General features: G+C 44.9%; 2 protein-coding genes across 5 annotated transcripts; one reads left to right on the top strand and one right to left on the bottom strand.

The window, feature by feature from the left end:
* Positions 1 to 44,290: 44,290 nt before the first annotated feature.
* On the bottom strand, positions 44,291 to 74,954 carry DUS3L (dihydrouridine synthase 3 like). Of its 4 annotated transcripts, none has more exons than XM_044293468.1 (14): positions 74,867 to 74,954; positions 70,490 to 70,582; positions 69,156 to 69,402; positions 67,839 to 68,396; positions 66,847 to 66,888; positions 62,662 to 62,814; positions 55,058 to 55,174; positions 52,975 to 53,040; positions 51,671 to 51,781; positions 48,961 to 49,057; positions 48,483 to 48,558; positions 46,092 to 46,280; positions 45,387 to 45,515; positions 44,291 to 44,463 (listed from the first exon to the last, which is right to left on the bottom strand). In XM_044293468.1, the coding sequence occupies exons 2-14, from the start codon at positions 70,579 to 70,581 to the stop codon at positions 44,391 to 44,393; spliced, it is 1,950 nt and encodes a 649-aa protein (XP_044149403.1). In that variant the 5' UTR covers position 70,582; positions 74,867 to 74,954; the 3' UTR covers positions 44,291 to 44,390. The 4 variants fall into 4 exon arrangements, with proteins under 4 accessions (XP_044149403.1, XP_044149401.1, XP_044149402.1 ...); XM_044293466.1 differs by lacking the exon at positions 74,867 to 74,954 and adding an exon at positions 74,643 to 74,725; XM_044293467.1 differs by lacking the exon at positions 74,867 to 74,954 and adding an exon at positions 74,635 to 74,699.
* On the top strand, positions 74,946 to 142,914 carry LOC122938140 (pituitary tumor-transforming gene 1 protein-interacting protein-like). Its single transcript, XM_044293469.1, has 7 exons — positions 74,946 to 75,181; positions 92,807 to 92,859; positions 94,522 to 94,630; positions 101,937 to 102,051; positions 103,417 to 103,485; positions 121,306 to 121,352; positions 140,599 to 142,914. The coding sequence occupies exons 1-7, from the start codon at positions 75,064 to 75,066 to the stop codon at positions 140,646 to 140,648; spliced, it is 561 nt and encodes a 186-aa protein (XP_044149404.1). The 5' UTR covers positions 74,946 to 75,063; the 3' UTR covers positions 140,649 to 142,914.
* Positions 142,915 to 144,179: the final 1,265 nt, after the last annotated feature.

Genomic DNA, 144,179 nt, shown 5'->3' with positions numbered 1-144,179 from the left:
CTTACAGCTTATGAAAACCCCAAATTTACAATCTCAGAAAATTCGAATATTACATGAAATCAATAAAAAAAAGGATGTTAAATAGAAAAATGTAGGACCTCTGAAAAGTATAATCATGCATTTGTACTCAGTCCTTGGTTTGGGCCCCTTTTGCATGGGATGCTTCAATAGCAGCCTTCAGCTCTTCTGCATTGTTCGGTCTCATGTCTCTCATCTTCCTCTTAGCAATGTCCTATAGATTCTCTATGGGGTTCAGGTCAGGCGAGTTTGCTGGCCAATCAAGCACAGTAATCCCATGTTCATTGAACCAGGTTTTGGTACTTTTGGCAGTGTGGGCAGGTGCCAAATCCTGCTGGAAAATGGTCACCATCTCCATAAAGCTTATCTGCGGAAGTAAGCATGAAGTGCTCCAAAATCTGGTAGACGGCTGCGTTGACTCTGGACTTAATGAAGCACAATGGACCAACACCAGCAGATGACATGGCTCCCCAAATCAACACAGACTTTGGAAACTTCACACTGGACTTCAAGCATCTTGCATTGGGTGCCTCTCCATTCTTCCTCCCGACTCTTGGTCCTTGGTTTCCAAATGAAATACAAAAGTTGCTCTAATCAGAAAAGAGGACTTTGGACCATTGAGCAACAGAACAGTTCATTTTTTCTTTATCCCAGGTAAGACGCTTCTGACGTTGTTTGTTGCTCAGGAGAGGCTTGACAAGAGGAATACGACATTTGAAGCCCATGTCCAGGATCGGTCTGTGTGTGGTGGCTCTTGATGCACTAACTCCAGTGTCACGAACCATGCCCACAGCCAAGCTAAGCCCGGCGCAACCACCTCCAGTTGCTACTGGTAATACAGGCGCCTGCCGGAAAGAGCCTGTCCGCGTAACACGGCCGTGACAATATATGGGTGCCGAGAATCAATCAAAGCATTAACTCCCCACACCCTATATTTGCTGCCACCAGGTTCGTAAAGAGAACCACACTAAACCTGAGGATCAGGGATTTTGATACTGTAATTGCCAATCTACCGTCAATTAAGCATCAACTTGCTCCCTGCCGATCGATATCTTATCGATCGCCTATGACCTATTGCACTGTAACACTTGGTTGCTATACCTATTTGTCACTTTCCTGGACACAATAATCTTCTCTCAGATGACCCACATCTGATTGGACAGTCCCCATACATATACAATCGTCATACAATTAAATCTTAACAATAACACTGGCATATACCAATTCTCTGCTGAAGAAAGTTGGATTCTCAAGCTGTAAATATTTCAGAGCGAAAGGAAACAGACAATTAGAAAGAAATAGTTATTTTTAATGGAATAAAGTCAGTCAAAACAAGATGCTTTTTCAAAGATTTACAGAAAAAATGGTAGACAAGACATAGGGCATGAAATGTAAACAAAAGGGGTTTAACATTGAAAAAATACCTTTCATAAATGAGTATTATCTAGGCTCTTAGGTAATGTCTAGAGTCCTGCACACATTTGGTGGCCTGTCAGAGCTATTACCACACAGCTCTCTCTTCTGCTGCTGCTCTCAACTGAACTCCAAAATGGCTGCCTGCATCCAGCTCACACAGACTCTGACAGGTTGCCTAGGTAACCAACCTCTTACTGAAATGGCTGCCAGTCTGGTGCCATTTCAGTTATTTCTAACAGAAAATTAGCAGATTTAGAAACAGATTAAAACTCCCAAGGGGCAAGTGTACATCCCTGTCCCTGAAATGCAGCTGAATTTAGATGGCTGTGTGTGTATGCGAAACATCATGGCGCTGTGCTATTGTTTACTATATTAATACACCCCTATCATCACATCCAGCCTCAGCCCACTCCTTGTGAAAGCCCCCAACACTTTTGAATGGCCCTTTCCTGACAATCCTCTCCAGGCTGCGGTCATCCCTGCTGCCTGTGCACCTTTTTCTTCCACACTTGTCCCTTCCACATAACTTTCTATTAATGTGCTTTGATACCGCACTTTGGGAACATCCAACTTCTTTTGCAATTACCTTCTGAGGCTTTCCCTCCTTATGGAGGGTGTCAATGATGGTTTTCTGCACAACTGTCAGGTCAGAAGTCTTTCCCATGATTGTGATTCCTACTGAACCAGACTGAGAGACAATGTAAAGGCTCAGGAACCCTTTGCTCAGGGGGTATGGATTAATTAGCTGACTAGAGTCTGACACTTTGAGCCTAGAATATTGAACCTTTTCACAATATTCTAATTTTCTGAGATTGTGAATTTGGAGTTTTCTTAATAAGCCATAATCATCCAAATTATAACAAATAAAGGCTTGAAAAATCTCATATATCAGTTTCACCTTTTAAGTTGCATTACTGAAATAAATGAACTTTTGAACAATATTCAAATTTTTCGAGTTTCACCTGTATTACCACATAAAGGGACACATAACAGATTTCCAACATTTGGTTTGGTCCTTAAGGTGAAAAATGGCCTGGTCCTGAAGGGGTTATCCATGTTAATACTTTTTTTTACAATAAAATCAGTCACTTTTTAATCCTGTGCATACGGTATACGGGGTCATTTATCAATCTGAAATACGCTTAAATTAGGCATATTTCAGTTGCATATTGCACAAGTGACTGATCAGAGAATCAGAGCCCCACTGATTTGATACAGTACCTCATCCATATCAAGAAACCAGAGAACCCATCCAGCAGTAGGTTCAACAAGAGAGAGGCGGTTAGGTCCCTGCACTGCCGACACAGTCCATGATAACAGCCGTTTCAGGATTGTTGCCCCTCATCAGTACACAGCAGGGTACCGCTTGGTTAAATGAAATGCCATAGGTGTGGGTCAGGAGGTCTTCTAATTAAAGAGACCTATCATTGTATAGAAACTTATTTTTTCAGGAAATGCTTCATGGGAAAATGTATGCAAATTATCCCATACGAGTCAAACAAGAAGGACCTGCCTGTTTAATTTTCATAATTATTCTCATTGAGCATTGCCTGAAAAATACAGTAAGTCTCCTTTTAGCGCAGAAAGAAAAAAGTCTCCATTCCCTTCCGGACTGTATGTAAGGCATGTCATCCAGACAGCATTTGGAGAACTGTTCATCACTTCATGTTTCTGGCTATGTCAGTAATATTATGACGTTTTATATGGTGGAAATCTGAAAATGAACATGTAGCGTTTCCGTGTAGCTGTAACTTAGGCCTATAGAATCGTTCTGGTGGGTCCTAAATATCCCAATCTGACCATGATGATTTGTCATATAGCTTGTGATTTTTCTCTTTTTATTACTGAAATAATAAAATAGAAACAACTAACATGTCAAAGCACAGTTTAAATTTAATTAAAGCAAATTCAGCATGTTTTAGACCTAAGTAACTTAAGACCAGTGGGTGTAATGAAGGCACAGATCAAGTCTCAGCGAACCTTCCAGCTGTTATAATTTTATTGTTCCTTTCTTCTGTACTAAAAAAGATGCTATTTGCTTTCTTATCATCAGCCGCTTGTTGATGTCGCGGCACTGAAGTTGTGGGAGCACATCAGTAGTTGACAAACTACATTTCCCAGTGAGCGCTGCGCTGCTCTGTCGGGTATCACGCTCTGCTTTCAGTGGCGGATTATAATTGGGGCGTTTGGGTCGGTAGCCCCGGGCCCGGCATCGCTGGGGGGCCCAACGACCCAAACGCCCACAAACTACGGCGGGGCACGGGAGCGCATAGTTCCCTGCCCCGCCGCCGATCACCACCATAGGCTTCAGGCCTAGCAGGCCTGAAGCCTATGCGGTAGTAAAAACCCGGTGCAGGCGGGCGTGATGACGTCATCACGCAGTGCCTGTGCCCGGACGCAGCACACTGACGTGTGTGCGCACGCCTGCACCATCTACGAGTGAGCGCCGGCTGGGACACAGGTAAGTATTACCTTTTATTTTTTTGTGTGCCAACTGCCGACTTTGGGGGACATTACTGAAGGAACAGGGGGGGGGGCAAACTACTACGTGGGGGCAAATTACTAGTATGGGGGAAATTAATACTGTGGGGGTAGTGTGGGAGACAATTAATACTGTAGGGGCAAATTACTACCATGGGGGGAATTAATACTGTGAGGGCAGTGTGGAGAAATTAATACTGTGGGGGCAGTGTGGGGGGCTATTTACTTAGTGGATGGCAGTGTGGGGGCAAATTATCTAATGGGGGCAGTGTGGGGGTTATTACTTGATGGGGCAGTGTGGGGGGCAAATTACTTAATGATGGGGCAGTGTGGGGGGCAAATTACTTAATGATGGGGCAGTGTCGGGGCAAATCACTTAATGGCTGGCAGTGTGAGAGCAAATAACTTAATGGATTGCAGTGTGGGGGGCAAATTACTTAATGGATGGCAGTGTCAGGTAAAATGATCTAATGGGGGGCAGTGTGTGGTGTTATTACTTGATGGGGGCAGTGTGGGCAGCAAATTACTTTGTGGGTGAAATTACTACATTGGAGGCAGTGTGGGGGAAATGACTATATGGGGCAGTGTGGGGGAAATGACTATATGGGGCAGTGTGGGGAAAATTACTATTTGGGGCAGTGTGGAAGAAATTACTGTATGGAGCAGTGTGGGGGAAATTACTATATGGGGGCGGTGTGGGGGAAATTACTATATGGGGGCGGTGTGGGGGAAATTACTATATGGGGGCGGTGTGGGGGAAATTACTATATGGGGGCGGTGTGGGGGAAATTACTTTATGGGGGCAGTGTGGGGGAAATTACTTTATGGGGGCGGTGTGGGGGAAATTACTATATGGGGGTAGTGTGGGGGCCTTTCTATTAGGGGACATTATTTTTGGGAACACTATACAGGTATTATTACCTGGAACACAATATAGGGTGTTATTATTACTGGGGGCACTCTAGGGGACATTATAATTGCTGTAGACACTATAGGGACCTTTGGGGTAATTTATCAAACTGGTGTAAAGTATAACTGGGTTAGTTACCCATAGCAGCCAATCAGATTCCAGCTTTCATTTTTCACAGCTCCTTTGGAAAATTAAAGGTGGAATCTGATTGGTTGCTGTGGGCACCTAAGCCAGTTGTAATTTACACCAGTTTGATAAATGACCCCAATTATGAGAACTCTAACGTGTCTGTGTAACAAACTCTGTAGAGACGAGATGCGGCTGAAAGAATTTGTCATGGCGGTCTTGGTCAAACGGAGGAGAAGAGGAAAGAGAGGATCTACATGACAGGAGATGTCACTGGATGTAACAGGTATGTGGTGCTGTATTATCCTATATGTAGTGCTGGCTCACCACTGTGACCTGCGTCTCATCTTCTCCTCCAAGTCTTTTTTTTATCATAATCGTATGTGTTTTAAATTTGGCAACTAAAATTTGTATTTGTCACCTGCAGTCCTATGTAACAGCCTAGATAACAGTGATTACTTTCTGTGTACAGATAATGTAGTAGATGTTCCATGCAGTCCTATGTAACACCCCACATAACACAATAGTTCACTGTGTTATGTGGGTTGTTACATAGCACTGCAGGTAACATCTATGACATCTGTACACAGAGAGTTATGAGATGGTGGGGGTCTGACTCCTGGCACCCCCACCAATCAGCTGTTTGAGGAGACCGCGATGTCCCAGTGAGCGTCGCAGCCTCTTTGCTCATTACCAAGCACAGCGCTGTCCATTTGATAGCCCTGCGCTCGGTATTACAGCTCAGCCGCAATCACTCAGATGAGACAGAGCTGCACCAAGGCCACGTGAACGATGTCATATTGCCTAGGAAGAGACGTTGGCGCTTACGAAGCACCGCAGCCTCTTCATATAGAAAAAAAAACTAAAACTAAAATGGAGGGGGGGGGGGGGGGGCCTGAATTGGGTAGACAGCCCCGGGCCTATCATGCACTTAATCCGCCCCTGTCTGCTTTCCTCTCTATTCTCTGAAGTAACTTTATTGTTGAAGAGGGCAATCGCTCTTCTTTAGTCTGCGCAGGCACGTATCGAGCTACTCTATGCTGGTCAGGTGCACGCACTCTGCACACAACACAACCCAAGGTGCAGGACCAGCTGTTACAGGCAGGGAGATGACATGTCTTTCACGGCCCACTGGGTCAATTGTTTTTGGCAGCAGTGGCGAGGCAGCACCCCAGCAACAAGGCCAGGTCCTATTGGCACCGTCACATTTGTATAGGTCTAGTTCCAGCACCAGGCGCTTATCTGCCCTTTCCACCTCCTCCTATATAGACATCCTCCTGTCCCCAACAGCAGCAGGGCAAACCATTGCTCCCACTCCGCCTCCCTCTCATCATATGTGTAAAGTGAAGCACTGCCATGTATGAACGATTTTGTCATGCACCAGACCACTTAAAGTCCTTTAAAGAAGCCACAAAATTTGTAAGTTGGAACAACTGTGGCATGAACGATGTCCTCCCCCTGATAGTTACCTTAGAATATATGCTCCCACTCATGCATCAGGGGACTATGGAACAGCTAATTCATCTTGCTGTCTGCCCTGTATCTGTTGGGGACCCACAAGGAGAAGGAGGATGAGAATGAGGAGTTGCCACTAAAGGAGGAGTCGGAGGTGCAGTAGCAGAAGGATGATGATGATGACAATGACACCAGCAATTGCACCCAATTACCTGTGGGGGACAGAGCCAGAAATAACTGGCTCCTAGGGCATAATGGCCAGAATGGCTGGCTGTATGATTGCTTGCTTATACAGTGACAGGTGTACCATTGACATCAAGCAGTGTGATGATTACTAAATAGCCATGCTATTAGACCCTCGCCATCAAAGAAAAATGGGGGAATGTCTTCCAACATGGAGGCCAAATTACTTTATTACCAGGAAACACTGTGTATGCAGCTTTCCACAGCTTTTGATAAGCAGACACCTGTCGCCAGCGTGTCTGAAAGGGAGGCCCCTCTACGCAACGCGCAGAGCCACCCACCTCCCAACATCTCTACTGCCACAAGCAGCAGAAGCCACAGAAACAGAAGCCAGTTCAGTCTCATTGACTCGTGCCACTCCAGGCTGAGGCAAATCAGAAAACAGAGACCTACCACCTCAATGCCCAGGTTCAGTCCTACCTAGACTCTGGCCTGTTTTCGGCCCATACCCTCTTCCCTGACCCCATGGACTTCTGAGCAGGCAGACTAGAACAGTGGCCTAAACTGGCCCATTATTCTCTATCTGATCTTTCTTTCCCAGTGTTATCTAACCCCCTTAGTACTTGGCCAGTTCTGGCAACTGTTCCAGTGGTGACACCCAAATAGACCAAGCTGTCCTCCTCCAGTGTCCAAAACATCTCTTTTCTCAAAATGAAAGAGCATGGAACCTGGAGGATTTTCACATTCCTCCAACTGAGACTGATTAGTAGATCTGCCGCTGTCTGCCCTCCAACATGTTCCATACTACAAACCAGATTCCAAAAAAGTTGGGACACTATACAAATCGTGAATAAAAACTGAATGCAATGATGTGGAGGTGCCAACTTCTAATATTTTATTCAGAATAGAACATAAATCACGGAACAAAAGTTTAAACTGAGAAAATGTACCATTTTAAGGGAAAAATATGTTGAATCAGAATTTCATGGTGTCAACAAATCCCCAAAAAGTTGGGACAAGGCCATTTTCACCACTGTGTGGCATCTCCCCTTCATCTTACAACACTCAACAGACGTCTGGGGACCGAGGAGACCAGTTTCTCAAGTTTAGAAATAGGAATGCTCTCCCATTCTTGTCTAATACAGGCCTCTAACTGTTCAATCGTCTTGGGCCTTCTTTGTTGCACCTTCCTCTTTATGATGCGCCAAATGTTCTCTATAGGTGAAAGATCTGGACTGCAGACTGGCCATTTCAGTACCCGGATCCTTCTCCTACGCAGCCATGATGTTGTGATTGATGCAGAATTTGGTCTGGCATTATCTTGTTGAAAAATGCAGGGTCTTCCCTGAAAGAGGTGACGTCTGGATGGGAGCATGAATATATTTTTCTGCATTGATGGTGTCTTTCCAGACATGCAAGCTGCCCATGCCACACGCACTCATGCCATCAGAGATGCAGGCTTCTGAACTGAGCGTTGATAACAACTTGGGTTGTCCTTGTCCTCTTTGGTCCGGATGACATGGCGTCCCAGATTTCCAAAAAGAACTTCGAATCGTGACTCGTCTGACCACAGAACAGTCTTCCATTTTGCCACACTCCATTTTAAATGATCCCTGGCCCAGTGAAAACGCCTGAGCTTGTGGATCTTGCTTAGAAATGGCTTCTTCTTTGCACTGTAGAGTTTCAGCTGGCAACGGCGGATGGCACGGTGGATTGTGTTCACTGACAATGGTTTCTGGAAGTATTCCTGAGCCCATTCTGTGATTTCCTTTACAGTAGCATTCCTGTTTGTGGTGCAGTGTCGTTTAAGGGCCCGGAGATCACGGGCATCCAGTATGGTTTTACGGCCTTGACCCTTACGCACAGAGATTGTTCCAGATTCTCTGAATCTTCGGATGATGTTATGCACAGTTGATGATGATAGATGCAAAGTCTTTGCAATTTTTCGCTGGGTAACACCTTTCTGATATTGCTCCACTATCTTTCTGCGCAACATTGTGGGAATTGGTGATCCTCTACCCATCTTGGCTTCTGAGAGACACTGCCACTCTGAGAAGCTCTTTTTATACCCAATCATGTTGCCAATTGACCGAATTAGTGTTAATTGGTCTTCCAGCTCTTCGTTATGCTCAAATTTACTTTTTCCAGCCTCTTATTGCTACTTGTCCCAACTTTTTGGGGATTTGTTGACACAGTGAAAATTTGAATCAACGTATTTTTCCTTTAAAATGATACATTTACTCGGATTAAACATTTGATCTGTCATCTACGTTCTATTACAAATAAAATATTGACATTTTCCATCTCCACATCATTGCATTCAGTTTTTATTCACAATTTGTTTAGTGTCCCAACTTTTTGGGAATCCGGTTTGTATATGTCTGCTGCTGCCGCCACCGCCACAACTACTATTCCTCCCTGGTAATCCCCTACTGCCACCACTAATAACACTATACATCCGCCACTTCTACTACCAGTGTTGTCTCTATTTATATTTTACCACTGTACTACAGCACCACAGGTTACCCTCCTAGTACCACTGTACCACCAGTACTTCCACTCCGTCACTCTACTAACACTAGTTAACCTATCTTCCCCCTCTACACCACCCTGTTAAATCTCCTAGCACCACTGAACCATTACTACTTCAACTCTACTATGCCACCCACCACTGGTTAACCCTTCTAGTACCAATGTATCACCACCACCTCCATTACACCATTGGGTAACTGGTAATTAACCCTTTAATTCATCACAATTTGTTAACTTTTACCTTTCCACCCTTTCAACCTACTGTACAGTATATGTCAGAGCCCAAAACAGAGTATGTGAACAGCTCAGTACTAGAAGAGCTGCACAGCCTCCATGCTCTGCCATACAGACTGTGTGTAGAAATATATTACCGCCATAGAAGGTATAATGGAGCAGTACAGAATCTGTGCATAATGTTGGCACAGAAGACGCCTTATATACCTCTATAGAAGTCCAAATATAGCTTTATACATAAGCTTATATTTTGTGAACATCCTGCAGCTTGTATTACATCTGCTCTGATATCAGTAGTTATTATTTGGCTGCAGTACATTTATCAGGTGTTCAGACAGGGCAATATGAGAACAATCTCTAGTGATATTATTGGGGTAATATAAGTGTACATTCTCACATGGCAGATTTCTACAATATCTCCAATTCATGACTTACGAGTGCAGTAATATTGTGATGTTTTATTGTAGAAATCTGAAATTGAACATTTAGCATACCATGTATCTGTATCTGTAATTTAAGCCAATAGAAGCAATTGTTCTGGTGGGCCCTAATCACCCCAGTCTGAAACTGATGATTTATCATATAGTTTGTGATTTTCCTCTCTTTATTACTTGGAAGCACTGAAATCATATATAATAGAAACAACTAAAATGTTAAAATTCTGTTTAAGTTTATTGAAAGCAGATTCAGCATATTTAAGAACTAAATTACCTAAGTAACTTAGGTCCAGTGGGTGTAATGACGGCACAGTTTAAGTCTCTGAGAAGCTTCCAGCTGTTGTCATCTTATTGTTCTGTTCTTCTGTTCTGAAAAGATGCTATTTGCTTTCTTATGATTAGCCGCTTGTTGACATCGCAGCACTGAAGTTATGGGAGTACAACGTTGGAAAATACAGCAGTTTCAAAACTACATTTTCCGGCAGGCGCTGCGCTGGTCTGTCGGGTATCACGCTTCACTTTACTGTGAATTCTCTGAAATATCTTTTTTGTTGAAGAGGGCAAACGCTCTTCTTTAGTCTGCGCATGCACGTATCCAGCTATTCTATGCTGGTTCTGTGCACGCACTCTGCACCCAACACGACCACCAGCCCGAAATGGGACATTGTTGATGATGTGTTGTCAACAAGGCATGGCTTAGAAGTCTGGAGAACATGTGACCAGTGGATGTGACGTCATCGCTACTGGATCACATGACTAAGCAAATTATGAAGTTACTAGCTGGGATTCTCCAGCTTTCACCTCTATAAAAAAAAATTCCCAGGCAAAAATTATGCCTTTAATTGTCAAGTCCAGTCCAGTTGCACAATAGTGCAAAGATCCAAAGTAAATCTATGTCTGCTCTAAGAGCTATACGGTATAATCCAAAAACTGATATCTCCAAGAGATATCAAATCCAAAAATAAAAGGCTTTCGGCGCCAAAGTGGCTTGTGAGAGGGTATGTCATAAAGCAGATGCTCATACAGCACACAATGCTCCCTTCTCATCCTGATGTTAGATCTTCTGGTTCTAGTAGGTCAGTGGTTGTATCTCATCTTCCCATGGCTTTCAGCTCAGCGAGCACCTCTTTATAAAACTGGTGGTTGTTGTTAATCTTCAACATCTTGGAGCTCATTAATTGGGTGTAGGATATGCATCGCTCCCAAAAGGCCGTCCTTGAGCCGCCAATGAGGAATAGCTTTGGTGGGTAGCCCAGTTCAAGGCCGATGTAGGAGTAGGTGATGTAGTAGCAGGTTAGGAGTGATGCTTGCAGCTCTTCCATGCTGTCTATCTTTGGAGAGATGAGGTCCCGGCACAGCATGTACAGGAACACCACGCTGCCTGGGCTCAAGAAATGTTTGCTTTGGTAATCAGAGACGAGAAGATGAGTATCAATGTTTCTTAGCAATCTTATAGGCCATGTAGTGGAAGGATTGAGCTTAGAACATCTCTGATGCAAAAAGAGCCCAAGACACCTCAGGAGCTCATTGGGTGGGATGTATGGCTGATGATATCTCTGAAATGCTTGTGAAGGTTCAGTCTGACGTCGCTTGGCTGGTATGTCAGGGGAGCAATGGCGTCTCTTCCTGGAGTTCTTCGGTCTATTGTCTGCCATTGTGAAATAGTGGCACAGACTTCCTTCAAAGACAAAAATCCAATATATACATGGTGTCACAATCGACAACTAACAAACCCCTTATAACTAATTCCTATAATAACGACAGACAACCAATTGTGGATAAATAAGGCAGCGGTCTTTATTAAATCTGGGGGTTAACCAATAAATATTACCACAATAAATTAATCATACTGAGTTTAAATTAAATAAATACCTAACAATCCCTTAAGTTAATATCCGTCCACCCAAAAGACTGGGCGACTAACCCCACCAGCCAAGACCAGCATCAGCCGGACTTGGCCCCCCCCCCAACAAAAACGCGGCCCTTTCAATTATTGACTGCAAGCCTGTATTAAACATATCCAGACCAATGTCCGATAAATGTACAAGATCATTCCTATAAAGGCCAGCAACAGAACCATCCAGCTCCATATGCCGAAAGGTCCAACCATTCACAGCGGGAAGGAACTTTTCCAAACCCCTGTTAACCCTTTTTCGAATTTTGTCAAGAAAGCGAAGTTGTGAGTTTTTCCATAACAAACGGGGAATGATTTCAGAAAAAAACTAAATAACTCCCGGCAATAACTGACTAATATAAGCTAAATCACTTTTTATATCTGCTAATAAATCCAAAGTTTTCGCCTTCCCCAAATAATTACCCCCTACATGAAAAATAATCACCTGGGGAGGGGGGCGAGACTGTAACTCACCTTTAATAATGGGAACTACCTGCTTCCACCTTAACCCTCTAAAACCCAACCAATAAATATAAACAAATGGCAGATCGAAAAACAATTGCTGAGCATAGTTACGCATACAGGCCCTCTTCTCAGCCCAGAAAATAAAGGAATGCCTGCAAATCCACACATTGATCTGCTCAGAACCTGAAAAAGAAAATAGTTATAACAATACTAAATTAGGTCTGATATAAAGTTTATATCTATCAGAACTCCACCTTCCATTTCTTTAATCAAAGCATTATCCAATCCCATTCTAGCCGCTTCAGTAGCGGCACCAATCCGAAAAGAATGAGATGAATAAGGCTCGAACTCTAATCCCAGGCTGTACAAGCATCTTTTAAAAACCGCATTAAACTGATATTTGGACAAAACTGAACTATCAGCATGAATTAAGAAGGAACCAAGCCCAGGGGGCCTAACCTCAAGAAAATCCCTTACCGTCATGACTGGACAAATATCAGAACCAGACAACTGACCCAAACTAATGACAGAACCCCTTCCAAACTGATCCGTCTTAGACTTCCGTACTGTGATAAAAATGCCAGCAGGCAATAACTGAATATCCGACAACAGTAAAGGAGAAGCAGACCGAACATTCGGAGCCACCAATTCACTAACTCTAAACACTCCAAAGAAGGCTAAAACGAATGCACACCTAAATAATTTAAACTCGTATCACGAAGCAGCAAACAAACGCAAGGATGACAACAATCTACCTAAAAGATCTATGGAAATCGGACGACGACCATCCGGAAAAACCCTGCCTTTCTTGAAACCCTTCAAAAACTGTCTAACCGCAAAATAACTATTTACAGGAGGGAAACCAGACAATTTAAAAAAGAAAGATACCCCAGCTAATGTCTTCTGAACTGCAGACCCACCCAAACCCGATCTAACCAAACTACAAATAAAATTCAAGACATGACCAGCCTTACCTTCAAAAACATTAACTCCATTACCTTTACAAAACACTTCCCATTTATTCCATGCTAGCGCATAACCATTCCATGTATTAGGAGCCACCGAATTTCGAATCTGTTCGCTTATTAGTGCCAAATCAGACTCCAGAGGTAAGGTGGACACGGGATGCCTTCTTTTGCTGCATTGGGAACCAAGGCAAAGAATTTCTCCCACTGTGCACGGGGAGAGAGAGTCCGCTATTACATTTGACTTACTATTAATATATGTAAAACCTATATATGGCCCTAACAAAATTACGGGCTTACCCCTAATTAGAATATATATAGCCGATTGAAGGAGTAAGGTAAGCAAAGTATACTTTAATTCAAAGAATATATACTGCAATAGTACAAAAAAATACTCAGTTTTATTAAGAAAATCACAAAAGACACATGATCAGCACTGGTCACAAATAAGACAATACATACAGGTTACAATACATGTTAAAAACCAAGTGAACCGATGGTGGGCTGCCAATACATATATCTAAGGTAAAGTGCAAGTGCATAATTATACCCAAATGGTCATGAGTAGTGGGCATATAGTATCAAAAAGCTATAGCTATTAGATACCACAAATATCCACATGTATATATGTGTCAAGATTTGCCACAGGCCGGTGTGAAGATATACACCAAGGTTATCAAAATTAGGGCAATAACAATAATCAAAATTGTATTTGACACATGATGGAAACCATTATATATACTGACCAATTGATTTAATTGTATCGTGCAGCAATACCACCGGTCCACTCCCCAACGCACGTTTCGCGTACAGCTTTTTCAAGGGGTATTGGTTGACAGAGAGGAGGGTCACCCATAAATAGGTCAGGTGGATATATTTGATTGGTTGTTGGACTCGTATTTGATTGCATTTGAGGCTCACCTGGGTACTATCACATGGCGGACATTACTGGCGCCTGGCCTCTCAGTCGCAAGCCACCACATCCGGTGACGCCGCGCCGGTCCAGAGGAAGGCAGTCACGCACATCCTGTGCGACACGCGTCACTCTGGAGCGGCCGGCGGCACACGAACGCAGCGCATGCGCAGATCACCAAACACGCCACCTCCGCCATATTAAATAAGGGCACATAAACATAACATAAAGATGTGTCAAGAAAATCAGATTGCTTTACATAGAATGATGGTATCTTATCATATATAAACCATACTATGATAGACACAATTGTTATCCTGGAGCATGAACATATATATACTAATAATCCACGTCCAATATTTGTCAATTTATCAATGTATATATACACGTGCACAGAACCTCATCTCAATTCAACTTCAATGTATATACATATATATATATGTATGTTCGTCAGGTGACAGTACCTGAAGTGCACTTGCACTAGACAGATATTGTACACCTGACAGCCATAATAGTCATACACATCGAATAACAATTAGTTTGATATGTTATACTAAGGTGGTGACGCATGCGCAGGAGAGGGCAAGGACCAAGCCTGTGCCGAATGCTGTGAAAATTAAATGATAAAAAATTATTATACTTAATAACAAAAATTACAAAAATTACAAGCTAATTATCATAATGATTAATTTTACAATATACATGAGGCCATAGGTTTGACCAAAAAAGTGTTATCACTCGACCTCAGTGGGGGGCCTTAAACTACATATTAGGAGGATATTGGACGTTGTTATTCCTACCGACCTCTTTTCCTCCTGACATACACAATTAGCCATGGCAGGAGTAGGTAGTGTTAAGGTCTCCCAACTCAGAGGCCTCAAAGTGCAAAGTGAAGTACTGAAAAAAAGAGTTGTTGGTTGCATAAAGAACCAGCAAGACCAAAGTGAATGAATAACAATATAAGTTACATCAATTTTACATATTAATTGTATCTAAAATATCACAATTACATATAATTGGCTATATATGCCGTGAGCCAAAGATATATATGTGAAATCCAAATTGTTCAAACATAAAGAAAGAACAAATGAGGATATACCCTGCCAAACCGTGAATGTTTCACATTCGCCCCTATCCAGGCGCCAATCACCTATACACCAATATAACCGATATTCAACCTGATCACATCCCCAGTCACACTAGAAATATCATGCGACCTCTCATCATGCCCCGAGCCTCTATATACATAAAGGAATCCCCCATCCTATCCACCGCCCATTCATGAGTGCCCTTCAATCATCGCCATACACATAAACATAAAGAAACCTGGACAGAGCATGGAGATTCAAGGAGGAGGCATTCACAGGAAGGATGCAAAAGGCACCTTGTCATTCAACCCATATGGCACTTGAGTTTGAAGTTTAATTATCCATTTACTTTCCACTTGTTCAAGTCGTCTGAAGAGATCACCTCCTCGAGATCCTAGATTTACCCTATCGATGCCACGAACCCTCAGGTCCTGCCATCGGTTATTGTGTTTCAACCGAAAATGTCGTGCAACTGGTTTGAGTTTCAATATTCGTTCCCTATCATCAACTGACACTTTTGACGCCATCCGAATATCACTCTGATGTTCCTGAAGGCGTATACGCAATTCGCGTGTCGTCATGCCGATGTAGATTAACCCACATGGGCATGTTGCGTAATAGATGACGCCACAAGTACTGCAGTTGATAAAGTGCACAATTTTGTATATATTTTTACCAGATGAGTCACTAAATGACACACTTTTTACCATAGCCTTACAAATGCTACAATGTCCGCACGGTGTCGAGCCCCACTTTGGTCCCTTGGACTGAAACAGGAATTCCTGGTTGTTAGGTGGGACATAATGGCTAGATACCAGAATGTCACTAAGATTCCTGCTACGTCTAGAGACCAGAGTGGGGGCCGAGGTGAGAACCGAATTCAAGACATGATCAGTTTGCAATACAGGCCAATATTTTACAAACGTTTTTCTGATGTTATTCCATTGTGGATTATAATCCGTGATCATACAGACTGGTCGAGCTTCATCCACCGCTGCGTTTTGGACTTTTTTAGGCTTTGTTGTGAGGAGGGTCTGTCGTGATGTATTGGCAGCTCGCTGGTACCCCCGTTCAATAACCACAGGGTGATATCCTCTTTGTGCAAAGCGTTGTCGAAGCTGAGTCGATTCTTTTTCAAAGTCCTCTGTTGTGGTGCATAATCTTTTAGCTCTTAAAAACTGACCAATCGGTATAGATCGTTTTTGATGTTGTGGATGAAAGGACGATGCGTGCAACAAAGCGTTTACAGCAGTATCCTTGCGATGAATTGCCGTCGATAGAGTGCCATCCGTGGTCGTCTTGATGTTGATATCCAAAAATGTCATTTGACTTTGGGAGATGGTTTGGGTCAATCTAATATTCCAATCATTCGCGTTCAGTTGCACCAAAAATAAATCAAGTGCCATCCTGGATCCCTGCCAAACAAACAAAATATCATCTATAAAGCGGATCCAGGATATGACCTGTCCATCCGCCCCATCCATGATCTGTTGTACATATTCACGTTCCCAAAGACCCAAAAATAGGTTGGCGTATGAGGGCGCACAAGTCGCCCCCATCGCCACACCTCGTAGTTGGAGATAGTGTCGGTCTTTAAAAAGGAAGTGATTATGTGTGAGTACAAAATCCAACAGGATTAGTATGAATTCCACCAATTCCGGCGATAAATTCCTTGTCCGCAAGAAGAAACTTTTTTTCAGTACTTCACTTTGCACCTTGTGGCCTCTGAGTTGGGAGACCTTAACACTACCTACTCCTGCCGTGGCTAATTGTGTATGTCAGGAGGAAAAGAGGTCGGTAGGAATAACAACGTCCAATATCCTACATAAGACGGAAGACATTGAACACACATTGATTTTGTACTCACACATAATCACTTCCTCATGTATATTGTAAAATTAATCATTATGATAATTAGCTTGTAATTTTTGTTATTAAGTATAATAATTTTTTATCATTTAATTTTCACAGCATTCGGCACAGGCTTGGTCCTTGCCCTCTCCTGCGCATGCGTCACCACCTTAGTATAACATATCAAACTAATTGTTATTCGATGTGTATGACTATTATGGCTGTCAGGTGTACAATATCTGTCTAGTGCAAGTGCACTTCAGGTACTGTCACCTGACGAACATACATATATATATATGTATATACATTGAAGTTGAATTGAGATGAGGTTCTGTGCACGTGTATATATACATTGATAAATTGACAAATATTGGACGTGGATTATTAGTATATATATGTTCATGCTCCAGGATAACAATTGTGTCTATCATAGTATGGTTTATATATGATAAGATACCATCATTCTATGTAAAGCAATCTGATTTTCTTGACACATCCCTATGTTATGTTTATGTGCCCTTATTTAATATGGCGGAGGTGGCGTGTTTGGTGATCTGCGCATGCGCTGCGTTCGTGTGCCGCCGGCCGCTCCAGAGTGACGCGTGTCGCACAGGATGTGCGTGACTGCCTTCCTCTGGACCGGCGCGGCGTCACCGGATGTGGTGGCTTGCGACTGAGAGGCCAGGCGCCAGTAATGTCCGCCATGTGATAGTACCCAGGTGAGCCTCAAATGCAATCAAATACGAGTCCAACAACCAATCAAATGTATCCACCTGACCTATTTATGGGTGACCCTCCTCTCTGTCAACCAATACCCCTTGAAAAAGCTGTACGCGAAACGTGCGTTGGGGAGTGGACCGGTGGTATTGCTGCACGATACAATTAAATCAATTGGTCAGTATATATAATGGTTTCCATCATGTGTCAAATACAATTTTGATTATTGTTATTGCCCTAATTTTGATAACCTTGGTGTATATCTTCACACCGGCCTGTGGCAAATCTTGACACATATATACATGTGGATATTTGTGGTATCTAATAGCTATAGCTTTTTGATACTATATGCCCACTACTCATGACCATTTGGGTATAATTATGCACTTGCACTTTACCTTAGATATATGTATTGGCAGCCCACCATCGGTTCACTTGGTTTTTAACATGTATTGTAACCTGTATGTATTGTCTTATTTGTGACCAGTGCTGATCATGTGTCTTTTGTGATTTTCTTAATAAAACTGAGTATTTTTTTGTACTATTGCAGTATATATTCTTTGAATTAAAGTATACTTTGCTTACCTTACTCCTTCAATCGGCTATTAATATATGTAGCCTTAAGCCAAATATTCCTAGACAAGCAACAACGAACCCAAAAACGCAACAGCTTCACAACAAATTCATTATTAGATGACAAGCAATTCACGGCAAATAAAACTCCCTTATTATCAGTATATACCAACACCCTTTTATCTGCTAACTCCTGCCCCCAAATTACTAAAGACACCACTAGTGGGAAAAGTTCCAATAACACTAAATTCTTCAAAACTGTATCAACTTTCCACGATTCATGCCATTTCTCTGCTGACCACTGACCCCAAAAATAAGCCCCATAACCACAAGACCCAGCTGCATCCGTGACTAGGCCTAAAGCCTCAGACTCAACAAATTCCCGCTGCCACAAACTACGCCCGTTAAAATGCACCAGAAACTTCTCCCAAACCCTCAAATCATCTTTCAAAGACTTTGATAACCTAATATGGGCAGATGGAGACTTAAGACCCCTGGTTGCCATGTACAATCTCCTAGAGAATACCCTCCCAATTGGAATTACCTTAGACGCAAAAACAAACAAACCCAATACACTCTGTAACTCACGCAATGTCGTCTTCTTCACCGCTAACATTTTCCTAATTGACTCCAACAATTTATTCACCTTAGCCATAGGAAGCCTGAATTCCATAGCTACTGAGTCAATTGTTATACCCAAAAATTCAATTTCACAACAAGGGAGAACCGATTTTTCCTGAGCTAACGGAATGCCAAAAAACCGACAAACCTCATAAAAACGTTTCAATAAATCTAAACAGACCTCAGAATCAGGGGGGCCAACAAACAAAAAATCATCTAGATAATGCAAACAACCACCAATGTAACCCAATGAACAAAAGATGAAAACAACTCAAAATAAGAACACGATAACGAAAAACCCATAGGCAGACACAATAATAATTCCCCTCAAATTGAAAATCCAATGAATTGAAACCACTCGGGCAAACTGGCAATAAGCGAAAGGCCGACTTTATATCAGCCTTAGACAATAAACAACCCCTACCAAAAGAACCTAGCAAACTAACAGCCTCATCAAAAGAACTATAAGACACTGAACACGCCCCCTTATCCAATTTATCATTGAGCGACTGTTTTTCCGGAAAGGATAGGTGATGAATTAACCTAAATTCATTGGCCGCTTTCTTAGGGACCAAACCCAAGGGGGATAAACGGAAGTCCTGAAAAGGGGGGTAAACAAAAGGCCCAGCCACTCTCCCCGCATCTATCTCTTTCTCAATTTTCTCCCGAACTATATCCATATTCAAACTAACTGAACTCAAATTTTCCAACCAAACACACCCTGGACCTTTAAACTGTGGAACGAAAAAACCTTCACTAAAACCCTTATTAATTAGCTCCGCCTTCACCTGGTTTGGATATATGTTTAACCAAGGAACCATGTTTTGCAACTTCACAGATGTCAGAGCTTTTCTGAAATTCTCGGCTAACAACGGTTTGCTGGGCCCCTGAAACCCTTTTAAAACAGCGAAATATCGGGTGCGGGCCCAAACAAACCGAGCACTCATGCCTATATTTACAGGAATTTAACCATTTACAAGCTGACTCGTTGAAGGCAAAACATAGGCCCTTCCGCAAAACATTCTGACTGGTGTTCTGCTACCTTGGAAGCCCCCCAGATCTCTGAGGAAGCATCAAAGACAGCCATAAACCTACGTCTTTATTACCCCACTGCAAACCTGGGTGGACAGCTAATTTTTGACAAAATGTTTCATCATATTGAAATCACGAGAAACCTCCGAAATTACGGTAGGCCTCTAAAATGATATCAATATGCTGAAACAACCCACTGCATAATTGCGGATACTTAGATCCTAAAATTGATGAATAAATACAAAAGGCTTGAAGCCAATTGTTAAAGGACTTTGGGGCATCCTTTTCCTGTCCTCCTCCGATTTTTCATCCGCCTTCTTTTCCGACTTAATAATCTCTCTGGAAGAAGAGGGCAATGATAATATATCAATATACTCCCTCCTGCAAATTTTCTCTTTCACCGCATTAGGCAGATGAAAACCCAGTGGAGACACTTCACATGACATTGCCTCTTTTAAACACGACTCCGTCACACCAGCTGCATTGGCCAGCACTGGTCCCCCCCGCACCAGAAGCATTCACAGCAACAGATGCAGGATGGTCAGTCCAGGCCACAGCAGGTGACGGACGGGCAGTGCCAGAACTAGCAGCAACGCCTTGAGCCAGATCAGAAAAAAACCTGGCTAAACCCTGTAAAAAGGAAAAACCTTGTTTATCATTAACAGGAAAACAATCAGGCAGAGTGAACGGCCTATCATTAATCTCACCAAGACTTGAATCCATGGTGTCTTCAGCAGGCTGCCTAGCTATCTCCTCAGAACCAGGCTGCGAGACCGCCGACCTGGGAGGAGACCGCTGGACGGGGAGTAGGTGATCCTGGGCCTCTTCTTCCGGCTTGAAGACCGCACGGGAACACCAGCCTTCATGGACCCTCCAGGGAGAGAAGATCTAGATGCAGGGCAGGGAGAAACCACATTGCCATGACGGGCACTGCTTCTACTGCTGCGGGGTTCCACATCACTGCTCCTCTGGCTGGACTTCTTGGAAGGAGGCAGCACTACCTCACTGGAGCCACCAGGTGGCGCTGGCTCCGGCACAGGACAAAAGGAGGGCACACTGCTCAGCAGCCTCTGGCTCTTACTGGATACCAGCTCCTCCCCCATGCCCATGTGACCTCCGCTGCCCTCCTCCTCCTCCACCAGCGCAGCAGGCCTGCTCACTGAAGACACTGGCGCTACCTCAGCCAGGCACCTGCGCAGCCAATCCTCGCTGCCACAGGTGAGAGCTCTTTTGTGAATCTGGCTGAGGAGCGCGTCGAGCGGGCCGAACTCCATGCTGCAGCGCCGGTCACTTTGCTTGAAGAAGGGGAGGAAGAAACTGCTAACGCCGGTGGCTTCTGTTATCTCCGCAGGCCGACAACTTGACACGCAGACCGCAGCTTCTCACCGCCGGATGCCGCACTTGACCCGCCACTCCGGCCGCCTCTTGAAGCTCCGCTCTGCTGCTGCCACTTGAAATCTTCAGGAAACTTCAGCTCTTCAGCCGCTGCCGCCGCCGCCGTCGCCGCCGCCGCTGATGTCTTCACACGGGATGCTTCCTTCTTGCTTGAAGATTCCAACAGCCAAGACCCAGGTGAGTGACCGACCTTAAATAGTGGTCCAGTTCCCGCCAAAGAACCTCCTGGCCAATCCTTGATTCAGGCAAAAAATAGCCTAAGCCCAGCAACCGGACAGCAACCCTCCTGAGACAATCACCTGCCGTCCAGTTGCCAGCTTAACCTGAGGAGAAAAACAAGGAGAGAAAAGAGAGGGGGGGGGGGCGAAAACATGGCCATACCATAAAAAACGTGTCTCAATGACACCATGAGGGGCAAGCGCCAATTTCGGCCTTGCCCCTGACATTATAGACTCACAAGGCGATACATTAGAGAGCAAAATGATGGACACCACAAGGGACCCAATGCACCCCAAGTCTAGAGCTCTGCTGGGCACAGGTAATATCCGCCATATTGAGGATCGGGCTAGGAGTCATGGTTTCCAGTATATATGAAAGGAATATTCCCATCTGGTCATTCATGGCATATCCACAGGACAGGTCACCAATGGGACCCACATCAGTTTCAAGAATTTTTAAGAACGAGGCCCCATCTTGCAGCCACAATGAATGGAGACATTGCCGTGCATGCATTGCTCCCTATATTGACTTCTAAGGAAGTTTTGAAGTGCGGTTGGATAATTTTGGAATTCCCATAGTGCCTACACTCCCCACAAAAGTTGTCCAAAGCAGGGAAAAGCTGGCAACCAGGTCACTGTTAGCCACCACTAGGGGGAGCCAATACATACATATTTATACTGCTCCCATCGTGGTGAATAGAAGCTGTATTAATATGTGTACTATGTATCGGGCAATCATGACATTCACTTACAGGGTAATGACCTATAGGTGGCAGTAGAGAGGCAGCTGTCTATCTTCTAGAGAATAATTTTGTATAGCAAACTAATTAGGGGGGGGAAGGGTATCATTAATGTTCGGTGGTTTTTGTGTGACTTTTGCCAATCTTAATCCAGGTTTAACATTTAGACAAGTGGGCGGAGCTTAGCCTCCCATAGCCTGACAGATATCCTAGAAATAATATCAGCTTCTATATTCGGGTATATACAATGTAGTATACTTTACCTAATCCGCTCCAGAGATGCCTTTAGTCTTAGTGAGGAGAGGAATTTCAGTACATTCTCTTCCTGTAATACGGCAGGAATCACACGGCAGGTAAGTGGTCACTTCACTGTAATGTATGACGTGTGAGAAGCTGCATATAATTCCCATGTTCTAGCTGTCAGTGTTCTAGAACCTGATACATAACAATGCAGAACAGTCTGGTTACTATGACGACTTCACTACTCATGGTTACTGCAAGTTTATTTCTTAAAGTGATACTATTATCTTTATGTTAAATCCTGTTTAACCCTTTCTGAATGTGGCCTATATTGGTCATCAGGATTCTACTTTTATTTTGTTTTATTTTCATATTTCAAGAGCCATATCTTTTTATTTTTCTGTAGACGAATCTGTGTGAGGGATTGTTATTTGCAGGACACCGGACACTGTTTTGGGGAATATATAACTTACGAAGAATTGAGAATTTGGTGGGGAATGGAAGAAAAATATCAATTCTGACTTTTTTTTTAACTTTTTAATTTTTTTATATTTACAATGTTAATACTTTTTTAGGATAAAATAACTTTATTTTTTTTATAAATACTTTTCAATAATATCACAATATTATCAGAGCCATAACATTTTCCTGTTTTGGCGCAGCTGTGTGAGGCCTTGTCTTTTGCAACATGTAGATTTCTTTATAACAGCACCTGGCATTGAAAAGGTCAATCTGTCTCGTTTTGGTGGTAAACAAGTCGGACTTTTTCCTAAAAAACATGCTCTTCTTTAAACCTTATGAAAGCTGTGGAAAAATACCAGCTTCTCATTATTAGTTAGAAAGTCCCAAAAGTCTCTCAGCCAGGATTCAAGATTTAAATAACAGACACCAACTCAGGGGCGGACATACCATAGATAGATGCTGCATCGGGGCAGGGGAGAGGTGTTTCCCTTACCCATTCCTCTGATAGGCTGGAGAGGCCAGTGTAGGCAGCAAGATGACATCATCGCGCCGCCGCTTCACTGAGAGTGTCATGGAGGTAAGTATGTGAGATAATATTTTTTTTAACACTATGCTGTTGCCCAGAATGGGGAAGGGGGGAGAGGAGCACTATGGGGGAATCTCCTAGGGGGCATAATACTGACACACATGGGGGAGAGGTGCACTGTGGGGCATCTACTAGGGGGCATTATACTGGCACACGTGGGGGGAGAAGAGCACTATGGGGGCATCTACTGGGGGGCATTATACTGACACACATGGGGGAGAGGTGCACTATGGGGCATCTACTAGGGGGCATTATACTGGCACACGTGGGGGGAGAGGAGCACTATGGAGGCATCTACTAGGGCGCATTTATTTACTGGCACAGATGGGAGGGAGCACTATAGGGGCATCTACTAGGGGGCATTATTTACTGGCATACCTGGGGGAGAGGAGCACTATGGGGGCATCTACTGGGAGCCCTATATATTAGAATTATATTGGCACTATGGGGGGGGGAGAGGAGCCATATAAGGGCATCTACTGAGGGCCCTATATATTGGCATTATATACCGTTACACATGGGGGGCACTATGGAGAAGTGGGGGAGAGGAGCACTATGGGGGCATCTGCTGGGGGGCATTATATAGGGGCATTTTATACCAGCACAAACTATATGTGCAATATGGGGTGGGGATGAGTACAATAGTGGCATTTTATACTGGCATACATTATATGGGCACTATGGGGAAGGGTGGAGAGGAACATTATCGGAGCATCTACTTCGGGCACTCTATATGGGCATTTTATACTAGCACATTATGTCAGGCACCATGGAACGGGGGGAGGAGCACTATGGGGGCATCTACTGGGGGCACTATATAGGAGTATTTTATACTGGAGCAAAATGATGGGGCACTATGGGGACATTAGCTCAACTGGGGGGCACTAAGAGGCGTTTTTTGGGGCACACAGTAGGGGTCATTGGCACACATTTTGAGGGCACTATAGGGAAATTGGCTCTACTAGGGGCACTAAGAGGAGGTGTTGTTTTTTTTACTGCCACACAACAGGGCATTTATGGTATCATTATTTTTGGGGGACATTATGTTTATTAGTGTCACTGCTGAGCGCAGTTATTTTTTAGGGCACTGGGTGCGAATAATTATTGAAGGGGCACTATCTTGTACTAGTATTTTCAGGGGGTTATCTGTTTCTGCAGTATAGTATTGGGGAGCACAGTAGGCACAGGATGGGGTCTTCAGAAGGTTAGAGGATGTTGGAAAAGTAGAAAACTAAGATGTCTGTCTGTCAAACTCTGCAGAGAGAAGAGACGGCTGAAAGGAATCATCATGGTGGTCTGGTCTGAAAGGAGAAGATGAGGAAAGAGAAGATCTAAGTGTAGTGTCCCACTAGGTAGGAGTGGGCACTACACAAGGGTCAATTGGGTAGCGTGTACTTCTACTCACAAGGGACAGTGATATTGTATTGATCTATGCATTTAATGTAATTGACTGTGTGTTTTACATGCAATGGTTTTCCCTGTTATATGCTTTGCAGGCCTAGTGGGGTGTAATTTAGCATTCCAGACACTAGAGGAAGATAGGGAGCCCCTAGTATAAATGTCCAGGCCCAGACAGGGAGTGGTTAGGTCATAGTCAGGAGTCTGTGGAGACAGAAGTGAGAAGGCACCAGCCCAGGATATGCTGAGGGCCTCCTCCTGACATGCAGCTGGATAGTCCTGGTTTCTAGCTGCACCAGGAGGCTAGATGGAGTACAGCCTGCTTGGAGACCGTAGTGTATTCCAGGGGACTAGAGGAGTTACCTCGTCAGCCTGAAGCTCCTGAGGCTAAGGATAGCTCAGTTGAGATACCCCAGTAGTAGGACAGCACCTCCTGGGAGCAGCCTGCAGCCACCTTGTCACATCAAGCAGAGAGACAGCTAGGAAACAAAGGTACTGTAACCTTAAGCAAGTGCCAATACTGGAGGAAGGAATTCATACCAAGGATTTAAGCCATCAATTAGGCATCCGGGCCTTGGGATCCAGCCAGCTAGAATAGCTGTGGGGATAGAGCAGCACTGCACTGCAAAGCATTAACTATATACCCTCCAAGTATCTTGCAAGATTGAAACCTGCTGTGATATAAACCTGCTGTGCATTTGGAACTGTAAAGGACTGCATTAACATCTTCTGTAACTGCATGTATAAAGTTGGACTGTTTTCACCAAGTAAAGCAACGTTTGGTTCAACAACTGCGTACTCATTTAATCCTCCTGCAAACCGGTGTGCCACCGTTACAGGCACTCGCGTCACGATCCTTAACGGGACCTTGCCTCAGGCACTCTAAACACCTGCACAACCAGGGCACCTCACCCAACATCAGGCCTGGTCTCTACACCCAGAGTGTGCCCCAGAGGAACTAGTGTCTGCCTCTCATTCACTGCTACATGCCTGCCCAGGGTCCTCCAAAAAGTGAGTAACCCTCGATTGCCCATACCGTGACCTCACTGTCGCTATACCCTGCAGGTCTGGCGTGCTGCATAAATTGGCATCACGAACAGGATACGATCATTCCTGCGCCATTGCGGATACAAAAACTGTGTGCTGTTAATTGCCTTAAAGTGACAAGCCCTATTTGCTTTATTGAAAATTGCTGGGCCAAAGTGAACTGTAATAATGGCGGTGTGAAGATTATATTGTCTGGACTGTTTGCTGCTTATTTAAGCCACCGCTTGCTGTCAGTGAATAGACAGCGATTTTGCTGATGATGGCCGCTTAGCTTGACTGGATTTGTTTGCTGCGTCATCTTCATACTGAATTGGCGGTAAAAATTGGCTGCCTCGCAGGGAGAAGACTGTCCGTGAACTGGAAGATGCCGAAAGATTCCGTGCTGCCCTGGACAACATCAGAAGAGGAAAGAAAGCGGACGCCTCACCTGAACCTGCAGCGGCTGCGCAGGATGCGCCAACTCCTGTACAAGTGCCGGCGGTGACAGCGGAGGACAGCGATCCCGACTCCGAAAAGCCTGGACGACCAGATTGTGCGGCTGGAGAAGAAACTACAGGAGCTGCGCCAGATTGCCTCTGCCAGGATCCAGACTCCACCTGACCTGAAAGAAAGTGGACTTAAGGACTCGGACGTCTCCGGGTCTGAGGTGAGAGTACCTGTCCCTTCCAGCTGGCCCTCTTTAGTGTCAGCACCTGCGGTGAGGTCTTCCTACGCTGTGCACCGGCGCACAGAGCCAGTCATCCAGGAACCCACCGGACCGCTTGCAGCAGCGGTACCCAGGCCAGTGCAGCAATCTCCAATTGTCATGCCTGCACCGGTGCGGTCAGCAACCCTGATTACCCCTAGGCCTATGGGGCCAATACCTATTAGGGGTCCGGTCATGCTGCAGTTGCCCCCCAATACTGTGTTGTGGGCACATCCGCCTGTTGATTCTCAGTACAGGTCCAGTTTACAAATGGAGCCAGGGAGCACCACTGTAGATGCCTAGTGGATATGACATGCCCCTGTGAATCGGCCTGCTAGGCCATGATTTGATTTATTTTGCCAAGGGACCCTAATAAAGTGGATTAACCCTTTCAGGACAGGAGTCCTTCGTTGTTTTGGCCCTCTGTTGCTGCTGCCAGTTACCCACGGCTCAGTGGTAGTGGTCAGCCACTGAAATACCAATTGCAGCAAGGCCATATTGTTTACAGGACCCCCTGCCTGCTTTCTCAGAGTGAAGAAGAATCCCAGTTGTGCCTATTTGTGTATGTTGCACCTTTAACCCTTTCACCCCCTTTTCAGGTTGATTAAGGGTATTACAGCACTTATTTTATATATGTCATTTAAATAATGTGGACTATTTTTATGTGCTGTCACTTTTACTATGCAACTTAAATTTTAAAGGAAATGCGCCCAGGGATAGACTCTAATGCACATGAGCCTCTGAGATTTTGCTACTTTTAAGGAAATGCGCCCAGAGATGGACTCCACTGTATGCGAGCCTCTGTGATCTTATACCTTTGTCACGGCTGGATTTGAAACACTTGCTGCAGATAAGAAAGGAACCTGGGTACTCATGTTTGTTCTTTGAGCCTCCAAGAACTTTTAATTGTTTTGCATTTTTCTACTGTTCTATTATGGACACTTTGCACTTAAAGTATTATTATGGACTATCCTGGTATTTACTGATATGCTGCACCAGGTCAGCGCCCCTGTTCCCTTATGTTATCCTGAGAGAAGAGAACGATGCCCCTTTTCACCGAACTTGCTCCTTAGCCAGTGGAACTGCCTGATATATACATATAATGTATGTCGCAAATGTAGATGTATTTTCCTGCTTTGCATTATTTTTCTATTACAGGTGCAGTATCCAGCTGGGCAGGGCCCCTTTCAGGTTGCGCCGAGGACGGGCAACGTCATAGCGTGGGGGTATGTAGTGTCCCACTAGGTAGGAGTGGGCACTACACAAGGGTCAATTGGGTAGCGTGTACTTCTACTCACAAGGGACAGTGATATTGTATTGATCTATGCATTTAATGTAATTGACTGTGTGTTTTACATGCAATGGTTTTCCCTGTTATATGCTTTGCAGGCCTAGTGGGGTGTAATTTAGCATTCCAGACACTAGAGGGAGATAGGGAGCCCCTAGTATAAATGTCCAGGCCCAGACAGGGAGTGGTTAGGTCATAGTCAGGAGTCTGTGGAGACAGAAGTGAGAAGGCACCAGCCCAGGATATGCTGAGAGCCTCCTCCTGACATGCAGCTGGATAGTCCGGGTTTCTAGCTGCACCAGGAGGCTAGAAGGAGTACAGCCTGCTTGGAGACCGAGTGTATTCCAGGGGACTAGAGGAGTTACCTCGTCAGCCTGAAGCTCCTGAGGCTAAGGATAGCTCAGTTGAGATACCCCAGTAGTAGGACAGCACCTCCTGGGAGCAGCCTGCAGCCACCTTGTCACATCAAGCAGAGAGACAGCTAGGAAACAAAGGTACTGTAACCTTAAGCAAGTGCCAATACTGGAGGAAGGAATTCATACCAAGGATTTAAGCCATCAATTAGGCATCCGGGCCTTGGGATCCAGCCAGCTAGAATAGCTGTAGGGATAAAGCAGCATAGCACTGCAAAGCATTAACTATATATATACCCTCCAAGTATCTTGCAAGATTGAAACCTGCTGTGATATAAACCTGCTGTGCATTTGGAACTGTAAAGGACTGCATTAACATCTTCTGTAACTGCATGTATAAAGTTTGACTGTTTTCACCAAGTAAAGCAACGTTTGGTTCAACAACTGCGTACTCATTTAATCCTCCTGCAAACCGGTGTGCCACCGTTACAGGCACTCGCGTCACGATCCTTAACGGGACCTTGCCTCAGGCACTCTAAACACCTGCAACAACCAGGGCACCTCACCCAACATCAGGCCAGGTCTCTACACCCAGAGTGTGCCCCAGAGGAACTAGTGTCTGCCTCTCATTCACTGCTACATGCCTGCCCAGGGTCCTCCAAAAAGTGAGTAACCCTCGATTGCCCATACCGTGACCTCACTGTCGCTATACCCTGCAGGTCTGGCGTGCTGCATAAGAAGACGTCACTGGATGTACAAGGTATGTGGGGCTGTATAAGGCTACTTTCACATCTGCGTTAGTGATTATGGCAGGCTGTCCCAGCTGAGAACAGCCTTCTGGAATTCACTGGATTCAACATTGCTGGATACAGACGGAATGCCCGCCGGCCCCATTAACTATAATGGGGTACGGTAGAGATCTGGCCACAATCTGGCTAAAATGCAGAGAATCAGCGGGACATAAACCGCTGCATGCTGTGGTTTGTGTCCGGACGGATCGTAGTGCCGCGGGTGTGAAAGTAACCTTACCTTGTATGTTTTGTATTGCTGTATGTAATATTAGGAGGGAATAGGTTAGGTTGAGAATTTGGCATGAGGGGAGGAGGGGCCCAGGCACATTCTTTGCACAGGGGGCCCTCTGCTGTCTGTGTCCGCCCCTGCACCAACTACACTACTCACAAAAAGTTAGGGATATAAATTTTGGGAAAATGGAAAACGTTCACACTACAGTGATATTATATCATGAAAGAAGGGCATTTAAGTAGAAGCATGCAATGGTATCCACCAGCATTGCCTTAACCCCTTAGGGACACAGCCTTATTTCACCTTAAGGACCAGGCCATTTTTTGCAAATCTGACCAGTGTCACTTTAAGTGCTGATAACTTTAAAACGCTTTGACTTATCCAGGCCATTCTGAGATTGGTTTTTAGTCACATATTGTACTTCATGACACTGGCAAAATGAAGTCAAAAAAATTATTTTTTTTGTATAAAAAAATAACTAATTTACCCAAAATTTTGAAAAATTAGCAAATTTCAAAGTTTCAGTTTCTCTACTTCTCTAATACATAGTAATACCCCCAAAAATTGTGATGACTTTACATTCCCCATATGTCTACTTCATGTTTGAATTATTTTGGGAATGATATTTTATTTTTGGGGGATGTTACAAGGCTTAGAAGTTTAGAAGCAAATCTTGAAATTTTTCTGAAATTTACAAAAAAAATTTAGGGACCACTACAGGTCTGAAGTCACTTTGCGAGGCTTACATAATAGAAACCACCCAAAATGACCCCATTCTATAAACTACACCCCTCAAGGTATTCAAAACTGATTTTACAAACTTTGTTAACCCTTTAGGTGTTGCACAAGAGTTATTGGCATATGGGGATGAAATTTGATAATTTAATTTTTTTGCCTAATTTTCCATTTTAACCCATTCTTTCCACTAGCAAAGCAAGGGTTAACAGCCAAACAAGACTTTATCTTTATTGCCCTGACTCTGCCGTTTACAGAAACACCTCATATGTGGCCGTAAACTACTGTACGTCCACACAGCGGGGCGTAGAGTGAAAGGTGCGCCGTTTGGTTTTTGGAAGGCAGATTTTGCTGGACTGGTTTATTTACACCATGTCCCATTTGAAGCCCCCCTGATGCACCCCTAGAGTAGAAACTCAAGTGAACCCATCTAAGAAACTACACCCCTCAAGGTATTCAAAACTGATTTTACAAACTTTGTTAACCCTTTAGGTGTTGCACAAGATTTAATGGAAAATAGAGATACAATTTCAAAATTTCACTTTTTTGGCAGATTTTCCATTTTAATATTTTTTTTCCAGTTACAAAGCAAGGGTTAACAGCCAAACAAAACTCATTGTCCCATTTGAAGCCCCCCTGATGCACCCCTAGAGTAGAAACTCCAAAAAAGTGACCCCATTTTAGAAACTACGGGATAGGGTGGCAGTTTTTTTTGGTACTAGTTTAGGGTAAATATGATTTTTGGTTGCTCTATCTTACATTTTCTGTGCGGCAAGGTAACAAGAAATAGCTTTTTTGGCACCGTTTTTTTTTGTTATTTAGAACATTCATCTGACAGGTTAGATTATGTGGTAATTTTATAGAGCAGGTTGTCACGGACGCGGCGATACCTAATATGTATACAATTTTTTTTATTTATGTACGTTTTACACAATGATTTTATTTTTAAAACAAAAAAAATGTTTTAGTGTCTCCATAGTCAAGAGTAGTGATGAGCGAACTTCTGTTTTAAGTTCGGCGTCTAAAGTTCGGCTTCCGGTTAGCGGAGAATCCCGATCTGGATCCGGATATGGATTCCGACTTCCGTTGTGGTCCGTGGTAGCGGAATCAATAATGGCCGATTATTGATTCCGCTACCACGGACCACAACGGAAGTCGGAATCCATATCCGGATCCAGATCGGGATTCTCCGCTAACCGGAAGCCGAACTTTAGACGCCGAACTTAAAACAGAAGTTCGCTCATCACTAGTCAAGAGTAGTGATGAGCGAACTTGTGTTTTAAGTTCGGCGTCTAAAGTTCGGGTTCGGGTTATCGAAGTATCCCGTTATGGATTTCGCTACTATGGACCATAACGGAACGTCTTGTCGCACGTTCCCGTACATAGACTTCAGCGGGAACGCGCGACAAGACGCCCCAAAGAAGCTCATGTACTTCTTGGGGCGTCGGGCATTTTACAGCGCGATCGTACGCGCTGTAAAACGCTCAGGTGTGAACCCAGCCTTAGAATCCATAACGGGATACTTCGATAACCTGAACTCGAACTTTAGACGCCGAACTTAAAACACAAGTTCGCTCATCACTATCTAAGAGCCATCGTTTTTTTCAGTTTTTGGGCGATTATCATAAGTAGGGTCTCATTTTTTTGCGGGATTAGATGACGGTTTGATTGGCACTATTTTGGGGTGCATATGACTTTTTGATCACTTGCTATTACACTTTTTGTGACCTAAGATGACAAAAAATTGCTTTTTTTACACCGTTTTTATTTTTATTTTTTACGGTGGTCATCTGAGGAGTTAGGTCATGTGATATTTTTATAGATGCGGTCGATTTGGACGCGGCGATACCTAATATGTATACTTTTTTTTTATTTATGTAAGTTTTACACAATGATTTCATTTTTGAAAAAAAATAATCATGTTTTAGTGTTTACATAGTCTATATGGACCGCGGTATGGAGAGGGTTACACGGCTGACATGGCATCACAGATGTCAGCCGTTTATACCAGAGTGTCAGCAATGTGCTGACACCCTGGTATACCCACTGGCCACTAACGATTATTCCAGGGGAGGCGGGCGGGGGATCGCGATCCCGCCTGTTGCACCACCCGCAACCCGCCCCCCCCTGCACCCCGCCGACATAAAATCACTCAGGGGTGCAGGGGGGGTGAAACATATATATTTTAGGCATATTAATGTTTCTGACCGCGGAGATCAGAAACTGCAGAAAGCGCAGCAAACCTCAGGTCTGAATTGACCTGCGGTTTGTTGCGATCGCCGACATGGGGGGGGTCACGGGACCCCCCCGCGCATTTAGCCGAGGTGCCTGCTCAATGATTTGAGCAGGCACCTTGTTACGATCACCGCCGGCCAGGCGGCAGTGATCGGAAGAACACATGACGTACCGGTACGTCATGTGTCCTTAAGTACCAGGACATCATGACGTACCGGTACGTCATGTGTCCTGAAGAGGTTAAATGCCGATGCCGGAGGAATAACACCTTATAGGTCGTGATAAACGCTGACTCCAGCATATATTTGTCACGGCCTTTGGTTTGCGCTGTGACACTGTTGCCACACTTGCGGTTGCCCGCGGCAACGTGTTGCTGTGAGAGCATGCGGTGGCAGTGTCTCGGCCTTCTGGGTGATTGCCGGGACATGGTTGCCACACATGCTGTTGCCGATGGTAATGTGTGGTTTGGTATGCTTGTGTGTGCACTTCCCCTTTAAGTTGTAGCCTCCCTCTGTCTGGTGCTGTAAGGGTTAACTCCCTCACTGAGTGTGGTCATTTGGCTTTTATCTTCTGTGGTTTCCTGGCTGGAGTCAGTTGTACTTCAGCTCTGCTCCAGTCCAGGGTGTTCCATCTGTCCAGTGAGGGCCACCCTTGTTGTCACCAATGTTATCCCGATGTCTCCTTCCCTTCCTGTCATTTGTATGGAGTGGGTTATGTTCAGGGTGTTTGTATGTCTAGCTTGGTGTTACATGTCTGGTGGTGTTTGGTGTCCAGTATGTTTACTAGACATTCCCCTGTCTCATGTTATTTCAGCTATGGTGTCCTGGGTTCCTGTGTGGTTTGTGGTGTGTGCTGTGTCCTTTAATGTTAGTGTGGACAGCAGCACTAGTGCACGGGTTCCAGTCAGTGTGTTATTGGTTTCGCTAACCTGCCATCTCCTTATGCTGTATGTGTTCCCCTCTCCTTGCAGCCTGGCCTCAGATAGAGACTCCTGTTCCTCCATTACTGGGATAAACAGGTCGTCTCTTCCCTGCTCCTTGGTGAGGGATTACCAGGGCGACTTAGGGTCTCTAGGAATCCTGAGTATGAGTGGTCCTACCATCGGGGTCCGCTCATATGGTGATGAGTCGGGGAGAGGATTAGGGACGCTGTAGGAGGTGACCTGCTCCCTTATTACTCCTTTTGGCCAGGCTGATTCCCTTTTACCCTTTAACACCGCCTGGTGGGGTGTTTCCCCCACTCCCCACCGTGACAATATTATTTTATGAGGTATCACTCTCTGTCTTAAAAGCAGAGAAATTTAAATGTTTAGAATTAAAAAGTTTTGTAAATTAGGGATTTTTTCCAAATCGTTCCAAAGTTATAGGTGAAACTCGAAAAATTAGAATATCGTGCAAAAGTTCATTTATTTCAGTAATGCAACTCTTTTTGCAGTGTAATATAGAAGGGGTTAAAATAGTAATCGCAAATATATATATTCCACCACCATATAAGCCAGATGTTTTGTATGAATTACATAGATTTATGGTGAATAGACAAGAATGTATAATGGTAGCGATAGGAGACTATAACGCTGTAATGGACCCACTCAGGGATAGGTTCTCTACCTTTTTTCATACCTGACCTAGGTACGCACGACTTCTATATCTTGATAGTTGGTTACTTGCATGCCAAGTCTGATGTCTCACTTTATCTTTTGCACTTATAATGCTAGGGGTCTTAATAAGCCAGAAAAATGCAGTCAGATCCTATACCGCTTTCATCGGAAGCGTGTTATGCTAGCAATGATCCAGGAAACACATTTTAAAGCTAACTCAGTTCCTTAATGTGAACGTGGCTTCTACACCATGTGGTACCATAGCCCCAACTCTTCCAAAAAAGCAGGAGGGGTATCTATTGCTTTCCACAAAAACTTTCACCCTACGGTCATATCCTCAGATATTGATCATAAAGGCAGCTATGTTTTCCTTAAACTATCAGTTGACCAGTCTATTTATACCATTGCTAATGTTTATTTCCCCAATCAGGGACAGGTGTCCTTTGGTTCCGCAATTCTCAGAAGATTGTCCCGTTTTGCAGATGGCTCTTCTATCATACTGGGCGGTGACCTCAACATGGTGATGGACCTCTCCATTGACTCATCGACTGGTAAGTCCTCGATTTCCTTAGTGTCCCAACCATAACTTAAGAAAGACCTCTCGGCACTTCACCTAGTAGACCTATGGCGGATGCTTCATCCAGGAGTCAGGGACTTTAGCTTCTATTCACAGGCCCATAACAGTTATAGCAGGCTAGACCACCTTTTCATTTCACAAAACTTACTAGACTCAGATCCACATTGCTCGATAGATGGGTTCCTTTGGTCTGACCATTCTCCCGTTTATGGGTTTTTTAAGCTTCCGGTCTATAACCCACCGTCCATTTACGTGGAGACTTAATGACAATTTGCTGAACGATTTGGCCTGTATGTCAGACATCCGAGCTGCCATCTCAGACTTCACCCCCCCCCCCCCGGTTAAATGGGAAGCGCTGAAATGCGTACTCAGAGGCGTTTTTATCTCCCATGGGGCCAGACTTAAGAAAGAACGCGCTTTTAAACTCCTTATTGTTTACAGAATTAGATAGTAAAGAAGCCTTAAACAAAGCCTCCCCTACTGATCAGCTTAAAGCCGATGTATCCTCCATCCGCCAGAAGATACTCCAGATCCTAGATCAAAAAACACTTTGTCTCCGAGATCGAGTCAAATATGGCTTTTTTGAATATGGTGACAAAAGCGGGAAATGGCTAGCTAGAGCTTTACACCCTCGTCTTTCCCAATCACATGTGTCGTCCTTAAATACCTCTTCTGGGGGAATCGTGCACGCCCTTTTCTGAAATAACCTCTGCATTCCGAGCTTATTACTAGAAACGTTATAACCTCAATTCTGGGAGGGACCCTGATTCAGAGTCCGGGACCAGATGGTCTAACTTCTCGTTTTTACAAATTGCTGCGTGAAGAATTGTCCCCTATCATCTTTCAGGCCTTTAATTCCATCTCACAGGATACCCCTTTTCCATCTCAAACCCTGCAAGCCCACATTACTGTCATCCCTAAACCGGATAAAGACTCCTCCCAATGCGGCAATTATCGACCGATTTCCTTACTTAATGTGGACTTGAAAATTTACGCCAAACCTCTAGCTTTAAGACTTTCCCCACACATTCCCAAGTGTATACACAGGGAACAAGCTGGGTTTGTACCTGGTAGGGAGGCACGGGACAACACCCTAAAATCAATTGGCATAATAGCTAGATATAGACTCTCTGGTGCTCCTCTGTGCCTCCTTTCACTGGACCCAGAAGGCCTTTGATAGGAATAATTGGCGTTTCCTACTACAAACCTTAAAATGTTTAGGACTGGGGTCTAAAATTATTAGCCGGATCATGGCGCTTTATTCCTCGCCTTCAGCCCAAGTACGGGTCAACGGTACGCTATCGGCTTCTTTTCATATAAGGAATGGGACACGCCAATGTTGCCCTCTATCCTCTTTCCTGTACATACTAATGATGGAATCTCTAGCCAATGCCCTTCGGAATAATCCAACAATTAAAGGCATAAAAGTGGGGAATGTTGAACACAAACTTTCTCTTTTTGCGGACGATCTTTTGATTTATCTTTCCGACCCAAGGTTAGGGCTCCCTTCAGTACTTCGGGAATTTGAAAGATTTGGTTTCTTAGTAATTTTAAAGTGAATATCCAGAAATCGGAAATCCTAAACATCTCCCTACCCCAACGAGAGGTTTCCCATACCAAAGATACATTTTCATTCAGGCTGGCTTCAAATTGCATAAAACACTTGGGAATATATCTCCCTGCAAACCCTGCCCACCTTTTTAAACTAAACTATAAACCGCTGCTTAGATCTATTGAAACAAATCTTCAGAAATGGTCCCCCCTACAAATTTCCTGGTTTGGCAAAATCAACTCCCTTAAAATGGACACTTTTCCCAAACTCCTATACCTGTTTCAAACTGTCCCCTGTGATATTCCCTACACATTTTTCGCTCAACTTTGGAAATTGGTCCAACACTTTATCTGGAGTGGTTCCAGGTGTCACAACCATGGTTATGGCCGTGACTCCTGAACCGCATGCAGTTGCCTGCGGTCTGGGGTTGTTGTCAATCACAGGTGAGGGCTGAAGTATGTTGCCTCACCTGTGGTTGCCGCTGGCAACATTAGGTATGTGGCAGTAGAGCAGCTGGTTGCTAGGCTGCTCGCTGTCATTGCATGCGTTTGCACCAGGCAACCTGTCTTTGTATGTGTGCACTAGTGGTGTTTTGGTGTGCACGGGATTTATGTATGAGTACACTTCCCCTTTAAGTGGCTGTCTTCCCTTACCTGGTGTAGGAAGGGTTAATTCCCTTCTTTGTGTTAACACTGGGTGTGTCTGTGTGTGGGTGTGGCTACATGGGCTATTTAGCCTCAGTTAAGATCAGAAGTCTGAGGGGTACTCCAGCCTTGTTTGTTAGCTGGAGTCATCCTCCTGGTCTTTTACCATCTGCCAGTGAGGGCCACCCTTGTGGTCATAAATGTTTATATGTGATGTTAAGTTGATGTTGTTTTCCTTTCATGTTTAATGCAGCTATGGATCTGGGTTCCTGTGTGTGTATGTGTGTAGGCTGTGTCCATTTATGTATGGTGTGGACATCAGCTTGTGAGCACGGGATCCAGTCAGCAAGGCTGTGGCAGGTAGGTTTGAACTAGAGTAGCTCTCCTGCCATATTCATATGTCTGTTTATGTACCCCATCTCCTTGCAGCTTGGCCAGTGAGACTCCTGTTCCTCCGTATCCAGTAGGAACAGGTCGTCTTACTCTGCCACCGTCCAGGGCCACCCTGAGGGCTAGTAGGAATCTTAGGTTCCAGAGTATGAGCCCTCCTACCATCAGGGTCTGCTCATATGGCTAGGAGACAGGGTCAGAATTAGGGATGTGATAGTAGGTCACCTGCTCCCTAATTCTGTCGTCCTGGTCAAGCAGCGACCATACATCTTCTGGCATCGCACGGCTGAGGGTTTCCCCCATCCTCAGCTGTGACACCAGGGTACAGATCAGCTATGGGTGGGGCAGGCCTTCCTAATTTCCTCTCTTATTATAGAGCTGCTTTCGCAAGCTGTGTATTAGACCTTTTTCACAATCGAGATACGAAGCTATGGGTGGACATTGAATATACCCTGAAACCACTTCTAGCAATGGGAATTTTTGGGCTCCCCTCCACCTTTCAGAGACAACTTCCCCAAAACCTACACTTCCGTTCCTCCAAATATTAGCGAAATCGTGGGGTAAATTTGCCTCAAAAATTAAACTCGTTACCTCTCCTGGTCCACTAATGGCTCTTTCTAGCCACCCTGACTTCCCCACGACCCTCAAACACCTTTCAACGTTCACTGTTTCTCACCCTAATCTGAATAAAATACAGTATCTCTGCAATGAATCAGGCCTCCTTCCTCTTAATGACCCCTCTCACATTTTACTACACTCTCCGGGTCGCTGGTTTCACTATTTCCAACTTCGCAATTTCCTTAGGTCCCTGGCTCCTGGATCACAACTATCTGCTCCCCTAACAACTTTTGAAAAACTTTGTGTGGCACGTTCGGGTCCTTGTCACACTATTTCTCTGGTATATGGTCTGTTGGGCGCTGGGAAAATCGGCAGTCTCCATAACTGCAGAACAATGGGGTAGATCTCTTCTATTTACTCACAAATCTACTGTATCTTGTCGCCTCCAGGAATTGAACTACAAAATCCTTACACGCTGGTGTAGAACACCGGTAAAGTTACATCGGTTTTATCCCTCTGTCCCTAACACCTGCTGGCGATGCCTAACAGCAATTGGGGCAATGCTGCACATTTGGTGGGACTGCCCGGGAGTCTCTCCTTTGTGGCAGGACGTTTTCGCCTTGTAGAATGCTCTTTACCGGTCGAATATATCACCTTCCCCGTTGATAGCGTTATTATCTATTTATCCAGGAAGGATCCAACAAGTCAAGAGAGGTGCCCTCCGAACCTTCATGCAATCCATGAGACAGATAATTCCCCCTAATTGGAAGTCTACTGATGCCCTGGTTCGCATGGAAGAATTGGGAGCAGAGTCTCATAACCAATTGTCTGTTTTTACTCAGACTTGGGAACCCTGGTTACACCTTAGAAGTTCCTCCCGGTTCTTGGATTGGCTAGCGAATGGCGTCAATACCCCCTTGACTGCCTAGTTGCTTGCATACTGTATTTCTTCCTCCCCCCTCTCCTTCCTGCTGTGTCCCTGTTGTGCCCCCCCCCCCCCCATGTCTTGTCTTGGCCTAGACAAAAAAAATCACTGAAAAAACTAAGATAAAAACATCCTGCACGGTATGATATACAAATGTGCGGATGTCCCTGGCCATATTATTGAAGAAAATCACAGAAATAAGATAATAATGCACTTAAAGTCCTCACTCTGATATGATAATATCTGAGACACTTAGCCAATATATTTTGATCAAAACACATCTGAGTGTGTGATTTTCTTCAATAATATGGCCAGGGACATCCGCACATTTGTATATCATATCGTGCAGGATGTTTTTATCTTAGTTTTTTCTGTGATTTTTTTGTCAATGTAGTATTTGCTTGAGGGAGTGGCACCTTCAAGTGTGAATGCGCACCTATTTTATCTTGGGAGTAGCATTCCTCTGCACTTTTGCCCTTCCTATCCAATAGAGCGCCTTGATTAGGTGGTACATATGGCTGTGCTTGCTCCTCCTCCCATTGGTTGCTTGATGCACATGGAGGTTACTAGGAGCAGCACACCATATGTCCGGCATCTGCGCTCCTGAACATAGAAGCCCAATGGCTTAGGTAGGTTTAGCATAGGACCCGCCTGACCTGAGACCACCTTGGCGCTTGGTAGGCGGGCTCAGATGTGTTTTGATTATAAGTGTCTCAGATATTATCATATCAGAGTGAGGACTTTATCCATATATAATGTTTGCATCTACTTTACTAAGTGCATTATTATCTTATTTCTGTGATTTTCTTGTCTTGGTCTACCCACGTTATGCTTGTTATTTGGACAATATAATGCATACTGAATGTTGGCAAAATTCTGGTAGAATGTATCATCTTTCTTTCACTTGTTTTTTCTTTGCCCAATAAAATTGATTGAACCATAAAAGGTGAAACTGATATATGAGCTATTTCAAGCCTTCAAATTAGGCATATTTCAGTTGCATATTGCACAAGTGACTGATCAGAGAATCAGACCCCCACTGATCTGATACAGTACCTCATCCATATCAAGAAACCAGAGAACCCCTCCAGCAGCAGCTTCAACAAGAGAGGGGGTTAGGTTCCTGCACAGTCCATGATAACAGCTGTTTCAGGATTGTTGCCCTTCATCAGTACACAGCAGGGTACCGCTTGGTTAAATGAAATGCCATAGGTGTAGGTCAGGAGGTCTTCTAATTGAAGAGACCTATCATTGTATAGAAACTATTTTTTTCAGGAAATGCTTCATGGGAAAATGTATGCAAATTATACCATACGAGTCAAACAAGAAGGACCTGCCTGTTTAATTTTCATAATTATTCTCATTGAGCATTGCCTGAAAAATACAGTAAGGCCCCTTTCACACGGGCGAGTATTCCGCACGGATGCGATGCGTGAGTTGAACGCATTTCACCCGCACTGAATACCGACCTATTCATTTTCGATTGGATTTGGCCTGGAAGCAGCTCACTTCTGTTTTTAGTTCTGGAAATCTCTTCCATGTTCATAGGGAGCAGCTAGTGTGTGATTTGTAACCAATTGTTTGTATTTAAAAAAAATTGACAAATGTAGAGCGGCAACAGGAAACGGCAGAATATGTCTTTACACATTATTTTGAGTTATTTATTGGTTACGATGTCCAATCTATTTCTTATGGCACTTACCATCTGTTTCTTGGTTGCCAAAGTTACTGTGCTGTCGAAAAAGGTTAAACCAACCAGTTCAGGTCACAAGTGCCACAAGTGATTTTCAAGTTCTGCAGCTTTTGATATCACTGTCACATAATCCAAGCCGTCAGGAATACACTGACCAGCAAAAGGGTAACAATGTTTTGAACTTTTGACTTCCAGGCTCCATATCTCACCATCCACTACAGCTTAGAACGTGAGACTACCATCATTTTATAGGCCATCATCTTGGCTATCTCATACATGAATTGGACTTGCAACTATTTAGCATATGATTAGTTATGCAGATTTTTGTCATGTAACTGCACTGTTACTGTTTTGCTCCTAAAATTCCAAATTTAAATTTGTATTATTTAGTAAATCCACCATGTTCCCAATGTTGGTGCATACTGGTCGACTCACTTGGGTACGAATACAGTTTTTTCTTCAACTCTACTCTACACTTGTATTAAACTTTCTCTACATGATAAATGGATGCGGACAGCACACAACATTTGTGTGCTGTACAAATTTTTTTTTGCCGGCCCATAGAAGTGAACGGGTCCGCATTTGGTCTGTAAAAAACGCAAACCAAATATATGTTTGTGTGCATGAGGCCCAAGTGTGTATACATATGTACGTAGCTCTCAGTCACTGATAGTTAACCGGGGGCGGTCTTAAAAGGTCGTCTCACGTCAGCAAGTGGCATTTATCATGTAAAGAAAGTTAATACAAGGCACTTGCTAATGTATTGTGATTGTCCATATTGCCTCCTTTCCTGACTTGGTTCATTTTTCTATCACATTATACACTACTCATTTCCATGGTTACAACCACCCTGTAAATCCACCAGCGGTGGTCGTGCTTGCACACTATAAGAAAAAATGCCAGCCTCTCTGATGGCTGGAACCAAGGGAGCTCACGTAAGGCTGGTACTTTTTTCTAGTGTGCAAGGGTGGTTGTAACCAGGGAAACTTTCTCTGCATAATAAATGCTATTTGCTGAAGTGGCAAACCCCTTTAAGCCACATTCTTACCTGTGAGATAAGAATTGAGCTTTACCCCAAGTTCACACCTGAGCGTTTTACAGCGCGTTCCTACGCGCTGTAAAACGCTCAACAAGGAGAAACCAATGCTTCCCTATGGGAATGGTTCTCACCTGGGCGTTTTACAGCGCGTACGATCGCGCTGTAAAACGCCCGACGCTCAAAAAAGTGCTTGAGCTTCTTTGGGGCGTTTTGTCGCGCGTTCCCGTACATAGACTTTCGGGAACGCTCAACAATGGGCGTTTGCTTGTCTCCGTATGCGCGATTGTAAACGCCGGTACAATCGCGCATACAGAGCGCTCCATCGCGAACGCTCAGGTGTGAACCCAGGGTTAATGAGTGTTTATAAGGTCAGAGATCACAGATAAGGTCAGGGTGCAGAGAGAAAATACAGATCCTGCTAGTAGATAAACTCAAAGCTGACAAATTGAAAAATTTATTTTTGGCCTAAAATTTGTACAATACCCTAATAATAATTTTTTTAAAAAAGCCACCAAAGGTGTACATAACCTTTAAAATGTTATCCCATCCACTTTAAATTCCTGAAAAGAGTAGAAAGAGCTGGCCCTAATACAGAATAACGAGGTAGAGTACTGCCGACTTTAGCCCATTTCGCATGTATTTTGTCCATTTTCTTACCTATGTACATACATTGTCTCTTAGCCCATTCATCTGGAACTTCAGTACAAGACTGTTGTGAAGTACAGTATGAAATGCATTTGCAAATTCCAGATCTATCACATCAGGTGCATGACCAACATTCAAACCTGCTCTTACCTTCTCAAAGAAATTGACCACGATTGTTTCGCCTGTTCATAAACACATGCTGGCTATCAGATTATAATGTTGCTGCCCAACCCTTAAAACAGGGTATCTCGCGAAAACAACCCCTATCCATATTAATGCTATAGAGGGGGCTCTAGAGAAAGGAACTCCCTTCTACAGGCCAAAATGGAGAGCCCCTCCTGTTCTGGCACAGCGAGCTCATGCATCTGACTAGTTACCATGTAATACTAAGTTGCCCTGTAGTATTTCTGGCCAAAAAAGGCTTCCCCGACAAAAAATCGGCTCCCAGGATTCAGACAACCTCTTTAACGTATTAATGACCAGCTGTTTTTTTCCATGTTTTAGCAGCCATACCTTTTCATTAACATGGATATATTAGGCCTCGTTTTATGCAGGAGAAATTGCATTTTTTGTGCCGTTTGAGGACACATATAAAACATACTTTGTAAGATAAACATTTTTGCATCGCTAATATAAAAAAAGCTAATTTTTACTTTTCTTTTACTATTTATACTATACATATTTCACACCGAATAACCTGCTAAAGCAGTTGTTCAGATTATTTTAGTCATATGGATACCTAATAAGTCTCCTTTTTCTGCTTTTATAAAATGTTTTTTAATGTAAAACTTATTTTTTCAGAATTTTTTTATTTAACTTTTTATTTATAAAAAAAATAATTTTAAAATCCCTTCTATTCAATCAGCTGTATTAGAAGCACCGATGCTGTGGTCTAGGTGCAGCTCTGTCCCATTCAAGTGAATGGGGCAGAGCTGCGATACCAAGCACAGCCACCAAACAATGGACAGTGCTGTGCTTGGGTGAGCGCTGAGACCTCCTCAAACAGCTGATCGTCAGGAGTCCCGGGTGTCGGACACCCACCAGATACTGATGACCTATCAGAACATCCCTTTAACATACTCCTTTGTGGTTAGGACAACATTTGTGTGCTCTAACAGCAGGATTACCCAACTTACAGTATTGGGTCTTTTCTAGGTCATCAGGGCTGCCTCCGATCAGATCACTGGCACCCAATCAGAGGGGGAAATACCCTTGGATCGTGCCACAGTCACAGACTGCAGCAATCAAAGGGTTAACAATTGGAGCTACTTTTGATCCTGACTGCAGAGCAAAAGACTGCTCTAAGAACCAGAGCTTTAGTTGCAGTCCATGTTTAGAGCAGGAATGCTCACAGAAGCCCACCAGTGGGTGGTCATCCAATATTTTACAAAGTGAAGTCAGTAGGTCATTTGTACCGGTATAGAAAAAGGTAAACAGTCAGCCACCCTCCAATCATGTAATGATCCAGTTGAGAGTAAACTGATTTGTTGAAAGGGGTTCGCCGGGAATGAAGAAAATGAAAATACTTAAAACATTACTTTATTATAAATATATTCCAAAATGTCTTATTATTTAGAATGACTCGTTTTGTCTGTGGAGCAATCATTATAATAAATAAAATAGCTGCGGTCCTATAAGTACACGCAAAACCTGTCCTAATCACACAGGAGCACAAGTTACTTCACAACACTGAGCTAAAGAACTGCCTCATCCTCCGCTTGTCAGGGATTATGGCCCTGAATACAGTTTGATATGATCTTCGGCTGAATCTCTGTGGGAATGAAAGTCATGAGGAGACATGAAGTGCAGAGCGGAGGGTGTGGGTAATGGGCAGTAGCACTTGTATGCAGTCTCCATTACCAAAGTCTGTCCGTCCTCTCTGTATTTCATGTCTCCTCATGGACTCCATTCCTACAAAGATTCAGCTAAAGATCTTATCTGTATTCAGGACCATAATCCCTGACAATCAGAGCAGAGAGGAGGATGAGGCAGCTCTTTACCTCAGTGTTGTGAAGTAACTCATCCTCCTGTGTGATTAGGACAGGTTCTGTGTGCACTAATAGGACGGCAGACATTTTATTTCTCCTAATGATTGCTCCCCAGACAAACCAAGCCATTATAATTAATGAAAGGCATTTAGGAATATATTTATAATAAACTAATATTGAACTCTTTTCATTCTCTTAATTCCCGGAGGGGCCCTTTAACAAGAGGAGATGAGGCTCAGTTCCTTTACATGGATGAATACAGAACGACCCAGATGCTATATGGATATTTCAGACCCAACTGTACCTTCTCCCGTATTGAACGGACATTTTGATTACGGTCTTCCTGAATAATGCAGACACAGGTAATAGTCAACAACGCACTGCAGTAATGCACATCCTTGAAGGTTTATTTTAAAAAAAAAAATCCTAAAAAAAGTTCAGTCAAAACTCTTCACAATAAAACATTTCACTTGTAAGAATTGGCTTTGTGCTTAGGCAGGAAAGTGAAGTTCGGAGGAACAGGACCCAGCAACATTTCACTGCAAACGAAAAGAAGGTTTTGATAAAGCAACTGACCAAGACATTCACATAATCGAGCAGGGATCAGCAACCTTTGGCACTCCAGCTGTTGCAAAGCTGCAACTCCCGGCATGCATGCCTTTGCTGCTGTTCTAGGAACTCTCATACAGGTGTATGGAGCATGCTGGGAGTTGTAATTTCACAGCAGCTGGAGTGCCGGAGGTTGCCGATCCCTGTCTGAACAAGCGTTTTGTAAAATTGACTCCTTTTGGTTTCTCTTAAGACAGGCATGCTCAACCTGCGGCCCTCCAGATGTTGCAAAACTACAACTCCCAGCATTCCCAAACAGCCTACAGCAGGGCATTGTGGGAGTTGTAGTTTTACAACAGCTGGAGGGCCGCAGGTTGAGCATGCCTGTCTTAAGGAATTCTGGCTGATCAGGATCCTAAACAGGGGGCTGTCAGAATGAAAAGTGGGTACAAATAGCATCTCTCTCACTCTGGAGGACTCAAGACATCCATGTTAGGCTACTTTCACATCTGCGGCGCTGTCATCCGGCAGAGAATGCTAGGAATTGGCCAGACACAAACTATAGCGTGCGGCGGTTTGTGTCTAGCCAATTCTCTGCAATTTTGCCGGAATGGCGACAGATCTCGGTCTGACCCCACTATAGTTAATGGGGCCAGTGTGCATTCAGTTTGCATCCGGCAGACCACAGATTTGAATGAAAACCTTGCAATTCTCCATTTCCCTCCTGGAGGCGCTGCAGGGAAATTGATAAGATTTGCAGCTGGTAGTCCCTGCAGACGGTCTAGAAGTGATCAGCTTTCATCTAACCAAAAGGGATCATTTAAAGCCGACAACCCAACCAATGAGTTGCCTACACTTCTATTGTGTACATTATCCTGAGTAATGGACGGCACGGGGCAGAATTATGCGTTACCTGATCTTTATCCAGTCAGAGGCATTCTGACTCGCCATTAACGTCTCCATATAATCTCTTCCCATATAGTACGGAGGTCTCTCATTCAGCTTCTGAGGCACACGTTCCAATAAACCGACTGGGATGTACCTGCCAAATAGGATGACCAAGGCATAGAATCTGTTGCACATCCAAGTACTCAAAGGGGCCATCCAGGATTTCTATATGGCAAATGGGAGATAAGGCTATATTCACAGCTGCGTTCTGTGCTTCCATTACCTTTGACTGCAAGAATAGCATCAAAATAGAAGCCAGACAGATGATTAATTAAAGGGGTTGTCCCATGACAGACACTAACGAGTCTGATCATTAGGGGTCTGACAACCACAAGTATGGGGCCCCACGGTCCCCTGCTTGAACGGAGCGGTGCTGCTTCATTCAACTTTACGGGACTGCTGGAGATAGCCAAGCACTAGTACTCTGTCATCTCCAACCGTCCCATAGAGCTGAATGAAGCAGCAGTGTGCCTGTGTGACTGCCACGTTACCCAAACAGGGGAATCCGGGTCCCCGTTCTCATGATGGTCAGGGCCCCAGGTGCTGTTCTTACCTAGCACACTGCTTTGGTTTCCACTAGGAGCAGTAGCCATAGCACAGATGTGAACAGTGCCCAGTCATAACCATAAGACACAAAGAAAAAAAACGAAAAAAAAAAACACCCCATTACCTGCAAAGGAAGGACTGCCACTCCAGCATGAACCTCCGCGTCCTCTCCACCCCCCGCGTGTCCGAGCCCCAGTGCTCTAGTCCATAGTTTGTAAAGTCTCGGAGAATATCAAACCGCTCTGAGGAGGAGATATCCCAGTGGCGCTGTTCTTTTATCTCCGTGAAAAGCCAAGGTTTTACCAGTGCCCCCCTGCAATTAAGAGACGCCAGGAATTAAGAGAGGAAACCAACAGTAAAGCCACTTGCCCATATGACGTGATTGTACGTGATCCACGGATGTCAATGGGAGCAGCGCTGCATTGACAAGCTCACTCCACTACAAAAGGTGACGGATCTAACTGCTTCCAGTGCAGGGCAAGAGTACGGAGTGTCAGAGGATAGGCACTCACTTAATAAAAGGTGGACAACTTTAAAAGGTCCAAGGTTGTAGAAGAGAAGTTGCCAAAACTACAACTTCTCCGACATCACTTCCTGCTCCGCAGCTATTGGCTGAAGCTGCTCTTCACCGACTTCCTGCACATTACTGAGACCTACCCGTTTTCTTCCAGATAATTCCGGTGCTTATTGGTCCAAATGCAGGAGAAAGACGCTAATACATAACACAGAGCTCTCCGTATTACTAGTATTCTGTGCAGCAGAACAGGAAGCCTACGAGGAGATGCTTTAGCCAGAAACTGCAGGGCAGAAATGATGTCGGAGGGGTTGTAATTTTGGAACTTCTTCTGTACCGCCCAGTGACATGCAGCAGTAGTTGTCCCTTGCTAAATGGGTTTTCCGCTCTTTCTTTAGCTAAAGAAAAAGAATTGCGTGGTCTCCTTGAACCTAGCTGGGCACTGCACTAGTCAGGGCCGTCAATATCACATCGGTAGGAGTCCGACACCCTGTAGCCCCTGTCGATCAGTTCCCATCGAGCTCCAGCAGTTGGAAAACACAGGCCAGTCCGTTGTGTAGTGGATGGTGCTGGTAACTGCCGCGCATCTCCTATTGAACACTGCAGTAACCAACTCCGTCCTACACAATGGACACAGCCATTTACAGCATCAGAAGTACTCCCAAACAGCTGATCGGTGGGGGGGGGTGTAGTATATCGGACCCCAACCAATCAGATATTGGACAGGTCATGAATATATCATTTCTTGACAATCTCTTTAACATGATATGGTATGCTTCATGCACTGCTAAGGATGTGTGGCCGGCGGGGAGACATGTAAGGGAAGGTGTTGAGGGAGCAAACTTTTTTTCTGGGGCAGCAGTGCTGTACTGGTTTATATATTCCAGTGATCCAAGCTCACCTTTGTAGTACTGTACTGGGTGATGTCGTTTTTGGAAATGTTTTATAGGCATTGTAACACTGCAGTGTACTGTACAGGGCTGTAGTGCGTTATCAGACCTGATCACTGCTCACTATGCAGCCTTTGGCTTTACTTGTTCCCAGTGACATGCACGGATTGCCTGTTGATTTCCATCAACTGCATGAATGTTCTGACTAAGACACAGACGAGCGAGTTCAGTGCGAGAAACTCACTGTGTGGCAGTGCGAGTCGCACGACATTACAGTCATGTATAAGGGCGCCTTCACACGCGGCAGAAAATTCTGCTCCATTCACCGGAATTGGGCTTGCAGAAATCCATGTGCTTGCTGCCCCATTCAAATGAATGGAACAGATTTTTCGTGACAGAATTCTGCCGCATGTGAAGGCGCCCTCAGGCTGTATGTCCCTGCGAGACGTGGAATCTATTGAATTAGACTGACATAATGCGGTCAGTGTAATTCACTAGAGATTCCAGGTCTCACATGGACACACATCCTTATAAATCTATTATAATGCTGTGCGAACCAGTCAGAGGAGTAGAGGTCAGAACGGGAAATCACACCGACACATGCAGCGAGTTTCTCGTGTTGAATTTACTGCGTCTGGCCTAAGGTTGGCCACACACACACAAGAAGGCGATCGGCCAAATGCTTGTTCGGCTGACAGCCATCGCCGCCGATTCCCTCACACACGACTGATCATATTGGCCATGCATGCATGTGTTCTTAGTAGGAAAAGAAGGCCACTGTTGCCAGACTCCCTCCCTGAGAACAAAATGAAATACTGACGTCTGCTGTCAAGAGAGTCGGTAAAACCCCCATACACATTAGATGGTTGGCCTTTACCACCAAAACCAGTGGGTTCAACTAATGTACTGTACATCTCATGTGTCTGGCCATCTTAAAAGGCACATTCTGAGTAGTTGGGTCTTCCAGCTAACTGCATGTTCCACAGATCAGTACTGGCGGCCCAATTGTAAATTGAAGACAAAGTGAAGTTACCATGGCTGTGGAGACTATATCATAACCCAAGGTCATCTCTTCATTATTCTCCTATACATTTAAACAACAAGGACTGACCTGGCCACCATGATCCCCGACACTCCAGTCTCCAAGGCTCGATTTGCATCCTCAAAAGAGCATATATCGCCATTACCTGTAAGAAAAGTATTTAGATCATGGCTTCATTATTCTATAACAGAATCTGATTCATTAAATATTCTAAGCGACATGGAGCAGTGGTGCCGATTCCTGTGCAGATGGATAGCCTCATAAATCAGTACTGTGGCCCCTTCAATCAAGATCGTGGAGGCTGGACCTACGGCATATCACTTTATAACCCTTTTATCAAGCTAGAGTTTGGAGACTGTCGTCTGATGGCCAAGCTGAAAGGAAAAGTGTAATGCAGCGGCTTCCAACCTCGGACTCTGCAGGAAAACATAATGGGAGTTGTACTTTTTCTCACGGCTAGAGGGCCACGGGCCAGCCAAGGTAAGATCTGTCTGTGGCAGCCCAAATGTGATCATCGACAACGGGCGCAAAATCGGGATCAACTCACCAAAAAGGGGCATTGGATCAGCAATTTTAGCGCACTGCTTAATATACTCCCAGTCTGCGAGTTTTGTGTACCGCTGCTCCCGGGATCGTCCGTGCAGCTGAAATGAAAGATGAAAAAGCCATGAGGACAGAATCACCTTCTCTGCACTAATGTCACAATCTATTACATCTAGGAAATATCTATTTTCTCCATCTTTGGACATGAGACGACACGCAGGTCATTCGCACGAGCGCTGCTACCTCTTCAAACAGCTGATGGGTGGGGGTGCCCGGAGTCAGACCCCCAACCTGATATTGGTGACCAAGGACAGGTCATCAGTATTAAACCACTGCACATCCCCTTTAGGTTAGCTTTACATGGATCTTCCTCCCTTAGTTTTAGATGCAGCCTCTGTACATAGACAACAATAATCCAAGTACACAAAAAAATAAAAAAAATTTAGATAGGGGATAACTTAAAGGGGATGTCTCACTTCAGAAAGTGGCATTTATCATGTAGAGAAAGTGAATACAAGGCACTTACTAATGTATTGTGATTGTCCATCTTGCCTCCTTTGCTGACTAGATTTATTTTTCCATCACATTATACACTGCTAGTTTCTAGGGTTACGACCACCCTGCAATCCATCGGTGGTGGTCGTGCTTGCACACTATAGGAAAAAGTACCGGCTTCTCTGGCGGCCGGGACCATGGGAGCACACAGAGGTCGGTGCTTTTTCCTATAGTGTGCAAACACTGTCACCACTGATGGATTGCAGGGTGGTCTGTAACCATGGAAACAAGCAGTGTATAATGTGATGGAAAAAAATGAATCCTGCCAGTGAAGGAAGCAATATAGATAACAATACATTAGTATTAACTTTCTCTACATGATAAATGCTATTTGCGGAAGTGAGACAACCCCTTTAACTGCTGCCAGCTACCATGCCATTAGTCGATAACTTGCATGGTGTGCTCCGAAAGGGGTTATAACAGGTGCCACTGGTCCACGAGCCCAGTATGTTAATTACAGCTAGCCTCCTCTTGCAGTAGAACGCCGCGATAGTGGGGGATAGAGGGACCGTAAATACAAGGCAGTTTTGCAGACTCGCCCTCTGTATACCTAAGTGACATGGTCTGGAGGGGGTTAACTTTCCCATCTTGTCTGCTCTAATAAATACTTGTATTCCCCATAAAATACCAATGGCATAACATAACTTAATGTCTGCCCTGTTCTTCTTACTGGAAACGGAAGCACCCGATCGCCAGTTCATACATTACCCTTACAGGTGACTTGCTACACAGTCTGACTCCATCCAGTCAGTGTTGTAAGAGTCATACTGTGTAGTGCAGGCATCCTCAAACTGCGGCCCTCCAGCTGTTGCAAAACTACAACTCCCAGCATGCCCGAACAGCCTACAGGTATCAGCCTGCAGCAGGGCATTGTGGGAGTTGTAGTTTTACAACAGCTGGAGGGCCGCAGTTTGAGGATGCCTGGTGTAGACAAAGGGAACTGTAACAACCAATTGTCTGTTAGTGTTTAGTCCTGTAATTCCAGGAGGAGTAACAGAGGAATAGCACAGCACACAAGGTTTGTAAGTGGGGGTTGATTCCGAATTGTTGGATTATGGAGAGTACGAGATTTTTCTAAAGAGACATTTCTGGAAAGGCGCTGATGTTACAGGACAGAACGTTCTGCATTCATAAAAGCAGAGTTGCCCCTTAGAAAAAGGCAAGAGAGGGAATTCAACGTGATATTAATGGCGTTTTACAGGCTACAGATATTGACGACTTATTCCAAGGAAAGGTCACCAATACCAGATCAGTCGGGGTCCAGTCAGCTACATGCAGTGGCTGGCGACGACCTAACAGGAAGTCATCAATATCTGCAGCCCAGAAGACCCCTTTAACGACACAGCACCCCCCCTGCTTAAAGGCAGAATGGCGAAGGAGTATTCACAAGATGGACATGGGTGCACACCTTGTTAAAAGACATTTGCATTCCCATCCGCACGAAGCAATCAATAAATGTTCCTATAAATTACAGCAAGCAGAGATCTTGTCAACCATACCAAAAATTGATGCAGAAAGTTCACTGGAAAATCGTATTAGACAAAGAATTAGCTTTAAAGGGGTTCTCCGGGCTTTTAATATTGTGGCGGTGGTCCGACACCCCCGCCAATCAGCTGTATGAGGAGAGTGTGCACGTGCCTCATCTTCCTTCGCTCTTCCCGTTCTTTGAATATTCCTTCAAATGGGTTTTCCCATGACAAACAATTAATCCCTATCCACAGGGTAGGAGATAAGGGTCTGATTAGCAGGGGTCCAACCAGTGGGGCCCCCGTGGATCACAAAAACTGGGGTCCTTTTATTCTAGAGTAGGATTGAGTAGAAGTGCTCATGGAGTTGAATGGAGTGGCAGCGGACGTGCGTGACCCCCCTGGCTCCATTCAAATCGTATTCCCTATCCTGTGGGTATGGGATAAGGGTGTGTGCCATGGAAAAGCTTCATTTCTATTAATACTAGAATATAATTACCCTACAGGACATCAAGAAAGGCTGAGAAAACATTCAGATCTAGTAAGAATCACCGAGATGTTCATTAATCCAATTTTATTTAATATGATGATAATGAGCCGAGCCGCTCTGTGCCCGCTACGTCTGATGCCCAGGATTTAGAAGATGAACCTTTCCTCTCAGTGCACCGGTTCATTATAAAGGAGGGGACTCACCGTGACCAGTGACGCCCCCCAGTCCCGCAGCTCTGGAATCAGTTTATGAGCCAGGTTGACCTTTTCCTGTACCCCAGTCCTGATCTTCACGGTGAGGGGCACGTCCAGAACCTGCGAGAATGAAGAGGATCAAAAAGTAATCAATTTTAAAACATCAGGAAAAGGCTTCATCCACACGACCACGTTTTTTTCCTGCGACTAATCCACATTTTTTGTGGATCGTATACTGGCCCATTCATTTCTATGGGGATGCAACCAACGTTGACAGTACACTGATGCCGTCCGTGTCCTGTCCGCATCTGTGCGTCCCTCCCGTAATTCATAGTCTGTATCCTATTTGGACAATGATATGCATTTCTACTATTGGATCTGCCAAAAATGTGCGCAGACCATAGAATGCATATAGTCGCTTGCATGTAGCCTACAGAGTCAGGACTGAGGTACAGCCACGACGGTGCAGCAAGGCAGCTAGAAAAAGGAGCCGAATGGCAGTGGTGCCAAAGGAGTCAGACCCCCGCCGACAGGATATCGATGACCTTAACCTAAGGAAACCTTTAGCCTCTTTCCATCCAAAGAAAGTTAGAGGTTTGCAGAGATTTTGATACTGATGACCTATCCTCCTATCAGAGAAGGCAGCAGCGCTCCACAATCAGGTACTGAAGTCCTATATCCTGAGGATAGGTCATCGGTATCAAAATCTTGGAAAAACCCTTTAAAATGTCAAACTGCAATATTCCATTCCCTGGCCATAAAAGTCAAAAAAGGTCAAAAGTCGCTGCTTCTATAATCATGCTGTTGCAAGGAAAAACCTGTGACGATGACATAATGGGGCCTCCATTGGGCGAGAGGGCATACAGAGAAGACACCTTCCGCCTGTCCTCTACTTGACAGTTCAGACAACTGTCCACTTCATCTTTGTGGGAACAGTTTGGTGAAGGCCCTTTTCTGTTCTAGCCTGACTGTGCCCCAGTCCACAAAAGCATGGCGGGGCCACACAGAGCCCTGACCTATGAGATGAACTAGAATGGATTTTGTGAGCCAGGCCCTCTACTCCAACGTCTGACCTCACAAATGTTCTTCTGGATGAATGGGTAATAATTCCAACAGACACCCTCCAAAATCTAGTAGAAAGCCTTCCCAGAAGAGTGGAAGTCGTTACAGTCACGAATGGGGGTCAGCTCCAGAAGAATACCCATGGTTTTGGAAACAAGGCAAGTGTGCTGGTCAGGGGTCCACATACTAAAAGAAGTAGAAGATCAGACCAGACAGGGTCTCTTTGAACCGTTAGGTTCCTCCACACTTACCAAGTTCATTCCCCTCACAATGTCTTCAAATTTGTTTGCCCTGGACATTAAAGCACATCCTCCACCCTATATAACGGAGGGAAAAGGTAGAGTTATTTTCATTAATATAAAAAGACACAAAACTATGTTGTGTTAGGGTCATGTATCACTGCTGAAGCTTGTAGGATGCTCCTCTATTCAGAAGGACGCCCATCTATCTATGGCCACACCATAGACTGTGGAGATGTTTACACATATGGCAGTATATAAAGATTGCTTAGCCACACTGCTTGCCCAAAAGAAATCTCTGAGGTGTAGGTTCAAACAGATGCCACTGAGTATCGTCTGCCACTCACAGACGCCAATGTTAAAACAAAAAAAAAAAAAAATAGTAAAAATTAAAATATATAATAAAATATTTATATATACACACATATTATATATATATATATATATATATATATATATATATATATATATATATATATATAAAGAAAAATTGGACTGCAGTCCAATTTTTCTTTAACCATATTATTGGGGCATTGCCGCTGCCCTTGTGGACTTTGCACCCGCATCCTGGGTGGTGCTCCCGCTGGATTTTCTTCAAAAAAAAATAATATATAATATATTATAATATAATATAATATAATATATCCAGAAAAAGGACGGCACTCCGGTCTTGAAGAAGTAAAATTTAGTCTTTAATCAACCTTGCGGTACAACGTTTCGGCTCCAATACTGAGCCTTTCTCGAGAAAGGCTCAGTATTGGAGCCGAAACGTTGTACCGCAAGGTTGATTAAAGACTAAATTTTACTTCTTCAAGACCGGAGTGCCGTCCTTTTTCTGGATTCATTGATTGGGGTAAGAGGTCGATTCCCCTGGAACGTGCACCCACTTTTTCCATCTTTGCAGTCAGTGCCGCCATTTTTATATATATATATATATATATATATATATATATATATATATATATATATATATATATATATATATATATATACACACACACACACACAATTTTACTGCATGGCTCTGCAAGGAACAGGACAGTTCGCTGTAATATTCCATAAAGCAAAATATCCGACTTGTATGGCATTGTGTATCTGAGGCATCACTCTTTCGGTCCCAGTCAGAGGATTTCCAGTTTTAGCAAACTAAAGCTGGAAGTCCTCTAAAGACAAAAAAAATAATATAAATAAATAAGTGTAGTGTGCATCAATATTCTTGCTGCCAAAAATACCAGAACCATGATGGCGCCCATTACAAGTCAATGTGATCAGTCATAGCTACCAGGGCTCTAGTTAGAAACAGAAGCCATGACACTACTACATGTAAAGGCTGCAAACCCTGAGCTCGCTTCTCGCAGCTACATTAAAGGGTTTCCGTCACCAGATTTAACCCTATTAAGCTAGCTGACATTGGCGATGTGCTAAGGTCAGCTAAACCTAACTAGCCTATTCCTACTTTTATCTATGCCCCCGTTACGCCAGAAATTTTTATAATACCCTAATTAGCCTCTAGGAGCAGGGGGGGTGGGGGGCGTTCTTACTGCTCCTAGAGGCTCCGTTCTCCCACCTTTGTCGCCTCCCTCCAAGTCCTGATCGACAGGGCCAGGCAGCGCTCGCATCTGTCTGCCAGCCCGGTGCATGGGGGCATAGATAGAAGTAGGAATAGGCTAGTTAGGTTTAGCTGACATTAGCACATCCGTAATGTCCGCTAGCTTAATAGGGTTAAATCTGGTGACAGAAACCCTTTCATCTATTCATCTTCCTGGAAATGTATGAAGATAACTGGGTGCTACTATTCTCCCGGTCAATGTGACGTGCCCCTAGACAGTCTGATACGGTCCGTTCAGTGCTGATTATAGAAGAGTGGGCACACGCCTTCGACAAAGGAAACGGTGACATCCAGTTTTCATTTTATTGATATATTTCCAGGAGGAACAGCACAACTCCGAGTTCTAAGAAAAGATGCTCCAATTGTTATAATTTATGAAGAACACAAGTCATGACTTCAACAGGAATGCGGACACAAAAAACTGGGGAAAAAAAACAACTTTAACACTTACACAGTCTAAAAGGTACCTGAGAAACAGACCCTTACCTTATTATAGACCAAGTCGATTGGACAGCCAACATTAATGTCCACAAAGTCAACATCAATGGTTTTGTTGAGCATCTCTGCACATTTGGTCATGGTGTCAGGGAAGGCGCCCTCTAGCTGCAGGGAAGAAGTAAAACGCCTAGATTACTGCTAAAGATCAAGCAATACAGCGAAGCTCGAGATGTTGAGCCGCCTTGAGAAACTTATCTACCTTATAAACACGGCTAAGAAGCACAATGCATAGTCGTCTAAAAACTAACACCTGGGACCAGTGACCCGACAGAACGGGAACTTCACCTTTGATCACCCTGTGGTCCCTCTTGATCAGAGTAATCAAAACATTAGAGGATCCTTCCTTTCTCCTGACAAGTCTGCTGTGGCAACTACTTGCATTCCCCATATAACAACAATTCTGGAGCATCTACTCTAATGACGTTGCGCCATTCCTCTATTATTCCTATTAGAAGCTATGAGCGAATTGCCAGTAGTTTGCAATAAAAGTCCATCTGAGTGTTACCAGCTGGGGATTTGTCCCCTGCAGTTTCTACTAATCAGTCAGTGGTGCCAATGGCAGACTGTGCAGGGCACACCACCCGACCAGCAACACCCATCTGGACCTTTATTGCAGACTGCTAGTATTTCATAAGTTCATATGCAACTAGAATCGCTATTACATGGTGAATGCAAGTAGTTGCCAAAACAGACCCGTTAGGAGAGATGACAGGTCCTCTTTAAACACCGGGACCCCCCCCCCAAAGGGCCACTTTTAGGAAGGCAGTGTGAACTAGTGACGAAGCTTATTACAAAGATTGTGGGGGCGGGGGGGGGGGGAATTTTCCAGAGGGGAAACTCTGAAGTCGGTTTTGCTTGAGCCTACATTGCCATTATTTCCACCAAATTGAGCTCATGCTTCCTTATAAGTTTGGCACATCTTTAAATCGCACTCTGTAGCAGCACTCTGCCCTGCCTTTATGCTGGATGTTGAATGAGGCATTGGTGTACATTTTGGCCAAAGCGTAATAAGCCACTCACCACGTCAAGGTCGCCTTAATGACTGGTCCCTAACACTAGTTCCTACCTGTTATGGGCCATGACAGCCACACAAAGTCCAGGGAGCGCAGGTACAGCATGCACGCCACGGCCCATAACAGGTAGGAACTAGTGTTAGGGACCACTCATGGAGGCGACCTTGACGTGGTGAGTGGCTTATTGCGCTTTGGCCAAAATGTACACCAATGCCTCATTCAACATCCAGCATAGAGGCAGGGCAGAGTGCGATTGCATTTGTGTTTTTGCGTTTGTATCTGTATTTCGCCATAGCAATGTGCACCTGCATACAGGGTTGTGCTGGCTGAACCCCCCACATCTTTAAATAGGTTTAAGCATGTTACTCATGTATTTTGCCGCTCCCCGGCTCCTCCACTGAAGAGAGTTTGTGACATGTGTGACTTTCAATTCATAAATTGGGCATAGCTAACTGTGCCCAGTTTTCAAAAAAAAGTTGTAGATTTTGTACAAGTAAAGCCCAAAAAGTCACAAATTGCCCTCTTTTGCAACTTTTTGAAGCCAAAATTCTGGGAAGCAGGGATTCATAAAATTACCCCCATGATTTCTCTTTTAGGGCTCGTGCACACAACCGTATGTACGGTCCACATCTGATACACATTTTTTGCAGATTAAATGCGGACCCATTTATTTCAATGGGGCCGCAAAAGATGCAGACAGCACACCGTGCGGTGTCTGCATCCATATGTCCATTTCGCAGCCCAGCAAAAATATAGAACATGTCCGTTAAAAAAAAATAATATTTTTTTGGGGAAAGGGTAAGTATGGGTCGTCAGGTGGATTCAAGGAAACAGAACTACCGGCAAGTCTAATTCTGGTTTTCCATTTCATCCACCTTGATAACTCCTCTGGGGGGGGGGGGGGGGGGGGGGGGGGGGGCAACGACTTGTAAAACACGTCTTCCGAACGTTAAAAATCAGCAGAACGTGAAACATCCGGCCTATAGTGTTTAAAGAAAGTGTTTTTTACTAGACCAAGTAGCTGCCTTACAGATTTGGCATAGAGAAACTCCGGCTTTTTACACCCAGGAAGAAGATACTGCCCTGGTAGAGTGTGCTTTAATACCCGGGGGGCAAGAAAGACCCTTGGAACTAAGCGTAACAAAATTTCAATAGTGGGTCTGATCCACCTACCTATAGAAGCTATGGACAGTTTTTTACCCTCGTTGCTGCCTGCAAATTGAATTAAAAGGTTTGGATCTGTACAGAAGGACTTTGTGGTCTCTAGGTACTGTATAAATCGCCCTTCTAACATCTTTTGAATTTTTCGGATTACTACAAAACGAGGGTAAAATTATTTCCCGATTTGTGAAATGTGGAAACTACCTTTGGTAAAAACCCCGGGTCTAATCTGAGGGAGACCCTGTCACATCTGTTATAGTCAAGTGGGGAGGACAGAGCCTAAAGCTCCCCTAACCGCCTCGCAGAGGTGATGGCTATAAGGAAGGCAGTTTTAAAGAAAGCTCTGAGATGGGTTCAAAGGGAGGTTTTGAAAGATTGTTTAGGACAATATTAAGGTCCCACTGAGGAACTCTGGTCTTATGGAAGGTCTTAATCTAGATGCTGCTGTCATAAACCTCCTAATCCAATGATGCTCCGCAAGTTTGGCATCCAAAAAGATACTTACTGCGGATATCTGAACCCCTTAAAAGGTGCTGGGACTAAGACTCCGATCCAGACCCTGCTGTAAAAAAATAAAATAAATATAGGATCCTCTGAATGACTGGATTTGATCTATTAGGAGTTGGATCCCCTGACCAGCTACAGAACTTTTTCCAGATCTTAAGGTAAATAGCGGACGTGAAAACTCACTGAAAAAAAACGGGTGGAAATGCTCCAAACCCAGACACTGTAGCGTGCCTATAACCGGGGGAATTTGACAATATCTTCCAATCAGGAACATATCGGAGCCCCTCAGCTTTTAACATCGGCCTGAGGAATTAGCTAGTATTGTCAGTTGTGCATCATTTTGGTGCATTTTTTTGCAGTGATTTTTGTATGTATATTTTTTCATCTGCACAATGTATCATTTTGTGTAAGATGTTCTTGTGGTGCATGCGGTCCGCCCCGGCATCCTCCCTTATACGCATTTTTTGCTGGGGATTGCAGTTGTCTGCGGACAGCATGGGGAGGAATTGCTCCCCCGGTTATAGACACGCTACAGTGTCTGGGTTTGGAGCATTTTTACCCGTTTAGGCCACTTTTTTCAGTGGGTTTTTGTCTTTATGTGTATGGAATGTGCCACTTTATTTTGTTGGTAACGTTCTTTTGCACCTGGTAGCTTCTGTGTCTCATGGTCTGTTGTGGGTGCGGCTCACAGCTTTATCCTACCTCACAGTGCATTGGTGCTATCACTATGGAGGCATGTGAGAGCCTGGCTGGGAGTTAATTGCACTGTTCAGACCCTGTTCACACACCACAGGCAGTTGAGTGGTAGGACCCCATGCGTGCCGAGACACCGTGACGTGGTGCATGAGGGGCTCCGATATGCTCCTGACTGGAAGATATTGGCAAACTTCTCAGCTTTTAACATCGGCCTGAGGAAATAGCTAGTATTGTCAGTCGCGTATCATTTTGGTGCATTTTTTGCAGCGATTTGTAAATAGCGGAAGTGCCGATTACTTTGCCAGAGAGGCCCTGTTGTCTAAGGATGCAGGTTGCTAGTCTGAAGAATTTTGGTTTTGGATGATAAACCGCTCCCTGTCTGAGAATGTCCACCTGGTGAAGCACAGATACAAAAGCAAAAACACAAAATGCAATCGCACTCTGCCCTGCCTTTATGCTGGATGTTGAATAAGGCATTGGTGTACATTTTGGCCAAAGCGTAATAAGCCACTCACCACGTCAAGGTCGCCTTAATGAGTGGTCCCTAACACTAGTTCCTAACTGTTATGGGCCATGACAGCCACACAAAGTCCATGGAGCGCAGGTACAGCATGCACGCCAGGCACACTCTGCTTTTAACCCTGTCCGGTGCCATTACAGCTTTCATCGGATCCAGGGATGCAAGTACCAACATGCATGCTGAGCCCACTATATACTTCTCCTGGAGCCAAAAGGCTACCTGGTGAAGCAATATCCAGGGTACTTTTATTGAAATCTGTTTTGGGAACCAACACCTCTTGGGCCAGTAAGGGGTAACCAGGATTACTGTCACCAGGTCCTGAAGTATCTTCTAAATTGTCTTGGCTATTAGAGAAAAGGGTGGAAAGGCCTAAGCTAGTTCCCAGTTCCATATCAGGGAGAAGGCATCTACCGCCCACGGATTGTCTCTGTGATTTAGGGAACAGAATTTCTGAGACTTTGCATTCTCTTTTGAAGCAATTTCTGGAGTCCCCCACTTTGTTGTTATATTTTGAAATATCAGTGGGTTTAGGGACCATTCTCCTGGATCCAGGGTTTTCCTGCTTAAGAAATGTGCTTCTCTGAAATTTGAGGAGACTGAAGCCATTTCTTTCGGCCAAAGGCCCCAAAATCTTGGTTTCCTTTTATCGCACCCCAACCATCCTTGCTGGCGTGTCCAGATTATAACATCTGGATATTTGTGCCAAAGAATTCCCTACTGTAGGTTCAGTCTCTTTTTCCACCAGTTCAAGTTTAACTTCACCGATATGGGAATGAGTATTTTCTGGTCTATGGACAATGGATTCCTGTCCCAATTTTTTAGGATCCAAGACTGGTATACTCTTGTGTGCGCCTGACCCCAGGCCATTGAAGTTATACATGAAGTCACGATACCTAGAACTCTCATTGCTTCTCTTATTGAACAGGACTGATGAGACTGGAACCCTGTTATTTTCTTCTTCAGGTCTAATATCTTTTCTTCTGGCACAGACTAAGTTTGCGCAACCGAATCTAGAAGAATACCAAGGAATGTTCTTCTTGTTGCTGGTTTCAGAAAGGATTTCTTCCTGTTGACTATCCAACCTAGATTTTCTATAAACAATTCCATGTCTCTGCGAGTTTTTGCTTCTGTCCTTCCTATTACCAGGAAGTCACCTAGATAAGGAATAATTGTTAAACCTTACTCTCTGAAGAAGACCATCATCTCCACTACCAACTTCGTGAAGGTCCTTGGTGCAGTTAAAAAGCCGAATGGCAGTGCGGTGAACTGGAAGTGACGAATTGTACCTGCTGCGTTTTTTTATAGCAAATCTTAAGATATCATATTTCTGATTGAGTTTTTGTGTATTGGAAGATGGTAATATGCATCTTTCAGATCTACTGACGTCATGAATAAACCTTCCTGAATCAACGGTACTGTGGAGGATCGACATCTTGAACTTTTTGTATACGATTCTCTGTTTGGATCTTTTCGATTTATAAATTGTACGGAAGGACTCATCTGTTTATTTTTTACTAGAAATAATCTTAAATAAAACCCTTTCCACTGTTCTTTTTTTGGAACTGGTATAATGACTTTTGCTTCTAGTAGGTTTTGAATACCTATCCAGATTTTTGTTAAAACAGGTGCCGCATGAGAGGTAATCCGACTCCTGTGAGAGGGAGTTGAGGAGAATTCTATTTTGTAACCCTCTCTTATAAATTTGCAAAGCCCAGGGATTTGTGGTTATGTTCTCCCACTGGGGAAGAAATAATTTCAGCCTCCCCCCCACTCTGGAGTCCTTGTTTGTACTGTGGACGGTTCTGAGGGTTAAAGAGGAACCCTCTACCTCTACCCCCCTTCAGGTAGCTCCAACGCACCGTTTTTTCCTTTACCCCTGAAGGATCTATACTGTGGGTTAAACTGACGAAAGGACCCTTTCTTCTCTTTATCCTCAGGGAACCCCTTCTTTTTATCTGCCGCTTTCTCTAATATTTTATCGAGAACCGGGCCGAAAACACACCTACCAGAAAAGGCTATAAAGCAGGCATCCTCAAACTGCAGCCCTCCAGCCGTTATAAAACTACAACTCCCACAATGCCCTGCTGTAGGCTGATACCTGAAGGCTGTTCGGGCATGCTGGGAGTTGTAGTTTTGCAACAGCTGGAGGGCCGCAGTTTGAGGATGCCTGCTATAAAGCATAATTTTGACATTTTATCTCCCAACCAGAACCTCATCCATAAGGCGCGCCTAGCGGAGTTAGAAAGGGCCCCGTCCCTAGCGGCAAATCTTACCGATTCAGCAGAAGCATCTGCTAAATATGCTGTAGCTGATTTTAAGAGAGGGGGATGGAATTTATGAATTCCTCCCTTGGAGTCTTTTTTTTTTTTTTTAATGCTCCTCAAGCTCGTTTAACCAAAGATATGTGGATCTTGCGACTGAAGTGGATGCAATGTTTGTTTGAACTCCAAACATGAAAGCTACCCAGCTAAGATTTAATTCTTCCTGCATCATATTTTTTTACTTCTGATAGAATAGATTGCTGTTCTTCCTTCAACAGATCCTGAATACATTTCTTTACATAATTTTTGTGCAAGTAGTACATTTTAGAGATCTGAGTTTTGTCTTTGACTCTTTACCCTATTTAAGAGAGTCAGATAGAACAACCATGCATTACTATATTGCAGAGTACACGTATACATAAATAACTTCTCCGCTTTCTTTGGGGAACTCACGGAAGGAGCCACTGTGGGGGGTTCTGGGTTCTCCATACCTCCCGACGCTGCTTCTGCTTCAGACATGCTGAACGGACAACCTCGTTCTCCTGCTGCCTGCCCGCATTTGACGTCATTTCTCCGGCCCTCCCACACTTCCGGAGGGTGCCAGACCAAACTCCGCCCCCTCCATGATGCAATGCCGTCTGTCACGTGACTCCATTCATGACAACCGTAGCACACGCCAGAGTGCGCGCGCGGCCCTTAGTACCTCCCCCCCAGACTTCTGGGGAGAACCGCCCGGCTTGTTCCCCACGGAGGGGGAAGAGAGCTCCGGGGATTAGATGTAGCAGGTGGAGGATGCGGCAGAGCAGCGCATATATTCTCTCTGCCCAGCATTAGCACAAGCCGCAGGAGGACAGAGGGATCCAGGACGTTGCACAGGTAGATCTAAGGAAGGCTTCCTGCCCCCGATAGACCAATCCTGGAATAAAAATAAACTCTTCACCTCCCACATGAGAGAGGCCTCTTTCTGACCTGACCCCTGTAGGGACAGGAAACCCTAAGGGGAGAGGTTGGGTGGGGTAATTTAAACTCACTCTCTCTGTGTTTTTGCCCCTACAGAGGTCAACGGTCTATCTCCTTGTGGCCATCATGGTGGATGAAATGGGAAAAAAGTTGGCACATAGCAGAGATCAGTGTTTTGCCAACCACAAAACTGATACAGTCGTGTGCAGGAGGACCCCTGACAGGCATGGTTTCCTTGGTAAGCCCAATTAGGTTGGACAGCAGAAGCGACATACAGCACCCCTACACCTAAGCTGAGACGATTCATGAAGCTTTAATGGCACCAGCCAGATACACAGTGAATCACACTCCTCTGCGGCCATAGATCACTGGTGCCCTGCAGCGCTGGGGTCCTGGGTCTGAATCCGACCAAGGACGACATCTGCATGGAATAGGTCAGTGCTATAAAAATGAGTAAAATAAAAATAAAGGCACCTGAACGCCGAACAGATCCTCAGTGTGATGTCTTTTCAACAGAGCCCATTCTGAAGGAAAGCCTTGGAGGAGGCTGGTACACATAGCCATCTCTCCGCACGTGATGTCTGCGCCATACTGCTTGCATATTCTTCTAAATGGAAGATTCCCGCACTAATTGTAAAGAGAGAAAATGATATGTTGTAAGTGACCTGCAAAAGGAAGAGACCACTGTGGTACTCGGCAGAAGTGGCCCAAATCATTAAAAATAAAAAGCTAGCATTTTGTAATTATAAAAAAACCCAGAGCAATGAAGATAAGGAAATCTACAAGATTAGGCAGAAAGAGGCCAAGCAAGTTATAAGAACTTCTAAAGCTCAGGCAGAAGAAAAACTAGCTCAGTCTATGAAAAAAGGGGATAAGACATTCTTCAGATATATAAATGAAAAAAGGAAATTAAAACAAGGAATAACTAAATTAAAAACAAAGGACGGAAGGTATGTAGAAGAGAATAAAGGGCTAGCCGACTGCCTTAATGAATACTTCTGTTCAGTTTTTACAAAAGAAAAAGAAGGAGAAGGACCTCCACTAGAAAGGATGACTAATAAATCGTTTGATGCATGTGTCTTTACAGAGGAAGATGTTCTAAGTTTGCTGTCTAAAGTGAAGACAAATAAATCACAGGGGCCTGATGAGATACACCCAAAATTATTAAAAGAGCTTAGTGGTGAGCTGGCAAAACCGTTAACAGATTTATTTAACCAATCATTAGTAACAGGAGTCATCCCGGAAGATTGGAAATTGGCAAATGTCGTTCCCATTCACAAGAAAGGTAGTAGGGAGGAATCGAGCAACTATAGACCAGTGAGTCTGACATCAATAGTAGGCAAATTAATGGAAACCCTATTAAAGGATAGGATTGTGGAACATCTAAAATCCCATGGATTGCAAGATGAAAAACAGCATGGGTTTACTTCAGGGAGATCATGTCAAACAAATCTTATAGATTTTTTTGACTGGGTGACTAAAATAATAGACGGTGGAGGTGCAGTAGACATTGCATATCTAGATTTTAGTAAGGCTTTTGACACTGTCCCACATAGAAGACTTATCAATAAACTGCAGTCATTGAGCATGGACTCCCATATTGTTGAGTGGATTAGGCAGTGGCTGAGGGACAGGCAACAGAGGGTTGTAGTCAATGGAGAACATTCAAAACAAGGTCATGTTACCAGTGGGGTTCCACAGGGATCTGTACTGGGACCAATTTTGTTTAATATCTTCATAAGTGATATTGCAAAAGGCCTCGATGGTAAGGATTGTCTTTTTGCTGATGACACAAAGATATGTAACAGGGTTGATGTTCCTGGAGGGAAACGCCAAATGGAAAAGGACTTAGGAAAACTAGAAGAATGGTCAGAACTCTGGCAACTGAAATTTAATGTGGATAAGTGCAAGATAATGCACCTGGGGCGTAAAAACCCAAGGGCAGAATATAGAATATTCGACACAGTCCTGACCTCAGTATCTGAGGAAAGGGATTTAGGAGTAATTATTTCAGAAGACTTAAAGGTGGGAAGACAATGTAATAAAGCAGCACGAAATGCAAGCAGAATGCTTGGATGTATAGGGAGAGGTATAAGCAGTAGAAAGAGTGAAGTGCTTATGCCGCTGTACAGAACACTGGTGAGACCTCACTTGGAGTATTGTGCGCAGTACTGGAGGCCATATCTCCAGAAGGATATAGATACTCTAGAGAGAGTTCAGAGAAGAGCTACTAAACTAGTACATGGATTGCAGGATAAAACTTACCAGGAAAGGTTAAAAGACCTTAATATGTATAGCTTGGAAGAAAGAAGAGACCGAGGGGATATGATAGAAACTTTTAAATACATAAAGGGAATCAACTCGGTAAAGGAGGAGAGCATATTTAAAAGAAGAAAAACTACCACAAGAGGACACAGTTTTAAATTAGAGGGGCAAAGGTTTAAAAGTAATATAAGGAAGTATTACTTTACTGAGAGGGTAGTGGATGCATGGAATAGCCTTCCTGCAGAAGTGGTAGCTGCAAATACAGTGAAGGAGTTTAAGCATGCATGGGATAGGCATAAGGCCATCCTTCATATAAGATAGGGCCGGGGCTATTCATAGGATTCAGATATATTGGGCAGACTAGATGGGCCAAATGGTTCTTATCTGCCGACACATTCTATGTTTCTATGTTTCAAACACGGCCAGTACAATACATGCTGGTTCCTACACAAAGAAACCCAGAGGAGCAAAGCGCATACAGGCCTAAGGGCTGTTTCACACGAGCGGATGCCGTGCGTGGAATCCGCTGCGTGAAAGACAGCCAAGCCCCGCTCCGGGGCAGTAACATGATTAATTATGCTCCGTGCCGCTCTGTGATCTTTTTTTTACTACAAAATCAGTGAGATAAAGTTGTCACCGTGATTTTGTACTAAAAAGAGCACAGAGAGGCACGGAGCATAATTAATCATGTAAATGCTCCCTGTCTCTGCTGTCCGGAGCGGGGCTTGGCACTCTTTCACGCAGCGGATGAAAGAGCCCTAACAGTTCCTACAGCTGAGGATCTGTTACAATCCAGTCTAGACAAAGTGAGATGTGTGTAATCCTGGAGTCCAGCCTGATAAATGGTGGGAAACAGGAGAGAGGTTTGCTGCTTATGGACTTAAATGGGTGATCCTGGAAAAGAAAATAATTACATCCTCAGGATAGGTCATAATTATCACATCAGTAGGGGGTCTAGGTCCCAGCATCTCCACCGATCAGCTGTTTCAGGGAGCCACTGCGCTCACTGGAGCTCTGGTGAACGATGCAGGCTCCTGGCAGCTGTCCAAGCACAGCGCCGTACATCGTATAGTGGCAGTGCTTGGTATTGCATCTCCACCCCATTGACTTGAATGGAGCCTAACTGCAAGATAATTTAGACTAGCACATCCATACATGGTAAATGAGTGAATGTGCACCTGTGACTTTGGATGTGCTAGTCTATATTTTCTTGCAGTGTGTTTGGAGGGTAGCTGCCTCCTTTTAGATTAAGCACTCCCGACCCATCTGCCCAGGGCTTCTGAGCAGAGTATAAATAGAGCTGGTTCCTACACCGCTCTGAACACAGTAGGCTGAGGTTAGGCCCAGGAGAGGTCTGTTGGTATTAGGTACCCATCTGCAGAAGCCACCTTGACATTTTCAGCTTCTGTTTTTTTATGTATAGTACCACTGCAATCCAAAATCATCCCTAATCCCTAGTTCTATTGTTTGCATGTATAACGGTGTGCTGCCATATGTACTTTGCTAGCCGTTTGTATGCAAACTTTATGGATGTGTACCTGTGACTTTGGATGTGCTAGTCTACATTTTCTTGCAGTATGTTTGGAGGGTAGCTGCCTCCGTTAGATTGAGCACTCTTCTCCGATCTGCCCAGGGCTTCTGAGCAGAGTATTAATATCGCTGGTTCCTACACCGCCCTGAACATTGTAGGCTTAGGTTAGGCCCAGGAGAGACAGTTCTGTTAGTGAAATAAACCCATCTGCAGAAGCCACCTTGACGTTGGTAGATGGGCCGACACGTTCTATGTACAGTGATGTCTCTGGCCTGCGGCACTCAAGGTCTCTTCTAACAGCTGATCGGCGTGTCGCACCCGTGCAGATCGGATACTGATAACCTATCCTCAGGATAAGTCATAAATATCTTTTCCAGGAAAACCCCTTTAAAGGGGTTGTCTCATTTGAAACATTGGTGATATATGGCTATAATGTCAGACAGCTACTAGTCCCACCTCAGGGACCTACTCTGGCTCTTATCTCCAGAATGGGCCCACCAAACTCAATAAGAGCGCACCGCGACTGACCCCCATTCACTTTTACGTTGACGTAACACCTTTAACTCACAGAGGATCGAATAGGTTGGATACAAATGTAGCAAACTCTCAGCTGTAGAGGGTTTCTGGCCTATGGATGTGTACAATGATGTTCCTACTCAGGCTGAAGAACTGAAAGAAAAGTCTATGGAAAGAGAAGGGAAGTGCAACAACCGGAACTCCAGATCCAAGCCCTCCCCGGCCATTTTAAGAACTGCCGCGGCCCATAAAAGGAGCAATAATATCAGACATGTGGGAAGAGATTATAAAGGAAATCGAATCAGACATCTTAGTCCGTTAAGACTCTCAATGAAAACAATACTTACTGTAGTTAACGGCGCAAGGTACAATTTGCCTCGGAAATCAATCTGTACAAGAAAAAAAATATATATATATAATAATTATTGGATATTATCAATATTCTTTGGTTAAAAGGGCTAAACCCATCTAGACAAACGCTTCTTAGACTGAAGAGGTTTCTAGGATTTCAATATTGGTGGCCTAACCTCAGGATAAGTGATCAGTATCTGATCGTTGGGGGTCCGACAGCCGGCACCTCAGCAGGTCAGCTGTTTCAGCGTAACTACACAGCTCCTTCTATTATGTAGTGGATGGACCTAGTAACTTCAGCGCAGCTCCCACTGAAGTCAATATTGCAGTAACCAGCTCTGTCCACAACACAATGGATGGAGCTGTGGCGCTGGAGATACTCGGGAACAGGAGCGTTGAGTAATAGACCCCCGCCTTGGTGCGCTTTGCTTTTATATGCCATTTTTTCCCCCAACGTATATGTTAAATTGATAGTAAAAACGAGATGTGAACCTTGCTTTAGGTTACATTTACACAACAGATTTGAACCTGGGATATCGGCATGCAAGGCTGACCACTTACTTCCAGGCTACAACCTTATCATATTGAGAAGAGGTTTTCTATACTACATATTACTGGCGTCTTTATGATCATATATTGTGTCCGAGAATAAACCTGTAATATATGTTAGCTTTCTAAGCATAGAAAACCTCTATTCTCAACATGGTAACTAGTGTATGTGATATGTAACAAACAAAACAAAAGAAAGGTCTCATTTTAACCAGCATGATCAACCCCACTATACAGTATGCCTGGTTTAATAGGGCTGATCATGCTGACAGAGCTTCTTTAAGAATGGCCTCTTCAACTGCATGGGGGGGCAGTCAAAGAGGGGAATAAAATATGAATGTGGTCATCAGGTGTGTGTGAATGTAGCCTAAATCCACGTTCCATCTTCAGGTCATCAAAAGTACATTACTTCGTAATTAAGACATTTTTGGGTCCTCACCGTTTTCTTCTCACATGGCCTGAGTTTTATAACATCTTCATCTGTTATAGCTCCCATATTCACCAATGTGGCCTCCTGCGCAGTCTGGGCCTCTTCTGAACCCTTTGCGCCCCCTGCAGTATCCACGCGCACATCAAGGTCTCCTCCTCTAGGCGCAGCATCCTCCTGCGTGTTCCCCTTGGACTCACCCTTCACCCCCGCTTTCTTTTCCTTATTCCAGTTCTTTTTTCGGTATTCGTACAAATACTTCAGGTACTCCATAGACTTCTCAAAGCTATACTTCTTCTTGCGCAGCTGCGTCTGCACGTTCTTGTCCAGATTGTTCCTCACCGGCACTTTTCCTTCCCGTTGTTTCACCAGCTCCTCGTTTATTAGATTTTTATAACCGTCGTCCAAGTGCGATTTGGCAAAGCGGCAGCTGATCCCGTATATGCATTTGCCCAAGGTCTCGTACAGATAACATTTAGGTCCGATGTCTTCAAGCTTCCCTGACATGTATTTCTCACGGTCATGCAGAAACTTGCATTTGTTTCCGTAGAAACATTTACTGGGGCGTTCCTGTTTGTGAGACAAGAACAACATGCAGAAGTGAATTGAACGACAGGCGGGAGTTGATCGGTGCAAGTTATGGTGACTTATCAGGAGTGTAGAATACATAAAAAAACTGTATTAAACACCACTGTCCCTCCCATTACACTGGTCTAAGTCTCATTTTACAAAACCATATTCAATGTATTGTGCCACAGGCAGAGGGCGCTTCATAGGCAAAACACAACTGAATCTTTGTATCACAAGTAGAGCACTCTGTATCACTAAAGTGTATACCCCGACAGATTGTCTAGTAGTGCGCCTCTGAAGTGCAGTACAGAGCTTTGTGCACCATAGCCTCGCTCCCCTCTCCAAGCGACAACCCCTTCGGCACCATGCTCCCCTCTCCAAGTGACGCCGCACCCCCTCCCTCCCACCGAGGCCCCACAGAGCCGCACCCCCTCCCTCCCACCGAGGCCCCACAGAGCCGCACCCCCTCCCTCCCACCGAGGCCCCACAGAGCCGCACCCCCTCCCTCCCACCGAGGCCCCACAGAGCCGCACCCCCTCCCTCCCACCGAGGCCCCACAGAGCTATGTTCCCCCACGTCACCGCTCCACTCCTCTTTGTATCAGGATGAGCCACTCTTTTGGACATCAGGTGTAGGCAGCTCCATTTTCCTCTACACAAAGTAATTTTCCAGCAGCCCTCTCTTCTACTTTTAAGGACATATGAGGAAAAACTGACTGATTTCTCTGTAATGTTCCATTTCACTGGAGCCCCTCCATACCTGTACAATAGAAGGACACAGCGGATTCTGCTCGAGCTGGTGATATTTTACATGTGGACGACTCTTGTTCTGCCCTCTCCCCCTCTTCTTGTCCTCTTCGTCCAATTTAGCTTTTTTTTCTGGCGGTTCGGCCGCATAGTTACTCTCATCATCGTCCTTGCACTGCTCAGAATCGACTGATCCCTCTGGGTTTTCTTTACCCTCTGCATCTATATAAGCATGGAATTCATCCTTTGTCGTTAAAAACCTGCATTAATGAAGCACAGAAAGGTCATGTCAATCCTAGGAGCTGACAAAGTAGTAGAGCCATGTGACAGCGAGCATCCCTGTGAACTTGCTTGGCTATCTTCGGAAAACTTTCAGCAGATGCGCAGCCACCGCTCCATTCCCAGCAGGAGACGGGGCCCGTTCCCAAGACCAGAGCGGGTCATACAGACGGGAGCCACACCTATCAGACACTTAGGCTGGGTTCACACCTGAGCGTTTTACAGCGCGTTCCTACGCGCTGTAAAACGCTCAACAAGGAGAAACCAATGATTCCCTATGGGAATGGTTCACACTTGGGCGTTTTACAGCGCGTACGATCGCGCTGTAAAACGCCCGACGCTCCAAAAAGTACATGAGCGACTTTTGGGGCGTTTGTGGCCATAGGACACTGTAGTGAATCACACAAACGCGCGTCAAACGCGCGTTTACTATTACAAAAACGCGCATAAAAATGCGCGTCAAAAACGCGCGTAAAACGCGCGTTTGCGCAACGCTCAAGTGTGAACCCAGCCTTATGGTATATCCTGTCACTATCCCATACATTTTCCTTTTGGGAATACCCCAATAAGTTTTACTGAGGTCCTTGGGATTACAGTAGTTAGATTTGACAATGTGGCCCTTGAACCAGAAAAGTTTGTTACGTAGTCGCCAATATTTCGATAATTTTGGTTGGGACACTTAGGGGGTAATAAGGCATAAATGTAAGACAGCAAGGAAGCTACATTTGGACCAGCGCTGGATGCGCCGAAGTTATGGAGAGACCCGCTCCACCGCCAGCTATAGGGGTTATTAAGATCAGCATCTAAAACGCTGGTCTTAATAAAAGGTGCCCCTTAGTCTTTGACAGGGTGAAGTTTACCTTACAGTGGGTAGTACAGAGGGACAGAAGCACAGGCAACAGTCATCTCGGATGACACCATTTTAATACAGCCTGGTTAAACCCCCCTTCCCCAATACTTGCTCCTGCCGCTGATACAGATTGATAGCGACAACTTCACCATTTCTCATACAGGGGGCGTATAGACGGCAGTGACATTATACATCCTAGCATCCACAATAACACTTACTGAGGTTTAATTGGAGCAACTCCTCTATTAGGATCTGCAGCCACAGTTTCCTTTCTGCCGCTCTCATTACTCCGGTCACCTTCTTCCGCCATTCTGGGGAAATTTTTTAAAATATTCAAGAATTTAATTACAATGAAAAAAATGTATATTAATTTATTATATATATATATATATATATATATATATATATATATATATATATATATATATATATATATACACACACACACACACATACAAAAATACAATACTGTCAGTTTGTTATATTTACCATATTTTCATTAAATTCATAAAAGCATGCACGGTTGCATCAGTATAGCTCGCGGTTCTAACTCAAAGATGGGATCCAGGGGAAGCCCTGCTATGACGTCCATGACTCTCCTGAATAGACAACCCCTTTATAAAGGGCGTCTGTCAGCAGGTTTGTACCTATGACACTGGCTGACCTGTTCCATGTTCATATGTGCCAGCATTGCTGAGAAAAATGATGTTTTATTCAGGGCTGTGGAGTCGGTAGATAAATGCTCCGACTCCTCAGTATTTAATATGCGAATGTATTTGATACATTCCTTGAAGGAAAGAAAGGCAGCATCCATGTCATTACCACAGAACTGCTGGCCAGGAAGCTGATCCTTTGTGTGCGGATCTTCTGCTGAAGATCGGGCAGTCGGGAGGATCCAGGACGGGGCATTTATTGTAAAACATGATTTCCCCAGTAGAATCCCAGAGTCATGTTTAAAGTTTAAGCGAACAATCTGAGTTTACAAGTTTTTATAGCCTTAGCTGAATGACAGCGGTTTTTCAAATGGTTTACAGCTTCAGTCTTGAGCTATTGACCATCCATTCCCTTCACTTATACAAGTGTCTCTACTTAATCAGTTATCAGTGAGAGGCTAGGAGGTTAACCATGGGCCGATGACATCACCGAAAGAGAAGACGTCATCGGCGCAGGCGCACTGAGGGAGTTCTGAGGAGACTAGTCTCCTCATCTCAGAGCGCCTGCGCCGAATGAACAGAGGCGCGCGATTTTTGAAATACTGACAGGGCCGGCCGGAGGAGGAAATCACGGCTGGCCCTGTCAATCAACACGACGAGGGGGCGGTTTTTTGCAGCGGCTACCAGCAAGTAGACGCCCTACTTGCTGGTAGAGACCGGATTAGCATATTATAAAACTTCGTTTTCTTAAGAAACGGCCGCATGAAAGTAAGTAACAACATTATATTCTCATATATCGCGTAGGGATCGACCGATTATCGGATTTACCGATATTATCGGCCGATATTCAGGATTTTGAACACTATCGGTATCGGCATCTATTTTGCCGATATTCCGATAGTGTATGGGGAACACAGATCGCGCTGCTCTCAGCGCTCTCCGTGTTCCCCTTAGCAGCACAGGGGAGAAGGAGCAGTGTCTCCTCCCCCTGTGCTGCTGCTGCCGCCAATGAGAGGACAGGGGACAGGAGGAGGGGAGGAGCTATGGCCACTGCTCCACCAATGAAGATTAATCTATCATTCATTCATATACAGGAGGCGGGAGCTGCAGGATCACATAGCCGGCTCCCGACCTCTATGAGCTGTAGCTGCGATCGTCGGTAGTGAACTCCTCAGGTGCCGCGGATCGCAGCTACTGCTCATAGAGGTCGGGAGCCGGCTATGTGATCCTGCAGCCAGCTCCCGCCTCCTGTATATGAAATTAAGCTTTATTGGTGGCGCAGTGCGCCCCCCCCCAAGCCCCCCAGTATCAGACATTGGTGGCGCAGTGCGCCCCCCAAGCCCCCCCCCCAGTATTAAGCATTAATGGGGCAGTGCGCCCCCCCTTCCCCCCAGTATTAAGCAGTGGTGGCGCATAGGGCCCCCCACCCCAGTCGCAGTGCGCCCCTCCCTCTCCCTTGCTCCTCCGATCGGAGCCCCAGCAGTGTAATGCTGGGGCTCCGATCGGTTACCATGGCAGCCAGGACGCTATTAAAGCCCTGGCTGCCATGATAAGCTCCATGCTGCTGTGTGCACAGAGCACACAGCAGCAGGGACAGTGTGAGCTCCTATTCACCCTGATAGATCTCTATCAGGGTGAATAGGACAAGGGTTCTAGTCCCTAAGGGGGCTAAAAGTTAGTTAAAAAAAAAAAGTTACAAAAAAAATAATAAAAACACCAAAATATAAATGAAAAAAAAAAATAATACACATTAACAATAAACATTAATTTTCAGCAGATTTGTGGGAATTTTTAATTTTTTTTTCAAAAATGAAAATTCCCAGAATATCGGTATAAATTATCGGCTATCGGCCTGAAAGTTCACAAATTATCGGTATCGGCCCTAAAAAATCAATATCGGTCGATCCCTAATATCGCGCTATAACGAATGTAACTAGCCAAAAAAAAAAAAAAAAAAAAAACACACTTTAGTGGGGTGACAGAAGCCCTTTAAAGTATTCCAATCATCTTAAATCTAGCGCTGTACTACTTACTACTAACTTCTTGGCAGTCAGGAGGCCGGGTGGGCGCTTGTAGCGTAACTCACTACGTCACGCGCCTGCTCCGCCCACTTTATGAATGAAGCAGGAACCGGGCCCCAGTGCCATTACAGAAACAGATGCCGGCCCCCATTCACTACACAGGGACACTGTTATGGGCGGGGAATCTGTGGATGACACATAAGATAAGATGCCCCCCATAACAGTGCCATCCACAGATGCCCCCCATAACAGTGCCATCCACAGATGCCCCCCATAACAGTGCCATCCACAGATGCCCCCCATAACAGTGCCATCCACAGATGCCCCCCATAACAGTGCCATCCACAGATGCCCCCCATAACAGTGCCATCCACAGATGCCCCCCATAACAGTGCCATCCACAGATGCCCCCCATAACAGTGCCATCCACAGATCAGTTCAAAACCCACCAAAAGCACACCTTTTGGTTCAAAATATTTTTTTTCTTATTTTCCTCCTCCAAAACCTAGGTGCGTCTTATAGGGCGAGAAATACGGTGATTAATTATAACTTTTTGTGAATTGGGACATTTAAACTTGCTTTTTTTTTTTATTCCAATTTAAATCTAGTCGGACTCTGAGTATTTTTTGCCGACTCCAGGTACCCAAAATTGCCTCCGACTCCACAGCCCTGGTTTTATTATATGCAAATAAACCTCTAGGAGCAATGGGGGCGTTGCCATTACACCTAGAGGCTCCGCGCTCTCTCTGCAACTGCTGCACCCTCTGCACTGACAGGACCAGGCAGTGTAAACTTCATCACACCTTGCCCTGTCAAAGTTGCAGAGGGCAAAGCAGTTGCAGAGAGAGCAGAGCCTCTAGGTGTATTGGTAACGCCCCCGTTGCTCCCAGATGCTCATTTGCATATATTTAAACATCCTTTTTCTGAGCAATGTGGGCACATATGAACACGGGACCAACACGCACATGTAACAGGTCAGCCAGTGTCATAGGTACAAATCTGCTGACAGATGTTCTTAAAAGGGGTTTTCCAGGAATTTGATATTGATGACCTATCCTCAGGGTCCCGGGTGTCGGATGAAACCTCCGGATCAAGCTGCAGAGGAGAAAGGGGAACTTACCTGCCCGATCCCGTTGCTCTGGATCTCCCGGCTGCAGTGGTAACATCACATTGCCAACATGTGACTAGTGTAGCCAATCACTGGCCTCTTGGAGTGCACCTCTGAGGCCAGGGATCGGCCGCAGTGGTCACATGCTGTTGACGTGACATCTCTGCTGCAGCCAGGTAAACCGAGCCCGGCCGGGATCAGGCAGTAAGTACTTACCTGTTCTTTATTGCAGCGTGATCCAGAGGGTTGTCTGTTTCAGGACGCACATGGACATCACGGAAAGGTTGCTGCAAGGACAAGCCAGAAACCTTGATGCACATGTGAACACGGTCTAACAAGGGATCAGCATGCAAAATGATCAAACATCTACGGCTGCGCATGGACTACAACTCCCAGCATGCCCTCAGAACTGCAGACTGTCAGGGCATGCTGGAAGCTCTAGTTTCACAGCAGCAGGAGACCACTACCACAGCCTATAGAAGCACATGGGTAGGAGCACCCAAATGCTGTCACCCTTAGGACTGCACTGAATTAGGGTGACCCCCTCAGCCCCTATTTGTGCCTCCCTGACCACTCCATACCCCGTCACCTCTCCACGCCGGGCCAGAGAAAGGAAATCGCTCCGGTGCAACCTCGATTACAGTCCCCCATACCCATCCAAGTATGCTTTTTATAGCAGTCCGTGCAGCAACAAAGCCGCTACGGAAGGTTCCGCTGCCTCTCCCGTTCTGTGCCCGTTATTTTCTATGTCTCTCTGTAAATGTCATGGAGGGAGCCTGCCTAGGTCTGCGGGAGCCATGAGACATGACCTACTTCAAGAAGGCAGATGAAACATGAAGGGCCCCTGTGTGGCTGCAGCAGCAGGTGGGGTGTCACGTGGTGCCGCCGCGCGAGGCTGTGCAGCAGGAAGCAGAGGGCTGCAGGGCTCAGCCTCCCGGAAGTTGTTGCTGTTCTCGCTGTGTTACAGTGTGTCAGCGCAGAATTGTCTCCCTGGCACCACAGGCACAGCCATGGAGGATATGATGAGGCCCCAGCATCTCTCTGCCCGGGTCCTGCTGCCCCTCCTCCTCAGCCTGGCCATGGTGGCGACACAGACCAGCTCTCCGGTGCCAGCCCCCCTCACCAGACGTAAGAAGACGGCCAAGGGGCTTGTAATAGAAAGATGTAGTGATTGGCGACTAGGATTTACAGTGCACTGATGTCATGTCTAGGGAGAAGTGATGTCATCGGTTATCTCTTCAGAGAGGTGATGTCATCGGTTATCTCTTCAGAGAAGTGATGTCATCGGTTATCTCTTCAGAGAAGTGATGTCATCGGTTATCTCTTCAGAGAGGTGATGTCATCGGTTATCTCTTCAGAGAGGTGATGTCATCGGTTATCTCTTCAGAGAGGTGATGTCATCGGTTATCTCTTCAGAGAGGTGATGTCATCGGTTATCTCTGGGAGGTGTGATGTCATCGGTTATCTCTTCAGAGAAGTGATGTCATCGGTTATCTCTTCAGAGAAGTGATGTCATCGGTTATCTCTTCAGAGAAGTGATGTCATCGGTTATCTCTTCAGAGAGGTGATGTCATCGGTTATCTCTTGAGAGAGGTGATGTCATCGGTTATCTCTTGAGAGAGAGGTGATGTCATCGGTTATCTCTTGAGAGAGAGGTGATGTCATCGGTTATCTCTTCATAGACGTGATGTCATCGGTTATCTCTGGGAGGCGTGATGTCAGCTTGCAGCCTTAATGCAGTTTTTAAAAAATTGTTACTTTACCAGAATACCCCTTTTAAAGGGGTTTTCCGTGAGTAAGCTATTGATGCTTAATAGGCTAAGCAGCAAACTTCATTAAAGGGGTAGTCCAGGTTTAAAAAATATGACTACCTGCTTCCAGAAACAGCGCCACACCTGTACATAGGTTGGGTCTGGTACTGCATATCTGTCCCTTTCACTTTAATGGAGCAGAGATGCGATGCCAGACACATGGACAGGCCTCCAGGGCAGTGCATACCGTCACTAGATCACATTACAGGTGAAACCATTTACAGAGTCTTCTTTTTATTTATTTTTTTATTATTATTTTTTTATATATAAATCTTTATTGTGTTTTACTTCATACAAACAAGTTATAACAATCTTTTAGTTACCTATCATTGTGTTTCCCCTCCCACCCCCTTATTCGTTGTCTGCTCCCTCTCACGCCTGCACCCCGCGGTCCAACTCATACCACCCATCTTCTCCCAGGGAGTAACTATATTAACCATTTCTGCCATGTCCTAGTATTTGCCAGGTGGAATTCCTCTCTGGCAAGTGAGGTTCTAGTAACCTTCTCCCACTCCCTAACCGTGGGAACCGCACTGCCTCCCCAATGCCCAATAATGCACGTCCTAGCTTGGAAAAGGAGTTTGGAAGCAATTTCGCGATGTACTGGGGTTATCCATTGTATCCATTACCCCCAATATACATGTCTCCAATTGGCTGGGGACTTTAAAGCGATGGTATTGCTCTATTCTATCATTGACCTTGCCCCAGAACTCTTGAATCTTTATACATGTCCAGAGTTTTATAACATTTCATTAATATCTTAGGGCAGTAGTAAAGGCGGTATTGTATATTGAATTGGGTAATCCTATGGGAAAAGTTCTTGGAAACCCTAATTTTTTTCCTTTTATGGCCAATTCCCAGAACTCTTCTTGTTGGGGGTTTATAGCGTCTCTCCATTTATGCATTAAACTATTGACTGCTTTTTTTCTTGGTCTTTTGGTCTACCAGACATTCATATATTTTAGAAATTAATTTCCGCCCTGCTATCGCCTTGGAGCTGCGGGAGGGTATCAAGTTGCGTGCCTTTTCCTAGCGACGTTCTCAGGGCTTGTTTTAATTGCAAGTAAAAGAACCTCAGCTCTATATTGCACTGTTTTTATTTTTACAGCGTTTACCTGAGGGATTAGGTCATGTAACTTTTTTATAGAGCAGATCGTTACACACGTGGCAATACCTAATAAGTCTACTTTTTCTTATTTATTTAAGTTTTACTCAATAATAGCATTTTTGAAACCAAAATAATGATATTTTAGTGTCTCCATAGTCTGAGAGCCATAGCTTTTTTATTTTTTGACCGATTGTCTTAGGTAGGGGCTCATTTTTTGCGGGATGAGGTGACTGTTTTATTGATACCATTTTGTGGGACATACGCCTTTTTGATCGCTTGGTGTTGCACTTTTTGTGATGTAAGGTGACAAAAATTGTTGTTGTTTTTTTACACCGTTTCTATTTAATTTTTTTGATGGTGTTTATCGGACAGGGTGGATCATGTGATATATTTATAGAGCCGGTCATTACGGACGCGGCGATACCTAATATGTGTGGGTTTTGTTTTTTTAGTTTTTTATTTTAAAATAAGGGGGAATGGGCGTTTTCTTTCTTTTTTACTTTATTCATTTTATTACTTTATTAATACCACTATTTTTTTTCATTTTTTTCCCCTTTACTTTATTTCTGATGTTTACTTTTGGGGGTCTGATCCCCTCTGCAATGCATTACAACACTGAGTCATACACGAACATGTTGCCTAGGAGACGGGCCTGAGGCTGGATCTCCTCGGCTCCCGTAGAAGGCAGGCCCCGATGCCGTGCATTACTCCACATTATCATGTTTTTTATATGGCCAGCAGTAAAATAAAGTTCCAGATCTGGGACGGATAATCCGCCCTCCCTCTCTTGGATATACAGTATTTGTGCTTTTATCCTTGTTTTTTTCCCTCGCCATATCAAATCCATTAAGAGACTAGCTATTATTTTAAATGTTTTTTTGGGGATTATTACCGGAGAATTCCAGAGTATATAATTCAGGGGGGGGGAACAGAGTCTTCTTAAAGGGGAAGTCTTGATCACCCAGTTCTATTTGTCCTAGTAAGGCAGGCATGTCCAAACTGCGGCCCTCCAGCTGTTGCAAAACTACAACTCCCAGCATGCCCTAATAGCTGTAAGCTTCCCAGGCATGCTGGGAGTTGTAGTTTTGCAACAGCTGGAGGGCCGCAGTTTGGACATGCCTAAGGCCTATGGATGCCATAAGGGGGTCTCCTGCTCTGAACTCCCCGCTACGTGCCTCTGCTGAACCAGATCCATCCATGTATTCTCTTGAAGGCCATTCATGTGAATTACCACTTGTCATTCTACTTTCCACCTGTAGTGGACGCTGCAGGGGAATTGAGCAGCCTGCAGTAGGGTTGAGCGAACTTATGTTTTAAGTTCGGCGTCTAAAGTTCGGGTTATCGAAGTATCCCATTATGGATTCCACTACCACGGACCATAACGGAATTTAGTATCCATAACGGGATTCTTTGATAACCTGAACCCAAACTTTAGATGCCGAACTTAAAAAACAAGTTTGCTCAACACTAGCCAGCAGCAAATTGCCTCCTCAAAGTCAGCTGTTTGTTTGGGGTCTCGGAAGCCGCACCACCCATTAAAAGGGTTGTTTGTGATGAACTTTTCCACTTTGGTGAACTTTTACTCGTGATAGAGGGGAATTTCCAGTCATCGTGTGGAGAACCCCCCACTAGTAAGCGTTGTGGGTAAGACTTAGCTCATGTCCTGCTTGAGCCATATTATCAATGTATTCTTAAAGGGGTTGTATAGGAAGGTCTATGGAGAAAAACCTCCCAAAATTTCCTCCATTGCAAATTCATGCTAAGAACCTATAACTCTGCCCTCCACCTCACCAGACATACTTCACCACCCTAATCTCTTCACTGCCCAACAGCCCCAAAAAACTCCTTGACGCTTTTCACTCCCTCCTCAGTCCTAAAGTGCAGGCACCTATCACAGACCTCTGTGCTGAAGATCTGGCCACCTACTTCACAGAAAAAAAAAAAAACAACCGGTATGAAATCGGTTCCCAGACACTAAATGTCATCAATCCCCTTCCCCGCATCTCCTCTGGCTCACTGTCCACGTCTGACTCGGTCATGGAGGAAGTCGTCTCCAGGCTCCTCTCGTCTCCTGGTCCTACCACATGCCCTTCTGACCCCATTCCCTCACACCTACTCCAGTCCCTCTCTACGGCTGTCGCCTAACAAAAATCTTCAACCTCTCTCTCTCTTCTGGTATCTTCTCCTCCTATTTCAAACACTCTATCGTTACTCCATTATTAAAAAATACCTTCTCTTGACCCGCACTACACAACTAATTACAGACAAGTCTCTAATCTTCCCTTCATCTCTAAGCTCCTGGAGCGTCTGGTCTATTCTCGCCTCATCCGCTATCTCTCTGCTCACTTTCCTTAATCCATTACAATCTGGTTTCTGCATTCTACAGAAACTGCCCTTCCCAAAGTGACCAATGACCTCCTGACCGTTAAAAGGTTTCTGTCACCAGATTTAACCCTATTAAGCTAGCAGACATTAGCGATGTGCTAATGTCAGTTAAACCTAAGTAGCCTATTCCTACTTTCCACCTCATCACCACGACGGCCACTAGGAGATTGACCCCTGACCTCTGTAGGGGCAGGCACAGAGAGAGGGTTTAAATCCCCCCCCTCCCACCACCACCAGTGTTTCCTGTCCCTACAGAGGACAGGGGCAGAGAGAGTCTCCCCTGTGGGAGATGAAGATGATGAAGCACCGTTACACCTTACCTGGTGTTCCCCCTGCCCTCCTGTGGTCCTAGTACTAATGCTGGGCAGGGGTGAAGGAGGGAGGCCTCGCTCCATTACGATATGTGAGCCTGCTCCCGGGCCGCAATCTCCCGCCGGGCCTCCCTGGCTGTAGCCGAGTGCGCGCCTAAGCGCTTCAGGTAAGCGGCAGACGTCACTTCCGGTGGACAGAGGAAGTGACATCTTTAAGGATGCGTCTCCCTGTTAAAACATCGGCACAGCACAAGGAAGTGCCGAACGATTTAGCGGTGTGTACGCTGTGTGTGCCGTCATGTTGACCGAGCCCGCTCTCCTGGAGACCCTTCCATGCCGCCTGCTGTAAGTTCCCCTGTGGGGAAGCGCTTATTGCCCTGTTAACTCTTTTTTAAGCACGGTAACAGGTTGCTTGTTTCCTCCTCCTCCACTTCTCTGGCTTGGGGCTTACATGCTCTGTATCCCCGTGTATGGTTCAGCATAGCTGATTAGGGTTATTCTTCCAGGTCCCTAAGGAGGCTCAGAAAAAAGTCAGGAAGCCGGCTAAGTGTGTGTCCTGTCTTAAACGTCTTCTGGATGACTACCGCAAGAGATTATGCAAAGACTGTATCTCTAGCGTTATTTGTGAAGAACAGCCTTCCTTTTTTGAAGAGTTGAGATCCATGATACACGAGGAAGTAAAATCCTCTTTATCCCAAATTTCCTCCTTACCCAGGGACCCGCCTCCACCTAAAAAACGGTGGGAGCCAACTTTTTCTTTATCAGACTCGGAGGAGATAGCAGGAAGTGCTTTATCCTCCAGAGCCTGGGAGGACGAGGAGGCATCCTCTGATATTGAGACTCCAGAATCAGACAGGAGATTTTGTTTTTCCCTGGACGAAATGCCAGATCTACTAAGGGCAGTCCGGGCCACTATGGGTGTAGAAGAAGCTCCAAAAGCCCACTCCGTACAGGATGAGATGTTCGGGAGACTCCGGGTTAAAAAAAACTGAGTTTTCCCGATCAACGAAAACATTCGAGATATGGTGCTTGATGAATGGTCCAATCCAGAAAAGCGCTTGGGGGTGTCCAAGTCCTTCAGGAATAGTCTATTGTTCGACCCTAATGAAGGCAAAATATTCAATGAAACACCAAAAATTGATGTTCAGGTGGCAAAAGTCAATAAAAAGACTGCCTTGCCCTTCGAGGACGCCTCCCAGTTACGCAACCCCATGGATAGGAAGGCGGATAGTCTCTTGAAAAAAAATCTTAGGAAGCCGCCATGTTTAACTTGAAAGCGAATATTGCTGCCACCTCGGTGGCAAGGTCCATGGGGCTGTGGCTAAATGAATTGGAGTCTCACATTAGGGACAACACCTCTAGGGAAGAAATCCTAAGGTCCCTTCCTTTACTGAAGTCCGCCACGGCATTCATGGCAGATGCTTCGGCAGAATCGGTCAGATTTGCTGCTAAAGATGCCGGCCTTTCCAACGCGGCCCGCCGGGCTCTGTGGATGAAGAGCTGTTCAGGAGACAACACTTCAAAAATGAAGTTTAGCTCCATTCCGTTCTCAGGAGAATATGTCTTCGGCCCTGTCCTGGACCGTATCTTAGAGAAGGCTGCGGACAAGAAAAAGGGCTTCCCGGAGGAAAGGCCCTATAAAAGGAAATATCCTTTTCATGCCCCCGCCAGCCAGAACAAATCTTATAGAGATAAAGGAAAGTCATAACGATGGAGCTATCCGAAAGGCGGCAAGGGTAGAAGTGCCCCTTCCTCCTCTCAAAACAAATCCTCATATAAACAATGACGCCAGAGTCGGGGGGAGATTAAAGAATTTTCTGTCTCCTTGGGAGTCCATTACCCCGAACCCTTGGGTCCGGGACATCATAAAATTCGGATACCGCTTCATTGTTACCAACCCGAGCTCCTCCAACGTACGCAAGAAGATTCTGCAGGGAATTCAGAGCCTTCTGGAAATGGAGGTGATAGTACAGGTTCCATCAACACAGCTAGGACAGGGGTTCTACTCGAACCTCTTCCTGGTAGAAAAGAAAGAAGGCTCATTCCGGACTATCATAAATCTAAAGGCCCTGAACAGGTTCATAATATACCGAAAATTCAGGATGGAATCCCTAAAATCCCTGTTTCCTTTAATAGGGAAGGATGCTCTGATGTGTTCAGTAGATCTACAGGATGCTTACTACCACGTCCCAATCCATCCAGATTCTCAAATAAGATTTGCCATCCAAGACCACAGGGGGGTAGCCTTTCACTTCCAGTTTACGGCCCTTCCCTTTGGGATATCATCTGTACCCAGAGTCTTCACGACACTGGTGGTCGAAATGGTGGCTTTCCTGAGGAGCAAGGGACTGGTGATTATACCTCCTGATTGGGAATTCAGAGAGCTAACTCAGAGCAGACTTACTAACCTTCCTGTCTCTCATCCAAGATCTAGGGTGGTTGGTGAACCAGAAGAAACCGAGTCTTCTACCCTCCAGCACAATCCAGTTTTTAGGTGTCGTCCTGGATTCCCGGGTTCAACATATCTTTCTTCCACCAGACAAGGTAAGAAACCTCCAGTTGAAAGTCTGACTGTTTCAGAACAGGAGGTCTTGTCCCATAAGGGAGGCCATGAGTCTTCTGGGTCTCGTCCTGCATTCCGTCAGTCCCATGGAGCCAATCCCACTTTCGATCTCTCCAGACATGGATTCTCAGGCAGCAGTCTTCTCTGGATCACAAGGTGCTAATCCCTCCAGCAGTGAAGGACTCCCTAGACTGGTGGAAGAGCACAAAGAACCTGTCCTTAGGAGTTCCCTGGGTGAAGACTCCCTACATACAAGTGATTACAGATGCAAGCGAAAAAGGATGGGGAGCGAAAGTGGGAGATCACTTCTTTCAGGGCTCCTGGATGTCAATAACCCGCTCCCAATCTTCCAATTTCAGAGAACTGAAAGCGGTTTAGAAGGCTCTGAAAGCCGCAGAGTACCTACTCGAGGGCCGGCATGTAAAAGTTCTTTCCGACAATACTACGAAGGTAACATACCTCTCTCACCAAGGAGGGACAAGATCGGAGAAGCCGATGTCCGTGGCAAGGAAGATCTTCAATTGGGCGGAATCCCATGTAGGATCCATCTCCGCGATTTACTTGAAAGGAGTCCTGAATGTGGAAGCGGACTATCTCAGTCGCCAGTTAATAGACCACACCGAATGTCTCTAAACCAGGACGTGTTTCAGATACTAGTAGAAAGATGGGGCACCCCACAAGTGGATCTCTTCGTCTCCAAAAAGAAAACAAAGGTACCAACGTTCTGTTCCTTGAACCCACGGGACAAGCCTTGGGCGCTGGACGCGCTCACGATACATTGGGACTGGGATCTCTGTTACGCCTTCCCACCCGTGCCTCTACTTTCCAGGATAATTCATAAGCTCAACCGAGAGGATACAATTCTAATACTAATAGCCCCTTATTGGCCGAAGAGGAGCTGGTTCCCTTCCTTAAAAAAACTGTCAGTAGAGGACCCATGGCCTCTTCCTTCCAGGAGGGACCTGCTTCATCAAGGGCCAATCTTACACCCAAACCCGAGTTTCCTCAAGTTATCTGCTTGGATCCTGAGGCCCAGAGGTTAAAATCACAGGGTCTTTCCGATCAAGTAATATCTACCCTGAAAGCAAGTAGAAAGAAGGTTACCGTCTCGATCTATCTGAAGATTTGGAAGAGGTTCTGTTCCTAGATTGGTAACCCTGCCCCAAACTTAGAGCCGCCTAATTTTCAGAAGATCCTGGACTTCCTCCAGCAGGGTATTGAATTAGGTCTTAGACCCTCCTCCTTGAAGGTACAAGTCTCGGCCCTAGCTTGTTTCTTTGATCAGGATCTAGCCAATCACCGCTGGATCAGAAGATTTAGGAAAGCAAATACTGCCATGAAGACCAAGGAACTCTCCAAACAAGTAAGGGACAATGTTGTGGAGAAGTATGTGTCAGTGTTAGGTTATAAAAAAATATCCAAATCTTTGATGATCCCTAGGAGCCCCATCAAATCTGTCATAACCAAATGGAAAGAACATGGCACAACAGCAAACCTGCCAAGAGACAGCCACCCAGCAAAACTCACGGACCGGGCAAGGAGGGCATTAATCAGAGAGGCAGCACAGAGACCTAAGGTAACCGTGGAGGAGCTGCAGAGTTCCACAGCAGAGACTGGAGTATCTGTACATAGGATGACAATAAGCCATAGGCTCCATAGAGTTGGGCTTTATGGCAGAGTGGCCAGAAGAAAGCCATTCCTTTCAGCTAAAAGCAATAAGGCGCGTTGTGAGTTTGTGAAAAGGCACGTGGGAGACTCACAAATGTATGGCGGAAGGTGCTCTGGTCTGATGAGACTAAAATTTAACGTTTCGGACATCAAAGAAAACGCTATGTCTGGCGCAAACCCAACACATCCCATCACCCAAAGAACACCATCCCCACAGTGAGACATGGTGGTGGCAGCATCATGCTGGGGGGATGGGAAACTGGTCAGAGTGGAGGGAAAGATGGATGGTGCTAAATACAGGGATATTCCTGAGCAAAACCTGGACCACTCTGTGTGTGATCTGAGGCTAGGACGTAGGTTCAACTTCCAGCAGGACAATGACCCAAACACACGGCTAAAGCAACACTTGAGTGGTTTAAGGGGAAACATGTACATGTGTTGGAATGGCCGAGTCACAGCCCAGATCTCAATCCAATAGAAAATCTGTGGTCAGACTTAAAGATTGCTGTTCACAAGCGCAACCATCCAACCTGAAGGAGCTGGAGCAGTTCTACAAGGAGGAATGGGCTAAAATCCCAGCGGTAAGATGTGGCGACTGCTCATAGAGACTTAACCAAAGCGACTTGGAGCTGTGATTGCTGCAAAAGGAGGCTCTACAAAGTACTGACTTTAGGGGGGTGAATAGTTATTTGCACATTGACTTTTTCTGTTATTTTGTCCTATTTGTTGTTTGCTTCACAATAAAAAAACAAACATCTTCAAAGTTGTGGGCATGTTCTGTAAATTACATGATGCAAATCCTCAAACAATCCATGTTAATTCCAGGTTAGGAGGCACCAAAACGAAAAAAGTCAAGGGGGGTGGGGGGAATACTTTTGCAAGGCACCGTACATCTCTGATGGAACCCTGGGTGTTACTCCACTCTCTCATTTCCCCCTCAGTAGAAGGAGCCAATGGTGTCAAATATCACATAACTGAAAGATCAGACTACACTGAGGGCTTGTTTGTAGTCTGTAACCATGGAGACACATAGATCCATCTGTATCAGAGCTGTCCTTAATTTTTATTGTAGTGGAGCAGGAAATAACATTTTGCAATGTATTACTCCACTCTTTCTCCCCCCTCTTCTTGCTAATAGACTATAGAAGGAGGAGATGGAATCAAATATCACATACCTGCAGGATCAGACTACACCAGGGACTTGTTTGTAGTCTGTAACCATGGAGACACATCTAACTAGGAGCTGTCCTTCATTTTTATTGTAGCAGAGCAGTACAGAAAATGGTTGCAATGCTTCACTTCACTTCCTCTTCCCCCTCTTTTTGCTAATGGACTATAGAAGGAGGAGATGGAGTCAAATATCACATAACTGAAAGATCAGACTACACAGAGGGCTTGTTTGTAGTCTGTAACCATGGAGACACATAGGTCTGCATAGGAAATGTGATTAATCTTTATTGCTTTGGAGTAGGGATGAGCGAATCGACTTCGGATGAAACATCGGAAGTCGATTTGAATAAAACTTTGTTTCAATTACCACTTGGAACTGAACCCCGAGTTCGGGAAATGTTTTTTACAGTATAAATCAATTTCTGAAGTTATTATAAGTAATAAGTTTGGCTCATCGGAGCCAATACACTCTAATACTGTACGGAGCGCTCGCTCCATACAGTATTGAAACAAAGATTTATGCAAATCGACTTCGGATGTTTCACCCGAAGTCGATTCGCTCATCCCTACTTCGGAGCAGTGAAGAGAATCTTTGCAAAAGTATACATACCCTTCAAAATCACTGTAGTCAGCCTTGCATTTGCTATTCTTGAGATTACGTTACGTGACTACTTTGCTATTTTAGGCTTTCGATACTGGGTTCGCCTCATTAAAATAAGTACCCTTGCATTAGTTTTTATGCGTGCCAATTACACTGTTTACCGTTTTTACGGTGTCGGTGGGATTTATGCAGCATTGCCTTTTTTCCCTGCTAATTTCATAGCCATTGATTCTAAGCGGAGACTAATTCCATTGATGAATTACCCAGAAGACGCCGTAAAGTAGTTACATTTATCTTCAGATCTTCGTCCCTCGAAATTTCATAGAACGCACATTATCGGAAATGTGCCTAAACGCAGAAGTTTTTTTTTTTCTTCTCCTCCTCTGGAGAATGTCTTTATAAACTCTTATAATTCACGGTAAATGTTCCTTTTGTATTTTTGGCAGTCCTCGAGTTATTTTTTTTTCTACAGCCGCCATAAATCTATATGATTACATTGTTCCGTGCGCAGAACCGTAGATTGGGAGTTTATAATTCAATGTGTCTTTATTGCTCTCTACATAACCTTTCTCAATATCCTTCCTCTAAGAAAAAAAAGCCAGTGCTTCACTCTGCGTAGAAAAGTTCCTCTATCACGTCGACGACTAACCATTTTTAGGCAGCGTTGCAATTTTTAACCCATTAATCTTAAAGGGCATTGCCAGCAGTTTTGTCCCTATGACACTGGCTGACCTGTTCCATGTGCGCTTGGCAGCTGAAGGCATCTGTGTTGGTCCCATGTTCATATGTGTCCGCATTGCTGAGAAAAATGATGTTTTACTGTATGCAAATGAGCCTCTAGGAGCATCAGGGCCAGGATTAGGTAACATGGCTGCTTTCCTTCAAAAACAGCGCCACACCTGTCCATAGGTTGTGCATGGTATTGCAGCTCAGCTCCATTCATTTCACCTAAGCTGAGTTACAATACCATGATCAACCTTTGGGCAGGTGTGGCGCTGTTTTTTGAAGGGATACAGCGGGGAAAGTGGTAGCTTGAGGACCAAGGGTTGCTCTGGGTCCGGCCTCCACCAAGAGCTCTCCCCATAGAGGTGAATGGGAGCGCACTGCGCACGTGCTGCCACTGCTCTCATTCACTTCTATGGACCCAACAGAAACAGCCGAGCCAGCGCTCAGTTTTTTTCGGCTGCTCCATAGAAATGAATGGAGGGCGGCTGCACATGCGCTGTGCGCCCACCGTAACTTTCGGAGCTCTGTTCTCAGTGTAGATATCCTAGTGATATGCCCTCATTGTCTAAGATGGGACAACCCCTTTAAAGGGGTTGTCCGAGTTATGAAAAAATTTTCCTCATTTCCCTGGTTCTCTTCTGGCCCTTTGTTTACCTGCAATAAAAACAGTCTCTGCCCCTCCCCCTGCTCTGCAAAGGGAGTGGATACAAGAGCTGCCCTGAGTGACCTGTCTGCCTGCTGGGAGACTCAGCAGCATGTTGTATGTGTAGGACTACAAGTCCCAGCTGTACAATGACACTGCTGATACACACATGATCTTCCCCCTACCTGTTCTTGTGCAGAACTCCTCTAGTCTGTCAGCTCCTGTGCCCAGCATTTGTCTCCTCTCTGCCTGCAGCTACTCAGTAAGGCTAGGGCTACACGACGACATGAGTCGCGCGACAATAAGTCGTGGGACACATAGGGCACAACTACACTGCAACATGTATCGTGCGACAATTTTTATAATGATAGTCTATGGTGTCGCACTGCGACGCGACAGTCGCAGAAAAATCCATCTTGGATGGTTTTTTTTGCGACTGTCCTGTCGCAGTCCCAGCATGTCGCATGTCGACACCATAGACTATCATTATAAAAATCGTTGCGCGACACATGTTGCTTTATAGTTGTGCCCTATGTGTCAATGACATTGGTGCGACAAAATGTAATCGTGTAGCCCTGGCCTATAGCCTTCAGCCCTGAGTCTGTGCTCCTGAAGGGGTTAATTCCTCCAGTGGGAGGGAGATACAGGGCAGACAGCAGCAGCTCAGCCAGTGCAGGGGGGCGTGGCCAGCACAGTGACCTCTGGTGTACAGACACAGATCTGCTCTCTCAGGCTTGTGCACCAAACATCATCAGAGCAGGGAGAGAAGCTGACATCACAGGTCATGTGACCCTCAGTGAAATCTGAGAAAGAAGCCACTGCAGATGATGTAAGTGCATGGTAAAGCCTTTACATTTGATTAGTTAGAAACATGCAAAGAACAAAAAAACTAACTCGGACAACTACTTTAAGGATGCAGCTCTTTTGGGCCTTGAGGACCCAGCAATTTTTTAAATCTCTGCATGTTTTATAATGACATCATTTTGGGGTACATACCCGTATAACGTATTGAAAAAACTTTTTTTTTTTTTCAACATTGGGACAATAAAAACAATTTTTAAAATAAAAGTCATTGTGTTGCCATATGCTGAGTGAGAGCCATAACTTTTTTTATTTTATAATGGGGTTATTACAGTTGTGGCAATAGATTTGTGACCTTTTTTTTCTTTCGGTCCCATTAGAAGACTTGATTATGTGCTCATCTGATCGTTTACATCAAAGGGGTTGTCCCATGAAAATATTCTACACCTGAATCCTAATACTTTTGTAATTGCATGTAATAAAAATTACAGTTATTCAATAAAATGTATCTGTACAGCGCCACCTGCTGTTTGCCCTTTTTCTAACATTTCTGTCCTGCTTCCTGAGACGGAAGCACATGTTCAGTTCCATCCTGCCACCAGCTGCAGCAGACAGGACACACCCCCTCTAGAAAGGACACACACACACACACACCCCACCTGAGCTGCCAGCCTGAAATAAATCTAGCAGAGCAATTGGAGCAATGAATGGGGAGATCTCTGGATCCATGTGAGGTACAGGGCTGGTCCTAGCTTTGTTAGAAAGGTATTGTCATGTACCTTTCATTTTTTTACATTAATTGTAGGATAACGCCTTTTAACGTCATGGAAAAATCGGCCACGTAAAGACCCCCCCATGTTATCCTATGGGGTTGAAAAGGGTCAATCCCTGCCGCGTGTTTCACTGCGGAATACCATTTCTGCTGCATAGGGCTATGTTCATCACACTTGGCATGGCAACCCATTGGCACCCTATGATCGTGTTGCAGGGGCACCAGTGGGGTGACAGAGGAAGTCCCATCCCTCAGTTTGACTAGTTAGCGTCAGCATTCACTATTGACCACAGCAGAGGGGTAAAATGACCAAAATACAAGTCCTCTCCTATTCTAGAAATTGTAGAGGAGTGTCGAGCTTAAAGGGTTTCTACCACTTCGGTTTCACATATTTAGCTGTCAGACACTAGCGCTCCGCTAGTGTCTGCTCTGCCCAACCATCCTAATATAATTGCTTTTGGGGCAGCCGTTTTGCTAAAAAAAGAACTTTTATTAATATGCTAATGAGCCTCTAGGTGCTATGGGGGCGTCATTAGCACCTAGAGGCTCCGTCTACCTTCAGAAACTGCCGCCGCCCAGCGCGTCCCTCCAGCCCGCCCATCTCCTCCTGAATGCGATGTTTGCGATCCTCCTTGTGAGCGTATGTATTCTGCGCATGCGCAGTGAATTTCTGACCGCTTCCTTGCTCAGACATCTCCACTGCGCCTGCGCGATGACGCCATAGTGCTCCGAGGAACAGGCGCAGTGGAGATGTCTGAGCAGGGAAGCTGTCAGACATTCACTGCGCATGCGCAGAATACATACGCTCACAAGGAGGATCGCAAACATCGCATTCAGGAGGAGATGGGCGGGCTGGAGGGACGCGCTGGGCGGCGGCAGTTTCTGAAGGTAGACGGAGCCTCTAGGTGCTAATGACGCCCCCATAGCACCTAGAGGCTCATTAGCATATTAATAAAAGTTCTTTTTTTAGCAAAACGGCTGCCCCAAAAGCAATTATATTAGGATGGTTGGGCAGAGCAGACACTAGCGGAGCGCTAGTGTCTGACAGCTAAATATGTGAAACCGAAGTGGTAGAAACCCTTTAATACAGTCATGTGAAAAAATTAGGACACCCTTTGAAAGCATGTGGTTTTTTGTAACATTTTTAATAAAAGGTTATTTCATCTCCGTTTCAACAATACAGAGAGATTAAAGTAATCCGACTAAACAAAGAAAACTGAAGAAAAGTCTTTTCAAGATCTTCTGTAAATGTCATTCTACAAAAATGCCTATTCTAACTGAGGAAAAAGATAGGACACCCTTGCCCCTAATAGCGAGTGTTACCTCCTTTGGCTGAAATAACTGCAGTGAGACGGTTCTTGTAGCCATCTACCAGTCTTCGACATCGGTCTGAGGAAATTTTACCCCACTCCTCAATGCAGAACTTTTTCAGCTGTGAGATGTTTGAGGGGTTTCTTGCACGTACAGCCCTTTTCAAGTCACCCCACAGCATCTCAATGGGATTCAAATCTGGACTTTGACTTGGCCATTCCAGGACTCTCCATTTCTTCTTTTTCAGCCAATCTTTGGTTGATTTACTAGTATGTTTTGGGTCATTGTCATGTTGCATGGTCCAGTTCCGCTTCAGCTTTAATTTTCTAACTGATGGTCTCACATGTTCTTCAAGCACCTTCTGATACACAGTAGAATTCATCGTGGATTCTATGATGGTGAGCTGACCAGGTCCTGCTGCAGCAAAGCAGCCCCAAACCATGACACTTCCACCTCCATGCTTCACAGTTGGTATGAGGTTCTTTTCTTGGAATTCTGTGTTTGGTTTACGCCAAACATGTCCTCTGCTGTTGTGTCCAAATAATTCAATTTTGGACTCATCTGTCCAAAGAACATTATTCCAGAAGTCCTGGTCTTTGTCAACTTTATCTCTGGCAAATGTCAGTCTGGCCTCGATGTTTCTCTTGGAAAGCAAAGGTTTCCTCCTTGCACACCTCCCATGCAAGTTAAACTTGTACAGTCTCTTTCTGATTGTAGAGGCATGTACTTCTACATCAACAGTAGCCAGAGCCTGCTGTAGTTCTCGAGATGACACTTTAGGGTTTTTGGAGACCTCTTTTAGCATCTTGCGGTCTGCTCTTGGGGTGAACTTGCTGGGGCGACCATCCTGGGCATGTTGGCAGTTGTTTTGAAAGCCCTCCACTTGTAGACTATCTTCCGGACAGTGGAATGGCTGATTTCAAAATCTTTTGAGATCTTTTTAAATCCCTTCCCAGACTCATAGGCTGCTACAATCTTTTTTCTGAAGTCCTCTGACAGCTCTTTTGCTCTCACCATGGTGCTCACTCTCACTTCAACAGTCAGGAGCACACCAAACTAAATGTCTGAGGTTTAAATAGGGCAAGCCTCATTCAACATGCAGAGTAACGATCTACTAATTATGTGCACCTGGTGTGATATACCTGTGTGAGATCTGAGCCAATTTAAGAGGGAATACATGTGAGGGTGTCCTATCTTTTTCCTCAGTTAGAATAGGCATTTTTGTAGAATGACATTTACAGAAGATCTTGAAAAGACTTTTCTTCAGTTTTCTTTGTTTAGTCGGATTACTTTAATCTCTCTGTATTGTTGAAACGGAGATGAAATAACCTTTTATTAAAAATGTTACAAAAAACCACATGCTTTCAAAGGGTGTCCTAATTTTTTCACATAACTGTATATAGCTGAGACCCCTGCCACGCACAGTATCGGGGACCACACCTAGTTGCCACCTTTTCCACACAAAAAAAAAATACCAGCCTGTTTTAGGGCATGTGCTGGGATGATGCAGTTTATTTTTTTGGGCTGATCTTTTGCAGAATTCACAATAAAAATTGCCACAAAGCCAGGTGTGTGAAGCTGCAATACCAGGTACAGCCACTACACCATGCATGGCGCTGTGCTTGATATACTGCATTTCATGGTTGATTGGAGGAGGGGTGGTGCTGAAAGTTGAATGAACCCCCACCAATCTGCTATTCATGACCCATTCTGAGGATAGGTCATCAATATTGAAGCCACAGAAAACCCCTTTAAATTCTGAGATCCTCCGGTGCAGTCTTATTCTGGATTAAAGGGGAATTCCATTTGCAACAATATTTTACTATTTAAAGCCACTTAGGCTAGTTTCACACTAGCGGTGTTGTATTCCGCCAGGCAGTTCCGTTGACGGAACTGTCTTCCAGATCCGGAAATCCGTATGCAAACGGATATCATTTTGTTTCCAGGTCCGGCTGACAAATGCTTTTAAAAAAGAACGGATCCGTCTCTCCGCTGTCATGCGGAAAAACGGATCCGGTATTTTTTTTTTCTTCACATTTTTAGAGGTCTTCGCAAGCGCAGACGGGAAAACCGGATCAGTCAATGCGGCAATTTCCTGAACACTTGGTACCGGATCCGGCATTATTACATTTCAATGGAAATGAATGGCAAGTGTTCCGGAGTTTTGGCCGGAGAAAATACTGCAGCATGCTGCGGTATTTTCTCCGATCAAATACTGTACAAGGGACGGAACTGAAGACATCCTGATGCGTACTGAACGGATTGCTTTCCCTTCAGAATGCATTGGATAAAACGGAAGCGTTTTTTTTTTTCATATATTGAGCCCCTAGGACGGAACTCAATACCGGAAAACTTTAACACTAGTGTGAAGGTACCGTTAGAAAGTTGAGTCACTTTGCAAATACTTTGCTGTATTGTTTTTGTACTGATTTTGATGTATTCCTGTATTTATTTATTTTTTATTCATGTGCAGAGCTGCTTCCAGAATCCTACTGGTTGCCATTAGAAACAGACAGCAGTTCAGCTCCGCCCTCTGTCAGACATGTGACCTAAGAGCTTCGCTCTATGTTAAAGTGGTTGTCTGAGGGCAGATAATATCCTATAGATAAGGGGTAGAAAGGTGGGGAAAAAACAGCTTCACCGATCCGCTGCCGTCCTGGCACTTCCCGTGTCCCCGCTGGCCCCAGCCATGACCTGCTTGTCTCTGTGGAGCTGGAGCCATGTGGACTCGGGAAGCAGCAGAGTGGCAGTGGACGCGATATCACTGGGCCGCCAGGAGGTGTTGTCATGGGGATACAGCCAAATCTTCAGTGACAAATATGACAGACGATTGTACCTGCCGCCATTTTTTTATATGACTAATTATTGTTTTCCTATTTGCAGCTTGCAGCTTCTACACCGGGAAGTCCTGTGAAGAATGCCTGAAAAATGTTTCTGTAAGTTTACCCTCAATTTTCTGTATAAAAAATTTAAATATGTGTTGTCCGACAGTCTGGAATCACATGGTCCGAGAGTGGACAGTGTTGACTACTTGCCAATTCTCTGTCACCATATGGCGACACACAGTGTGCCCACTCCACTTGCCACCATATTAGATTGTCCCATTTGATCGGTCGCCATATTATACAAAATTTCCCCTGCATAGGCTTAAAGGGGTTGTCCGGGATTGGGGACTTAGGTTTAATTGTTTAACAAGGACATAAATATCTTCTACATGACTGTCCTACCTTCCCCATACTTTTCTGATGCCCCGTATTCATTAGACAAATTCTCAGCCGGAAGTGAGTCTTTTCTCACATTCAATGACGTACCGGGTCCCTTCTGCAGAGCGAAGCTGCTTCTTCCGCTTCGCAGGGAGCCCGGTGACGTCACCATCAGCCGCAGGCATTATGCAGAGCACTCGGCAACAGATTGCGCTAAGCCACGGCCCTCCGGTCCAGTGACGTCACCGGGCAGGGCGTGTTCACAATAGAGGCAAGGGAACTATGCTAATTAGCATAGTAAACGCCTCCAATGCAGGCAAATGGGGCGGCAGGCTGGAGATAGAAGCAATACTCTGAGGACTGAGCCAGGAGGAGCTTGGGGGCGTTACTAAGGGGGGGGGGGGAAGAAAAATGTGCAGCAGGAGGCTGAATATGATTCAAGGGGGGCGGATGCATGGAGGACATGGCGATGTGCTGCAGGAGGCGGAATAACAATGATGGGGCGGAGTCACGGCAGAGAGGAGAGTTGTCTGAATGCACGTGATGCCGCGCTGCACTGGGACCCACAGTGCAGCGCGGCAGGAAGTTAGACTAAAATAAACAGAGATGTAAACAGCGCGTGGGGGACTGTTGGAGCCGTTTAGAAATGGCGAAAATACCTTAAAACATATGGGGGGACCTAGAATCACCTGTTGACAGTGAGTACACTTAAAAAAATAAATAATATATTGATCCCGGACAACCCCTTTAAACTCAGAAGAGAACTTTCTGGCTTCCTGCAGCCTCCACTAGAGGGAGCTCAGGAGCTTTCTGCATACTGCTTTATTATTAGGGAGCTCCCTCTAGTGGTGGCTGCAGGCAGCCATGTTTTTGTCATTCAGACTTCGGTAATATGTAAGAATTTTGCACCTATTTCGATTTTAAACTTTCTAATATTTCTAATATGACCTAAAATGACTTGTCATTTTTTTTCTGTTTAATATTAATATGAAATCGAATTAACTAATTAATCACAATAGCGTTTACGTACTAACTCAATGTGTATCTTTTTACTGCCTAAATAAAGTACGCTAAAATTATTTTTATTAAATTAATTATTAAAATTGTCTGCAACAAGTTAGGCTTGGTAGGGTGAGAGGGGATATCTCAGACTGATGATGCTGATCCCTACAATCCTCCCTACCCGAATAATATTAATATGAACCATACAGATATAGCAGAGCCAAAAGCGTTACTTTGTGCCTTTTTATTGTGTAACTCTGTAGTCCTATCGTTGTGCACCGAGTGTTAATTGACCAACTCCTGCTCTGCTACATCTGCAAAAAAAAAAGTGTCGCCTGCAGTGAAAATGAACTGGAATTGCGCTCATTAATGCCTTTGTGTTGATCCCCGCAGTGCCTGTGGTGTCTGACAAATAGCACATGTCTGGAGTACCCTGTCAGATCCATCCTGCCCCCCTCCTCCCTCTGCGCCATGTCAGCCGCCAGATGGGGGGCTTGTTGGAGTAAGTATACCGCTCCGCACGGAGGCACTTGTGTAAGTTTACGGGGCGGCGTGTCATTATTGTGACAATACACGGATTTCACGGGATTTAACAGCTAAACATATCAGACAAGATCCAGTCCCCGGGGGGGGAGGGGGGGGGCTACAAATTTGCCAGGTTTGGGGGAGTGGGGGAGGGACAACTGTTAATGCAAATTTAAATATATTAATATGCAAATTGGTCAAATGATTATTCAAAATGCGCCTGCTGAATAGAAATGATGACTTATGCATATGCATGAGTTTAGGGAACAGCCGAGTTGCGTAGTTTATTACCGGTGGTCAGTAACGGACAAGGTCGTTCTGATTCCCGGCCGCTGATTGGGTAAAGGGACATCCCCTATAAATTTATATTATTATAGTGTTTTTATTTATTTTTTATGTAATTAACTCCATGCAGTGCAGTATAATAGTATACATTGCTTTTCTGTTCATCCTGAGCTTCTGGGTTCACAAATAGAATGCCGGAACTACAGTGAAGACTGATATGCAGGAAGAAAAGAGGCAGCTGGGTTGATGAGAGAAACAATCTGGCGTGGACCTTTTTGGTGTTTTTTTTGTACTGGGGACGGCTTTTCAATGGGGGATAAGTGGCCGCCACACATTTCCAGTTGCTTCTCTCCAAATCCAAACTGTCCAACCAAAATCCTACCATCAGAGCCATAACTGCGCCCCCTGCAGGCTACGTTAGTGCTGCAAAGACCAGGGTTATTGGAGGAATAGCACTTCAAGCAGTTTTAGCAATGCCCTTTGTTCTCGCACATTGGCGCGCAGTTCTGGGGAAATGAATGAGTCCTTGCCACTAGATGGAGCCAGCGCTTGCCTAGTTCACAGCTCATCTTGTTGGCAGGGCTCAGGTAGAGGAATTAGCATTTTCTTTTAGCTAAAGCTTTAAATTGAACTGGGACACCTATCAGTGGTGAGAATAGAGACTGCAGAAACCGGAAGAACCACCAGGTGGCGCCCACACACCGCATGTGTTTTACACGGCTGGCAGAGGGAGGATTTCTTGTCTTGGATGCGGCTAATTCCTGCAAGAGGAAAATATTCACCTCCTGCCTGTTCGGGACTAGATGTCACACTGCGTAAGGGTAGGAATACACTAAATCGTCCCTAAGCATGCATGGATGTGTCCACGGTGAGGCCTGCGTACTGTAAGGCCCATCCACACAATGCACAAATTAAAGTGGATCTTTCTGACTCCCTCTATAAATAGGGATTCCTTCCACCCCTGGAAAATGTTTCCTAGTGGCCCACTAGTCTGCACCATATTCTGTGTGAATTTTTCTTTTTTCTACTTTTCTGTACGCCAAGCATCTCTATGCATTCCCTGTGGTCTGTTAGCTTTGGGCTATGGCTCCACAATGATGCAAAGTTGCCCACAAGTCACAGTGAAATTGCAGAAAAAGCGCAACTCACATGAACATATGATGAAAAAAAAAGTTGCAGGACACTTTGGTTTACAAGACGACTTGCAGTTGGAGTAATGCAAATTTACAGTGAATTAACTTGTGTCACCCCAACCTTAAATAGGGGTCGTCCGACTGTTTAATTAGGTCATCAGTATCTGATCAGCGGGGGTCCGACTCCCAGCACCCCTGCTAATCGGCTCCTTCAAGAGAGACCATGCGTGCCACGGCGCGCCTCTTCCTAGGCCAGTGATGTCACGCACATCGGTCACATGGCCTAGGCCTAGGCACTGCTCAGCCCCATTCAAGTGAGTGGAACTGAGCTGCAATACCAAACACAGCCACTGTCCAGTGGATGGTGCTGTGCTTGGTAAGCTGCGAGGAGGCCTCTGCTCTTCCTCAAACAGCAGATCAGCCGGGGGTCGTGGGTGTCAGACCCCACTGATCAGATATTGATGACTTTTATCCTTTAGGTGGGCTGTTCTTGTCTTTAAATGGGTTGTCTGAGGGTTTAAAGCGGATGACCTATCAATTCAGTCTTCCATAGACTGATGAAGAGACACTGCACCTTCACTCACAGGAAGAGTGGCATCATACACCCCCAGTCTTGGGATGAGGGTGTTCTATTCAATCAAGGATTAGAAAAATATGGCTGCTTTCTTTCAGTGACAGCGCCACCTCTGTGCCCAGGATGTGTGTGGTATTGCAGCTCTGCCCAATTGAAGTGAATGAGGCTGAGCTGTCGTCATACCTTACGCACCCCGTGGACACACATGGAGCTGTTTTTGGAAGAAAGCAGCCATGTTTTTCTAATCCTTTAACTTTCAGGACCCCATAAAATAGAAAGGAAGCGACACCAGCGATCACATCGCCGAAATAAAGGAAACCATATCGGCTTTTAAAAACAGTTCGCACTATCCCCGGCCTAAATCCGCAGAAGCAGCTAGCGTTGCTTGAAAGTCGTGGAAGCGAATCCTCATTATGCCCTTGAACAAATCGATTTTTTTTTATTGCGCTAATGAATTCTACTAAAGAAGGCTGAATACCTGAAATGATGGGCAGGGAATAATAGACAGATGCAACCCCCCCATGGGCTTAACTGTAACGCATTGGCATTTGCAGCCATTATAATATATGCAAACTATCCCGTTAAATATCTCCGCAGCTTTCAGCTCTATTAGCATAAATGTCTGCTAATAATGCAAATTGACGCCGAGGCAGTGACGGATCCGTGCTGCGGAGCAGACGAGTACAGTTAAACCACCAAAACAAATAAACCCATTTGCATGAAATTATGAAAAGAAAAAAAAAAAAGAAAATATCCGGTTGGAAAGAATATTGCAATTTATGTCTAAAATTGACGTTATTATTCTGGGAGCTGCAATTCATCTATTTGCGCACTAGGTGGCGCCGACCACTCGGCACCGTCCAGGCTATAGTGACAGCAGGAGGGGGGTTTCATTTTGCTGACAGCGGCAGAAGACGCCTGATATTTGACATCATTAGGATTCTTCCTGTATAAATGTTATCGAGCGCTGGCATTCGGCAATTAGGGTTAAATTATGCTCTTAATACTCTAGGCTGCGGGATTCAAAGGCAAGTCTAATGGAAGCCGAATGTGCTCTGCGTTCCCCGGTAGGTGCTGCGCTCGTTTTGACAGAGCCCATCGCGTTTTGCTAATTGCGAACGCTCCTTTCCCTCTTTGTTATTAATGGCCAAATTACCGTCGGGCGGGATGTGGAGCTGCCCCTTTAATGCCATGACCCCAATCTGTGAGTGCGTAGACAGTCCATTAGATCGTAGTACATCAAGGCGCGCAACTTTCCTCGCAGCGCTGACTACAAATCTGTGTCTGGGCTTTAACAAGATGTCATCACGGAGCTTAAATCAGCCCCTGGAGTCGAGGAGGAAGGTAATGAGATGGTGCCCAGAGGAGTTCGGAGGGGGGGCTTAGAGACCATTATTGGGGATATATTGTATTACAGGCCGGAATAATGGCAGTGACTTCAGTATGAACTGAACCCCGGCCGGGTGCTGTGAAGCCTGGCATCAAGACGGAGTAGGACTTCTTCAGGAATATTCCTGCACAGTATGATACTTAATACCATCAGAGCAGTGATGGCAGTCACCACAAAACCAGAAAATGTGCACCTCGAGAAGTCTGCAGTGTCTCCGATCCTCTCTTCACCCAGACAGAATCTCAGCTTCCTGTTGCCACCACTAGGGGGCCCTAACTGTATGCAGTGGCTGACTAATTTAAAGGGGCTCTCTTGTCAGGACATCCTTTGTCCGTACGCCCTATTAGAAAGTACAGATGTCATAGAGGGGGTTCCCAACACAAGACCACTCTCTCGGAGGCAGAGCAGAGAGCCGACAACTCTTACTATGGCAGGCTCTATGGTCTGTAAGGTTAAATGCACACGTTCAGGAAAATCCGTGCTGTCAATCCGCATCAATTTGTGCGCATTTGCATGCGGATTTTCCTCTCCCCATTGAAGTGAATGGAGAAAATCTGGTCAGGAAAAATTAAATAAATTGACATGCTGTGGATTTGAAAATCCGCACCGAAAAAATCTGCATCATGTGCATGAGAATTTCTAATTTTATAGAATACAATATACATGACCTACGGTGCGGATTTTCCGCACTCAATCCCGATAGTGTGCATTTAGCCTAAGACTCCTTACACTCTCCACAAGGAGAAATAGTACCCTCCCGGATCCCCGACAAAGGCCTCTCGCCCCGCTATACAGTTCTCCCTGCTGTGCCCTGACGATGGGCAGTCACCCTGAAACAGCCGTCTATAGATGAAGTAGTGGCTTGTCGTAATCCTTAGTTATGTTGCAAGGCCTGTTTAAAGGGTCGAACATTGATTTATAAGATTGCTGATAGTTTACAACTAGTGGCACCAAAGGTTTTGGATGGAGAGCTAATTTACATTCCTCCAGGACGACATGGTGGTTCTCAAAGCTAGAAATATGCCAGATAAGGTAGCGATCATGAGCCCCAAGTTTCTACCCTTCCTGTTAATCATCCCATTGACAAACACTACAGTTGGCCCCTCCCCAGCTGCTGTGGCTGAAAAACGGGAATGATAAGCTTGCTGCAATTGGAGAAAAGACAAATGCCTGGGGTACGTCCACACAGGGAAGAATTGCTGCAAAAACCCTAAAGTCTGTCTCTTCTCTGTTTGTAACGATTTATTTATCCCTGTGATCAGCCGCATCACCTTTGGCACTCCAGCTGCGGCAAAACTACAACTCCAAGCATGCTCACTTGCTTGGCTGTTCTTGTAACTCCTATAGAAGTGAATGGAGCATTCTGGGAGTTGTAGTCTTAGAGCAGCTGGATTGCCGGAGGTTGCTGATCCCTTCTGTAGTGTATTACAGTACTAGCAAAGTGCATGGGGTTTTAAGAAACTTTATCTACATGCTGCGGAAAACAAAGTGACCTGCGGTGCAGAATTTAAGTATCCACCGCGGACGTTGCTGCAAAATCTGCTGCAGAAATACTTCCCCGTGTGGATGTACCCCGAAAGAGGTTTCCCAATTTTATGTTCATACAGCTTCAGTTCCTCTCTAAGGGCTTATTCAGATGAGAGATTTTCACTGCCTGGACCTGTCAATGAAAGTGCAGATGGGTCGATAGTTGCAGAGAGAGCAGAGCCTCTAGGTGTAATGGCAACGCCCCTGTTGCTCCTAGAGGCTCATCTGCATATATTATAACATCATCTTTCTCAGCAATGTGTGCACATAGGAACATGGGACCAGCACAGATGCCTTCAGCTGCCAAGTGCAACATGTAACAGGTCAGCCAGTGTCATAAGTACAAATCTGATGATAGGTGCCCTTTAATTTAAAGGGGTTTTCTGAGTTGACACTCTGCAAACCTGATGGTCAGGAATACATACAGTAGATAAGTGAGGTCTAGCAAAAGAAAAATACTATTTTCACACATACCTAGTACAGCTCTGGCCCCTTTGTTTACATGCAGTTGCAGAGCTGTGGGGGCGTGTAACAACATTCAGTGACGTTCTTCTCATGAATATTTGTGGGTGTCAGCTAAGACTGCCTTTCCCCCTCGCCCTGCCCTGCCCTGGTTCTCTTTGCAGACCATCATCCATGGTTACTCACACTGTCAGCCTGGCTCTTCTGCTGCTGCAGCGCTTCCCAGTAGTCACTGACCTCACACAGATATTCATTCTTCTGGTTACCCTGCTGACCATTTAAATCCTGCAGGGGGCGTGACCTTGCACTAGCCCACTTTTCAGACCTCAGTACCGATGTTCTCTGCACATGACTATGGCCCATACACACTGGCAACTGATAAGCTAGCCTCTGAGGATGGCTTCTGAATGGACTGGACTTGCCTGACACTTCTCAGCTAAGGATGGTGCATGATGAGACAGCGAAGCCTGCAGACATCAGCAGCGAGGACCCGAGCACAGGGGGCATGACTTGTCCCTCCAGCACTTCAGTGACGTTCTGTGTACAGGGGCAGGACTTCTCCCTCCTTGCAGCCCTCCTGTCACTATGAAGCTGCAGACACCATTAACTCCTAGGCGCTTTATTCTAACATAACGTTATTATTGGCGCTGGAGGCTCTGCTGTCTTTGCACCTGACTTGGCAGCCCTCTGTTGCTTTTTTCAGCTTTGTTTCTGTGGCCATTTTGCAAAAGGGCCAATAGGAAAGTGCAGCCATACTGGTGGTTACTGGTTATGTTTGTTTCTTAGAAACTGATGGTATCATGCTGTCAGCCTGGGGAAGCAATAAGCAAGGCTTCTTTCACACTCGCGTTTTGGCTTTCCGTTTGTGAGATCCGTTCAGGGCTCTCACAAACGTTCCACAACGGATCAGTTCGCATTGTGCATTCTGAATATAAAGTATCCGCTCAGAACGCATCAGTTCAATCTCCGTTCGGCTTGCAGCGTTTTGGTGTCCGTCTGATGAAACTGAGCAAAACGGATCCGTCCTGACACACAATGTAAGTCAATGGGGACGGATCCGTTTTTACTGACACAATCTGGCACAATAGAAATCGGATCCGTCCCCTATTGACTTTCAGTGGAGTTCATGACGGATCCGTCTTGGCCATGTTAAAGATAATACAAACGGATCCGTTCATAATGGATGCAGACGGTTGTATTATCTGAACGGATCCGTCCACAAAACACGAGTGTGAAAGCGGCCTTAGCCATAATTCAAAGGGGGCATCCGATTTGGCTGCACCTGATATGGTCACACTTGCAATATGGCTGCTACAACAAAACAGAAAAAATAGTAATATCTGTATAAATGAATAAAGCATAATCGCCAAAAACTGAATTAAGTGGTTGGAATTTTTAAAGGGAAGCTCCACATTTGCAACCTACGCTTTTTATTCATTTAAACTGAAGGAACTTTACAAAAAGTCTTAATGAAAAAAAAATCCTACAGTTCCTATGCAGAGCTATGTGTTTCTATGGTAACAAACAACAAAAAACTGTAATCTGATAATGCTGTCCTGTAACTGCAGATCTGTCCACTACTTCTTTCTAATCTACAAAATGTGTGTATGCAAGAAGTAGTGGAAGTAAAACTGCAGGATCCGTCCACACAGTGTTGTTTGTAGTCTGTTGCCATGGAGACATATAAGTCTGCATAGGAGCTGTAGACACAAAATGAAATGTTAGATTCTTTTGCTTTAACTTTGCAAATCAAACTTAATGTCCTGTATACTCTGATAGGTTACTGGTAGAGCTCCTGTGTCGTGATTCTGTATTAGCTCAGGCTTCATCATGGCTGCCAGCTGTAGTTTTTGTCCTGTGCATGCGCCATTGTATAATTCCTAATTTTTTTGGTTTGTTTTGTGTCTTTCAGTAAATTTTGAAGCGTTGATCATCGCAATGGGCGTGGTGGCAGGAATCCTTGTGCTGAGTATTATAGTTTGCTGTTGTTACTGTTGCTACTGTCGAAAGAGTTCAAGTTCGCGCCTGTAAGTACTTTTTTTATGAACTTTTCTGCTTTCAAGGTCCGTTTGGATAGCCTTGCATATGTCAAATATCCATTTCCCTTATTTTTATGCCTGCTTGCTAACAGAGGTGTGCAAGCACAAGAGAAAGTGACCAGTGTCTGTGATTGGAGATAACTCCGATCCTCGACATTTTACCCGTCGGTTACTACAGTCAATATCGACCGCGATAACTAAGCCTTTAGACAGAGGGAGCGCACTTCCTCTATCCACCCATTCCCCGTAACTTTCTCAAGGCACCCAGGCCTGCCACGTCACAGCTCCTATTACCTTCTGCCTCTGCCGGGTAAAACACTATTCTCAACAGTACAGAAGTATTGCTGTGAATAATAAAAGCGATTAAACGCAGGTTCATGCTCCCTAAGGGGACTAATTAAAAGAAAAAGTAAAAATCAGCTGAATAACGTCTTAAAATATTTTAAAAAAAGTTGTTCTAAATTTTTTTAAAAAAGTTTCCAGTTATTTATATTTATATCTCCTGATATATGAAATATTAAACTATCACGTTATTTAGCAGGCACAGTAAAAAGTGTAAGAAAAAAAATCCCCTATTCCAGAACTCTTCTTTTTTGGTCACCTTGCCTCTTGGGGGTGGGGGTGAAGAAAAATGATTAAAAGGTCACATGTGCATAAGGGTCCATTCACACGTCCATAGTGTATTGCGGATCCACAATTCCACAATACACCCGGCCGGCACCCCCTATAGAACTGCCTATTCTTGTCCGCGGACAAAACAAGCTGTCATATGGCTATGTTTATGACAAAAATAAAATGTCACCCTCAAAAAGGTACTTGATGCTTAAAGGGGTATTGTTATCTTATACATTGGTGGTATATCGCTAGGATACGAGATCAGTGTCACATAGGTGCAGGTCCCACTTCTGGACCTGCTCCTAAACCCCAGCATGAGGCTCCCGAAGTAAAGGAGAGCGCACCGCGCACCATTGACTGTTATAACAGTTCTAAAACCAGCCGAGAGAGAACTGGCTTGGCTGTTTTCGGCAGTCTACAGTGCTGATTAGAGAGGTGGCCAACTCCTCTAAGGGATTAACAGGAATGAAAACATGGTACCTCCAAATTTTGTGTACAACACATTTTATAATGAGAAGAAAAGAGTCATTACGGATGGACATTCAAATTGATGACTGAGGTACACGGTATGGAGAGGCCTCCCTGTTTTCTCAGATCTGTTCTATAGGACTAGATCGGTGACTGTGTTTAGTAAGCTTTGCACTAGTCTGTAAAACAGCCCCTTGTAACTTTTGCTAAAAGGGAATTGAAATTCTGTATACAGCCAGATAACGTTTAATTTTGTTTTGTCGCGTCTAGAAGACTGGAAGCAGAAGAAGAAAATCTCATCCGAGAACGTGAGAAGAGGAAACAAGAGTCCCTACAGAGGTACAGGGCTTACTGTCATTTCATGCAGCTGCCATTGTGAATGCATTATTCAGAGATAAGATCTGCTAGATGAATTAACCTTTTCAGCTGTTGTTTCTGATCAACCTCTAAGGCGGTGTTCACATTTGCATGAATATGGAGGAAGTTTGTTATTCATACTGTTCATCTACAAACACTATAATACTAAGACCACATATCTCACTATATAACACTGTCCCATGTACAAGAATATAACTACTATAATACTGCTCCTATGTACAAGAATATAACTACTATAATACTGCTCCTATGTACAAGAATATAACTACTATAATACTGCTCCTATGTACAGGAATATAACTACTATAATACTGCTCCTATGTACAGGAATATAACTACTATAATACTGCTCCTATGTACAAGAATATAACTACTATAATACTGCTCCTATGTACAGGAATATAACTACTATAATACTGCTCCTATGTACAGGAATATAACTACTATAATACTGCTCCTATGTACAAGAATATAACTACTATAATACTGCTCCTATGTACAGGAATATAACTACTATAATACTGCCTCCAATGTACAAAAATATAACTACTATAATACTGCTCCTATGTACAAGAATATAACTACTATATTACTGCTCCTATGTGCAAGAATATAACGGATGACATACGGAAACATTTTCAGGAACAACGGATCCGCAAAAAACGGACCAAAATTCGGGATATAGAAAAATACTGACGTGTGAATGTAGCCTAATACTGCTCCTATGTACAATAATATAACTACTATAATACTGATCCAATGTACAAGAATATAACTACTATAATACTGCTCCTATGTACAGGAATATAACTACTATAATACTGCTCCTATGTACAGGAATATAACTACTATAATACTGCCTCCTATGTACAATAATATAACTACTATAATACTGCTCCTATGTACAGGAATATAACTACTATAATACTGCCTCCTATGTACAATAATATAACTACTATAATACTTCTCCTATTTACAGGAATATAACTACTATAATACTGCCTCCTATGTACAATAATATAACTACTATAATACTGCCTCCTATGTACAATAATATAACTACTATAATACTGCCTCCTATGTACAAGAGTATAACTACTATAATACTGCTCCTATGTACAATAATATAACTACTATAATACTTCTCCTATGTACAAGAATATATCTACTATAATACTGCTACTATATACAAGAATATAACTACTATAATACTGCTCCTATGTATAAGAATATAACTACTATAATACTGCTCCTATGTACAAGAATATAACTACTATAATACTGCTCCTATGTACTAGAATATAACTACTATAATACTGCTCCTATGTACAACAATATAACTACTATAATACTGCTCCTATATACAAGAATATAACTACTATAATACTGTCTCCTATGTACAAGAATATAACTACTATAATACTGCTCCTATGTACAAGGATATAACTACTACAATACTGTTCCTATATATAATTATATAACTACTATAATACTGCTAGTATATACAAGAATATAACTGCTGGGACAGGGATATCTAGAGACGGTTTGAACATATTATTAACCTTTCTTTACAGCAGAGAGATAAATATAATATCGGTGTCGCCTGCGCCTGGCTCGTCACGTTGCCCTGTTGTGCACATTGCTTGATGAAGGACGTGTCCTAGCAGTAAATAATAAGTGTTGCTTACAATACCCTCGCCCTATCTCCCGCTGTACACAGTCACTTAGAGGAACAGATGGCGGCTGCCGGGTGGCGCTCTGTTTATCCTCCGCTCGGGTGCTGATAGCAGTAAACCTTTTACATCCATAATGGACTAATGTTGCAGCGTGGATTCTCACTCCCCCGGCCATCGATCAGACACGTGCAAGGCGTGACCGAGTGTCCAGATAATGCCATAAATGCAGTGAGCAGGCAGAGCTGTTAGAGTGCAGATCCGTATAGCATTCAGCTACTCAGAGAGGGACATTAAAGGGGCTATCCCATGATTGATGTCAAAAATGATGATAATCGGAGATCATATAGCACCTGAACCAGCCCTGTACCTCACATGGATCCAGAGATCTCCCCATTCATTGCTTCAATTGCTCTGCTAGATTTATATTAAGCTGACAGCTCAGGGGATGTGTCCTTTCTGCTGCAGCTCACTCCCTGTAACTGCCACAGCTTCAAACAGAACATATGGCTGGTGACACTTGAAGATTTAAAGGGATTGTCCCACAAAAAATATTCTACAGTTTTCAAACCAGCACTTGCATTTAAATAATTTTGTAATTGCATGTAATTAAAAATTTAGAGTAGCCACTGAATTATTCAATACAATGCATCTATATAGCGCCACCTGCTGTTTTTTATATTTATTTATTTATTTGTTCTTCTCACTGAGAAGGCCGCACATGCTCAGTTCCATCATTCAACTGGCTCCTGAGCTGTGATGGGGAGAGCATGGACACGCCCCCTGAGCTGTGATAGGGAGAGCATGGACACGCCCCCTGATCTGCAGCAGAAAAGACCCTGCCCTTGAGCTGTCAGCTTGATATAAATCTAGCAGAACAATGAATGGGGGGATCTCTGGATCCATGTCAGGTACAGGGCTGGTTCTAGCTTTGTTAGAAAGAGACCGTCATGTACTATATGATCTCTGATTTTCATTTTTACATTAGTCATGTGATAACCCCTTTAAACTGAGCATGTGCGACCAGCTCAGTGAGCAGGACAGAGAAATTAGAAAAAGAGCAAACAGCAGGTGGCGCTATACAGATACATTTTATTGAATAACTCAGTGGCTATACTAAATTTTTAATTACATGCAATTACAAAAGTATTCAGATCCAGGTGATGTTTGGTAACACAGCCCCTTTAAGCGTGAAGTCACCTTCTGTTGCATCACAGGTCCTTGCAGTTTATTGTTCTCTGTTATCCACCAGCTTAATGTAATTGTAGTGTTCTTCCCTGGGATCACAGCCCCTGTACTTATTATCTGTACCTGTCATATCTCCAACCGCACCTATACAATGTGAACGTTTAGGAACCCGTGGTGCACAGGAGCGTATTCCTGGCTTATGAGGCAGCAACCAGCTTCATCTGTCACTGAGTGGAGAAGATGTCAGGCAGCGACCGTCATATTGAGCTGCAGAAACCGGGAGCTTCATGCAGCAGCTGTGAATAGATTGCTGCTCGCGCATTATGCAAGGGTTAAAGGGGTTTTCCGAGACTTTGCAACAGATGACCTATCCTCTCAGCTTTTCCTAGGCCAGTGACGACACGTTCAGCGGTAGCCTAGGTGCAGCTCAGCCCCATCGAAGTGAATGGGGCAGAGCTGTAATACCAAGCACGGCCACTATGGTATGTACGGTGCTTTGCTTAGTAAGCACGAAAAAAGGACGTGGCACTCACAGGAACAGGTGATCGGCAGGGGTTGCGGGTGTCGGACCCCCACCGATCCGATACCAATGACCTAGCCATCATCAGTTGTAAAACCTTTTTAATACTGATAGACTATCCTCAGGTTAGGTCATCAATATCAGATCAGTGGTGGTCTGACTCCTGGCTCCCCCACCGATCAGCTTCATGAGCACAGCAGTCTCTTCCTAGGCTAGTGAGGTCAGCTTCATCAGTTACATGGCCTAGGAGCAGCTCAGTCTGAGCTGCAGTACCAAGTCCAGCCACTATACAATGGACAGCGCTGTGCTTGGTGAGCTGCAAGGAGGCCGAGACGCTCAGCGGGGCAAGCCTCCACTGATTTGACATTGATGACCTATCCTGAGGATAGGTCATCAATATGGCAAGGCGGACAGTCCCTTTAATTCTGCATTCCCTAATAGAGTATTTGGAATGGGTCTTCTAAACCAGATAACCCCTTTAAACTACATTCTATATCTTCCTACTCTGTGGTCTTTGCACAGACATTAAAAAAAAGCCTGTGTAGAGATGTGCCAGCTGCCCCGCATGTATATAGTTAATGGGCGATTGGCAAGGTGTTAAAGGGGTTTTCCTGTCCATTTGTATTGATAGTCCTCAGGATAGGCCAGCGATATTGGCGGAAGTCTGACACCCTGCACCTCGGCCGATCAGCTGTTCTACAGGTGCTCTGGTGTCGGACGTTGGCGCTGGAACTACGTCTCTGTCCATTGAGTAGTGGATAGAGCTGATAACATTAAAGTCAATGGGAGCAATATAAAAGGACAGGAAAACCCTTTAATATCTGTCCTTTTATTTATTACAAAATGAAAGAGAAAAGTTCCGAAATCCCCCCGCAGCGCTCTCTGGCCTGTTCCGTAGCCTCGCACTGTTGTTCTGCATATATCAAAAATTGATTAAAAAGACTTTGTCAGGGGAACGTTATGGATTTGCATCAGGCATAATACGTCCTAAACGTACAGGGCCGCGGCGCACAAATTCATTCCGCCTGCCGCCTTCTCGGCTCCCCTTATTTACTGCCAGAATCACAGATCGTGCTCGGCACAACTGGCGGTGAAAAATGTCCGACCGTCTAAAAGTGACATTATTGTAAATTCCCGGCCTGAGTTATGAAGGATCCGAAATAGCGGCTGATTCTTCAACCACCATGGCCGCGTTCTTTTTGCTAACAAATGCATTAATATTTCATAAAACACCTAAGAAGCGAAGCGGCTGCGTGGTGGGAGATGACGTCATTGGGTAAGGGGCTATGAATCAGATATGATGGTCACAAAGGAGTAATGTGTTTTTTTCTTTTTTTTGCTATTGCCTAAAGGGTAGAAACGGCACAGAGGAACATTTAAAGGGAATATCCACCCTAGTTTTTTGGTCCACAAAGGTTTACTGTTTAATTTCATAAAAACTTAACCTCTTCAGGACACATGATTAATGAGTTGACGTTGTAAATTTGTTGATACAAAGTTTCAAATACCCTGCATAGCCTTAGGCTACTTTCATATTTGCGGCAGCAGGGTCCGGCATGCTGCAGTTTTTGTCCGGCCGCCTCTCGGCTTGTTTGCCGTGCTGCAGCCGGACCTCCGGACCGCCCCCCATTATATTGAGCGGACTTCTGGCAGCATGGTGGGCTAGCGTTAGTATGGATCCGGCAGGCTGTTCCCCCAGCCTGCCGGACCCTGCTTTCGCAAGTGTGAAAGTAGCTTTAGAAATAAATGATAAAATGCGGAATCCCTACTGTCACCACTAGAAGGAGTGTACCACATATGAACTTATTGTTGAGTTCAGTGGGAGCAGTATGCATTAAGCTCCCATAGGCCACCTGGTGGTGGCTGCAGGCATCAAAAATTCTGTGCCCATGTGAAGGAAAGTTTAGTAAAGTTAGGGTCCATTCACACGTCCGTTGTTTCTTTCCTGATCTGTTCCGTTTTTTCAGGAACAGATCTGGACCAGATCTGGACCCATTAATTTTCAATGGGTCCTGAAAAAAATCTGACATTGTGCTGTCCGTTTTTTTTCAGGACCCATTGAAAATAAATGGGTCCAGATCTGGTCCAGATCTGTTCCTGAAAAAACGGAACAGATCAGGAAAGAAAAAACGGACGTGTGAATGGACCCTAAATGATAAAATGCTGAATCCCTACTGTCACCACTAGAGGGAGCATACCCCAAATGAGCTTATTTTTTAGTTCAGTGGGAGAAGTATACATTAAAGGAAACCTGTCACCATGATTTAGCGCATAGAGCTGGGGACATGGGCTGCTAGATGGCCACTAGCACATCTGCAGTACCCAGGTCCCATAGCTCTCTGCGCTTTTATGGTGTTAAAATACCGTTTTTAGTGATATGCAAATTACCTCCTATGTGTCCTGTAGCCGGAGATGAGTCCAGCGGAAGGGAGCCCAGCACCGCCCCGCGTCCGCCGAATCTCCTCCTTGCCTGCTGACGTCATAGAGCTGCAGTGCCGAAATCTCGCGATGCGCGAGCTAGCGCATGCGTAGTTCGTTCCCTGTGCTGATTCCAGTACAGGGAATGAACATGATGCCGAGACTGCGCATGCGCTAGCTCGCGCATCGCGAGATTTCGGCAATGCAGCTCTATGACGTCAGCAGGCAAGGAGGAGATTCGGCGGACGCGGGGCGGTGCTGGGCTCCCTTCCGCTGGACTCATCTCCGGCTACAGGACACATAGGAGGTAATTTGCATATCACTAAAAACGGTATTTTAACACCATAAAAGCACACAGAGCTATGAGGACTGGATATTGCAGATGTGCTAGTGGCCATCTAGCAGCCCATGTCCCCAGCTCTATGCGCTAAATCATGGTGACAGGTTCCCTTTAAGCTCCCGTGGGCCACCAAGTGGTGGCTGCAGGCATTGAAAATTCTATGGCTATGTGGAGGAAATTTTAGAACTCTTTAAAGGGAACCTGTCACGGTGAACAGCATGTTATAGAGCAGGAGGAGCTGAGCAGACTGATATCTAGTTTTATGGGAAAATATTCAGTAAAACTAATAATTTATACATTTATATTCCTGGCTGTGAAGTCCAGGAGGCGGTCCTATCAGTGATTGACAGCTGTCTGTGTACAGAACCATAGAGGGTGGGCTGTCAATCACTGATAGGACCGCCTCCTGGACTTCACAGCCAGGAATATAAATGTATAAATTATTAGTTTTACTGAATCTTTTCCCATAAAACTATATATCAGTGTGCTCAGCAAATCCTGCTCTATAACATGCTGCCTGCAGATTATTTCGCATGTTCATGGTGACAGGTTCCCGTTAACCAAAATATAAAGTTCCGACCCCCCTTAAATAAATCTGTCTATCTCATATCACCCGTTGTATGACGGCATATACTGTGTGGTCTGCCTGGGAACTCCCACAAAGCGTCACAGGAACGCCCACTTTCAGCATATTTGCATAAGCCCCACCTCCTTTGTGACCTATTTTAGGGACAATCCCATGGAAAAGAGGATGCTTTGGAGGTATGCTATAGAGTAGCCTCCTGAAAGGTAATGTGAACATGGCCTTAGAGACGGACTGCTCATGGGATGTTCTGGATTGCCTAGAAAAGGAGCGGTTTATGAAATATTATTTGGTAAAGATCATCCTTTATGTCATTTCTGATCTTTACGCCGGCGTGAACTAGACAATCGGAATTTCCGGACGCTGGGTAACTGTGTTCGATCCAAAAATCGTGCGGTCGGTTGTAGCAGTCGGCATAAACGCTTCGGCAAACTGGAGGGTTAATAAGTCGGCGCCATCGCTCTCCCCAGCATGTAAAGGAGAGGCGGTAATGAGGTTTAGGATTGCAGCCCCCTCTTGTGATGTCACACCACCCTTCCCTGTAAATGGCGGCTGCACACGATGCTATCCTCCCAGGAATGAATCCTATCACACGACTTGCAAATGAATAGAATGAGCAGAGAATGACTTGGGAGGCGCCGTCCTCATAAAACCGCCAGTAGACACGAAATTGCAGTTTGGCGGTAATCGCCTATTTGTCACGTAATGATTTGCTGGCCCTTTGTTCGGCTGACTTCGCAACCAAGAGGGCAGCCTCTCACAGATAGGATTGTACTCCCGCAATATATTGCTTTTCTCCGTTACTTGAACGTTCAAGGAAATAAAACTTTTATTCCTCCGGGTTCTTTATGCTTCTTCAGATGCAACAACTTTTACTGTCAGCAAGTCGCCGCTATCGTCCCCTCCTATGTCACCAAGAAGTCCGCTCATTCCTGTCAGGGAGAAGTTATGCCAAGCTTTATTTATTTTCTATGCTTGTGTTTTTACGCCATTCATCGTGCTAGATACATGGCGGGATTATTTTAGTCCAGGGCAATTATATGTATTTTTTTTTTTTTTATTTCCCCGTAATAAATAATTTTGTAATGTAAAAAGTTTGTTTTTTAATATGGGTTACTTTTTTTTTTTATATACATTTTGTCAGCTTTTTTTCCTTTTTTTTTTTTTTTTTTACAATTAAGGCTACTTTCACATCTTAATATATCCCAACAAGAAGGATTGCTTAAAACCAAAGAAAAACTAAAAAGTTTTATTAAATCTGCACTTTTAAAAAAAAAGTGCATATTCAATAATACTTTTTTGGTTTTAAGCAATCATTCTTGTTGGAATATTATATTGTTACACAATAGGTTTGCATACCTGTTAAAAATGTTGTAAATCTACTTTCACATCTGCACTTTCCCTTTCCGCTATTGAGATCCATCATAGGATCAATAGCGGGGGGAAAACGCTTCCGTTTTGTCCCCATTCATTGTCAATAGGGACAAAACTGAACTGAATGAAAGAGAGTGCAGAGTGCACCAGAATGCGTTCCGTTCCGTTTGGTTGCGTCCCCGTCGCGGACAGAATAACGCTGCAAGCAGCGTTTTTCTGTCTGCGATGTTGTGCCCGAGTAAGACGGATCCGTCATGACTCACAATGTAAGTAAATGGAGACGGATCCGTTTTCTCTGACACAATAGAAAACTGATCCGTCCCCTATTGACTTTCAATGGTGTTCTTGACGGATCCGTCCTGGCTATTTTAAAAAGAATACAACCGGATCCGTTCATAACGGATGCAGATGGTTGTATTATCGTGACGGAAGCGTTTTTGCTGATCCATGACAGATCCAGCAAAAATGCTGGTATGAAAGTAGCCTAATGCTTTTGTATTGCAGCGTATCATGCCCATCAGTGCTAATAGGCCCATGTCCGTGGCTGACATGGGGGGCTTTGTTAAGTTTCCGACTGGTGGGACAACCCATCAGTGCCTTGTGATTGCGTCACAGGGGTGCCAATGGCCATCTGTAAAAATTGCTTAACCACTTCAGCCCCGCTAGGTGAAACCCCCTTCATGACCAGAGCACTTTTTACACTTCGGCACTACACTACTTTCACCGTTTATCGCTCGGTCATGCAACTTACCATACAAATGAATTTTACCTCCTTTTCTTCTCACTAATGGAGCTTTCATTTGGTGGTATTTTATTGCTGCTGGCATTTTTACTTTTTTTGTTATTAATCAAAATGTAACGATTTTTTTGCAAAAAAATGACATTTTTCACTTTCAGCTGTAAAATTTTGCAAAAAAAACGACATCCATATATAAATTTTTCGCCAAATTTATTGTTCTACATGTCTTTGATAAAAAAAAAATGTTTGGGCAAAAAAAAAATGGTTTGGGTAAAAGTTATAGCATTTACAAACTATGGTACAAAAAAGTGAATTTCCGCTTTTTGAAACAGCTCTGATTTTCTGAGCACCTGTCATGTTTCCTGAGGTTCTACAATGCCCAAACAGTAGAAAAACCCCACAAATGACCCCATTTCGGAAAGTAGACACCCTAAGGTATTCGCTGATGGGCATAGTGAGTTCATAGAACTTTTTATTTTTTGTCACAAGTTAGCGGAAAATGATGATGATTTTATTTCAGTCTCATATTCCACTAACTTGCGACAAAAAATAAAAAATTCTAGGAACTCACCATGCCCCTCACAGAATACCTTGGGGTGTCTTCTTTCCAAAATGGGGTCACTTGTGGGGTAGTTATACTGCCCTGGCAATTTAGGGGCCCAAATGTGTGAGAAGAACTTTGCAATCAAAATGTGTAAAAAATGACCGGTGAAATCCAAAAGGTGCACTTTGGAATATGTGCCCCTTTGCCCACCTTGGCAGCAAAAAAGTGTGACACATCTGGTATCGCCGTACTCAGGAGAAGTTGGGGAATGTGTTTTGGGCTGTCATTTTACATATACCCATGCTGGGTGAGAGAAATATCTTGGTCAAATGCCAACTTTGTATAAAAAAATGGGAAAAGTTGTCTTTTGCCAAGATATTTTTCTCACCCAGCATGGGTATATGTAAAATGACACCCCAAAACACATTCCCCAACTTCTCCTGAGTACGGCGATACCAGATGTGTGACACTTTTTTGCTGCCAAGGTGGGCAAAGGGGCACATATTCCAAAGAGCACCTTTCAGATTTTGCAGGGCATTTTTTACACATTTTGATTGCAAGGTACTTCTCACACATTTGGGCCCCTAAATTGCCAGGGCAGTATAACTACGCCACAAATGACCCCATTTTGGAAAGAAGACACCCCAAGGTATTCCGTGAGGGGCATGGCGAGTTCCTAGAATTTTTTATTTTTTGTCACAAGTTAGCGGAAAATGATGATTTATTTTTTTTTCTCTTTTTTCCTTACAAAGTCTCATATTCCACTAACTTGCGACAAAAAATAAAAAATTCTAGGAACTCGCCATGCCCCTCACGGAATACCTTGGGGTGTCTTCTTTCCAAAATGGGGTCACTTGTGGGGTAGTTATACTGCCCTGGCAATTTAGGGGCCCAAATGTGTGAGAAGAACTTTGCAATCAAAATGTGTAAAAAATGACCGGTGAAATCCAAAAGGTGCACTTTGGAATATGTGCCCCTTTGCCCACCTTGGCAGCAAAAAAGTGTGACACATCTGGTATCGCCGTACTCAGGAGAAGTTGGGGAATGTGTTTTGGGCTGTCATTTTACATATACCCATGCTGGGTGAGAGAAATATCTTGGTCAAATGCCAACTTTGTATAAAAAAATGGGAAAAGTTGTCTTTTGCCAAGATATTTTTCTCACCCAGCATGGGTATATGTAAAATGACACCCCAAAACACATTCCCCAACTTCTCCTGAGTACGGCGATACCAGATGTGTGACACTTTTTTGATGCCAAGGTGGGCAAAGGGGCACATATTCCAAAGTGCACCTTTCGGATTTCACCGGTCATTTTTTACAGATTTTGATTGCAAGGTACTTCTTACACATTTGGGCCCCTAAATTGCCAGGGCAGTATAACTACCCCACAAGTGACCCCATTTTGGAAAGAAGACACCCCAAGGTATTCCGTGAGGGGCATGGCGAGTTCCTAGAATTTTTTATTTTTTGTCGCAAGTTAGTGGAATATGAGACTTTGTAAGGAAAAAAGAAAAAAAAAGAAAAATCATCATTTTCCGCTAACTTGTGACAAAAAATAAAAAATTCTAGGAACTCGCCATGCCCCCCACGGAATACCTTGGGGTGTCTTCTTTCCAAAATGGGGTCACTTGTGGCGTAGTTATACTGCCCTGGCAATTTAGGGGCCCAAATGTGTAAGAAGTACCTTGCAATCAAAATGTGTAAAAAATGGCCTGCGAAATCCGAAAGGTGCACTTTGGAATATGTGCCCCTTTGCCCACCTTGGCTGCAAAAAAGTGTCACACATGTGGTATCGCCGTACTCAGGAGAAGTTGGGCAATGTGTTTTGGGGGGTCATTTTACATATACCCATGCTGGGTGAGAGAAATATCTTGGCAAAAGACAACTTTTCCCATTTTTTTATACAAAGTTGGCATTTGACCAAGATATTTCTCTCACCCAGCATGGGTATATGTAAAATGACACCCCAAAACACATTCCCCAACTTCTCCTGAGTACGGCGATACCACATGTGTGACACTTTTTTGCAGCCTAGATGCGCAAAGGGGCCCAAATTCTTTTTAGGAGGGCATTTTTAGACATTTGGATCCCAGACTTCTTCTCACACTTTCGGGCCCCTAAAAAGCCAGGGCAGTATAAATACCCCACATGTGACCCCACTTTGGAAAGAAGACACCCCAAGGTATTCAATGAGGGGCATGGCGAGTTCCTAGAATTTTTTATTTTTTTGCAAAAGTTAGCGGATATTGATATTTTTTTGTTTTTTTCTCACAAAGTCTCACTTTCCGCTAACTTAGGACAAAAATTTCAATCTTTCATGGACTCAATATGCCCCTCACGGAATACCTTGGGGTGTCTTCTTTCCGAAATGGGGTCACATGTGGGGTATTTATACTGCCCTGGCTTTTTAGGGGCCCTAAAGCGTGAGAAGAAGTCTGGAATATAAATGTCTAAAAATGTTTACGCATTTGGATTCCGTGAGGGGTATGGTGCGTCCATGTGAGATTTAATTTTTTTGACACAAGTTAGTAGAATATGAGACTTTGTAAGAAAAAACAAAAACAAACAAAAAATTTCCGCTAACTTGTGCCAAAAAAAATGTCTGAATGGAGCCTTACCGGGGGGGGGGGGGTGATCAATGACAGGGGGGTGATCAATGACAGGGTGACAGGGGGGTGATCAATGACAGGGGGGTGATCACCCATATAGACTCCCTGATCACCCCCCTGTCATTGATCACCCCCCTGTAAGGCTCCATTCAGACATCCGCATGATTTTTTACGGATCCATGGATACATGGATCGGATCCACAAAACACATGCGGACGTCTGAATGGGGCCTTACAGGGGGGGTATCAATGACAGGGGGTGATCAGGGTGATCACCCCCCTGTCAATGATCACCCCCCCTGTAAGGTTCCATTCAGACATCCGCATGATTTTTTACGGATCCATGGATACATGGATCGGATCCACAAAACACATGCGGACGTCTGAATGGAGCCTTACAGGGGGGTTATCAATGACAGGGGGTGATCAGGGTGATCACCCCCCTGTCACTGATCACCCCCCCTGTAAGGCTCCATTCAGACATCCGCATGATTTTTTACGGATCCATGGATACATGGATCGGATCCACAAAACACATGCAGACGTCTGAATGGAGCCTTACAGGGGGGTTATCAATGACAGGGGGTGATCAGGGTGATCACCCCCCTGTCACTGATCACCCCCCCTGTAAGGCTCCATTCAGACATCCGCATGATTTTTTACGGATCCATGGATACATGGATCGGATCCACAAAACGCATGCGGACGTCTGAATGGAGCCTTACAGGGGGGTTATCAATGACAGGGGGTGATCAGGGTGATCACCCCCCTGTCACTGATCACCCCTCCTGTAAGGCTCCATTCAGACATCCGCATGATTTTTTACGGATCCATGGATACATGGATCGGATCCACAAAACGCATGCGGACGTCTGAATGGAGCCTTACAGGGGGGTTATCAATGACAGGGGGTGATCAGGGTGATCACCCCCCTGTCACTGATCACCCCTCCTGTAAGGCTCCATTCAGACATCCGCATGATTTTTTACGGATCCATGGATACATGGATCGGATCCACAAAACGCATGCGGACGTCTGAATGGAGCCTTACAGGGGGGTTATCAATGACAGGGGATGATCAGGGTGATCACCCCCCTGTCACTGATCACCCCTCCTGTAAGGCTCCATTCAGACATCCGCATGATTTTTTACGGATCCATGGATACATGGATCGGATCCACAAAACGCATGCGGACGTCTGAATGGAGCCTTACAGGGGGGTTATCAATGACAGGGGATGATCAGGGTGATTACCCCCCTGTCAATGATCACCCCTCCTGTAAGGCTCCATTCAGACATCCGCATGATTTTTTACGGATACATGGATCGGATCCACAAAACACATGCGGACGTCTGAATGGAGCCTTACAGGGGGGTTATCAATGACAGGGGGTGATCAGGGTGATCACCCCCCTGTCACTGATCACCCCCCCTGTAAGGCTCCATTCAGACGTCCGCATGTGTTTTGTGGATCCGATCCATGTATCCATGGATCCGTAAAAATCATGCGGACGTCTGAATGGAGCCTTACAGGGGGGTGATCAATGACAGGGGGGTGATCAATGACAGGGGGTGATCAGGGAGTGTATATGGGTGATCACCCGCCTGTCATTGATCACCCCCCTGTAAGGCTCCATTCAGACGTCCGCATGATTTTTACGGATCCATGGATACATGGATCGGATCCACAAAACACATGCGGACGTCTGAATGGAGCCTTACAGGGGGGTTATCAATGACAGGGGGTGATCAGGGTGATCACCCCCCTGTCACTGATCACCCCCCCTGTAAGGCTCCATTCAGACATCCGCATGATTTTTTACGGATCCATGGATACATGGATCGGATCCACAAAACGCATGCGGACGTCTGAATGGAGCCTTACAGGGGGGTTATCAATGACAGGGGATGATCAGGGTGATCACCCCCCTGTCATTGATCACCCCCTGTAAGGCTCCATTCAGACGTCCGCATGTGTTTTGCGGATCCGATCCATGGATCCGTAAAAATCATGCGGACGTCTGAATGGAGCCTTACAGGGGGGTGATCAATGACAGGGGGGTGATCAATGACAGGGGGTGATCAGGGAGTGTATATGGGTGATCACCCGCCTGTCATTGATCACCCCCCTGTAAGGCTCCATTCAGACGTCCGTATGCTTTTTGCGGATCCGATCCATGTATCCGTGGATCCGTAAAAATCATACGGACGTCTGAACGGAGCCTGACAGGGGGGTGATCAATGACAGGGCGGTGATCAATGACAGGGGGGTGATCAGGGGTTTATAAGGGGTTAATAAGTGACGGGGGGGGGGGTGTAGAGTAGTGTAGTGTGGTGTTTGGTGCGACTGTACTGACCTACCTGAGTCCTCTGGTGGTCGATCCTAACAAAAGGGACCACCAGAGGACCAGGTAGGAGGTATATTAGACGCTGTTATGAAAACAGCGTCTAATATACCTGTTAGGGGTTAAAAAATTCGGATCTCCAGCCTGCCAGCGAGCGATCGCCGCTGGCAGGCTGGAGATCCACTCGCTTACCTTCCGTTCCTGTGAGCGCGCGCGCCTGTGCGCGCGCGTTCACAGGAAATCTCGCGTCTCGCGAGAAGACGCGTATATGCGTCCAGGAGGAATAAAGCAACCACCTCCCGGACGCATATATGCGTACAGCGGTCGGGAGGTGGTTTTAAAGGGGTTGTCCGAGTTCAGAGATATATCCCCAGGCAGCCCCTCTGAGTGGAGCCTTTCATGCGCACAGGACAAGGGCTGTTTTGCTTAGATTTTTACACTGCTAGACGGAGGCTTCTGCCTAGTAGTGTTCCCGGCGATGTCACCGGCACCAATGGGCAGGCTTTAGCATTCCCATGGTGAGACCCGGTACGTCACCGGATCCGCTGAAAGAGCCCTGGCCCTGCACGATTCGGAGCAAGGCAAGGGAGAGCATTGAAGCATGAAATGCTCCGGTGCTCATCTCAGGGGGGCTGAGTTGGGGGAAGAAGGGGACATTTAGGGCTCTTTCACACAAGTGGGTGCCATGCGGATAATCCGCTGCGTGAAAGAGTGCCAAGCCCCGCTCCGGACAGCAGAGACACGGAGCAGTAACATGATTGATAATGCTCCGTGCCTCTCTGTGATCAGTGAGATAAAGTTGTCACTGTGATTTTGTAGTAAAAAGGTCACAGAGAGGCACGGAGCAATATCAATCATGTTAATGCTCTGTGTCTCTGCAGTCCGGAATGGGGCTTGGCTCTCTTTCACGCAGCGGATTACCCACACAGCATCCGCTCGTGTGAAAGAGCCCTTACACAAGCTGACCGAGCAGACAATTATCCTTCCTATAATCGCCTGCTCGTCTGTAGAGGTAAAGAGCTGCATTCACATGCTGCAATCTCTTCCACTGTATGGGGATGAGCAATTGCTACTAGCACCCTTGCCACTTTCCGAAAATGGGGTGGCATCATCAGCCCTGGCACATGTATAATCATTTGCTATGTAGTGCTCCATCCCGGCACTGCTATGTAGTGCTCCATCCCGGCACTGCTATGTAGTGCTCCATCTCGGCCCTGCTACGTAGTACTCCATCCCTGCTATGTAGTGCTCCATCCCGGCACTGCCGTGTAGTGCTCCATCCCGGCACTGCCGTGTAGTGCTCCATCCCGGCACTGCCGTGTAGTGCTCCATCCCGGCCCTGCCGTGTAGTGCTCCATCCCGGCCCTGCCGTGTAGTGCTCCATCCCGGCCCTGCCGTGTAGTGCTCCATCCCGGCCCTGCCGTGTAGTGCTCCATCCCGGCCCTGCCGTGTAGTGCTCCATCCCGGCCCTGCCGTGTAGTGCTCCATCCCGGCCCTGCCGTGTAGTGCTCCATCCCGGCCCTGCCGTGTAGTGCTCCATCCCGGCCCTGCCGTGTAGTGCTCCATCCCGGCCCTGCCGTGTAGTGCTCCATCCCGGCCCTGCTACGTAGTGCTCCATCCCGGCCCTGCCGTGTAGTGCTCCATCCCGGCCCTGCTACGTAGTGCTCCATCCCGGCCCTGCTACGTAGTGCTCCATCCCGGCCCTGCTACGTAGTGCTCCATCCCGGCCCTGCTACGTAGTGCTCCATCCCGGCCCTGCTACGTAGTGCTCCATCCCGGCCCTGCTACGTAGTGCTCCATCCCGGCCCTGCTACGTAGTGCTCCATCCCGGCCCTGCTACGTAGTGCTCCATCCCGGCCCTGCTACGTAGTGCTCCATCCCGGCCCTGCTGTGTAGTGCTCCACCCCGGCCCTGCCAGGTAGTGCTCCATCCCGGCCCTGCCGTGTAGTGCTCCTGTCCGTCCGCCTCTCTGCTGCACTCCTGATCTTTCTCTCCTCCGCTCCCCCTTCCACATTCACATTCCCACCTCATCTATCTTTTGATTTTAATTGGGGTGATGGAGTTCATGAAGGTGCTGGAGCGGCATTAAGTGCTACGCGGGTAGAGCTGCTGCAGGTTATACAGTTGAGCCATTGATCTCCATCCTTTTTATCTTAGCGGCCAAAGAGGGGTCTGAAATGTTACCCCCAAGGACCCCACACCTGCAGTAAGCGCGGACTGTAAGCTTTGAAGTGAATGTAAATCAGGCGCTTTATAAAACGGAAGACATTCTGACACTTGTAATTCCTATGTGCAATACATAGACAATCTGCTGCTGTGGACCGATATCTGCCATCAGTGGAAACCTGGATCCAGCCACTGGAATAAGGGGTTAAATATCCTATTAGTCAATAACTTGGGGTTCCCCATTGTGGACCCTCATCTATTAGCTAGAGCAAAGAGAAACTCTCCCTCTGGAGGCCCTGGCATATCTAGCATTACACATAGTAATGCCTATTCAGTATGAGCTGTGTAATACTTAAAGGGGCGCTCCGCACAGGCGCACTATTCACTGGGTAGGTGATAAATGCTGGATTGGTGGGGTGCTTGGACCCCCAGTGTTTGCCAGAACTGGTTCCCCACGTTCCTTCACCACAGCTAGGCGGAATTTGAACGGAGCAGTCGTCCACCATGTGCCCTGCTGCTCCATTCAGCGTCTATGGCACTGCCGCATATATGCAAGGGAAGCACTAAGCTGTTACCGGACTCTGGGTGGAGCGGCCGGGTTCATGCTTTAGTGCCGCTCCATTCAAAACCCCCACCCCCCGTCCCTAGTTCTGGCAAGTCCAACCATTCCACCGATCCAGCAGTTATGGCCTTTCCAATGGATCATTGATTCTGGCCGGAGTACCCCTCTTAAAAGAGTTGTCCCATTAAAGCAACTTTTCCCCTATCCACTCTAGGACCCGGTGTCCATAGTCAGGGGTGTAGATGTCAGGGATGCGAAGGTGGTAGTCGTCCTTTTATTTCACAGGTGGTAGCCCTGCAGAGGAATTGAACCCTTACTGCAGATTACAGCTGATCATTGGGGGGGGTTCCATCAGCGTGACACCCTTTCATTAGCGTATCTTCAAGGACCCTTCTTATCCAGCCACCCAGTGCTTTGATCCCCCTAGGGCTCAGGTCGTAGTCCTGTCTCCAGTGCCTGATCTGTGACATGACTTCCCCCATCAGTCACGTCTTCTTATGTGGCGCCCCCCAGAGACCAGGACGACTGCAGCACTGATCTCCACACTCCTGGCTGTGGACACCTAGTCATAAAGCAACACTGAGCTGGTTTGGAGACGTAAGGTTTCACAAATCACCAAAAGGTTCATATCGAAGAAATTATCTGCTTCTAATTAACCCTTCCATGTACAAATTCCTGTACGAAATTACGAATTTGTGTTTTTCATAATTTTTTTGCAGAAAGAACGAAAGGACCGTAAAACACAATGAGATCCGGAAGAAATACGGTAAGTGTATTTTCTTCGACATTAATTGGTGAAATATAAAGTGAAATGATTCATACAACGCATTGCGCAGACGCCAGATGTTTGGGCCTATGAAACGGAACCATCTGTTATTATTTTCTGCTGTAGTTACAGGTTTCTGTTCTAAACTTTTCGCTCCCCTCTGTTCCACTTACCTGCTTAGCAATGCACAGTTACCCAGGGTTGTGTTCTGGGACGGACTGGGAACTTAAAGTGGCCCTGGAAAAAAATAAAAATAATAAAAGTGGCCCCATGTTGTAGGAGGGTCTAAATTAACAGAAGGTGGGGCAACTCAAATCGGCAGTCCCTCTATGTTGGCCATCAGTAGATGCCATTTGCTGTCCTCCTCCAGTTCTCCCAGATTAAGATATGGAGCAGGAGGCTTAGGAGGTGAGATGTGGGCAAGATCAGTTGAATTCAGGATGGCAGGTGGGTTGCGGCAGAGAGGAGGGCTTGGGCGGCCCACCGGGAAATTTCCCTGTAAGGTCTATGGCCAATCCGCCCCCTGGTTGTGTCTGGGGCACCATCGTTTTCGCCACAGTCTTAATGGAAGTGAATTATCAGAAAATAAGTGTATTTGTTATATGACTATCCATATACAAGTATTGAAATATAACGGCTTAGTCGTGGTCGGATAGCTCTTCCTGTTTTCCTTAGCTGACATGTCAGCTTTGCTGTGTAGACTGGGACAGAGTAAGCAGAGGCAAGAGTTTAATTGACAGTCCTATTGTAGCACCGGAGGCCTAGATAAATCACAATATAGTAACCTTATATCCTATACACATGCAGATAAGTCTCCTAATCTCTGGGGGGGGCTGTACTCCATCGCTTCCTGGAGACTGTAATAATCTATGACATTTCTCTGTCCAATCTTTTGAGCTGCTATAAAGCACACACACCCTGCTGCACTGTCTGTACGGAAAACACAGGAAGGAAAGGCCTCTTCACATGGCCCACTGTAGCAAGCATTCCTTCCCGACAATCACTTGCTCGTCAGTGGAGGAGACCCTGAATTTACATGCAGCGATCACCTCCTCCACAGTAAGGGGAGGAGCGATCACTAATACCATCCCTTGTCCCCATACAAAATGTTTGCCGGCAGCAGAATGCTGTTTAGACACCGCGATCTGCTCCCGGCAGACAGTGATTTAGGTGACCGCATGAAAAATTCAGTCAATTATCGGCGGCACCTTTACACAGGCAGATTATTGCTAACGAGGATCCGTATAAAGTCTCTTTGCCTGAACATCGGGCAGTGTAAAGGGCTCTGGACTGTATGGCTCCAATATGGCTGCCACCAGGTACATTTTTGAAAAAATAAATAACTAGAACATGAATCAATTAGTGACCACCTTTTTATAGCGGTCACTAACAGGCCTTAGGCTAGACCGCCGCCTTTTTACAGCAGCCTAGTTTAAGTAATGCACTGGTCTCCTATGCAGTTCAGAGCTGAGGCTCTAAGGGCCCGGACAAGCAGAAGTGCTGATTTAGGCCGTTTGCCCCTTTAATGCAACTGTCAATACCAAAGAAGGCATCATAGTGATTTAGAGGAAGAGAGCTCCCTCTGTCTCCTTTCGGCACCCCATGAATGGCATTGCGGGGTGCCGATGTCTTGACATGGCAGTCTGGGCCTAATGAAGGCCCCAGGCCTGCCTGCAGTGTACATAAACTAAAAGCCATTATATTGTGTTATGCTGCCTTAAAGGGCAGCTCCATGATATTAGTAAAGGGGTTGCCCAGAATCTATAGAAGAAAAAAAAATGAGAGGTGGCTGGACAGTTTGTAAACAAACAAACACTTTTTGACAGACCTACCGTTCCAGCACCGCTACTCCTGTCCCCTCCATACCAGAAGTCATGTGACTGCTGCCAACCAATCAATGGCCTCAGTGGTAATATGTGCGCGAATGGCACTTGCCTGTTGAGGTTCAGCAGTTACGTGCCTCATTATATATTTGCTGTTAGGAAAATCCACTCTTAATTCATTGGCTTCCTGGTAATTTAGTGGTGGGCTTGTGCTTATACACAGCAGCCGACCTGAACAAGTACAGCTGCAGGGTAAAGTATGGTAGAGGGAGGGGACAAACAGACTTATTAACCTCTGAAGAGATGGTAGTTGGATTTCACACTGCTATAGACAATGCAGGTAGACCGCTGCAGCTCATCGGCCAGTGATCTTATGTGTAGGGTGGACATCAGGGATCAGACATGTTGGTTTTTGACTATTGGGTGAGACGACCATGCATGTTGATGGTGGTGTAGGCTGTTGGCTAGGCTGTGTTTATGGCCAAGGGTGTGTGTAAAGAACCTGAGCAGAGCTTCTCGGCCTGGAGCATTGCCACCCTACCCATTAGCCCACCCAGCTGCACCCACTGACTTTATATATCAATGAACCATGGCCTCACCTTGGTGTCGGACCCATCTTTTCATGCAGTTGTGAATGCTCTGCATGTGAAGGTCCTGTCCGGGTTATTTGCCCTGTAAGATTAGGATCTTCTCAGTCTGATGACCTTTTCTTTGTCATGTTCTTTTCGCCAATGTGAGAGCTAAATGTAAAACATCTGCTGAGCAGTGATAACCGGGCTTGTTTATTAGGTCAGGGAGGGTGACCCTCGGCACCTATTCACTTTCCTGTTTCAGCGGTTGAGTATACAGTATATCCCTATATTGTTCTGTATTGTAAAATTGAATTAAAGATATTATAGATCGTTATAATCGCCTTTGCCCTCCCCAGAGACTGAGGAGTGACAATGGAGCTGAATACAGAGCCTCATCTGTGTGTATAGTGTTACTGTACTGCGTTATAGGCCTTGAGCCATTGTACAGTAGAGCCATTGTTACTTACCCACCCTCTAATGATAATGAGATGACTCTGCTCATCTGTCCCAGTCTATACAGCAAACCTGACAAGTTAGTTACAGAAAAGAGGAAATATCAGCCTCTGCTTGGGTCTGCTCCAGTATAACTAGAACCAAAAAAAGGCATCAAATAGTAAAAAAATAAAAAAAAGTGTAATATAATATAAAAATAATATTGTATTTTAGATGATACTTTGCCTTTTGGAGAGATTTTACAGACGTCCGTATCCGTTTTGTGGTCTGAAAATCGCAGATCTGAGGTCCGTGTGTCATTCGCATTTTATTTGCAGACCCTTTGGGGGTCATTTATTAAGAGTGCGTTTTAGACAACGGTCTTAACAAGCCCTGAAGCTGGCGGTGGATCCGCCGAAGTTATGAAGAGGCGCCGGCCTCTCCATAACTTTGGCGTTTTCAAGGTTGGACCGAGCTGCTTTTTTAGCAATGTTGGATTAGAACCGTCAGCATATTCGGACACAGACAACTAAATCGCCCTCCACACAAATACTCCTCTCTTCCAACACAATCCTGTGGGATATCGAGAGATCGCACCAATAGTGAAGTACTGATAGTTCCAGTCAGGTAAAAAGGTTTTATTGTACTCACAAAGCCAATCTTGGTTAAAAGCTCATCACAAATATAAAACACCGTCTCCTACTCCTGCCCGACCCGGGTTTCGCTTTCGCGCTTCATCAGGGGCAACTGGTCAACCCCTTTCAGGGTCGTCTTAAATTACCCAAATTATCCACCCATATTTCGTGTTCAACCAATCACAAAGGCCTTGGTCCAAACACGAAAAAAGTGAATAACGATACATAAAAATTTTAAATACATTAAAATACATGTAGGATAACCAATAGAAATACATAATAAATTAAATAAAATTCATCCTGCGTAAAAACATATGGAAAACCAATAAAAATACATAGTGAATAAAACAATTCATCCTGAGTAACACAACATGTCATTATAACAATCCGGGGGAATCAAAAGGCGCTATTATATTATTGCCTAATATTTCTAACCACTATTCAACCTGATAACACTTAATCCATAAATATATCTATTTCTACGCACCATTGATGACTACGCACAACCGCAATCACAGCCTCCACAATCGCAGCCTCCCACAATCGCAGCCCCCACAAGCGCAGCCCCCACAATCACAGCCTCCCACAATCGCAGCCTCCCACAATCGCAGCCTCCACAATCGCAGCCTCCACAATCGCAGCCTCCTCTAACATCGTTCCTTATTCCTGACCCCTCCCACGTGGTCGGTTCCAGCCTATCAGCTATTACAACTCCTCCATTCATCTGAAGGTCCTTCAATCCCGCATAGCACTCCGCGCCGTCTCGTAGGCGAGTTATTCACACAAGACAGGATTTTACATCACACTCTATATTCAATCCCTGTGGTTGGACGGTACCTAACAAACATCCACTCTACTTCTTTCCCGTTTATCTGTGCGATGGGATCCCCTCCCCGCCACGGATTTTTCACCAATTCGATCCCCATAAAGGATTTTTTTGAAGGCACTTTTTAAAATGCAGGGAGACACTGTGGGTCTCTGGGCCTTTTTTGATGTTTCTAATATGTTCTTGAACACGGGTTTTTTATTTTCTCGTTGTTCTGCCAACGTACTGGAGGCCACAAGGGCACTCCAGTACTAGACTACTCCCGTGCTCTCACAGGTTGGGTTCTCTTTCATTTTAAATGTCTGATTATTCTTGTTTGATCGGACCGTAGTTACCATCGTCTTTTTATTTTCCCTGCTCCTATTTCTACACGCAAGGCAAAAACCACCCCTCGTGAATTTACTCCTCGGGGCTGCACTATGTACCAATTGCATTTTTAGATTCGGGGCTTTTTTTAAAACTTATCATAGGTTGTGAAGGAATTTCCTTCCCCAAAATGGGATCGTTCTTCAGAACCCCCCAATTTTTACGGATCATATTCTTAAGTATTCCGGCATTCATACTGTATTGAGGAATGAAAGCCTGAAGTCCCTTTCTCTTTTACCGGTCTCCATTTGTTCTACCCTTACGTTTTCTCCTAGAGCCTCACAGCATTTATCTAACTCCCCCTCTACAGACCCCTTTTCTACAAACCTTCTTTTAATATCCTGACTCTGATCCCTAAAATCTTGTACTTCCGTGCAATTTCGATGAATTCTCCTCATTTGTCCTTTAGGGATATCGTTAAGCCGTTGGCCATGGTGACAACTGGTAACATCCATGTAAGCGTTCACATCCGTTGATTTGAAAAAAGTTTGGGTCTTGAAACTATTACCCTAAAGATGGTAAGATCTAGAAAATCATCCGCCGTATTACGGATACAGCTCGTGAAGTTTAAATTCCAACTATTGCAATTTAATCCGCAATAAGCTCCTCTAAACCCTGTATTTCCCCCTCTCCAAAATAAAAGACAATCGTCAATGTAGCGTCGCCACACTATTAGTTCGCCCCTCTCTGTTTTTTTCATTTCAAATAGGACTGATCGTCTCTCTCTCCCACAAGGCCATAAATAAATTGGTGAAACTTGGGGCGAATTTCGCCCCCATCGCCGTTCCGGTGCACTGCAGATAATATGTGTCCTTGTAGATAAAATAATTATGGCTCAAACAAAAATCAACCTACAATAAATTTCCCCTGTATAGCTTGCATATCAGCATCACCACCTAATGCTACCTCAACCCCTTTAAGTCCCAAATTCTCCGGAATAATGGTGTAAAGCAGGGGTGCACAACCTGCGGCCCGGGGGCCACATGCGGCCCTCGATACCATTCTGTGCGGCCCCCAACCATCTGGTAACAGACATGTATGCCTATGTCTTGTGGCTGCTCACATGTATTTTTCATGTATTTCTCCCATTAGATGGGAGTCCTGGAAGTGTAACTAGACATTAATGGTATATAATGTATGTTAAATATGCCATAAGTACAACATTTTAGTTGTTAATACACCTTTAAATTTTAATTTCGGCCCTCGTCATTGGTTCAGTCTGGCAATGTGGCCCCCAACCAGGAAACGTTGTGCACCCCTGGTGTAAAGGGAGGCGATGTCCACCGCGGCCGACCGTACATCCGGACTACTGGCCTCTACGTTTTTGACCCAATCAATCACACTCCCTGAATCTCTCAGATACGAGGGGATCTGTATTACATACCTCTGAAGGAAAAAATCCACGTATTCGGAAAGGCTACTTGTCAAGGAATTAATCCCCGAAACAATAGGTCTTCCAGGGGGGTTTGAGAGACTCTTGTGGATTTTGGGTAAGTGATATATCACCCGAGTGACCGGATGTTTAATCATTAATCCATCTCTTCTTTATTAATAATCCCATTTTTAAAGCCTTCCTGAATTAAACTCGACATTTCTCTTTTAAACCCCAATACAGGGTTCCCTTTAAGTCTGCGGTAAGTGTTTTCTTCAGCGATCAGTCTCTGCATCTCATTCTCATATTTGTGTACATCCATTACTACCACCCCCCTCCTTTATCGGACGGGTTTATTATAATACCGCTGGTACTTCCCAACCCTCCCAATGCCTGTCTCTCTTCTTTATTTAAGTTGTATTGTTTCTGTTTCACATCAGGTTTTTCCAATTCTTTCAACATCGCTCTCTAGAACGCATCTATACGCTCATTATCTCTGCTGTGAATGATACCATTCCCCAGCCCTGCGGTTTTGAGTGGAGCTGCTTGCTTGTTCATGTGGTATTTTGCGATATTTAGTTTTCTCATAAATTTATGGATGTCTAAGAACACCTCAGACCTATTAAGCCTCTTGCTAGGGGCAAATTTAAGTCCTTTACCAAGTACATGTTTTTCTTGTTCCGATAGTTCATATGCGCTAAGATTAACGACCTCTCTTACTTCCCTTTGCTCTTTTGTGGCTTGGGCTGTTGTTTATTCCCTCCTCTCTTCCCTCCCTCTACGTGACTTATTTTTAGGAGGGGATAGATCATCAGCATCTGATCGGCGGGGGTCCGACACCCGGGACCTCCGCCGATCAGCTGTGCAACGCCGCGGCCTTCTCACTGTTTACCGCTGGCCCAGTGATGTCACGACTAGTATCCCTGGCCTGGGCGGGGCTAAGCTCTGTTCACTTGAGTGGTGCTTAGCCCCGCCCAGGCTAGTAATACTAGTCATGACATCACTGAGCCAGCGGTAAACAGAAGGCTGCGGCGCTGCTGCCTTCTCAAACAGCTGATCGGCGGGGGTCCCGGGTGTCGGACTGCCGCCGGTCAGATGCTGATGATCTATCCAGAGGATAGATCATCAGTTTAAACAAAAGTGCAGAACCCCTTTTAACCTTTCTTTCCTCCTTTTCCCCTCCCTCCATCGTATCCCTCTCATCGCCTGATGGGCAAAATTTTATGTTTCAATGTAAAGGTCTGGATGTGTTCCCAAAATGACTCCATCTACACTTTCTTTCTGTACTCCCACCCCATGCGATCTCTGTATATTATCTTCCCTGCTGTACCTGCTTGTTTTCTTGGTTGATATTGGTGGTTTATATAATATTTTCTATAATCTTATTGCGGTTGTTGTCTCTGCTGGTAAGTAAAGCGCGGTTTCCTATACTGATTAGGGTAGCCTCCATAATCTCCCCTATAGTTCCCATAGTTGTAATATGGTCTTCTCCATGAAGTGTAGTGGTAACCATGTTGTCCGTTATATCCAGACCTGTAATGTTTATTTTGCTGCATGTCTTTTCTTTCATTATCACAATCGCCCGTGTCATTCATTCCCTGCTTTATTTCAGTGTTCTCTTGTTCCCTATATTTACCTGCATAATATCCCTCGTTAGGGCGACCCATGTCCTTGCTTGTGCGAACTTCTTCTTTTTTTTACTCCATTTCCACTTATACACTCTATTGTTTTCATACTCTTCACACACTTTAAAAACCTTTTTCTGTTTCTTCCTCTTCACCTCCATTTCAGCCTTAGTTAAAACCCTGAGACATCCGCTGCACAGATCAGTATATTCCTTCTGCCCCCTATATGGTTGCAATAAAAGCTGTAATCGCTCAATATCCTCGTGAATACGTTTCAATTTCTCTTTTCTTTTGCACACAATAAAACTCATAGTTCTGCGGCCACATTCATTCATGAGTTTTTTCCCCACTCTTCTAAATCATTGAGATCCTCCGAATTGAGTGGTAATTGCCACCGCAAACCTTCCGGGATCTTATCCTCAGCAAGGTATTTTTCTAGGGACAAGATATCCCAGGTGGATCTCATCTCTTTTAATCCGGTCTTTCTCTAGTTCAGAGAACAAACTTCCCAAACTCGTCTCCCCTTTCTTGTTCTCCCTAGAGAAGACCGATTCAACATCACATATTAAATTAGCTCTAAAATCAAATATATATTCATCCTACGGCGTATACCGAGTAGCCCACAGTCCATATAAATAAAAGAAACACTTCGGTACGTTGCCTGTATGGTCAGAGTCGCTGGTCCCAAATGTGAAGTGGCAATGTCCACACAGACAGTCAATGCGTTTTCAAGGCAGGACCGCGCTGCTTGTTTAGCGATGTTGGATTCTTCACTCTAGCACAGAACCATCAGCATATGCGGACACAGAGAACTAAATCGGCCTCCACACAAATACTCCTCTCTTCCAACACAATCCTGTGGGATATCAAGAGATATTACAGCCCCCACAATCACAGCCCCCACAATCACAGCCCCCACAATCACTGCCTCCACAATCACTGCCTCCACAATCGCAGCCTCCACAATCGCAGCCCCCACAATCGCAGCCCCCCACAATCGCAGCCCCCCACAATCGCAGCCCCCCACAATCGCAGCCCCCCACAATCGCAGCCCCCCACAATCGCAGCCCCCCACAATCGCAGCCCCCCACAATCGCAGCCTCCACAATCGCAGCCCCCACAATCACAGCCTTCACAATCGCAGCCTCCACAATCACAGCCCCCACAATCACAGCCCGCACAATCACAGCCCCCACAATCACAGCCCCCACAATCACAGCTCCCTCTAACATCGTTCCTCATTCATGACCCCTTTCACGTGAGAGGTTCCACCCTATCGGCTATTACAACCACATATAAATACCACATGAACAAGCAAGCAGCTCCACTCAAAACCGCAGGGCTGGGGAATGGTATCATTCACACTGAGTTGCGCGATAAATCACGTTTTTTCCCCAACAGCAGAGATAATGAGCGTATAGATGCGTTCAAGAGAGCGATGTTGGAAGAATTGGAAAAACCTGATGTGAAACAGAAACAATACAACTTAAATAAAGAAGAGAGACAGGCATTGGGAGGGTTGGGAAGTACCAGCGGTATTATAATAAACCCGTGCGATAAAGGAGGGGGGTGGTAGTAATGGATGTACACAAATATGAGAATGAGATGCAGAGACTGATCGCTGAAGAAAACACTTACCGCAGACTTAAAGGGAACCCTGTATTGGGGTTTAAAAGAGAAATGGCGAGTTTAATTCAGGAAGGCTTTAAAAATGGGATTATTAATAAAGAAGAGATGGATTAATGATTAAACATCCGGTCACTCGGGTGATATATCACTTACCCAAAATCCACAAGAGTCTCTCAAACCCCCCTGGAAGACCTATTGTTTCGGGGATTAAATTCCTTGACAAGTAGCCTTTCCGAATACGTGGATTTTTTCCTTCAGAGGTATGTAATACAGATCCCCTCGTATCTGAGAGATTCAGGGAGTGCGATTGATTGGGTCAAAAACGTAGAGGCCAGTAGTCCGGATGTACGGTCGGCCACGGTGGACGTCGCCTTCCTTTACACCATTATTCCGAAGAATTTAGGACTTAGAGGGGTTGAGGTAGCATTAGGTGGTGATGCTGATATGCAAGCTATACGCGGGAAATTTATTGTAGGTTGATTTTTGTTTGAGCCATAATTATTTTATCTACAAGGACACATATTATCTGCAGTGCACCGGAACGGCGATGGGGGCGAAATTCGCCCCAAGTTTCACCAATTTATTTATGGCCTTGTGGGAGAGAGAGACGATCAGTCCTATTTGAAATGAAAAAAACAGAGAGGGGCGAACTAATAGTGTGGCGACGCTACATCGAGGATTGTCTTTTATTTTGGAGAGGGGGAAATACAGGGTTTAGAGGAGCTTATTGCGGATTAAATTGCAATAGTTGGAATTTAAACTTCACGAGCTGTATCCGTAATACGGCGGATGATTTTCTAGATCTTACCATCTTTAGGGTAATAGTTTCAAGACCCAAACTTTTTTCAAATCAACGGATGTGAACGCTTACATGGATGTTACTAGTTGCCACTATGGCCTACGGCTTAAAAATATCCTTGAGGGACAAATGAGGAGAATTCATGAAATTGCACGGAAGTACAAGATTTTAGGGATCAGAGTCAGGATATTAAAAGAAGGTTTGTAGAAAAGGGGTCTGTAGAGGGGGAGTTAGATAAATGCTGTGAGGCTCTAGGAGAAAACGTAAGGGTAGAACAAAAGGAGACCGGTAAAAGAGAAAGGGACTTCAGGCTTTCATTCCTCAATACAGTATGAATGCCGGAATACTTAAGAATATGATCCTGAAAAATTGGGGGGTTCTGAAGAACGATCCCATTTTGGGGAAGGAGATTCCTTCACAACCTATGATAATTTTTTTTAAAAAGCCCCGAATCTAAAAATGCAATTGGTACATAGTGCAGCCCCGAGGAGTAAATTCACATGGGGTGGTTTTTGCCTTGTGTGTAGAAATAGGAGCAGCGAAAATAAAAAGACGATGGTAACTACGGTCCGATCAAACAAGAATAATCAGACATTTAAAATTAAAGGGAACCCAACCTGTGAGAGCACGGGAGTAGTCCACGTACTAGAGCGCCCTTGTGGCCTCCAGTACGTTGGCAGAACAACGAGAAAATTAAAAACCCCTGTTCAAGAACATATTAGAAACATCAAAAGGGGCCCAGAGACCCACAGTGTCGCCCTGCATTTTAAAAAGTGCCATCAAAAGAATCCGAAAAGATTATCCTTTATGGGGATCGAATTGGTGAAAAATCCGTGACGGGGAGGGGATCCCATCGCACAGATAAACCGGTAAGAAGTAGAGTGGATGTTTGTTAGGTACCGTCCAACCACAGGGATTGAATATAGAGTGTGATGTAAAATCCTGTCTTGTGTGAATAACTCGCCTACGAGACGGCGCGGAGTGCTATGCGGGATTGAAGGACCTTCAGATGAATGGAGGAGTTGTAATAGCTGATAGGCTGGAACCGACCACGTGGGAGGGGTCAGGAATGAGAAACGATGTTAGAGGAGACTGCGATTGTGGAGGCAGTGATTGTGGGGGCTGCGATTGTGGGGGCTGCGATTGTGGAGGCTGTGATTGTGGGGGCTGTGATTGTGGGGGCTGTGATTGTGGGGGCTGTGATTGTGGGGGCTGTGATTGTGGAGGCTGCGATTGTGGAGGCTGCGATTGTGGAGGCTGCGATTGTGGAGGCTGCGATTGTGGAGGCTGCGATTGTGGAGGCTGCGATTGCGGTTGTGCGTAGTCATCAATGGTGCGTAGAAATAGATATATTTATGGATTAAGTGTTATCAGGTTGAATAGTGGTTAGAAATATTAGGCAATAATATAATAGCGCCTTTTGATTCCGCCGGATTGTTATAATGACATGTTGTGTTACTCAGGATGAATTTTATTTTATTATTGGTTTTCCTACATGTATTTTATGTATCATTACCATCTTTTTTTGTATTTGGACCAAGACCTTTGCGATTGGTTGAACACGAAATATGGGTGGATATTTTTGCTAATTTAAGACGGCCCTGAAAGGGGTTGACCAGTTGCCCCTGATGAAGCGCGAAAGCGAAACCCGGGTCGGGCAGGAGTAGGAGACGGTGTTTTATATTTGTGATGAGCTTATAACCAAGATTGGCTTTGTGAGTACAATAAAACCTTTTTACCTGACTGGAACTATCAGTACTTCACTATTGGCGCGATCTCTCGATATCCCACAGGATTGTGTTGGAAGAGAGGAGTATTTGTGTGGAGGGCGATTTAGTTCTCGGTGTCCGAATATGCTGACGGTTCTGTGCTAGAGTGAAGAATCCAACATCGCTAAAAAAGCAGCGCGGCCCTGCCTTGAAAACGCATTGACTGTCTGTGTGAATGTTGCCCACTTCACATTTGGGACCAGCGACTCTGACCATACAGGCAACGTACCGAAGTGTTTCTTTTATTCATACATAACTTTGGCGCCTCCTCCGCCGGTCTAAATGTTTATCAGCTTTTTTGCTGGTTTAAATTTAGACCATTTGCTACAAAACTTTGCTATAGTTTCTTATTTAGTTTTTTTTTCTCATTTTCTCTGAATTAGTTGACTGTTTAAAGAGGAGTTGTCCGATATCCTGACATTCCGTTTTTTAGTAAAAACAAGTTCAATAAATAACAATTCTGGAGCCATTATTGTCGTTCCTCTGTTATTCCTCCTGGAAATGTCAAGTTGCGCTTGAAGTCTTTAGGGAAATTGTCCATGGGAAATAGTATGCAAACTACAGGAAAACTGCCGCCTGTAGGTGACTAATGCTGTACGGCAATGTCAGTCGATTTCTATCCTTTTAGAGAACCTTGAAACATGGCTCGGCGTATAAGCCAAACTGTGTCAGCCGGACGCGTCCAGGCTAATGGGTCCTCGTTAATGAATGCACGGGAGGCCAGTCAGTACTCCATTAATCCTCTCCTAGGCGTTTTAATATAATCCCAATGCCCCCAATACTCAGACTGAGTTGTGGATACGGGTTGTTGAAGTTTAATCTTTACAGCGTGTGATAAACCACTCGCAGATGAGCTTAATGTCTCTGCTGTGTAATTGTGATGAGGTGTTGGCGGAGACGACGCCGGGGAGCGAGCCTTTACACGCAGCCTATTGAAGTTTATTGCTGGATTTGCTTCTTTTTTTAAAAAAAAATTTTCTCCTCCAGATTCATTTTCGGTTCCTTTTCCTGACACCATATCCAGCCGTGCCACGATATAATGATTAATTTCCTTTATGCACATGGGAATTCTCCAGAATGCGACATTGTTCTTCTGGGGGCTCTTTTCCTCCATGTCCGACTTAATTCACTCTTAATAAGGATGAGTGACAGAATGAGAAGAGCTTTATTAACTCGGAAAGATTAAACCACAAAATGTCAGCTCAGGCTCGTCGGGGGAGACGCTAATATGTGTGCATTTTCCGTTTACCCCAGCTATTCTCATATAATTTAGATGGTAATTACATATTGAGATTGCCTGGCATGGAGAGAGAAAGTGACAGTGAGACTAGAAAACCCATTGTCATGTGCCCTATTTAAAGGGGTTGTCCTGGTGTGGAGCTGAACCCGGACATATCCCCTTCTTCACCCAGGCAGCCCCCCTGATATGAGCATTTCACGCTCCATTGCTCTCCCTTGCCCTGCGCCGTTTAGATTTTTTTACACTGCTAGGCAGGGGCTTCCACCTAGCAGTGTTCCCGGTGGCATCACCAGCACTAATGAACGGGCTTTAGCGCTGCCCTAGCCGTTTTACAGGCTAGGGCAGCGCTAAAGCCCGCCCATTAGTAGGCGGAAGCCTCCGCCTAAGTTTACCTATCACCGAGTCTCCAGAAAAAGCCTTTGCCCTGCACGATTCAGCGCAGGGCAAAGGAGAGCACCCGAGCATGAAATGTCAGAGGGGCTGCCTGCGTGAAAAAGGGGATATGTCTGGGTTTAGTGTACCCCTTTAAGGAAGAGTTAATAGAAGGGGGTACTCTGTTCAGGATCTTCATCTCTTGGCCAGAGAGCCTCTCGCTCTGGAGGACCCGTCCTGTCCTGTATTACACCAACAGCTTACTGATTTGAATGGACACTGTGTAATACTTCATTTCTCCTGTGGTAGCGCTGCAGGGAAATCGAATACTTACTGCCAGGTGTTCCCACCGATTACAGCTGATCAATGGAAGTCCCAGGAGGATGAAACTATGTGATCAGCTTATAGTCAATGGACCCTCCTAACAGATAGGGGTTACCCAAAACTGAGAACCCCTTTAACATGTAATTCATTTCCCATCATTGGTGGAGATCCTCCAGTCATTATCAGTAAACTTCTATCCTGTTAGAGAGCTTTGAAACATGGTTTGGTATATAAGCCAAACCTTAGGTGGGTGCTGTCATGGATAGCGGTGTCCAGACTATACTATGGGACTCTTTCTTTGGGTTAAAATGGTTCTCTGGGCTACGGGCTATGAATAATGTATCCTGAGGATAGGTTATCAATGTCAGATCGGTGGGGGCACCCCTACCGATCAGCTGTTTTCAGGCCAGTGTACAGAGCAGGAGTCGGACAGCTCCATTCGTGGTTTAGTGGCTGTGTCGGGGTCGGCACCAGAAGCTATGTAGTGCCTTCGGCCTCCACTCCGTACACTGTATAGCTTCCGGCGCCTTGGCTGCCAGGAACGGCCAGATGTTGGCTCGATCCGATCTTGATGACCTATCCTGAGAGTAGGTCATCAATATCTGTAGCCCGGACAAACCCTCTTAGGCTAGTTTCACACTAGCGTTTGAGAGCTCCGACAGGGAAAAGCCTGCCTGAATGCTTGCTGGCCCATTAACTGTGATGAGGACCAACTGAGCTCCGGCCACAACCTGGCAAATATGCAGAGAATCAGCCGGACAAATATTGCTGCTCATCAACTATAATGGGGAACAGCGGGCATCAGTGCCGGATCCAGAGAGCTCTTCCCTGTCAGAGCTCTCAAACGCTAGTGTGAAAGTAGCCTAAGATATCATTTGCCCCCCCCCCCCCAACACACACATAAATTAAAACTTTTGGGTATTTTCCAACTTTGTTCCTTGTTTCTTTGTTGCTTTTTAATTACCAAAGCAAAAAAAAAATGGCTGCCGCATGTTCGGCTGATCTGTGAAACGATCTGTAATCTGCGTCTAAATATAACTGGGATTCTTCATGTCCCTCGGTGAGGTCAACTGGCAAATTTTACCTTGACCCTTTCTGTATCTTGCCGATTACTCAATATAAAAATTGCCGCATGGTCGATGACTAGCGCTCCTCCCGGTTCTAGAGCAAAGCAATTTTAAAATGTCAGGTGCAGGAGTCCCGAGCGGCGGGCGATACAAGAGAGAGTGAACTTTAAACAAGCAGCTCCATCTGTACAAATAGCGGTGAAGGTCTGTTTGTGCGTTCTCATAAAGCCTAGATTCAAGGCAAACACCGGGGACATTGATATAAGCACCGGCGCACCTGTTTCTACCTGCTCGCTGTATTATAACACTTACACAGGACCAGGATGTATACCAGCCTCTGTGTACCAGGATTTATAACCTGTCTTAAAGTGTAATATTATATTTTTTTTATTAGAGCTAGGCATGTACATCTGAGTTAATCTGTCAATGTCTGTCCAAAGATCTGTAATTGCCTTATAATAACAGCTTTCATTAATGTCCCCTGTCCCTTAAAAGACCGTTGCCAGGGCTTTTCTGTCTTCCTTTTAGTATAAACAGAAGAGAGAGGGGCGGTCCTACACACTGCATGCCTGCATCAGGCTTCAGAGTGAGGAGGCGTGTCTTTCAGTAATCCAATCTGATTGGCTGGCAGGAAGCTGCTGGCTACAGCAAGTGTGTATGGGAAGTGAGGGAAGACAGTTTAGGCCTCAGAGAACTGGCAGAGCAGCCATCATAATGCAGCGTTCAAAACAGCTGTAACTCCAAACTCCAACTTACAAATTTTAATCAGCAGGATCGACCCTACCAGACAGTATGCCTGGTTTATTAGGGTTTATCCTGCTGATAGGTGCTCTTTAAAGGTACAGGGAGTTTTTGACAAAATGTCTGGATTCTGGATGACCCCTTTAAGGCACAGGTAGACCTTAAAAAGTGGTCACTGATTGTATAACGTCCATGCAGTCTATAGTATATGGCGGCATAGCCTTGAGAAGTCCTTAGTGGTGCCAGATCATGTCGTAGTGACGTCCTAAGGCTGCTAATATACTTGTAAGGCTTCTTCTTGAGGAGACATGATGAGGAGATGATTCTGCTCCTAATTTATCTGCTGTCTGGAGTGTCAGGATGGGTTATGTCTGTCGGTATAATGGAGAAGACATAAAGTTGTTCAATCCAATTTCCTTGTAATCTAATTTATTATGTATGAAATGCAAACCCTTCCTGCTACTGGTTGCAGAAGTAAACACTTGCGGGTCTTGTCAGCGAGAGATCTCCACATGCCGGGCGATGAGAAGACGAAAATAGGAAGCAGTAAAAGTTCCTTGGTTCACTATTTGCAGGAAGCCATTAATATGGATCGGTCTATGGCATTGCCCATGTTTGACCTTCCCAATGTTAATTCACCAACACGTTAAAGACTGTTGTACTGGCAGCTACCGGTTTGTGTACACAGCTCCTCTGCAGACCTACAGTGCCTAGAAAAAAGTATTTATACCCCTTGAACTTTTCCACATTTTATCGCGTTACATCCACAAACGTAAATGTTTTTTAATGGTATTTTATGCAATAGACCAAAAGTGAAAAGAAAATGATACATGGTTTTCAAAAAATTTAATACATAAACCTCTGGAAAGTGTGGTGTGCGTTTGTATTCAGCCCCCTGTACACTGATACCCTTAAATAAAAATCCAGTGTGACCAACTGCCTTCAGAAGTCGCCGAGTTAGTAAATAGAGTCCACCTGTGTGTAATGTATTCTCAGTATAAATACAGCTGATCTGTGAAGGCCTCGGGGGTCTGTTAGTGAACATTAGTGATCAAACAGCATCATGAAAACCAAGGAACACACCAGACAGGTCAGGGATAAAGTTGTGGAGAAGTGCAAAGCATGGTTAGGTTATCAAACAATATCTCAAGCTTTGAACATCTCATGGAGCAATATTGAATCTATCATCCGAAAATGAAAGGAGTACGGCACAACTGCAAACCTACCAAGACATTGCTGTCCACCTAAACTGACAGCCCAGGCAAGGAGAGCACTAATTAGAGAAGCAGCCAAGAGGCCCATGATCACTCTGTAGGAGCTGCAGAGATCCACAGCTCAGGTGGGCGAATCTGTCCACAGGACAACTATAAGTGTCACGTACTTCACAAATCTGGCCTTTATGCAACAGAGGCAAGAAGAAAGCAATTTTTAAAAGCAAGCTATAAGAATTCCAGTTTGCAGTTTTCCACAAGCCATGTAGGGAACACAGCAAACGTGTGGAAGAAGGTGCTCTGGTCGGATGAGACCAAAGTTCAACCTTTTGGCCTAAATGTAGAACGCTATGTGTGGTGGAAAACTAACACTGCCCATCACCCTGAACACACCATCCACACCGTGAAACATGGCGGTAGCATCATCATGCTGGGGGGAGGACAGGGAAGCCAGTCAGAGTTAATGGGAAGATAGATGAAGCTAAATACAAGGCAAATCCTGGAGGAAAACCTGGTAGAGGCTGCAAAAGACTAGAGACTGGGGCGGAGTTTCACTTTCAGCAGGACAACGACCCTACACATCCAGTCAGAGCTACAATGGAATAGTTCAGATCAAAGCATATTCATGTGTTAGAACGGCCCAGTCACAGTCCAGACCTAAATCCCATTGAGAATCTGTGGCAAGACTTGAAAATTGCTGTTCACAGACTTTCTTCATCCAATCTGAATGAGCGCGAGCTCTTCTGCAAAGAAGAATGGTCAAAAATGTCAGCCTCTAGATGTGGAAAACTGGTAGAGACAATCCCCGAAAGGCTTGCAGATGTTATTGCAGCAAACGGAAGTCCCAAAGTATTGACTAAGGGGCTGAATACAAATGCATGCCACATTTTCCAGATTTTTATTGACTTAAAATTGTCAAAACTAGGTATCATTTTCTTTTCACTTTACACATACTTCCTACTTTGTGGTGATCCATTACACAAAATCCCAATAAAATACATTTACCATTGTGGGTGTAACATAAAAAAATGTGGAAAAGTTCAAGGGGTATGAATACTTTTTCAAGGCACTGTATACGTGTCCATGGTTACAGATTCATACAAACCCTAAGCAGTGTGATCCTGAAGAAGTGTTACTCTCTTTAAGCGGACATGTTTGCTCTACAGACAGTGGACACATGGGTGGACAGTGGACACAACACATTAGGCTATTTTAAACAATCTTCAGGACCATTTAAAGGTGCCGTCCAAGGGATTAACAAATTCTTAGAAAAAGATCAGAAAGGGTTAAAAAATAAAAGAAGAAAGGCACACCGATCCTCCATCATTGTTGTTCTGATATTTACCAAGTTCCCGATGGTTTCTATTTTTAACAGTTTTTCTTTTACAGGTTAAAGGCTATGCACATCTTTTGGGGGGCATTTTTTAAATATTATTGCATTGTACTCATTTTGAGCAAAAAATTATTTTTTAATTTATATTTATAAAAAAAACATGGAATCCTTTTTTTTCTGTACAGAGCTGAGATGCTCTAGAAGCACCCTTTGGATTTTCTGTCAGACCGGGAGCTGACGGGCTCCTTATCTCTGCTCTCTGACATTATAAACAGTCATTATAGCTCAGGTCTTGTCTTACTGATAATAATGTGGCGTAAATAAGCGTTTATGGCCTCTTAGTAATTTAGAGACATGGGTTATTAGATCACCAACACAAAGTGAAAGTACCCGTCACTCAGCTAGAAAAACAGTTAACCCTTTTTGACAGAACGGCTCAATATTTTTTATAAAGACCAATTAAATAAAAATGATTTATAGCCAAAAGTAAGTAAAATGCAATCATAAAGAAAAAATTGCCTCCAAAGGTGTACATAGCCTTTACGTTTCTGTAGACTATCTTTCCTTCAGTTTTACACTGAACCGTCAGGTTGCTGCCCTGACGGCTGAAGTTATAGCCCTCATCTCTGACTCCAATTAAAGCTAAACTCTTAGCAATTTGATGAATTGAATGACCTGTCAGGGAGTTCAGAGATAAGGGCTTCACAGGCATCCATTAGAGCAGCAACCTGACGGCTCAGTGTGATACTGAAGGTAAGATACTGAACCCTGTAGGACAAAAACTATAGCAATTTTTTAATATAGACCAATTGAAAAAATGATTCTTAGCCTAAAATGAGTAAAATGCAGTAAAAAAAAATACCCCCTCCCCCAAAGGTGTCCATAGCCTTTAAGACGCGGCAGTTTGATTTTTGTTCAGATGATTATGCCATTCTTTGCCTGTGACAGAATATAAAGTAACTGATAAGATTGCTTCTGCTGCATTCCCTTTTCTTCAAATGTCATTTTTTTATTTTTTTATTAACCCTTTAAAACGTTCTGTGGATTTTAGCCGGCACTCGCCACACTTCGCACTGCCTTTTCTAAAGCCACTTTCTCTCTATTTCCTAGGCCTCCTGCAAGATATGGATCATCCCTACAGCAAATTTGATAACGAGTAGATTTGGATGAGACCCGTGGATTTGATTCCGTCCTGCCGCATGAGCAAAACCCTGCAGATGCCGGACTGACCGCAGATTATTTCCACAGTGTGATGAGTGCATGAGGCTCCTGGGGTGCTTAACGCTGACCGTACACCTAGTGATAGTTGCTAACGATCCGACCGAGGTCAACCATTGTGTCTGTGGTACTGAAGAGATCTGTTCCCACCCACAGGACTGGATTCTATTGGTGGGAACAAGTATCTGAACTTTAAACGTTTTTTTTCCCCGTCATTTATTTTTAACCCTTTGATTAGAGGAAGGATATGCACATAAATAATATTCGCAATGGTCGGAACTTCATTTTCATTGCTCCAGATATCTTCACTTCACAGCTTCCTGATTTCGACTGCTCAGAATTTTAAAGCGGGCCTGTCACCTCTCCCGACAAGTCTGTAATAATTCTGCTGTCCCTCTGTTATTCCTCCTGGACACTGGGAGTTACCATTCTCTTTGTCAGTAGGCTGGATGTATACAATATGACATTATCAGCACTGATTGGACACTGTCAGACTGTAAGGAGAAAGGGGACTCCCAGCTGTCAATATATTTATGCATTTCCAGGTGGAATAACCAAGGTAAACCTGAACGTGACACTCCAGAACGCTTCTGTTATAGAGAATATAAGAAGAGTTGGCCGCTTTCTTCCAGAAACAGCGCCACAACTGTCCATGGGTTGTGGCTGGTATTGCAGCTCAGCGCCAATGACGTGAATTGAGCTGCAGTACCACATACAACCTGTGGACAGGTGAGGCACTGTTGTTACAAGACAGCAGCCATGTTTTTCTGATCCTCGATAACTCCTTTTGCATGCCACTTTTTGTGTGATTTTTTTTTTTTTTAGCTTTTGATTTTCCTTTGGATGTGAAATGTTTCTATCTTTTATGATTTTTGGTTTTATATATCTGTATATTAGATGTTATTATGGTCTTGCTCATTGCAATGTATTTAAAGGGGTATTCCCATCTGGGACATTAATGGCATATCACTAGTGTCAGCTAGATGCGGGTCCCACCGCTGGGACCAGCTCCATAACAGGGCCCCGCCACCCTTCATTCACCACTATGGGAGTTCCGTAAATAACAGAGCGCCGCCTCAGCAATTTCTGGCAGTCCCCTAGCGGCGAACGGAGAAGTGGTTGCGCTTGCGCGGCTTCCTCTCCAGTCACTGCCATGGGACTTCCAAGAACAGCCGTGCGCGTTCGCTCAGCTATTTTCAGAGCTCCCATACCAGTTAATGGAGAGCAAGCCGCGCAATGTGCTGTCCTTCACTTTGGGGGTCCCGTTCTCGAGATAGGAGAGGGTCGCAGAGGTGGGACCCGCACCAATCTGACATTGATGGCATGTCCTAGCGATGTGTCATCTCTATAACCACATTCTTGTAGGGTTAATGTAAGATTACAAAATAAAGGGTTGATTCCCCCCCCCCCCACGTCCACGGCCTGATATTGTAGCTCGACCCTGTTCAAGTGAATAACTGCAGTACCAGACACAACCTATGGATAAGAGTGGCGCTGCTTCCAGATAACGAGCATACCTCATATTTTCACCCCCGTAAAAGTCTCATTCACAGGACTGTATGGTCTGCATTTTATGCGGATCGCACGCGGATCCATTCGTTTCCACGGGGCCACAAAAAATGCGGACAGCATGTCCTTTCTGCATCCGGCTGATGCAGATTATAGAACATTTCCTGTTTTTGTCTGTTTTGCGGTAAGAATAGGCATTTTTACAATGGGGCCTGCAAAAAGTGCAAGATGCACGCGGACCACATCCGTATTTTGCGGATCTGAGATTTGTGGACCGCGAAATGTATACAGTCACGTGAATGTATCTAAGGGCTCATTCACATTTCCATGTCCGTTTGATGTCCATGGAAAAGCCGTCCGTCTGAAAATGATCGTGAAGGATCCGTGTTTAGTCCGCGTGTCCGTTTTTTGGCCCTCGTATTCCATGGACACTGCTCAGCTGAAAATGTAATTTCCAGAACATCTCCCACCAACGGTCCACAGAGCATGGATGCCATCCGTGTTGTGTCAGTGATTTTTTTGCATCACAAAAAAAAATAGTTTACGTCTCTGTTGGGCCCTCTACCATGGATCAGTGGAAAATCACTGTGAACAAACACATTAAAGGGCATCTGTCAGCAGTTTTGTGCCTATGACACTGGCTGACCTGTTAAATGTGCACTTGGCAGCTGAAGGCGTCTGTGTTGGTCCCATGTTCATATGTGCCCGCATTGCTGAGAAAAAATGATGGTTTAACATATGCAAATGAGCCTCTAGGAGCAACGGGGGCGTGGCCATTACACCTAGAGGCTCTGCTCTCTCTGCAACTGCCGCTTCCTCTGCACTTTCATTGACAGGTCCAGGCAGTGTAAACCTCATCACACTTGGTTCTGTCAAAGTGCAGAGGACACGGCCGTTGCAGAGAGAGAGAGGAGCCTTTAAGGTGTAATGGTAACGCCCCTGTTGCTCCTAGAGGCTCATTTGCATATATTAAAACTTTATTTTTCTCAGCAATGCGGGCACATAGGAACATGGGACGAACACAGATGCCTTCAGCTGCCAAGTGCACATGTAACAGGTCAGCCAGTGTCATAGGGACAAAACTGCTGACAGATGCCCTTGGAAAATGTAAGCATGAACGAGGCCTCAGCAGACTTCTTCCTTGGAGCCACTTTTACCAGACGGTTGGTTACTTATTTCCCTGTACCTTGGAATTATGAGAAATCCTCCTTTTGGGTAACTTACCGTTCAGATAATGCCCTGTGGGGATCTGACACAGCAGTCCATTCTTTTTGGAGTCCGTTGATGCATCAGCACGGCACGGATGAGAATTTGGGACTCCATGCATCTAAATGGGAGTGTTTAGAAAATACCATTGTGGAGTTTCCCTTTATGCAGTTATTTAACGTATGTTACGTGTGACAGTAAATCGGGGCTTTGCTTAAAGAACACAAGAGGCAAAAACCGGCCTGTTACTCTGCACTTTCACCTCGTCATCCTTGCATGAACAGGACGACTTATTTTAAAGGGTGTTTTCCTTCAGATAAGTTTCATTTATGGAGTTTGTCTTTTATTGTTTACTAAATACATTGCATTACATTTCTAGATTTTTAAATTTTTTTGTAGCGGTGCTGGTGTAGCAGAGCTCTGTTTGCCAACGCAGTAATGATACATTTTCAACAGTGTAACTGTAATATTTGCTATCAGTGGAGGAGTCGGGGGGCATCACCGTAGGGGTGCAGAGGTAACAGTTGCATCCAGCCCTGGTGCCTGAAGGGGGGGGAACAAGGACCCCTCTGTCTAAAAAGATGGCACCAGTATTATAAATGGTATGTGGGGTGGGAGGGCTCCATTACAGATTTTGCATTGGGGCCAGGAGCTTAAATGGGTATTCCCATCACAGACAATGAGGGCATATCGCTATGCTCCCATTGTCTGATAGGTGCAGGTCCCACCTCTGAGACCCGCACCTACGCCAAAAACGG

This window comes from Bufo gargarizans, chromosome 5 (assembly GCF_014858855.1).
Source record: "Bufo gargarizans isolate SCDJY-AF-19 chromosome 5, ASM1485885v1, whole genome shotgun sequence".
NCBI lineage: Eukaryota > Metazoa > Chordata > Amphibia > Anura > Bufonidae > Bufo > Bufo gargarizans.
Note: the sequence above shows the minus strand (reverse complement) of the source record. Positions and strands in the feature narration are given on the sequence as shown.

Excerpts from the sequence above, each read along its gene's own strand:
- DUS3L (XM_044293465.1), bottom strand. The coding sequence starts at position 74,373 with ATGTGCATCAAGGTTTCTGGCTTGTCCTTGCAGCAACCTTTCCGTGAT. Across the intron at positions 70,583-74,269 it reads CACGCTGCAATAAAGAACAG|AATGGCGGAAGAAGGTGACC; the intron begins GTAAGTACTTAC and ends AAATTTCCCCAG. Across the intron at positions 69,403-70,489 it reads GTTGCTCCAATTAAACCTCA|GTTTTTAACGACAAAGGATG; the intron begins GTAAGTGTTATT and ends TCATTAATGCAG.
- LOC122938140 (XM_044293469.1), top strand. The coding sequence starts at position 75,064 with ATGGAGGATATGATGAGGCCCCAGCATCTCTCTGCCCGGGTCCTGCTG. Across the intron at positions 103,486-121,305 it reads AAACAAGAGTCCCTACAGAG|AAAGAACGAAAGGACCGTAA; the intron begins GTACAGGGCTTA and ends ATTTTTTTGCAG. Across the intron at positions 121,353-140,598 it reads TGAGATCCGGAAGAAATACG|GCCTCCTGCAAGATATGGAT; the intron begins GTAAGTGTATTT and ends TCTATTTCCTAG.